Genomic DNA, 144179 nt, shown 5'->3' with positions numbered 1-144179 from the left:
GAAACTCAAAGAGATGGTTACAATGCAAAGCCTCCTATGTTCGACGGTCAAAGGTTCGAATATTGGAAAGATAGACTGGAAAGTTTCTTTCTGGGTTTCGATGCAGATCTCTGGGATATTATTGTGGATGGCTACGAGCGTCCAGTTGATGCAGATGGCAAGAAGATCCCAAGGTCAGAGATGACTGCAGATCAAAAGAAGCTGTACTCACAACATCACAAAGCAAGAGCAATTCTTCTAAGTGCTATTTCCTATGAAGAGTACCAGAAGATTACAGATCGTGAGTTTGCAAAAGGCATTTTCGAATCTCTGAAGATGTCTCATGAAGGAAACAAGAAAGTCAAAGAATCAAAGGCATTGTCTTTGATCCAAAAGTATGAATCCTTCATCATGGAGCCAAATGAGTCCATTGAAGAAATGTTCTCCAGATTTCAGTTGCTTGTAGCTGGCATACGACCTCTCAACAAGAGCTACACAACAAAAGATCATGTCATAAGGGTCATCAGGTGTCTTCCTGAAAGTTGGATGCCTTTGGTGACTTCAATAGAGCTCACGAGAGACGTTGAGAATATGAGTTTAGAAGAACTCATCAGCATTTTGAAATGCCATGAGCTGAAGCGCTCAGAGATGCAAGATCTGAGGAAAAAGTCCATAGCCTTGAAATCCAAATCTGAAAAGGCTAAGGTTGAGAAGTCAAAATCTCTTCAAGCTGAAGAAGAGGAATCTGAAGAAGCATCAGAAGATTCTGATGAAGATGAGCTGACTCTGATCTCCAAGAGACTCAACCGCATCTGGAAGCACAGGCAGAGCAAGTTCAAAGGCTCTGGAAAGGCAAAAGGAAAGTATGAGTCCTCAGGCCAGAAGAAGTCTTCAATCAAGGAAGTCACATGTTTTGAGTGCAAAGAATCTGGGCACTACAAAAGTGATTGTCCAAAGTTGAAGAAGGACAAGAAGCCAAAGAAGCACTTCAAGACGAAGAAAAGTCTGATGGTGACATTTGATGAATCAGAGTCAGAGGATGTTGACTCTGATGGTGAAGTCCAAGGACTCATGGCAATTGTCAAAGACAAGGAAGCAGAGTCAAAGGAAGCTGTTGACTCTGACTCAGAATCAGAAGGAGATCCTAACTCAGACGATGAAAATGAGGTATTCGCTTCTTTCTCTACCTCTGAACTGAAACATGCATTGTCTGATATTATGGATAAGTATAACTCCTTATTGTCTAAGCATAAGAAGCTGAAAAAGAACTTATCTGCTGTCTCTAAGACTCCTTCTGAACATGAGAAAATTATTTCTGATTTGAAAAATGATAATCATGCTTTGATCAATTCTAACTCTGTGCTTAAGAACCATATTGCTATGTTAGAAGAAATTGTTGCCTGTGATGCCTCTGATTGTAGAAATGAATCCAAGTATGAAAAGTCTTTTCAAAGATTCCTAGCTAAAAGCGTAGATAGAAGCTTAATGGCTTCAATGATCTATGGCGTAAGCAGAAATGGAATGCATGGCATTGGCTATTCTAAACCAATTAGAAATGAGCCCTCTGTGTCTAGAGCTAAATCCTTGTATGAATGCTTTGTTCCCTCTGGTACCATATTGCCTGATCCTGTACCTGCTAAAGTTGCTAAAAACCCTCTTAAAAAGGGATCTTTCTCTATGACTAAATATCATGCAAATATTCCTTTAATATATCATGTTGAGACACCCAAGGTGATCAAAACCTCTGGGGTAACTAACAAGAGAGGACCCAGAAAGTGGGTACCTAGGGATAAGATTATATATGTTGCAGATATCTTCAATAGGTCCATCGAAACTCCAACCATGGAACCTGGACAGTGGATGCAGGCAACACATGACGGGAGAAAGGCATATGTCCCAAGATCCAAAACTTGAACCTGAAGGTGAAGTTGATCTTGGAGGTTTCAGTAGAGTAAGATTTGGTCAAGGAATCATTGGTTTTTGATAAGAACCCCTCTGTTGATATTTTGAAGAATCTATTCATGTTAGATTTGACGATAAGCTTGACTCTGACCAGTCAAAGCTAGTTGAAAAGTTTGCAGATTTAAGCATTAATGTTTCTGACAAAGGCAAAGCTCCAGAGGAAGATGAGCCAGAGGAAGATGAACCAGAGGAAGAAGCTGGTCCCTCTAACTCACAAACTCTGAAGAAGAGCAGAATCACTGCAGCTCACCCTAAGGAATTGATTATGGGCAACAAAGACGAACCAGTCAGAACCAGATCTGCCTTCAGACCCTCTGAAGAGACCTTGCTCAGTCTGAAAGGATTGGTGTCCTTAATTGAACCCAAGTCCATAGATGAAGCTCTTCAGGACAAGGATTGGATTCTGGCCATGGAAGAAGAACTGAATCAATTTTCCAAGAACGATGTTTGGAGCTTAGTGAAGAAGCCTGAGAGTGTCCATGTTATTGGAACGAAGTGGGTATTCAGAAACAAGCTGAATGAGAAAGGAGATGTAGTCAGAAACAAGGCAAGGCTAGTTGCTCAAGGCTACAGCCAGCAGGAAGGAATAGACTACACTGAAACATTTGCTCCAGTAGCAAGACTTGAGGCAATCACACTGTTGATCTCTTTCTCAGTAAATCACAACATAGTTCTACATCAGATGGACGTGAAGAGTGCCTTCCTAAATGGTTATATCTCAGAGGAAGTCTATGTTCATCAACCCCCAGGTTTTGAAGATGAGAAGAAACCAGACCATGTGTTCAAATTGAAGAAATCACTCTACGGTCTGAAGCAAGCTCCCAGAGCATGGTATGAGAGACTTAGCTCATTCCTTCTGGAGAATGAGTTTGTAAGGGGTAAAGTAGATACAACTCTTTTTTGCAAGACTTATAAAGATGATATCTTAATTGTGCAAATTTATGTTGATGATATTATATTTGGTTCTGCTAATCAATCTCTATGCAAAGAATTTTCTGAGATGATGCAGGCTGAATTTGAGATGAGTATGATGGGAGAATTAAAGTACTTTCTGGGAATACAAGTTGATCAAACACCAGAAGGAACATATATCCATCAGAGCAAGTACACTAAAGAACTTCTGAAGAAGTTCAATATGCTGGAATCTACAGTGGCCAAGACTCCAATGCATCCTACATGCATTCTGGAGAAAGAAGATAAAAGTGGTAAAGTATGTCAGAAGCTCTATCGTGGCATGATAGGTTCACTTCTATACTTAACTGCATCTAGGCCAGACATATTATTTAGTGTTCACTTATGTGCTCGCTTCCAATCAGATCCAAGGGAAACCCACTTAACTGCTGTTAAGAGGATCCTAAGGTATCTGAAAGGCACCACTAACCTTGGCTTGATGTATAAGAAAACATCAGAGTATAAGCTTTCAGGTTACTGTGATGCTGATTATGCTGGAGATAGAACAGAGAGAAAAAGTACTTCTGGAAATTGTCAATTTCTGGGAAGCAATCTAGTCTCATGGGCAAGCAAGAGGCAATCAACCATTGCACTATCAACTGCAGAGGCAGAATATATCTCAGCAGCAATATGCAGCACTCAGATGCTCTGGATGAAACATCAGCTGGAGGATTATCAGATCCTTGAGAGCAATATCCCAATCTATTGTGATAACACTGCTGCAATCTCATTGAGTAGGAATCCTATCTTGCATTCAAGGGCAAAGCACATTGAGGTAAAGTATCACTTTATTAGAGATTATGTACAGAAGGGCGTACTTCTTCTGAAGTTTGTTGATACTGACCATCAATGGGCAGATATCTTTACAAAGCCCTTAGCAGAGGATAGATTTAATTTTATTCTGAAAAATCTAAACATGGACTTTTGTCCAGAGTGAAGATGGATCAGAACCTCTGACTATGATACTTCTTGATCAGAAGATGTCTAGTCCAGAAGGTAACTCAATCAGAGTGTGTGTACCCACTGGTACTAACTCTGAAGCTGAGACAACAACACGTGTGTCAGTATATCTGATGCATAGTTCCTTGTGCCCGTGTGACAGTCTGTTATGATTGCGTGTAGATATGCTTCTCTCCTGTGTGTGATTTGTGTATTTTACTGTTACTATCTATCTTTAATTTTCAACCGTTGATCTTAAAGTGCTTTTTGAATCAACAACGGTTATTTGATAAAACCCACTATACACACACGATCTCGTTCACTTCCGGTTTTCACTCTCGCTCTCTCTGCTTTTTCAAAACCGCTTATTCTCGATTTCTCTCTCGATCTCTCTTCATCTTCCAACCTTCATCTTCTACCTCAAACCTTCAACCACTTCAAAAATGGTGAGACAAACCAGAAGAGCTACTGCTGATGCACCTCAGTTCCCTCACATGGTAGTTGGTCTTGCAACGGGTCAAAGGGGCCCTGAGAATCCGACACAAGATCAAGGTCAGGCTCAAGAGCAGATTGTTCCAATTGCAGAACGGGGCTGTGCCGTTCACTGCGTATATCCTCCTGAGGAACTCCAAGTCCTGGCAGAATGGAGATTCAACCTCGACAACCTGGCTACAAATGGGTATGATCTTCGTCCTGAAGTCCAAGCTCAAGGTTGGGGAAATTACTTCAACAGACTTCGAGGACCGGTGTATGAGAAATTGGTCAAGGAATTCTGGAAGCACGCCGACTGCGATGATACTCAGGTGGTATCTTACATTCTCGGAAGAAAGATCATCATCACCGAGAAGTCTTTCGTGAATCTGCTGGGTGAAGACACTGCTTATGGGTATCGTTTCCAACTCACGGAATCGAAGCTGAAACCCAGCACCAAGGATACAATCAACCAGGCCCTGTACACCACTTTCAAACCGGGCAAGACGAGTTACAAGGTGATGGACCTTCATCCCAAACTCAGGATCTGGCACAAGATCCTGCTCCACTGCATAAACCAGAGACCGAAGGGCAGTTCTCCAGACTACATCAACTTCAACCAGAAGGTGATGTTGTTCTTCATCCAAGATCAGAAGAAGATCTGCCTTCCCTACTTCCTGTTCTCCTACTTGAAGGAATGCATCCGGAAGTCTCGCACCACTGCCTCCATCAAGTCAGCCATCAAATATATCCCCTTTGGGAGACTGCTCTCAGACTTTCTCATTGAAAGCAACCTGGTGCAAGATCTGGTCAATGCTGGATGTGTAGAGGATCTGAGCACCATTGTAAGTGATGTCTTCACTGCAAATTCTCTGAAGAAGATGGGTTTGGTCCAGAAGAAGATTGCTCCTGCTCATGAAGACACATCTTCTGAGATCAGAAGCAGAAGGATGCCTCTGACTGACTATCCTCTGTGGACTCAGGCAGACAATCCTGACGCCATCAGGTGCTATGTTGAAGACCTAAGGGCTCAAGGATTCGAAATTGATCTTGATGATTTCGTCAGCAGACTGCCGCCAGCTCCAGAGTTTCCTTCTCCTCCCAAGAAGAAAGCTCAGAGGAAGATGATAATGGACGAATCTTCTGAGGAATCAGATGTCCCTCTGATCAAAACAAAGAAGAGAAAGCCTGATGATGATGATGATAGTGACAATGAGGATGGTCCTCCCAAGAAGAAGAAGAAGAAGCAGGTCAGAATCGTGGTGAAGCCTACTCGGGTGGAACCAGCTGCTGAAGTGGTCAGAAGGACTGAACCTCCTGCCAGAGTGACTAGATCATCAGCACATTCAAGTAAGCCTGCACTTGCTTCTGATGATGATTTGAATTTATTTGATGCACTCCCTATTTCTGCCATGCTCAAACACTCCTCAAATCCCCTCACTCCTATTCCTGAATCCCAACCAGCTGCACAAACCACCTCTCCACCACATTCCCCAAGATCTTCATTCTTTCAACCTTCCCCTACTGAAGCACCTCTCTGGAATTTGCTTCAGAACCAACCCTCTAGGTCAGAAGAACCAACCTCTCTCATTACCATTCCGTACGACCCGAACCCATCCTCCATGAACAGCCAGAGCCCAACCAAACAGAACCACAACCCAGAACGTCTGATCACTCTGTTCCCAGAGCATCAGCACGTCCTGCTGCCAGAACCACGGATACAGACTCTTCCACAGCCTATACACCTGTATCCTTCCCAACCCATGTTGCTGATTCTTCTCCCTCCAATAACTCTGAATCCATTAGACGATTCATGGAGGTCAGAAAAGAAAAGGTGTCTACCTTAGAGGAATATTACCTCACTTGTCCAAGCCCTAGGAGATATCCTGGCCCTAGACCTGAACGTCTAGTTGACCCAGATGAACCTATCTTGGCCAATCCTTTACAAGAGGCAGACCCTTTGGCTCAACCAGCTCACCCTGTCCCTGACCAACAAGAGCCTATTCAACCAGAACCTGAACCCGAACATTCAGTGTCTAACCAATCCTCGGTTAGATCACCCCATCCTCTGGTTGAAACTTCAGACCCTCACCTTGGAACCTCTGAACCCAATGCTCAAATGATTAACATTGGTTCTCCACAAGGTGCCTATGAAGCTCATAGCAGCAATCACCCAGCCTCTCCTGAAACTAACCTCTCCATAATTCCCTATACTCACCTCCAACCCACATCTCTCTCTGAGTGCATCAATATCTTCTATCATGAAGCCTCTTTGAGGCTCCGCAATGTGCATGGTCAGACTGACCTCAGTGAGAATGCTGAACGTGTGGCTGATGAGTGGAACAATCTGGGCACTTGGCTGGTGGCTCAAGTTCCAATTATGATGCAGCTCCTGCATGCAGAGGGAAGTCAGAGCATTGAGGCTGCAAAGCATAGGTTTGCTCGAAGGGTGGCTCTTTATGAACAAGAACAGAGAAATAAGCTTCTTGAAGCTATTGAAGAAGCCAAGAGAAAGAAGGCTCAAGCAGAAGAAGCTGCACGTCAAGCAGCAGCTCAAGCTGAACAAGCCAGAATAGAGGCAGAGCGACTTGAAGCTGAGGCTGAAGCTCTTAGATGCCAAGCACTTGCACCAGTTGTGTTTACTCCTGCTGCTTCTGCTTCCATTCCAGATCCTCAAGCTGCTCAGAATGTTCCTTCCAGTTCTACTCAGTCAAGCTCATCCAGACTCGACATCATGGAACAGCGTCTTGACACTCATGAATCCATGCTGATTGAGATGAAGCACATGATGATGGAACTTCTGCGACGCACTGATAAACCTTAGTTTTTAGGATCTCTTCGTTTTTCTTTCTTTTTCTTTAACTTTGTTTTATTTTTGTTAAACTCTGTTTGTTTTTACTCATTTATTCTCTTTGTTCGTTTGTGATTATATATGCATTTCTATATATATTTGTGTCACATATGTTTGCAAAAATCTTTTTATTCATCATTTTTTTTCTGTTTACATCATACATTCTCTATGTTTACTTCATACGTTCTTTCCCTAAGTCTAGAATGGAGGATCCCTCCTCATTCTTCTGCACTCCTGGCGCTGCTCTGACCTATCCTTCTCCAGACGCTCCAGTACTTGCTGGATGTTGTTGAGCCTGTCCTTTAGCTCATCACTTCTGCAGTCTTGAGCTTCTCTTCCAAACTTTCTTTTTCTCCCAGCAGCTTGAGTTCAAGCCGGCTGAGTTCTTGCACCTCCTCAACGAAGGCAAGAAATTCCTTCAGGTCTCTCTCCAACTCTGGACGCAGGTCCTCTTCCAGCAGTGTCCGTGTTAGCTCCGAGATGGTCGCTGTACCCTCTGGATGCCTGAGGTTCAGGAACAAGTCCTCTTCAAAGGCCTTCTTCCTCAGCTCTTCTAGTGCTACGATGTATGATGCCATTTTTTCTTCCTTACTGAAAATTGTTCGAGGTGTGAAGCTTACCTTTCTCTCCAACGCTTTATATAGGCTTCACTTTCTCTCTGAAAGTTAATGCTCCTACGGTTTCTCGAGGTTAAGTTCTTGGTAACTGACCCTTCTCTTTACTCACTTGACCGGTGGTAAACGTTCTTCTCTTGCATTAACTCTTCTATTTATTTCGCCTAACTCTGATTCTTACATAATTTTCCTTTCCTTTAAACTTAGACCTTCTCTAAGGGGGAGTACCTTGTACTTCAAGCTAAGTTTTTCACACCCCAAGCTTTTTGCTTATGACAAAAAGGGGGAGTAAACCCAGTTTTTGATGTGTAAGATGTGTTAGTGTGATTTAATTTTCTTTTGGAGAATTTAAGAGTTCCACCTTCATGACCATCGATGTGTCACTGGGCAAATACAAGGAATACATTTCACTTCTTCTGAAGTGATTCTAAGTTGACTCTGATACCCAAGACTCTGATACCTTGTCCATGACTCTGATTACTTATGCGCTCTGATTACTCGATTTTCATCTATGTCATAAGTTTTTTCACTCTGAACTCTTATATTATTTAGCTCAGAATCTAGACTTTACTAACGTTTTCATCAAGTATTAGATTCAGGGGGAGCTAAGCTCAGAATCAAGCAGTGACTTGAATTCAGAATGAGCAAGATAAACTATTCACATCAGGATAAGTCTTATTCTATATCTCTAAACTCTGAGTGAATTCAGTTTAATGTTTAAGAATTGTTCATCAAAAATCTTAGTTTTGTCATCATCAAAAAGGGGGAGATTGTAAGATCAAGTTTTGATCTAGTAGTACAACTCTATGTTTTGATGATTACAAGTTAACCTTTTGATATGAACAATTGTGGTACTCTAACGTGTTTTTCTGAGTGTGCTATTTGCAGGTTCTGACCTCAACTCAATCTCACACAAATCAGAAGCACTGTGTATAAAGAGTGACCCAAGCAACGCTTTCGCATTCACCATGTTCAGTATGAACAGTGGAAAAGCTTCAGAAGTTCTGAAGTTATACAAACTCTGATGTGGACTCAGTCACTAGAAGCTCTGAAGATCCAGAAGTTCTGATAACCAAGAAACACTGAAGGTTCAGATGTTCTGATGGTGTAGAAGACTCTGAAGATCCAGAAGCTGAATAGTGGAAACTCTGAAGTCCAGAAGCAAGAAACTCTGAAGGCCATGTTCTTCCCTCTGAGTTCAGAATCAGAAGATACAATGGTCAGAGGATCTGTGCTTTCCCTCTGACTCTGATCAACCGGCTTCACAAGTTCCAATATGAAGCATTCCCCTGATCAGAAGTCTCCTAGGTTTAAAGGTCGCGTCGCTATCCAAGTACAAAAGCTACTGTACCTTCCTGACGACCTACCTAACGTTCTCAGCCACAGCAGAAGCTGGATTTTCCAGAACTGCCCTCCAACGGTAGCATTTCCCATGCATCGCTCAACCCTAATCCTTGGAGTATATAAAGAGGCTGAAGACTGAAAGAAACGGCTAGAAGCATTCACATACGCAAGACATATTCATAATCTTCTAAGTTTTCTTTCATCTGAAATTCATTGAGTTTACTATTAGCTTTTTAGAAGCAAATCTCTTGTAAACAATTCTTTGATAAACAGTTTGTTTAGTTCCTTTAGGAGATCAAGGTTGATCGGATCCTAGAGAAGACTAAGAGAGTGAATCTTAGTGTGAGCTAAGTCAGTGTAATTGTTAGTCACTTGTAGGTTTCAAGTGCAGTTGTAACTCTTACCTGATTAGTGGAATGCCTTCATTCTAAGAAGGAAGAAATCACCTTAACGGGTGGACTGGAGTAGCTTGAGTGATTTATCAAGTGAACCAGGATAAAATCCTTGTGTGCTTTTCTATCTCTTATCTTTAGCACTTAAGTTCTCGAAAGATTTGTCAAAATCTTTAAGGTGGAAGTTTTATACTGAAAACGTTATTCAAACCCCCCCTATCTACCGTTTTTCATACCTTCAGTTCCAGCATCCCAACTCTAGTTTCCCCCGAAGGGTGAACCGTCGTGAACTAGTCCGCCAAAGACATCTGACAAAGGGCGTTTGTTCGCCAAAGCACACACAGAAGACGCGAGGGTCAACTCTAAAGAATTATGTAAATAATAGCAAGGATAGATACAGATAATAGGATAGCCACTTAGGCTTTTAGCTAGGGATAACATCCTAGGGTTGCATATCTCATGATGAATATAAACGACGATAAATCACAGTTAACATGCCTCAAATAGAATTAACAAGTATCAAACACACTCATCACTAAGTCAGTATGCATGTTGCATGAAATGATATGCAGGTTAACCCAGTTAACCACATGCATTCCGGAAAGGGATGGACATCAAACGGATCAGCCCTAACACCAGCCACGGTGGAACCATTTCGGCCCGCGTGCCTCTTACACCACACAAAGGTAGCCAGATCAGCAGTAAACCCGTAGGTCTGCCATTTCGGTCTGCTACAAGAGACGTCTACAAACGCTCTTCCACGGCATTCCGGGTCTTATGACCATTTTGGAAACCGACGAGGTCCAGAGTACGTCCTGTGTTAATACCTCATTAATGTTGCATGAATGCAAGATGATTAGTCAATCAACGTCTCCGATCTCACTCGACACGTCGCCACGTGTTCTAGCTAAATTAATGTCTCTAAAAGCTTACCCTAAGGTAAAGTCGATTCTGCGACAAAAGACCCACTTCACAACAACACATAGCTGCTCCAACAGCACGACAACAAACGCTGCTCCAACAGCACAACAACAAACGCTGCTCCAACAGCACAACAACAAACGCTGCTCCAACAGCACGACAACAAACGCTGCTCCAACAGCACAACCACGACAAACTCAACACTTGGATCCGACGACACTCCTCGTTTTTCCAAAACTATGATTTGACTTCCAATGCCTTCCTTCGAGGTTGTTATCATTACTTAAAGATTTTGAGGTTATTTAAGGTCTTATGAATTTTCTTTATAAAATAGATTCCATTTTGTCTTATCGCAAGTCTTATACATTTTCAGGATCTCCCAATCCCAAGTCGCTTCCAGAGGATGTCTCGATCCACTAAACAAAATTAAGGCCCGAACCTCGTTCGTCCTATCAAACTTTCTCAAAACTCTCAAAATAAAATCGGCATGACCTGCCCGCTATTCTCACCATTCAGAATCTCAGATTCCAGTACAGAGCATATTTAAATCATCACAATCAACAACATGTCATATATCAATAAATCGCATCATAAACACTTAGCACTTAGCATATAAAGCATGCACCACACATCCTAGATTACCCACATAGCACATAGCATGTAAGACAATCTCAAAAACATTCAGTAGATGAATCATCTACATTGTCAGCCGAAGCCTCAGAAAACATTTTCCAATCACACACAATTCCAGTGCATAAACAGTAAACAATGTCGAAACATCGACCCTAAGCATTAACTAGAGATTCAGTGAGAAGCCCTCACCTGAAAGTTCTCCAGAATGATCAACTAGTGCTTCCTCGCTCTCAAAGTGTTGGTCCTCGGGGAAATCCTCAAAAGCACCTTTACAATAAAATCACAGAATACTATCAGAATCTATCGGAAACTAAGCTATCGATACTTACTAAGGTTACTCGAAGTAATCTATACCCTAAGGTACGATAAACTAGCGCGAAAGACAAGTTTTCGGAAAAGGAAATTTTCCTCCTCCCCCCTAATAGGGCTCGGCCACTTTGTGCAATTATGGGGCTCGATTTTTCTTCGATCAAACTTGGTTCCTATGCTTTCATAAGCCGTAACTAAGGGTATTCTGAACTCGGAAAAATTATCGGATCAAAAACTGTCGCAGGGGTATTTTGGTCATGATTTTTAACTTAGGATTTTTCAAAACTGAAATCCCAAAAATAAAATTTTGCAGGGACGTCACCAACGACGTTTATGACAACTAATCCTACTAGCACTAAGCTAAGGCGATAGTTTTCAGCCTAAAGGTTGAAGCTTTACACCAAAAACTCCAAAAATGGGTATTTTAGGCTCAAATTGATTCCGGCGGAATTCCGGCGACATAACGGAAAATCTAACCCGGCAGAAGTGATCTTGGGCGCATAAGGAAGAGGTTTAGAATCAGAAATGAAAGATTCAGGATAGTTTTTCAAAAACCCATAAACTATCCGCTCAGAAAACTCTACAGAAAAGCTACGGAAAAAGCGATCAGAGGTAAGGATTAGCGACTATACCTCGAAGCCTTGAAGTAGCAACTGATTGATCGACGATCAAGCAAACGATGAAGAAAACTCTTCTTCCTTCTTCCTTGTTCTTGGCCGCGGTTTTGGGAGAGAAAATGGAGGAGAATTTGTGTTTTTCTTCCTTTCTTTGCTATATATAAAGGTTGGAAATTCGCGGGAAAATGAAAGTTTCGCGAATCTGATTTTTCCGACTTCATTCTCCATGAATTAATAGATATGTTTTGGCAAAAGAGTTCCAAAACTATAAAGAGGTCTCCTTGTATTTTTGGCAACTAAAGCATAGTCGGTATAAAACTATTTTACCCGATAAGTTGCTTTTTGCATCGAATGTCGGAATGGAAAACTTCCTTCGGAAGAAAGATTGAAATCATCAAGAGAAATGGGTGTCCGCGTGTGGAATATTCATTTGAAGCTCTGAATAGAAAAAGTCTTCATTGTCGAGAAATTCTAGGGTTTTGAAATACCAGGGATTCGGTTTCGGCAAACTTCCGATGATTGGAATCGGACGTTCGTAGATCCTAGAGTTTCGCCTCGAAACGATTGTGATATATGGAAAAAGAGAAGTTCTAACATTTCTCTGAAGATTTTTGGAATTAACTTCCGTCGTGCCTAAAAGTGAAAATTAGCTATATACTAGGGTTTCTGACCTAGGTTTAAGTGTAAAACGATCGTGCTATAACTTTTATCGACTTCAATACGAACCTCAGACTTTTCCTGAACTTTCTCCTTCATACCTTTATTTCATTTACTAAACTCTTGTTCAGGTTTCCCTTCGCCATACATCAAACCTACTGGTGAATAAGAATTTATTCACTTGGTATAAACTGAAAAACTTGGGCCTTACAATTAACAAATCCTAAAACACTCGATCTCTCTCTATCAGCTTCGACGCCTTCATGTTTTAGGTCTTCATCCTTTTATAGACTTCAGCAGCGGTAGCATGAGCTTTAGGATTGGCACGAGCTGAAGAAACAGATTGCAGTAACAGCAATTCAAAACGCAATCTTGATAGATTCGGTTTCTTATTGCACAAGTAAAGATAGAAACCAATATTTTAACAAAGATTGTTTCAACAAATAACAACCCAACAAATAAACCCTTCTGGAATAGCTACTTGCTCCTCAAGTAACTCAAAAACATATCTTCAGTAAATCTTCAGAAGCCCCACAACAGAAACACAAGCTGAGGACTGATGCCCTAGCTTCACGGAATCAGATGCCACGACATCTGCTTCGACAATCGGTTGTTTTGACAAAATGCATGGCAACATGTTCCAACAATCTCCCCCTTTGTCAAATTTTGTCTAAAACAACTCACAATCGGAGAGGATAAAAACTAGAGAAACAGTTCTCCCCCTTAGTCAGATCTCCCCCTCAACTGATGCAACTCCAGAACCAACTACCATTCTTCAGAAGACATAGTTGGAACAAAAATACTTACAAACACAAAACCAGAAGTACAAACAGCCTCAGCACATGATGACACCAAAATAGAACAGCTTGAACATCATAGTATCAGAAATACTACCATCAGAAGCTGGCAGCACATGATCAGAAGTACTACTATCAGAAGTAACGTTTCAGAAGTACTGCCTTCAGAAGTTGGCAACACATAAGCTATCAGAAATACTGCTAACAGAAAATGCCTCTTGAAACAAACATAGCCATGATCTTGAACTAGTCTTCAAATTAAACAAACCAAAGCTAACACTATCAGAGCTAACACAATCAGAAGCAACTTCACAGCAAAACTTCACAGTAGAAACATAGGTCTTCACAAACTTCTGAAAACTCAAACATCTGAACACTATACACAAACTTCTGAGATCACAGACTTCTGACCTTTCTGACTGACCTTTCTACCTACTCCCCCTTTTTAGCACAAATTTGCAAAGGGTGCACCAAAAAAACAAAAGACAATAGAAAAAGAACAAAGCAAACTAGGCTTCAGAACCGGACTCCTCCCCAGACTCGTCTGCACTTTCTTCAGATCCTTCCTCCTCTTCATTACCCGCTTTCTGAGCAGCTGTAGCAGCAGCACTTTGTTCACCACCTTGGCGTTCATCTGCCTGCAGCTTGAGTAGCAAAGCATCAACTTTGAGCTTCCTGGCAGTGCTCACCCTGATTGTCTCCTGCAAAGCCTTGGAAACTTCCTGTAATTCAGCAACTATGGCCTGAGTGCCAGATTCAGTCACTGGAGGAGCAGATGTTCTGCTGGTCGGTAAAGCAATGTCTAGCACATGTGGCTCCAGAAACAAACGTTGATCCAAAGTGATTGGAACTCCACGAGACATAGCCACATCATCAGCCCTGAGAATCTGAGGATGTTGCTTCAGAATGATCTCAGAGATAAGGGAAGGAAATGAAACAGGCAGCTTCACAGCACAAGTATCAGCATGCTTTAAGGTCTGCTCAAACACAAAAGTTCCAAAATCAAAAGCAATAGACTTGCCAATCCTGTAGATCAACTTGGCAAGCGTTGCAGAAACACCAGAGGTATGCTGAGTAGGAACCCAATTCACAGCACCAATCCTGTTAAGGATAGCATACTTCACACTGAGATTCCCAGTAGACAACAACTTCTTGCTGGGCCACTTCTTCACATGACCTGCAGTAAGCTCCTTGGCAACATCATCCATGGACACTTCTTCATCAACAAATTCAAGAGCACTTCTGCCAAGTGCTTGATTGACAACAGCAGGTGAAAACATCACACATTCAGCCCTCACATAGACTTTCCTGAATTCTGCACTTTCAGGAAGTCCAACATCAACAGAGAGATTCACCAAGAACTCTCTCACAAGCTTCTCATAGCACCTTCCAACATTCTGAATAGTCTTCATCAGACCTGCTTTCTCAATTAGTGCAATTACATCTCTGCATTCAAGAACATCAGAACCAACTTCCCTTTCCTTGGCCATTCTCCTCTTGCAAACAAACTTCCACTTCTGAACATTCTCTTCTAAGTGGAAAAACACTCTATCAATAGGAACAGCAGGAACATTCTGAGGAATACGCTTACCAGAAAACTTCTTTTTCTCAGAAGATCGAATCTCCTGGACACCGACTTCAACATCTGACCCAGAGTCTTCAACTTCAACTGAAATCTTCCTCTTCTTCTTCTCAGTGGGAGTCTTTTCTTCCTTTTGCTTTCCCTTACTTTTCACACTGGCCTGTCTGGATTTCTTTGATGGAGTAGGAGTGATTTCAAAAGAAGAAATCCTTCTTTTCTTCTTCATCCTCGCAGCAACACTATCAGCAAAAGTCTCAATCAGAGAAACATCATCAGAAGCATCATCAGAGATGTCCTGAACAGAGGTTGGAGCCTGGATTGGCTCTTCATAATTGATACCCGCAGAGTTATCATTCTTTGAATCAGCATCCTTAAAAGAGGATGATACAGAGATATCAGGCTGGGTAGCACCACCTGAATCTTCATGAGAAGTGGAATCCTTTCCAGAATTTTCTTGAGCAGAACTTTCCTTAGACCCAGATGTCTCAACATCAGGCACAACATCAGGGGGCGATTTCACAGGAGAATCTTCATCATTGATTTCCTCTTCGTCAGGAACATCCTCAAGGATAGGAACATTCGGAGCTTTGCTATTCTTGACCTGTGATTTGTAGACCTTACACGTTGGGTTTCGTGATCTCATCTTCTTGGGAGCTTTCTTGGACACAGAAGATGGTTGAGAAGAATCACTCTTCAAACCCATACACTTGACTCCTTTAGCAGTTCTTTCAATCTTGGCCTTGACAGATTCCTTCTTTCCTAAACTTCGAGACATGATGAATCGAGAGCAATTACAAACAGAGTACAGAACAACGAAACAGAATTGCAAATGAGAGATGATAAATCTTGAAGAAGATAGATGCACAAGCGGTTGAGAGAACACAATTTGCCCGTTGGAGGTAGTTATAGGATAAGTGAACCAAGAAGTAACTTTCTCTCTGCTGATGTCACAACGGCAGTTAATGATGACCAAGAATAAACTAGCCGTTAACACACTGGAGCATGCTAATTGCTATGCATCAGAAAGACAAATCCCTAGACTTCCTCTTAATTTTTCAAAAGTGATTGCATCAAGGGGTTTTGTGAAAATATCAGCCAATTGCTTGTCAGTTGTAACATGATCCAAATTAACAATTTTATCTTCCACCAAGTCTCTAATAAAATGATGTTTAATGTCAATATGCTTGGTCCTGCTATGTTGTATGTGATTCTTAGAAATATTAATTGCACTGAGATTGTCGCAGTACAATGTCATGACATCCTGTTCAACATCATACTCCTTTAGCATTTGCTTCATCCACATGAGTTGTGTACAACTACTTCCTGCTGCAATATATTCTGCTTCAGCTGTAGACAATGAGACACAATTCTGCTTCTTGCTAAACCATGAAATCAAATTATTCCCTAGGAAGAAACATCCACCGGATGTGCTCTTTCGATCATCTGCACTACCTGCCCAATCTGCATCACAGAATCCAACTAAAGAGGAATTTGTATCATGAGTATAGAGAATACCATAGTCACTTGTGCCATTGATGTACTTGATAATTCTCTTGACTTGTAGCAGATGACTGGCTTTAGGAGCTGCCTGATACCTAGCACAAACTCCGACAGCAAAAGTGATGTCTGGTCTGCTAGCAGTGAGATACAACAAGCTTCCAATCATGCTTCTATAGAGACTTTGATCAACATCTTCCCCCTGCTCATCCTTGGAAAGTTTGATGTGTGTAGCAGCAGGAGTTCACTTGTGACCAGCCTTTTCAAGGCCAAACTTCTTGACTAACCCTTTAGCATACTTACTCTGTGATATGAACATAGAATCTTCCATTTGTTTGACTTGTAGTCCTAGAAAATAATTCAATTCACCAACTAGGCTCATCTCAAATTCAGATTTCATTTGTCGGATGAAATGCTCCACCATTGAGTTCGACATTCCTCCAAAGACAATGTCATCCACATAAATCTGTGCTATCATGAGCTTACCTTTGTCATTCTTCACAAACAGAGTTTTATCAATTCCACCCTTGCTGTAGCCATTGCTTACAAGAAATTCAGTTAACCTTTCATACCAAGCCCTAGGTGCTTGCTTCAAACCATACAAGGCCTTCCTCAACTTGTACACATGATCTGGATGATGCGGATCTGTAAATCCTTTAGGTTGTTCAACATAGACTTCTTCATTCAAATAGTCATTCAGAAAAGCACTCTTCACATCCATCTGATATAGTCTGAACTTCAAGAGATAAGATACACCTAACAAGAGTCTTATAGATTCCAGTCTAGCTACAGGAGCAAAGGTTTCATCAAAATCAACTCCTTCTATCTGAGTATATCCTTGAGCAACTAGCCTTGCTTTATTCCTTGTGACAGTTCAAGTTTCATCTGATTTGTTCTTGAAGATCCACTTAGTACCAATGATGTTTACTTCTTCAGGTCTAGGAACTAACTCCCATACTTCATTTCTTCTGAACTGCTCTAGCTCCTCTTGCATAGCATTTATCCAGTATTCATCAGTGAGAGCTTCATTGACATTCTTGGGTTCTATCTTAGAGATGAAACAACTGTGAGCAATTATACTTCTGGATCTGGTAGTCACCCCTTCTTGAAGGTTACCAATAATGTTTTCTTGAGGATGATTCTTCTGAACCCTGATTGATGGAGCTTTGTTTGATGTGATATCTTTGTCTTCCTTTTCATCAGCACTTGTTTCTGACTCATTGTCGAGGGCGGTTGCTGGAGCATCGGCTGGAACATCAGTACCATCATCATCTTCATTCAGAACTTCTTCTTCCTTCTTGCTTGGTTCATCATCTACAGTCACATTCACAGATTCCATCATGGTCCTTGTGCGAGAGTTAAAAACTCTATAAGCTTTGCTGTTCATAGAATATCCCATGAAAATTCCTTCATCACTTCTAGGATCAAGCTTCCTCTTAGGATCACGATCTGCAAGGATATAACATTTACTTCCAAATATGTGAAAGTATTTTACAGACGGTTTTCTACCTTTCCATAGCTCATACTGTGTGGAGGATGTCCCTGCCCTGATGGTGACTCTATTATGTATGTAACAGGCAGTACTCATAGCTTCAGCCCAGAACTGGTGCGGAATCTTCTTAGCATGTAACATTACTCTAGCTGATTCCTGGAGAGTTCTATTTTTCCTTTCAACTATTCCATTCTGCTGTGGCGTGATGGGGGCAGAAAATTCATGACTAATACCTTCTGTTCCACAGAACTCCAAGAATTTTGAATTCTCAAACTCCCTTCCATGATCACTTCTGATTCTTACAATCACACAGTCCTTCTCATTCTGAAGTCTCATACATAGATTCTTGAATATTTCAAAAGTTTCTGATTTTTCTCTCATATATTCAACCCATGTATACCTTGAAAAATCATCTACACAGACAAACACATACCTTTTTCCTCCCAAGCTTTCAACCTGCATGGGACCCATGAGATCCATGTGAAGCAACTCCAGAACCTTTGTCGTGGTCTGATGCTGGAGCATCTTGTGTAGCACCTTGGTTTGCTTACCAATCTGACATTCTCCACATAGCTTTCCTTCTCCCAAGCTCAAATTGGGCAGCCCCCTTATTGCTTCATCTGCAAGAATCTTTTGCATGCTTCGGTAGTTGATATGTCCTAGTCTTTGATGCCATACATTCACCTCATCTTCTTTAGTTAACAAACATCTGGAAACATGACCTTTTTCTTCTGATGTCCACATATAACAGTTGTCTTTTGATCTGACTCCTCTCATCACAACCCTCTCATCATCAGTGGTCACAACATATTCTATCTTATTGAATTTCACATCATATCCTTGATCACACAGTTGACTTATGCTGATTAGGTTGGCTGTTAAACCATTTACAAGTAACACATTGTTCAAGTTAGGAGATTCTGTGCTGACAAGTTTTCCTACTCCCTTGATCTTCCCTTTAGCTCCATCTCCAAAAGTAACATAGTTGGTGGAGTGACTTCTGATGTCTTGCAAGAAACTCTTGTTTCCTGTCATGTGCTTTGAGCAGCCACTATCAAAATACCAATCTTCCTTTGATGATGCTCTGAAAGACGTGTAGGCTACCTGACATCTGACTTCACCCTTGGGCTTCCATTGCTTCCTCATCTGAACAGACTTTTTATCGTACATCTGAGGATAACCATATAACCTGTAACAGTAGGGCTTTATATGACCATTCTTACCACAGTAGTGACACTTCCAAGGTACAGTTTTGTCAAGCTTAAGTTGGGGTTTCACATGCAGAGGTACATGTCGAGGCAATGAATCTTACAACTGATAATTTCTGGGCTTCTTGAACTCAGTTTGTTTTGCAGCGGACACAAATTTCTTTGAACCTTTCTGATTTTCTTTGTTTGCTGTTCTATAGTCAAAGCCAATTCCCTTCAAACTCCCTCCTTGCTTGCTAGTCTTTTTCAGAATTTCATCAAGCATATCAGAACCACTGTTCAACATTCTAACAGATTTGTGAGTAGCTTCAAGCTTTCTTGTCAGAGTTGCCACTTCCTCTTGAAGTCCTGCATTAATCAACACTAGATTAGCTTTTTCCATAACATCAGCATTTTTAAACTTACTTTGCCATTCCTCCAGATCTTCCTTCAGCTTTGTGCTGAGCTCTTTCAGCCTTTCATTCTGAGAGACAAGTTGTTCTATCTCACTTTGCTTTTCTCTCACAAGTTTACATGCTTCTTCCCACTTGATGTGTAGCAGCTTGTAAGTCTCAGCCAGTTCCTCATCTATAATGTCCTCATCACTTGTATCAGACTCATAGATGGTTCCAGAGAAAGCATTGACTTTGTTTACAGATATCTCCTCCTCATCTTCAGTGTCTTCATCTGACCAAGTTACCATCATACCTTTTTTCTGCTTCTTTAGATAGGTGGCGCATTCAGACCTGATATGACCATATCTTTCACATTCATGACACTGCACTCCTTTATTCTGACCAGATCTTTCTTCTTCTTTGGTCTTCCTCTGTGAATTGGACAACTTGGGTTTGTTATCGAACTTCATGTCCTGGACATTAGGCCTTGTTCTTTTGTCAATCTTTCTCAATGCTCTGTTGAATTTTCTTGCTAGCATGGCCAGAGCCTCAGAAAGATTTTCACCCTCACAATCTTCATCATCACCTTCATCAGTGTTTGACACAAAAGCAATACTCTTATTCTTCTTCTCAGATTTTTCACTCCGTTTCAACTCAAATGTCTGCAAAGAGCCAATAAGTTCATCAACCTTCATGTTCTCAATGTCTTGAGCCTCCTCAATTGCAGTGACTTTCATAGCAAACTTCTGAGGAAGAGATCTCAAGATCTTCCTTACAAGCTTCTCATCTGACATAGGTTCTCCCAAAGCAAATGAAGCATTAGACAAGTCACGGACACGCATGTGGAATTCTGAAATAGTCTCTTCTTCAGTCATCATCAAATTTTCAAATTGAGTAGTAAGCATCTGAAGCCTTGACATCCTTACTCGAGTAGTTCCTTCATGTGCAGTTTTCAGAAATATGGCTCAAAAAAAAAAAAAGAGACTTCATTTCTCTGCTATTTTTCTATGGCTTTTCATCATGGAAATATTATACCGTGTTTTTGTTTTTGATCTTCATCAACAGTGTTAATCTCGAAATAAAAAAACAAAATAAACATATTATGCTCTGATAATATGCTCTGATAATGATAATAATTTCTCATAATTTTATTTCCTAAGAATAGTAGGATCGTTATTTTTTGGATTTAGAAATCCAAAGTTGCAACAACACATGTTTATTGAAGCATGTTCTCTTCCTAAATAATGAAGCATTATTTGATTAGCGAAGTTATTCATATGGAAGAAATGATTGTGATTGGCAGATGACCGGTTAGACCAACCCGAGTCTTATGATGCGAAAGTTTATTTCTCAGATGTTATCAAAGCTAAAAAATTAAAATTGTGGTAAAGTAAATGGAATTCCTTATGATTCTTGAATATATTTGATGTGATACATGTGCACATATTTAGTATTTATCGATGCATCGACCTGTATATAGTGAAATTTCCAACCTTGATCAAGTTAGTATGTGACACGATTTTGAATATTGAGTTGCACATGTTCATATTTAGAATGGTCTCACAAAGATATTAAGCTAAATGCTTCTTATTTATAGCTAGGCAATTATTATGAGAACAAAAGTCCTTACTTTTTGGACATGTTATTTTGCTAGTAGCAACATATGTATGCATCAAGCCAATGCGTCATTATAATTCTCTTCATTGCAATTGGTTCATTGTCAGGAACTAATATCTTTCATCTAAGAACTTTTTAAATGAGCTATGTGTTCTCCATTATCCAGCAGACAACACTTAGATGAGATCAAAAGAAAGTTGAGATTGTAATTCAGGTTCCCTCTGATACGATTGTCCTGCACGATGCTGGGACAAGAGGTTCGACAACCGCTTAACAGTAAAACAAAACTTAACAACAGAAACAATAACACACAGTAATTGTTAACCCAGTTCAGTGAAAACTTTCACCTACGTCTGGAGGGTTTGCACCCAAAGAAAGGAAATCCACTATCTCAAGATTCAGGAATTACAGACACTCATGAACAACTCAGTTCATAGTTCACTTCCTAATCTACCCAGTGTATTTCTACTTAGAATCTCAACCTAAGTATGAGAGCCCCTCTCACTTTCTCTCAATCACTGCCACAGTGATTGGTGAACACAATGAACAAGTAGAGTTTGAACGCAATCAAACACACAGAATCTCTCTTTGCTTTATAGAACCAGTGAGCAAAGACAGATTCACAACTAACAAAGGACAAAGCACAATTAACAAATCCTAAAACACTCGATCTCTCTCTATCAGCTTCGACGCCTTCATGTTTTAGGTCTTCATCCTTTTATAGACTTCAGCAGCGGTAGCATGAGCTTTAGGATTGGCACGAGCTGAAGAAACAGATTGCAGTAACAGCAATTCAAAACGCAATCTTGATAGATTCGGTTTCTTATTGCACAAGTAAAGATAGAAACCAATATTTTAACAAAGATTGTTTCAACAAATAACAACCCAACAAATAAACCCTTCTGGAATAGCTACTTGCTCCTCAAGTAACTCAAAAACATATCTTCAGTAAATCTTCAGAAGCCCCACAACAGAAACACAAGCTGAGGACTGATGCCCTAGCTTCACGGAATCAGATGCCACGACATCTGCTTCGACAATCGGTTGTTTTGACAAAATGCATGGCAACATGTTCCAACAGAGATTATGCTAAGAATTTGAGCTATTGCCATAAGATATTGCATATCTTACTTACAGTTATTTCTCGGCCTTAGGGGGGGAGAAAAACTAAGCAGCTCTAAAAATTTGTGTAGAATGCATATATATACTCGCACAATAATATGAATCTTCAAAAGAATGCATTCTCTGACCTAGATTTCTAAATTTCTTTATGCTGCAAATATCATTCTCTATTGAAATCTTATTAGGCTAAGGCATGCCTAAACTCCAAAGATAAATTTTAGAGAAGGAAGATGGTCTTGTTATGAGGAAAATTATCATGAAAAGTGTAGAGATTACGAAAACTGTTTAAACCTCTTGAAGAGGTTCAGGTACCTGTGATTATTGATACAAAGAGATCTCAATCGATTATATCTCTACAAGTTGAAAAAAGGAACCAAGAACTTAATAAATTGTCCAATGTTAAGTAGCGCTCAATATTATAAGTGCGAGAATATTGAACCCATAAAGGGTGTGGTTGGCCAACATATAAAGAAGCAATTCATTTGCAAAAATATAAGAGTCTTTGGACTTAAAGTCTATACCCCCAAATATGTAAAAGAATATTGCATAGTTGTTTGGTTTTGAATTGGCCATTGATTGACAAAATGGAACATGCTTTTAACGAGTTCTGATTTTACTGTCCAAATCTGAATATGAGAAATTATACATCGGAGGTTCATCCATCACCTTGCAGAAAACACAAGACTAAAGAATGATACATCAAGGGAGATAGAACAAAGCACATATCACCGAAGCTCTTCTTCACTCATGATCTACAAAAGAATGGTGACATAGACATCCAACAAATTCGTTCAAGTGATAATTTGGCAGACTTATTTATGAAGGCTCTTCCAACAACAACATTTGAAAAGCTTGTGCGAAATATCGGAGTTCGTCGGCTAAAAGATCTCAATTAAAATGCATTGTACTCTTTTTTCCTTAACCATGTTTTTTTCCCATTAGATTTTTCATGGTAAGGTTTTTAATGAGGCAATGTACAAAGACGAGCTATAGAATGATGTACTCTTTTTCCTTCACTAGGTTTTTATCCCACTGAGTTTTTCCTAGTAAGGATTTTAACGAGACACATTCTTAAGGGATGGTCATCCAGCGAGAGTGTTATGAATAGGATGACCATATGGGCTAGGCCCATATATTCTCATCTCCATGTACTTGACCATCTAATAATGCTATAAATATAGAGGAGGTTGCATCAAGCAACCAATTCTCATTCTACGGTATTACTTGTGTAACTCTTGATTCTCTCTTCTCATCTCCCTTCCATCACTTGCTTAGACTTTATTCATAACAACAAATTTATTTGGCATGATTCTTTCAATTTATTGTTTAACTAGCGGAATCACCCATGCAAGGCACGTGTGACTTTTGTCATATTCCGGTTTTTAGATGCTTTTGAAATAATAAATTGTTTGTGCAATTTATGTTAAAGTGAAAAACAATTTTGCATTTGTAAATAAACATGAGTTAATTAATTTTGCATCATGTACTCTTGTTAGGATATTAGTGGAATTATCCGTGCCCTGCACGTGTGACTTTTGTTTAATAAAATTGTAAATCTAAATGTTGTGTGACACTATATTTTTTTTACGTTTTAGTAAATACATATTAACAATTGTTTTAACTATATATGTTTTGAACATTGTGTTTTTTTTTAAGAAGTATGATAACAATTCCGCAAGTGCACAGATTACCCGAAGTAATATAAAGATATCGAACCACAGAGATAGTTGTTTATCAAATTGGTCAAGGACTTTAGTGTTCAGAATTGTAAAAGGAAAAAACAATATATGTTTGAAGTTTGGTTGTGTGAAAACACTTGTGAGTAAAAACTAGGATTATAATTCAGAAAAGAAGTACCATGGGTAAAGCTCCACTTAGTCCAATTATGTTTCTAAAATCAAGTTCTTATATGAAGTTTAGAATCCTTATCCATGATGTTATAGCCTCTACCTCTACTTGTTAATACCGTAATCAAGTAAATCATTCAATTTCATTTGCCAAATCTAATGCCTTAGTGCTTAGTCAATTCAATTGAAGAATGAAATTTATAAGTTCAGGCCAACACAATAAGTTTCTACCCTTATACCTAAGTGATAGCAAACAAATCAATATAATCCCAAGTCCCTTAATCCTCACCAACTACCGTTGTGCAAGAAGAAAGCAAAACACTTGTGTGCACTCAAGAGAATATTAATTCAGGGAAAAGATACATGAAAAAGAAACTTTATTCATATAAGAAACTCAGAAGTTCAAACCATAACCAGAACTAAGGTTCACTTCACCCAAAGTATAAAGAGAAATTAGCCAAGCATGGCTAGAGAATTCATAATGCAAATTAAAAGTACAAAAACCTGAAACAAGAGTGCCAAGAAGCCTCCCACATTCCATACCAAAAGACTATAAATCAGTTGAATGAAAATGAATGTGTGGATTTGCCTAACAAGCTTGCACTTCAATACAATGCTCGATTGAAGGATTTGATGGCTGAGCTGAACGACAATCTCCCTGGAGCAACGTTTGTCGTAGCAAATGTGTATGATTTGGTGATGGAACTCATAAAGAATTATGATAAATATGGTTAGCAATTCCTTTTTCTCTTATATGTTTATCATCTGTTATAGTAATCTTTAGGCTTAGTTACATTTTTAGTTCTTCTAATTTAGTGGTTCAAAATAATTTTGTTTTACTGATTAAGCAATTTTGGTCCTCTCACTTTATTTTCACAATTTTGGCCCCTCTAGTACAGTGAATTTGCAATTTTAATCCCTCTCTATTATAAATTTTTGGATAAAGAGTTAGAGATGAGATCATATTGGCACGATTGAGAGGAATAGTGAGATTATAATTTATAATGGTGGAATCATGAAATTTAGGGGACCAAAATTGCAAAAAGAAAAGCAAGGAGATCAAAATCATAAAAACACAACACCCAATTTGATTACAACATACTCACAATAGGTTAAATTTTTACGTGATTCTCGTACTTTCCTTTTTTTTACATGATTGTCTGTTCAAGTGTGATGTTGTATTGCTAATTCTTTATTACAAAAGAGTGAAGATTGTATTTGATCTCTCATTTACCTCGACTGAATGAGAAAATTTACAATCCAACGCATAAATGTAGAAGCAAGATTTTGTCTGAATGTGTTTGTTTTCCCATTTTAATCACATTTGCATATGTTCTAACACAAATTTGCATATTCGTAAATCGTAAATGTGAAAGAAGGGCGAGAGTGAGAATTCCGTTATGCAAACCAATATTCACACTGAGTTTGTGAAAACACACTTAATCTCTGGTGTATTTGTGTTGGCTTTTTTCTAAAATGTGGATGGGCTTCCAATTACGAGAACCATAGACTTCCTTTCATGTTTTTACCTTGATACTTGTGTTTCTCCAATAAAAAGAAATGAATGTCGAATAAAAATCTAAATATAGTATTCAACTTGAATCGACATTAAATTTAATATAATAGAAATCCGATTGAAAATTTTATAGCATTTGGAAACATGATTTTCCATCACTTTTTTTACACCCACCATCACATGATCTCATCCTAATTTTCGCCTCTTTTCTCAATTCTCATTACTTAGGTGTAAACTGAGAGCATAAAATCAATGAGCTAGCACCAAACACCCATTACCCCTCCTGAAATGATTAGCACACTAACACCATTATTATTGTTGTATGATTTGATTTTGCAGGATTCACAACATCAAGCAAAGCATGCTGCGGAAATGGGGGTCAATTTGCAGGGATAGTTCCATGTGGACCCACTTCAAGCATATGCACAGACAGGTACAAGCACGTGTTCTGGGATCCTTACCATCCCAGCGAAGCAGCGAACCTAATCCTCGTTAAGCAGCTACTTGACGGAGACAAGAGATACATATCTCCTATCAATCTTAGGCAACTGTGGGATCTTTCATCTTAATTTGTCTGCATTACACACACCCCTTTCCCTTTCAATTTTCTAATTCTTGTCTATTAAACTACTGTAGCTGTCAACAATATGTACCCTATTGTTGTGGTGGCTGCTAGTGCTTCCTCCTCTAGTAACAATAATGATTCTTTCACACTTCTAAGAGAGGTGGAAAGAGGTGGAATGAGGAGAGAGATAGCAAGAAAAGAAAAGGTAATAGAGAGAAAGTATGAGATGTGATAGATGATAAGAGGAGAGAGATAGAAATAAAAATAGGTGGAAATGAAGTGTTTAGAAAATGAGGTGTGTACATATCATTACTCTCTGTTTAATTACATCAATTCACATACATGTAACTCTACAATCTCGTTTGCTTTCTTTTTCTTTTTTATGTATTTGTTATTTACAATTCACTTGAGTATTTCAGAGAAAGAAAATTAAAGGACTTGTTTCAATTTGACATGGGGAGAATTCAATTTTATTTTCTTGTCCTGTTGAATATTTGATGGTGACGATTTTGCAATATTTCTCAGAACTTCCGGGCCTTGGTAGTTTACCGAATCAACCTATATGACTCACATGATGACTAGTCAATCTATTCAATTTTTAGGTGAAACTATCTGTCTATTTTTTTTCCCCAAAAAACAACATGCATGAATCATTGTCATTCAAAAAATAGGTTTAATAATTATTTTTCCTCCAATATGGACTTTGTGCTATTTTGATAACATAAACTTTCTCAAGGTAATTAAATTACCCCAATAAGTTACTAATGTCAATCCTTAAATCAGTGAAGACTAGGGTGGACATTTTTAAAATTAGTCCATCGGCTGACCAATGATGATTTATGTAATTTCTCTCTCTCACCCCTTTTTTATGAGTCCCACCCCTCTCCCTTCTACTCCATCCCAACCAACTACCAATCCACCGCCACCACTGTCATCCCTTCTCTGAGCGCTACATCCACCGACCAACGCCGCTTCCACCGTGTAACACCCAGGTTTCCGGGTGTCACTTTAGAAACTCAAAATAAACTTTAAGCGGAAAAGAAGGTATTTTTTTTTCGTTTGATTCTTTTTCTCTTTTTAGATAAAGTGACAGAAAATAAAGACATAAACCCAGCAAACTAAAACTAACCGATGTACATCATATAAACAGGTACAGCCTCAGCTGCACTCCAGTGTCACGCGCACTCGCAGTGACTCCCAAGTAGTGTGCCCGTAGGCAAATATATACAGATCTAGAAATGTGAGTGAGAAAGTTATAATTACAATCTACTAGGAGAAAGTCGGCCTCAAAATGACCTAAGCAAAGACCCCTACAGTCCGACTGACTCTCTGTGATCCTCCAGCAAGAGAACCACACCAAAAAGCCATGCGTCGGGAACCTACCCTGTCCCAAAACAAACGAATCAGAGCTCTATAAAAAATATGGTGCCCACCTAACCTACCCTCCAGAACTGCTCACATATCCTCCTCCTCCCCCTCGTCGCTCGGCGAGTAGCTGTCAACTTCGGTGTCGGAGTCAGAGTCCGAGTACACCGTGATTATCTCAGTATCCAAGTCCACGACCTCCTTCCTAACTGTCCTGCGAACAACCCTAGTCGAGCCCATCTCAACGTCTACCTCCTCAGAAAAGATCTCCTCCTCCACCACACGTAACAAGGGTCCCACGTGGTAGCCGCGTGATGGAGTCGGCGGGAAACGACGAGAAGCAGATGGAACAACAGGCTCCCTCTTCGGCTCCACGAGCCTCGAGGACGACGCAATGTCGGTAGGATCGACAGTAGTAGCAGGAAGTGGCGCGACAGGTGCATCCCTATCAGCCTCGATCTCGGATGGGTCCTCCTCGTCCGATGAAGATGAAGGTGGTGAAGGTGGTCTCCGGCCAGTGCCCGGTCCACAGCGAACTGAAGGCGGAAAGTTGAAGCTCAGCTCCATGCGTCGTAGAACTCCCTTCGTCAGACGTCCACGCTCGTCAGTACGGTCCTCCATGACCCTTCCCCGGTACGTCGCCCGATGATCCACATGATCGATCACCCAAGCGGTGGGGGTACGTCGGTCAACCAGCTCAAACCTGATCCCCCCGAGGGAGAGACCATCGAAAACCAATCCGCCATCGACATCTGGCAGCAGGCCGATCGCCCAAACACAAACATGAAACCAAAGCCAAGGCGCTAGGGTCAACTCACGGAATAGAATAATTATACAAACAGCATGTGATTGGGGGTAAAGATATATATGTTTATATATATATAAATATATTCTTAGCATGTTATCGGTTCTAACAATAATTCGATAATGCAAACAACATACAATTCCAGTCAGGGTGAATGTATGCGTGAAATGCAATTCAAAATGATCCGGATAGTTGTTTGGGATGGGCACCATCGAGTCTGCCCTACACCGGCCTAGTGTCGACAACTCTGCTCGGGTGTCGCTTACAAACCCATGCATAGTCAGATCAGTCACAACCACCCTAGGTTGTACCACTCTGCCCGCTATGCCGAAGATACGCCTAGGTGTTCTTCGATGAAGGCCGTCCCAACCATCGTGAAGCCGTCCCAACTTCACCGAGGCCCGATCTTTCGACCGTCTCAACCCCGAATGTATGCATGATGCAATATGGTTAGCCAAACATCGAATCGTCCTCACAACGCAAATGTTTAGCTTAAATCTCAATTTCAAAACTCAAGGGTTTAATGTCGACCCTACGACATAAACTCCAACAACAAGAGTACCAATGTACTCGGCAAACTCCTCTCGTCGCCGTGGCTCTCCTCCGTGGCGTCCGCCAATTCCCAGTAACTTCAAGACTTGTCGACATTTCCCCGTCTTTCGTAATCATTTTCCCCTCTAGGTTCCCTATGGTTTATTTGTTAATGAAAACGTTTCAAATCGAATTAGTCAGGTTATGAGTTTAATTCTTGAAGACTAAGTTCTCTAAGGTCTCTAGTTCCAAGGTTCTATTCATTCTAAGTTTGCCAAAAATCCCACCCAATGTAACCCCGGGGAAAGTCTAAGTATACAAACGATGGCTAGGTCTCAAACCTCGGGTTTGGACTTGCCTAGGGTTGTTCATCCAACCCGAAAGATCAAAAGGAATCAGTTCAGTGATTCTTCGCTCCGAAATCGCGTCAAGGCGCACAATTTAATACAACATCAACATCATAAGTTATGAAAACAACATAGCAATAATTCATCATCATATCCAATATCAAAGTAATATATAAGTCGAATTTATCGACGCCTATCATGCAATCTTAGCTAATAGGTAAGTTGCCCTAACCTCGAGTTGCTCCAGCCTCGCAGCGTAGGTTTTCCTCACCAGTTAGCTCGGTACCACCCCAAGTTCCTTCAACTGAACCTTGGAGTAAACAAAGCGAAAATCAAATCAAACACAATCAATTCGAACATAACGAAGTTAACTAACGATAGACAAAGCGTATGAAGCTTCGGAGTACAACAAACGAGCACGAGAGGACGAGTTATCGCGAAAACGAAATTCTCCTCCCTCCTAAACATGCTCTCGGCCATGTAAGACCCGAGATTTTAAGCTTAGGATCAGTGGAAGAGATTTCCATTTACGATTAGGGTTGATGTAATGTGAAGGGAAACCTGAACGAAAGTTTATTAAATGAAATAAATTTATGAAGGGGAAAGTTCAGGAAAAGTCAAAGGATTGTATCGAAGTCGATTTAAGTTATAGCACGACTAATATTCGCATTTAAAACCTAGGACAAGAACCTTAGGAAACAAAACTATGTTCCAGCTTTGGAACACTATAGGAATATAATTTCCAACAAAGTTCCAGCTTTGGAACACTGTAGGAATTTAGTCCAAAAATCTTTAGATAAATATTAGAACTTCTCTTTTTCCATATATCACAATCATTTCGAGGCGAAACTCTAGGATCTACGAACGTCCGATTCCAATCATCGGAAGTTTGCCGAAACCGAATCCCTGGTTTTTCAAAACCCTAGAATCAACCGTCAATGAAGACTTTTTCTATTCAGAGCTTCAAATGAAGATTCTACACGCGTACACCCATTTCTCTTGATTATTTCAATCTTTCTTCAGAAGGAAGTTTTTCATTCCGACATCCGATGCAAAAAGCAACTTATCGGGTAAAATAGTTTTATACCGACTATGCATTAGTTGCCAAAAATACAAGGAGACCTCTTTATAGTTTTGGAATTCTTTTGCCAAAACATATTTATTAATTCACGGAGAATGACGCCGGAAAAATCAGATTCGCGAAACTTTCATTTTACCGCGTTTTGCCAACCTCTATATATAGCCAAGAAATGAGAAAATATCACAAATTTCCACCATTTCTCTCCAAAACCTGCGAATTTGCTAAGAGGAAGAACGAAGAAGAGCTTTTGTTCATTTCTTGCTTGATCGTCGATCAATCAGTTGCTACTTCAAGGCTTCGAGGTATAGTCGCTAATCCTTACCTCTGATCGCTTTTTCCATAGCTTTTCTGTAGACTTTTCTGAGTGGATAGTTTATGGGTTTTTGCAAATCTATCCTGAATCTTTCATTTCTGATTCTAAACCTCTTCCTTATGTGCCCAAGATCACTTCTGCCGGGTTAGATTTTCCGTTATGTCGCCGGAATTCCGCCGGAATCAATTTTAGCCTTAAATACCCATTTTTGGAGTTTTTGAGGTAAAGCTTCAACCTTTAGGCTAAAAACTATCGCCTTAGCTTAGTGTTAGTAGGATTAGTTGTCATAAACGTCGTTAGTAACGTCCCTGCAAAATTTGGTTTTTGGGATTTCAGTTTTGAAATTTCTAAGTTAAAAATCATGACCAAAATAGCCCTGCGACAGTTTTTGATCCGATAATTTTTCCGAGTTCAGAATACCCTTAGTTACGGCTAATGAAAGCATAGGAACCAAGTTTGATCGAAGAAAAATCGAGCCCCACAATTGTGAAAAGTGGCCGAGCCCTATAGGGGAGGAGGGGGAAAATTCCTTTTCCGAAAACTTGTCCTTTCGCGCTAGATTATCGTACCTCGGAGTATGAACTACTTCGTGTAACCTTAGTGAGCATTGATAGCTTAGTTTCCGATAGATTTTGATAGAATTCTGTGGTTTTACTTTAAAGGTTCTTTTGAAGAATTTCCTGAAGATCAAGGAGCTCATTGTGAAGGAACGTTTGAGGAGAACGCTGGAATAACTAGAGGTAAGGGCAACTTACCTTACTAGCTAATGCTTTAGGTGTCGACGAATTCGACTTGATTTATTGTTTATGCACTTGTTTGTGATTGACTGGGAAAAGTTTTCTGAGGCTTCGGCTGACAATGTAGATGATTCATCTACTGACTGTTTTTGAGATTGAATTATATGCTATGTGCTATGTGGGTAATCTAGGATGTGTGGTGCATGCCTTATATGCTAAGTGCTATGTGGTTATGGCTTATTATGTTGATATATGACATGTTGATTGATGGTGCTGAGTTATTTATGCTTTAGCAATGAAATCTGAGTTTATGAATAGTGAGAATAGCGGGCAGGTCATGCCGATTTTATTTTGAGAGTTTTGGGGAAAGTTCGATAGGACGAATGAGATTCGGGCCTTGTTATGGTTTTTCATGGATCGAGACATTCTCTGGAGTCATTTGGGATTTGGAGATCCCGGGAACTTATAAGATTCGCGATAAGATTAAAAAGGATATCATTTTGTAAAGAAAACTCATAAGACATTAAACAACCTCTAAAATCTTCAAATAATGATAATAAACTCGAAAGGAAGCTTAGGATGAAGATCTTAGTTTTGGAAAACGAGAAGTGTCGTCGGATCCAAGCGTTGAGGAAGTTGAGAGGTTTTGAGTATGTTGATACTCTTGTGCTCTGGGAGCAGTTGTGTCGTTGGGCTATCCGAGGGATAAGCCGGGAACCGGGTAGTTTCCGAGCATGTTGATGCTCTTTGCTCGTTGAGCTGTTTTGACCATCGGATGGAGATGAGTCGGATGATTTGGAGATCATCATGAGATAATGTTTATACCTTCGGGTACAGTTTATACCTTCGGGTACAGTTTATGCCTTCGGGTACAGTTTATGCCTTCGGGTACAGTTTATGCCTTCGGGTACAGTTTATACCTTCGGGTACAGTTTATGCCTTCGGGTACAGTTTATGCCTTCGGGTACAGTTTATACCTTCGGGTACCGTTTATGCCTTCGGGTACAGTTTATGCCTTCGGGTACAGTTTATACCTTCGGGTACAGTTTATACCTTCGGGTACCGTTTATGCCTTCGGGTACAGTTTATACCTTCGGGTACAGTTTATACCTTCGGGTACAGTTTATGCCTTCGGGTACAGTTTATACCTTCGGGTACAGTTTATACCTTCGGGTAATTCGGACATCGACGGGGGATATGATCGACCGTGAGGTTAGGATCGACCTGTTGATTGTCGGGCATAGCGGAGGGAAAAGTCGACCCGCAGGGTTAGGACTGATCCGGCTATGTCAAGGTTGTAAGTGACACTCGGGGGTTATGGTCGACACAATGCCAGTGTTAGGACCGACTCAAACGTGCCCAGCCTATTCTTTCTTCGGGTAATTCGGACATCGACGGGGGATATGATCGACCGTGAGGTCAGGATCGACCTGTTGATTGTCGGGCATAGCGGAGGGAAAAGTCGACCCGCAGGGTTAGGACTGATCCGGCTATGTCAAGGTTGTAAGTGACACTCGGGAGTTAAGGTCGACACAATGCCAGTGTTAGGACCGACTCAAACGTGCCCAGCCTACTCTTTCCGGAATCGTCGAGATTGACGTTGCATTGACATATCATGCACTCTAATTGTATCGTTATGTGTTTTGATGAGTTGATGTTGATAAACATCGTTATGTGTTTTGATGAGTAGATGTTGATAGATATCGTTATGTGCTTTGATGATGGAATTGTACTAGAGATTTGATAACATGCTATGTTTAAACCTTAGGGTAGACAATGCAGAACTTATATGTATGTAGACAACATATATATATATATATACCCCTTATACTTTATCTGGTGCCTTGTATTCTCTATCCTATATTCCGTAAGTTGACCCTTGCACGTGCTACCTGTGTTTGGGGGGCTATGTATGCCCTTTTTGTCAGATGTCGTTGGTGGATTCTTCCGTGATTCCTCGTCGTTCGGGGAAAACCCGGAGCGAAATGACTACTATTGAGCCTTCGACGTGGACCCGGACTTCATGCATGACCAGATGGGAGTCGATGATGGAAGTATGGGGGGATGGGTGATTAGAGTCTATTAAGGTTGGGTGTTAGTGTCCTAGCTCTGACTTATTCTTATTTTTGAGGGCTTGTGTTGCTGACACTTGACCTAACATTTTGGGATTGTACATTTTGCCTACGGGCGTTACACTTTTCTACTTTCCGTCATTGGAGGTTACTCGTGACGAGGTCGCTACTTACAGCGGGGGTTGTTATATATATTGTATATTAGATCTGTTACCTTTCGCATTTGGATTTTATCTATTTCAGTCTTGTCTTAGTTATTATCAAAAAAAAAAATATTTACGTTTTTCCGCATTAAGTTTATTTTGGTTACTAAAGTGACGCCACCGAAATCGGGGTGTTACAGGCCACTCTCTAGAAATAGGGGTTCCGGCGCTTTTTCTTCGATCTAATTTAATTGCTAGGTAGTTTTAGGGTAAAACTAGGGTAAAGAAACTGTCGGAAAATTTTTAGAATGAACGGTTGGAATTACGACTAGTTAGGGGCACTTTGGTCCAAAATTAAAGCTCAAAAACTCAAAGTTGAAACTTCGGAAAAAAAATTTGATGGGGATGTTCACAACAGCATTTGTAGCAACTAATCCTAAAGGAACTAAGTCGGATTGTGGCTTTTCGAAGATAAAGTTTCAATATGTGCATAAATGGGTTTTTGTACAGTTTTTCAGATCTTTGGCGACTCGATCGAAATCGGCGCGCAACGGCGAGTGATCTAGGTTGTTGGGTAAGTATAGAAGATGGATCTAAAGAAAAATCGGGAAAATCGAATAATTTTACGTAAAGCTCGAAACTTTGAGCTCAGAAAGAGATAAAGAAACGCGATATAAAAGATGATCAGAGGTAAGAAGTAAGTAGATTACCTCTGTGTCTTGAAGTAGAGACAAACAGCTCGAAGATCGGTCAAGAAACGACGAAGTTCTTCCTCCTTCTCCTCTCCTCCTTGCTCGCGGCCCCAATGGTGAAGAATGGGAGATATTTTGCTTTTTTTCCTATTTATAGGAGAGTGAAATCGCGGGAAAATGAATATTTCGCGATTTCGATTTTTGCAACACGTTTTTGATTTTGCTCTCAAACAAGTATGTGTTTTGATTTTTTTAACTTTTTTTGTGTGGTTTTTCTAACTTTGACATCATAGGAAATGCAATAACTTTCTAGGTTTGATCATTATGTTATACCTATAGGAAATGCATACTAATTAGTTCATATCTGTTAGAATTTAGAATAGTTGAGGATAAGTGTGACACTAATAGTTGCAAGGAACCGTGTAGTTCGTCATTGATTCTTGATGGTAACAAGTATATTACATTGAGCGGAGATGGATTAGTGATTTTTTTTTTTTGAAGAAACATAAAATGCTTTATTAAAGAAGCAATATCATATAGAACATTATGCTTTTTCAAGTTTCCATAATAGTACCATAAAATAATAGTACGACTATCTTTGTTAGAATTTAAAATAGTTGAAAGATTATGGGAAGTATATTGAAACAACAGAGAAATAATAGTGAATTACACGGTTCACTATACCACTAGCTTCCACTATATATATCAAATAAATTTTCAAATTACTTTTAGATACCTTTGTTAGAATTTAGAATAATTGAGGATAAGTGTGATAGTGATCGTTGCAAGGAACCGTGTAGATCTCATTAAATCTTGATGGTAACAAGTACATTACATTGGGCGGAGATGGATTAGTGATTCTCCACACATTACAAATGCCATATCTAATGCTTATTTATAGGCTTTACATTACTGACTCTTAGGGTATGTTTGGTTAGAGAAAAAATGGAGAGGGAAGAAAAGTGGAAGGAAAGAAAGAGAAAGGAAAGAATGGGAAAGGAAAGGGAGATGATTTTTGAAGTTGTTTGGTTTGAGAGAAAAGAAATAAAAGAAAGTGAAAAGTTTTCTTTTCTCATGTTTGGTAGATAGGAAGAGGAAAGAAAGAAGATATAATTGTAAAATGACTTAAATACCCTTAATAAAATAAAATTATTTTAAAGAAAGTTTTATTAAATAAATGACATTCTTTTATATTTTTATCTTTCAATAGAAAAGAAAAATAACAAAATATTAAAAAGGAAAAATATTATTATTTATTTACCATTATAATCCTTGTTATTTTGTGAAAATTCAAACTATGCACATAATTTGAGAGTTGTAAGAAAAAATTATTGAATTCTCTTATAACGTTATATACGATACTTTAGATGTGATAAATTATTAACATGTCATTCATAGATATGTAAAAGATAATAATAGATTGGATAGCCAATATATCAAATCTCACACGTAATTATAAGGAGAATATAATATCTTCATACTGTTCTAAAAACTAGTGTGGGAGAGGTAATGATTTTTTTTCAAATAAGGGCATATTAGTCTTTTAAAATCAAATTTGCAAGTCTCCTGCTGTTTTTCGCCCAGTTTAGAGGGGAAAAGTTTTTCAGGTAGGACCCACAAAAATTATTCTTTCCCTCCCCTTTTAAATTGCAACCAATCAATATTGGAAAGAAAAGTTTTGGGGTGATTTTCTTTCATCATCAATCTTTCCCTTTCCTTTCCACTAAACCGAACACGCCGTTAATGTCGATAGTTTTTTTTTATTAATTATTTCTAGATTATGAAACATCTAGACATAGGCTAGTAATTAGTTGTTTCTATGATTTTCTAGGACCATGTAGAAATTTGTAGCATTTTCTAATAATATCATATAATTCTCCATTCTTGAGTCCACTTCTTCCTATGATTTTCTTTTAATAGACAATATTGGTGCATGTATTTTATTCTGGCAAAATTGGTGTGTGAGAATGTTCAGTTGAATTTATTTTCATGACAGTCAGGAGCTGGTCACTATTCTCCTATTGGAGGTTATCATGCTGGAAAGGACATGGCGCTTGTTTTGGATGTTGCACGTTTCAAGTATCCTCCCTATTGGGTCCCACTTACGCATCTTTGGGAAGGCATGAGTTATATTAATGAATTCACTGGAAAATCCAGAGGGTAAAGTTTATTGTTCACGCTAATTTTATTGACCTTGTAGTATGATTAGTCCCATTGTTAAAATGTTATTTAAGGTTGAGATCAATAACTGCAAATCCTGTGGCCCATGGTCAGCTTATGAATAAAACAACGACATCTGTTCTGGTTCCCGACCCCCTAACTTTGGTTCCCAACCCCCTAACTTCTCCCAGAAGCACGATCGCCCCAAAGGATAGAAGCACGACTGACCCCACCACCCAACAGGACGAGTACACTTAACCCCCCCATAGGACGTTCAGCAACGTACCCGACCAAGAAGGTGAGTCCCCGTCCCATGCTGAACGACCAACGTGAAAACAGAACAAACCGACGAAGGGATCCAACCGAGGAGTGCAAAGGAAGAGAACCACGAACTGACCCGAAAAGGATCTCCCGACCGACCAACGGGACGACCCCGGGTCCAGTCCGAGTACCAGCTCTCTCCGCGCCTCCCAACGTCCCTAGGAGGAAGGTGCGGTTCAACTCAACTGTCACATCTCTGGTACCTGTCTTCTGGGAGTGAGACATTGGACCAAGGCTTAAGACCTTGTCAGTAGCAACCAGAATCTTCAAACCGTTGGATCGCTAGAGTTGACTTTGGTTGCAGGCAGATCCAACGTCAGAGTGACTTGTCAGTAGCCTCTCATAACCCTTTTAGACTATGCCCACGTCACAGAACTTTCCATATAAAAAGGCCCCTCACCACTAGGGGCCAAGGTAACTTCTCTTATTTACTCTTTCCACTCTTTTCTACTTAAAACCGGGGTCCTCTAAATCACTTAGGCTAACTTAAGCTTCAGAGTGACTTGCAGCCCCCCCCCCCCTTTGGACCCGATCAACATCACAACGAAGGAACGCTCCCCTCAAGCTCCATCCTCGCCTCCCAGACCTTTACCGTCCCCTCCCTTCTCGCTACCCCGTCCCGGGTAGGTTTAATTGGCTTCCCCCGATCAAAAACAAAATACTTATTCCACTGGGTGAGGTAGGTTATATGTGTTAGGATTTAGTAACCCTAGCAGTAACCATAAGGTAGTGGGGATAATAAATTATTTTGGTATTTTTTAATATTTAAAACTGGAAATTAAACAAGAAGAGATAAAGAGAGAAGGATAAGAAAAAAAATCTTAAAGGATTCACAAGAATAAAACCCTTCGTTCTCTTCCAAGGGTAAAACTCTTTTACAAATCCAATACTCAAATCATACTCTATCCTAAGGAGAGTACTCCTATTTATGTTGAACTAACCCTACTAAGCAAATGACTTTGGCCCAATGTAGGTCCAACTCAAATAACAAAAACAACTCATTCCCAAGTAATAATAAAAGCAAACGGATAAAATCAAACTCAGACGAAAACACAAGAGGCCTATTGACCATAATTTAGAACCCTAACAATATGCATTATTTGACGTCATTACGCTTGTCCAAAAACCAAATTTTGTGGAATATCATTGTCTATAAGGTCCCCTTTAATAATATTTTAGAACCACCTTTTTAGCCTCCCTCCACACCTCTTCAAATGACATAGAACATGTTAACCTTTCTCACTGATGCCTCCAAAGGTCTTTGCTTGAACCACCTTAGTTAATTTTCCTCATCTTCCTCTCAGGTCCGTGTCACATCAATATCTCCTCTTATACGATCATTGCATATCTTGTCATTCTAGTGTGACATAAAATGAATTATTTTCTTAGAAGAATTTAAATATCTATGAAAGGACCTGGCCAATTTAAGTGATGAGAGTTTTATGGTTTCTCTTTTTGTTACAAGGTTTAAACACTGTTTGACCATCTTTTTAGTGTGAAGAATATATATATATATATATGCAATCTGGCTTTACATCTTCAGGTTCATGCTTATATCAAGGCCTCATAGGGAACCCGACATGCTTTATACTCTGGTATTTTTCTTTCTTTTGTATAGTGAGTTAGAATTTGACACTTTTAAAAGCATACTGTAAATAACATTGATGTTGGTGTGGGTTGGATGGGTCACCTACTTCTGCTGATCTTGCAGAGCTGCAAACACGAGAGCTGGAGTAGTATTGCAAAATTCCTAATCGATGATGTTCCTTCTCTATTAAAATCAGAGGATGTGAAAGACATTTGTAAGGTTCTTTCAGTTATAGTCACATCGCTACCATCCAACTTCGAAGAATTCATCAAATGGGTTGCGGAGATTAGGAGGCAAGAGGATGGTGGTCCAAGCTTATGTGAAGAGGAGAAAACACGAGCTGTTGTCAAGGTTTAATACATTTTATCTCAACTAGTCAACCATAATTCTCTTCAACACTGTTAAGCACGTTTGGATACACGACTATTTTTCATGAGATCAATTGATTCAAAGAGAAGCTACTCCTAACTAGTAGCTTTTGTGGTAGCTAGCTAGCAGAATTGATTCTGGAAAATTTGAACGTGAATCTAAACATGCAAATCTCCTTCAGTTATTTCATTTTACTGGTAATAGTCTCATGTGTTAACTGATTTGTTATGCAGGAAGATGTATTGAAACAGGTGGAGAGGACGAGACTTTTCAAACATGTGGCCTCTTTTTGCTGTCGAGAAACCTGCATGAAATGCGGGAAAGCTGATGATGACACGCCAATAACAAAAGTTTGTGCCACTGTGCTAAATGGCAACACTGAGTCCATAAGGATGCACCCAGCTAGCACTCATGTGTTAACAGTGCTTCTATTGTCCTTACCATCTACAACCTGGGCTGGTATCACAAATGAGAAGCTTTTGAGGGAAATTCATGGCCTAGTTTCAACTGAAAATCTTCCGGCGGCTTTGCTTCAAGAAGAGGTACTTATCTTTCATTTGTTGTTTTCTAAAATAAAATAAGATAATAACTCATTTTTATCTTTAATTTCTTCCCCCTTGCCCTGGGATGTCCCTTGGGAAACATAATCTTTTGATGCCTGCGAGTGGCCATAATCGTTCTCATTATTTAATCATGATGCTCAGGTATGCTTCAAAGCAAAAATACTGTACCCCTTGGAAGGGGGTACTTTCTTGATACCGTTTGATGTATCTGCAGTGCTCCTTTAGGACAAAATGTTTCTGTCTCAAGTTTTAAATACTTTAAGAAGTCAAATCACAATATTGTTAATATTGAAAGTATGAAATTCATTAAGTGCCCGTTTGGCATCCCGTTAGAAACGTGGTGTTTGAATTAACGTGATTTTGTTAAAATGATTTTGAGTAAAATTGTGTTTGAGTAAACGTAATTTATGTTTGGATGATTTGTTACAAACGCGACTTTAAAAAAATGAATATTGTTTGGATGATTTGTAACTAACGTGATTTCGGATAATAAGTTTGGAATTATAATTAAAAAAGACATTATCTTAATCAAAACCAATATTAACCGAAGAAAACTCAAAATTAACAAGCTGTATACAAAAATTAAAATACTTTTCAAACAAAAAATTCAAATAATAGTGGCCAAGAACAGAGCACCCAGTCCCTTCCAAACATGAACTTGCATCCTCTTCTCCTTTTTCCTTAAATTTTCCTGAATCCCCAAATTGTCTAGGCAAAATCAAACACCAAGCAACCACAGAAACACAAGTCTTGGTCGCTGGATGTTCAGATTTCCTGCAACGATGAAATTGGTGAGTGAGAAGAGGAAAGAAATCTGAAAAAAGATACATAAATTCCAGATCTTATGTGGAGGGAAGTGAGTCAAAGCTTTGAAGAGGGTTGGTGAAAGCCACAATTATTTTTTTAATATCATTTCTCAACACTCAAACGCCCAACGCCTGACGCAAAAGCTCCAATTTTTCGGTTCCAAAAAAACGCTATTTTGGGGTAGATGAGCGTTGATGCGTTTTGCAGAACGCATATCCAAACAGGGTTGCAGATCTGAAGAACCACGTAAATCTAAACGCAACGCCCATTTTCTGGCTGAAACGCCAAAACAAACAGGCCCTAAGAAACCTAAATTTTCTTTAACCCTAATCTGATAAGAAACCTTCTTAACAAATATGGAGGTCATTTGACTCTGTTAAAGTGCTTCTTGTGACATGACAAACTTCAAATTCTTTATCTGATGTGCCTTGCGACATGTTTGGTATATGTTGAAATCCTCTCCTACCAATGTTGGGTTTCTGAACATGTACTTAGTGCATGTTTGGTTGCACGTGTGAAATCTTCATTTGGATTCCAAAATTATGTTCATCCATAATTTACAAGATAGAGTGTCTTGGCTAATGTGATTTCGAGTGTGATTCCAACACATCCAAGCACGCTATTAGATTGGCATATGCGTGTTATAGTGCGTTATTAACTGGTCCACAAAAAATGCTTTCTTGGTCTTGCATAGGAGTACCGGTGTCAACCAATACCCATATCCATTGTATGCTATTATTCATCTAGATTAATCCGATTTTTTTTACCTCATTTCATCATATCATTCATTCAAAAAAAGATAAAAAAATTTGGGTTTGCCATATTCTATAGATATGACTTCACTATAGTATATACATATAACTTTGATATATTCAATTCAATGTATTAGAATGGGTTGCCCGGGACTTGAACCCGGAACTAGTCGGATGGAGTAGATATTTTATGGCTTATTAGCACTTTTGGTCCCCCAGGTTTCACATTTGTGCAAACGAGGTCCCTTAAGTTTAAATATAGCGTTTTAGTACCTCCACGTTTATCTCCGTCAACAGTTTTAGTCCCCCAGCGCATTTCCGTCCAAAAGTTAACGTTTTTTGCTGACGTGTATAATTTTTAATTGATGTGGACACCCATTAGGAGAGAGGACTCATAAGACACACCATGTGAGGTGCACATGCTCCCTCTTCTTCACCACTACCCAGAAACATCATCTTCTTCAACCCAACCTAAGCAAATCAACCCAGATTTATGCCTCTTTTCTCTTCTCTCTTGTGTGTTCAAACTTCAAAGTGAAAGAGAGGAAGATGATGCTGTGTTTGGGGTCCTGTTTTTGTTATGGTTTGAAGTGCAAAATCAATTATCAATTATCAATCACAATTGAAAGTGAGATATCAGATTGGAACATGAATGTGATGACACCATCAACTCGTGAAATCATGTCTCTTGTGCTTTGAGAAAGAAAGAGCAAAAATCCCCTTAAAAATCAAACCTTTCTCCCTCTCCATTCTCCACACCACCATCAGACCTTTCTCCCTCTCCATTTTTCACACCACCTATCTCCCTCTTCAATGTGGAAAGGTTCCTCCCTTCTTATTTATGGCATCGGATTCGAAGAGAGGAAAGCAAGATCTACCTCAAAGTTCCTTCCTTTCTGAAAAAAGAGGTCGCCGGAGTTGACGGTGGCAGCGGCGGTGTGGCCAAAGGGGAAACTGGTTAGTGGGTTTTTTTGCGGACAGGATGGTGGTTTCAATGGTGGTGGTCTCGTGATGAAAGGACACGGGAGTTCGCTGGAAAACGTCGTCGGAGTTTTCACCGGGAAACTCGTCGGAAATCACCTCTACGGTGGAGCACGGCGGGGGACGACGAGAGCAACTGGATCTTCCTCTGCTCGTGGCAACGATCCTCATGGTGGTGTTTGTTTTCTCAAAATGTGGAGGATTTGGAGGATTTAGCAAGTCTGGAACATTCAATTAAGCTTGTTAGCCCAACACCATCGTATTACATATCTCCCCTTTCATTCTCTATCTCATAAATTCTTCACGATCAACCATGTCGTCCACAACTCTATCCCCTGTAACCCTTTCACATGTATTACAATAAAAAATGTTGATTTTTTCTTTCATACTTTCTCTGTAACAAGCAAGTGACTTACTTTGTGTTTTGATTTCAGCTATGATAGGGAAGATGAAGAAGATGATAGAGAAGGAGATGAAGATTATGAATATTTTGGGTTCAGATTGGGTCACCTGAGGGCCACATGATGTTTTTTTTTTATCCCATTAACCTTTCTCTCTCCTACTCTCATGCCACCTCAATTAAAAAACTGCCAAATCAGACAAAAACGTTAACTTTTGGATGGAAAGGCGCTGGGGGACTAAAACTGTTGACGGAGATAAACGTGGAGGTACTGAAATGCTATATTTAAACTTAAGGGACCTCATTTGCACAATCGTGAAACCTAGGGGACCAAAAGTGCTAATAATGTATTGTTTAATGAAATTAAACAATAAAACAAGAAAAAAAACCCTCCCCAAGCCGTTCTTGCATTTTTCATTGCATACGGCTTTCCCTACACTTAACTTTTGCTAATTTTACTTCATCTTCATTCGTCAACTTGAACTTGTTATGAAATTTTGCATTTCAGGTTTTGCATTTAAGACGTCAGCTACACATACTCAAGAGATGTCAAGAAGGTAAGGTAGATGGGGATCTTGGTGTACCTTCGTCTAAGCAGCTCCTTAATTCTTATTCGTCCATGACGAGGCTTTGTTTGAGAACCAGGGTCGCATTTTAATACACTAGGGTTATTTATACACCAATGATAAGAAAATTGAATTCATGAAAATTAAGCAACAAACAAGAGAATTGAAACAATAAATTCAAGTTTGAATTCAGGAAAATTTAAATATCCATAAAAAGTGATACATGAGAAAGTGAATAGTAAGAGAGAAAATTAAAATAGAAAGGTTCTAAATGTTGTACCACTTAAGCAAAATCATTGTTCTTTCTCTTTGCTTTGTTTGAGTTGTTTCTTTAATTAAACAAATCTCTATTAGACAATGAAATTTTCTTCTCTTTGGCCTTTGCCTTGTATTTTTCCTTTCTTTGTGCTTCTGTTTCACGGCTTCTGTTTCTATGTTTTTAAATTGTAGTTTCCTCTTAGTTTTTAAATTATACTAGATCTTGTGGGACCCACAGCATGTGTTAAAAGAAAAACAAGAAGAATAATAGGTTCTCTATAAACGTATAAAAAAAAAGTGTCGTGCTGCCCATTGCTAGTTTGCTACCTCACGTGCTGTGATGTCTAGACTAGGGGTGACTGCCTCAAAAAAAATTTCTTTGGAATTGTTAGGAAGCCAGGGGTGACTTCCCTGTGCTTAGTCACCCCAGTGCTTCCGCCACTGGGTATTTTAGAGGAAAATTAAGAATTCTTTACATTTGATAGTAGGAATAAGATGTTGTCTAAGATGTAATAGTGAGTGGGTCTTGCACCCATGCCATACATGTTAGGAACAATGGAATCACACCACCTATCAGAGTAGAGAATTGGAAACTGATTGGTTCTGTTAATAGATTTTTTTAACTTATTTTAATTTGTTTTGCTTTTGTCAATAAAGACCTTTACTATAGGAGGTGGTCTATCACACTTAACCCCTTCGCCCCTCTTTTCCTCCCGGAGCCTCCCTCCGACCACCATCGATGAAGAAACACCAGATCTCTGAGAAGCCAATCTCTTCCCCTCTTCCCTTTCTTCAACTTCTGCCCCTTTCTGGGTTTAGAAGATGTGAAAACCCAAAAATGTTGTAGCAGAGCCCATCATCATAGGCAAGATAACTTGGCTTACCACTCTTCTCTCAGAACTTGGTCACCCTTTGCCCTCTATGCCTAGAATTCATTGTGATAATATTGGGACCACGTATCTATGTGCAAACCCAGTTTTTCACTCAAGAATGAAACACTTGGCCATTGATTTTCACTTTGTCAGGGAACTAGTTCAACAAGGTAAGCTCACTGTCTCTCACATATCAACTAAAGACCAACCAGCTGATGCCTTGACTAAACCTTTATCTGCTGCCAAGTTCTGCACATTTAGAGACAAGATGCATGTCATTGATGGTGACATCATCTTGCGGGGGCGTAAAGATAATCAGTTACCACAAGAAGAGGAGCAGCAAATATTTTCTGTTAGCACGTGAAGAGAAGCCATTATGTATCTGTTGTGAATTGGTATATTAATACATTATGTATCTATATCAAGTTGCTATTTTATCTCCAGTTTAAATTTAAATGTAGAGCTTATATCTCTTGAGTTGTTAGTCACTATGTGTATATATAGAGATACATGTAATGTTGAATTGGCAATAAAATACAGTTCTGCTATATACTCTTTTAGGCTATCTGTGTCAGGGGAACCAGCTCTATCTGGAAAAGTGACAGCGCAGCTGAAGGTGCAACTAACTTTCAAAAGTTCCTGTTTTTATTTACCAATTCTCTCATTGTGCTAAGGTCTTAAGAAATAAAATCCCAATCCCATCCCGGAGTTGTCACTGGTTAATTATTGTTTCTTTAAAACATTAGGATATAATGGTGCTAACTGCTAAATTACTTGAAAGTCCAACAAAATCAGGAAACGAGGGTGGCGTTGGATTTAGAAAAAGGAATGATGATGAGAAAAAGCCTACTAAGCAGCTTACAAAATGGTTCAAATCCTAGTTGAAGCACAAGGCAAAACAAGTGAACAAAATAAAATTGCCCAGTCTACATGGCAAAGCATAAGATTCATACATCAAGCTCTTCCAAAAGATAAGCTCATTGACTGTTACAAAAATCTACTCAAAGCTTGAACACCTGAATTGTTAGCAAAGCTTGCAACCAAAAAAAGATATTGCAACACATGGCAACAAGAGCATCATCCCTGAGGAGGAGCACCCACTACCACAAAAATGGCTTTGGGCAGCGGCTATGGGGTAGCGGTTCACTGTTTACCGCTGCCCAAGTCTTATAGCAAAAAAAAAAATATGGAAAGAAGCTATCTTGTAGCATTAAAAAAACAGAAAAAATCAATTTTATAATGAAACCGCTACTCAAATAAAATTTCTCGGTGCTAGGTAGCGGTTACTGGAACCGCTACCCAAATTGAACCCTTTTCCCCCAAATTTATCAAAACCCTACTTGCGAAATCCTTTTCCCTTTCCTTCTCTCGTGAACGCAATAACCCTTGCTCGATGTCGTAACCGTCTTCGCATCTGAACCACAAGCCTTGGCTGCCTTCCACCAGTGCTCGACACAAGCTCGGCAGGGGCACAAGCTCTACAGGTGACATCTCCCTTCTTTCATCTTACCTTCTTTTTTTACTGCTGCTTCTGTTACTCACGCGTCTCCCTACTTTCGCGATCCTGATCTCAACCCTTCCTCGTTGCCATCACCGTCTCTGCATCTTAGAGAGTCGTAGTTCCGCGCCGCATCTCAAGGAGCCCTAGTTCTGCGCTGTCTCTCTCTCTTCACCGAGCCTTGGTTCCGTTCTGCTGCTTCGTCACCGGCTCACAACACATCTCGCCGCTCTTCAATTCTCTTCTGCACCTTGATTCCCCATAGCCAAATCAGCTTCACCAATAATAGGTATCATTTTCATTTTGTTGTTTGGGCTTTTGAATTGAATTCGGTGAAGCTCAATTTCTGCATCATGATAAATCGAAATAAAAAATTTGATTGCATTTCTTATGCTGATATGCTACCTCTTGCTGCTAGAAATTTTGTTCTTATGGTTTGTTTATGTGACTAGGACCTACGTATCTCCAATTCATTGACTTGGGTCCTCACTATATTGATTTTTAAGGATTTCTTCTGGTTGTGTATTATTAGAAGATTGGCTTGATTTAATCTTGAACATAACAGCTAAACAGAGAAAGGAAGTGGAAATCCATTTATTCCTTTATTATGTTTTTCTGGAATGTGTATTCGTACTCTAAATGTGCATTATCTTTCCCTGAAAAATTAGCAAACCATTTATTTGTCTAAATGAATTTTTATGTTGGTTCAGCTAGTTGAATACTCATGTCTTTATGTGTGCATATTTGTGTTATTTTATGGTCTTTTGCTCTAGATACTCCAGGAGGTGCTCTGGTTGTGTGCTTCAAGATGTGCCAAGTGTGTATTCAAGGTTAATCCGCTCATGTTTCTAATCATGTACTGTTATGTGTTTAAACTTATACAAAGTTGGTGTTTCTCCTAAATCTCTGGTGTGAAAGTTGTTGGATGTTTTTCCTTTTGTTTATCCTTGTAGGTAACATGGGTTGAGCATGGAAAAGTAGAAGAGAAACCTGACCATCAGATATTCCGTAAGAATGGCAGTTGGAGCACAACGCTGGTTATGAGTTTTGCAGAGACTGTGTGAAAGGGTTGCTAGCCTCATGGTCATGGCCAGAAACATATCAGATCCTAGAGGTTCTCAAAATCTTATCTACCTTTTGTCAAATTTATGATAATTGTATATTAAGTTATAAATTTTCCCAACTTAGTAAAAAATGGTGCATGAACTGAGCTATAACAAAATTAGGGAAACTAGTTCAGTTATAGAATAATAGAATAGACTAAAAAAACAGATATAATAACTTTGATTTTACTTATTTTCTCTGCTTTGTAGTGATACCTTCTTCAGAAGCAAGGAAAAACTAGATGAAACTAGCTCAAGGTATGACAGAAACATTTAGCCTTAACATGAACACCTTTGGTGGCCAATCTTGGACTGCCATATCAGATTTCCCTGAAGACACAGTTAGAATCACATCTAGGAAAACCACAACCTGGGCAGCCTAATGGCTAATGGGGTGATTCTCAGTGCAGTTTCAAGTTTCAACCATCTGACTTCCTTATCCTCACACCAAGGTCTTTGATCTTCTAAGGAATGAATGTCAAAGATCTAAGGTACCACAAACAATTCATAATAGCATGTGTAGTTTTCACGAGTTTTCTATTTTGCTTTAGCTTTCTATTGTTATTTACTAAGTGAATTATTGTTTTATCACATTAGTGAATTATTTACTGGATGGTGTCTGATTGGTTTGGTAGCATGTGTGCGAAGATGCAAGATTAGCCATGAAAGTTTATTCAGTGAATTGTTGTTTTATCACATTAGTAAATTATTTACTGAATGGTGTATGATTGATTTGGTTGCAGGAAAAGGGATTAATTATCTCCATGAAGCCTCTTATTGTGCCTTGGGATCTCAAATCCCCAAACATGTTGGTATAACTAGTATTTTTCTTTGATTTTTTGTTAGCCCTCTATATTCTGAACTAGTTTAAAGCTTTTAGTTATCAATATGTTTCTAGTTAGTGATAATTTCATACCTTTTCATAGAGTTTTAGTATAGTAAGTTGGTACTTGAGTGTGTCCTAGGTCCTAGTATATTTATTGGGTTTAGCAATGAAACATCATGTATATCTTTTGATTTAATCTTCTCTTGTCTATGAGTTTTTGGAGGCCAGGGAATTTGGATTCAGTATGAGTTTTATATGTGTGTTGATGTTTCTATTTAATCTAAAAATATTTGTTTCATATGGTTGAATATAGTTTGGCTACAAAATAAAGGTGCGAATTGGCAAAATATTGCCACAAATACTTGTGGGGGTGACAAACCGCCACTATTCTACAAAAAATATTTAAAAATAAAAACGTGTTAGGTAGCGGTTCTGCCCAAGGTTTAACGCAAAAAAAAAAAAAAGGCTGGCAGTATTGGTAGCGGTTCCCATTGGTATGAACCGCTACCCCAGATCAATTTGCGCAGCGGTTATTAACCGCTACCTATCTTTAGCACCGCTGAGTTATGCACCACTCATTTAACCGCTGCCTAACTTGTTATAGAACCGCTACCTAAAGGCATTTTTGTGGTAGTGACCCGTATCGATCATGAGAAAGTCTACAAGAAGTTGCACTCGCAAGAATAAAACCTGTTTAATGAATAGTGCTAATTAGTATCACCAACTCATAAATGATATCAACTTAGCCGGTAAGTATTATTATAACAATTTCCTCAAAACTAGTCATTTCTCTTCAATTAGTTATCATGAATTCACTCTTAAAGTACTGAAAAAGCTGGTTCTAACGAAAACATTACCTCTTCCTGAAGTAAGAGAGGAAGATTTTCAGTTATTAGCCCAGTAACTTCGGCACGCAACTTCTCTTCTTTGATGGCCGACCATATATGCCAAGGCAAGGCCAATAAAAGCACTGTTAAGACATTTGCAGTGACCAACACATCAAGTTCACTGCTAAAATGTGGCAAAAACAGGGCCACATGCTTGAAGAGTTCTGTCCTCTGCACCTGTTGCAACACCTCTTCCTGCATAACAAATCAGTTAACACTTGAGACTATTAAAAGTAAAATAAACTAACTAACTGTAGTTGATTTGCATGTTAAAACTTGAGACTATTAAACCTTGACAATAGCTCGTGTTTTCTCCTCTTCTTCACTTAAGATTGGACCACCATCCTCTCGCCTCCTGTCCTCCGCAACCCATTTGCTGATTTCTTGGAAGTTAGGTAGCGATGTGACTATAAGTGAAAGAACCTTACGTATGTCTTTCACATCCTCTGCTTTCAGTAGAAGAGGAACATCATTGATTAGGAATTTTGCAATACCATGCCAACTTTCATGTTTGCAGCTCTGCAAGATCAGCAAAAGTAGGCAACATCAATGTCATTTACAATATGCTTGAAGTGTCAAATTAATTCTGATTCACTTTATAAAGGAATAAAAAATACCATAGTATAAAGCATGCCAGCTTCAATTATCAAAAAAAAAAAAAAAGCATGCCAGCTTCCCTGTGAGGCTTTGAGACAAGCATGAACCTGAAGAGGATAAAGCCAAATTGCATATATAATTAACATCAAAAAGATGACCAAATAATGTTTAAACCATGTAATAAAAGAGAAACCATGAAACTTTCTCATCACTTATCCAAAAGTTAACCTCAATTACATTCTAACAGTTGGATCAATCAAGCTAGAAGGTAAATGAAATAAACTTTACCCCCTGGTTTTTCCCGTGGACTCATCAACACAATTCATGCCTTCCCAAAGAACCGTAAGGGGGACCCAATGGGGAGGATACTTGAAACGTGCAACATCCAAAATAAGCACCATGTCCCTTCCAGCATGATAGCCTCCAATAGGAGTAAAGTGACCAGTTCCTTTCTGTCACAAAAATAATTAAAAAGAATCAACTAAACATTCTCACCGAAGGTTATTAAAACCGAACCGGTGATCAAACCGGTGAGAGCACTGGTTCAAGGTTCATTGGTTCAACCGTATTAGAACTGTGGTCTGACCGATATTACTGCTATAAATTAATTAATATTATTTTAAAATAAATACATAATATATGAATATATGAAGTAAAAAAATATTGATTTCAATATATAATAAGAAAGAAATATTGAATTAAAATATATTATCCATTACTTCATAATCAATATCAATATCAATATCAATCAATCAATCAATCAATATCAATATCAATATCATATATATTAGAAAAGAACAACTTTTAGCATGACGTGTCAGCACCAGATTAATTCTTAGTGACGTGTCATTCTCACGTTAATTCTCATAAAAAAAATTCCACGTGTCATTCTCAGGTATTTTTAGAGTATTAATTAATTTTTATGGTATTTTTATTGAATTTTCGGATTTTTAATTAATTCTGGATTTTATGAGTTTTTATTGTGATTTGCTAGATTTTGGTAGTTTTTATCTATATTTGTTTCTCTATTTTAGATTAGTATCTACATAAAAAATATTTTTTTAAGATTTTGTTTTGTTTTTATTGTTATTTGTTAGATTAATTATTATTAGTCTTATCTCATTGAGATATAGTTTAGATTTGTTACTCTATTTTAGATTAGTATCTACTTAAATAGTTAAATAGAGATAGGTTTAGATAGATTTAGTTTCTTTTTATCTCTTTGTTAGATTAATAATAAACTAAATCTTAACAAATATTCAACTGAGTCCTTATATGTCTTTGACTTCTCTGCATTTTTAGGACTTTCTTCTTCCTCATCTTCTCTATTCGTACAACTTGCTTTGTTCCCTTTTTATAGACAATATTTTGTTCTATTTCTGCAGTTTTATGCTATCTTTAATCCATGGAGACTACCTTCTTGATTGAATGATTGACTTTTACTTAATTTTTTCCTGACCGACAAAGAGTAAACGTGTTTTGATTCAGGTTCGATGTGAGAATTTTTAAAATTGCTATGTTCGCACAGATCCTTCTCAAGGATGACCTTCAAGCTCTCTGTTTCAGAGACCGTGAATGAGGAATAAATTGATTGAAGAGGTAAGCTAACATAGAAATAGAAACCGTTTTGTGTTTTATGATTTTGATATGTTATTTGAATTGTGATCATTGTTATTGCTCACCTAAAAGCGGCTATTGTTTGTATTTGCGTATAATTTTCAATTGATATGTTTTAATTTTAAACTACTAAAATGCTACCTACGTGAGATTTTATTTTATATAAAAAGTAACATTATACTTTTTTATACAATCATTATATTCTAAACTAATTGATTGATATTATTTTAATAGAAAAATTTAATATAATTAATTTTAGTATTGTTTTCAAAATTTTAAGAGTGTATATTTATATATGTTTATAACTATAATAATTGGATAGTAAGAAAAGTACGAGGAATAAAAAATATTAATACATATGTACTATAAAATTATGACCTAAATTTATTAGTGCTAACAAATTAGAGTTACGAGATCTCACGGGGAGGAACATTTTATATGTAAAATGAAAATTTGTAGGAGTTAAAAAAAAAATCATTTTTTCTATAACTTAAGTGTATTTTTAATAATTTAAACAATAATTATATATTTATGTATAACAACATATTTAAAACACAAAAACATTACCCTTTATGCAACACGAGTACATCTTCACAAACAAAATTCAGTTATACATCACATATGCAAAACTTAAAGCTTTTGACTTATTAACTTATGTGTTTTTCAAAATCTTTATAGGCTTAATTGCAACTTTGGTCCCCGACGTTTACCAATGTCACGATTTTGGTCCCCCACCTAATTTAATTACATGGATGGTCCCTGACGTTGTAGGCCGTGTGCAACGTTAGTCCTACCGTTTATTTCTTAATGGAGGAGGTTTACGTGGACTTCCAGTTGGAGAGAGAAAGGAGGTATGATGAGAGAGGGAAGCACGTGAGTATCATGTGACCCTTATCTGAACCCATTATACCCAAACCCCTGATCTCCCTGGAACGAAGAAGTTAACGCGATTTAGATCCCTAGGGTTTCAGATTTGGTTATAATGAGTTCATATAAGGTTCACGTGAGTTCACGTGATACTCACGTGCTTCCTCTCTCCTCAGATCTCCTTTTTCTCTCCAACTAGACGTCCACGTAAACCTCCTCCATTAAGAAATAAACGGTAGGACTAATGTTGCACACGACCTACAACGTCGGGGACCATCCATGTAATTAAATTAGGTGGGGGACCAAAATCGTGGCATTGGTAAACGTCGGGGACCAAAGTTGTAATTAAGCCATGATTGCCATCTTTATATTAGTTAATTCAGTGTATGCTTACAAAACACTAAAATTAAGTGTCTGAATTTATGTTCTTTAAATATCTACATCTTTATTATGATTGTTCTTACATTCTTAGCATCTTAAATATTTTATAATTTAAAATATTAATCAATGTATCAAATACAATAAACAAATTCCCCGTGCAATGCGCGGGTAAAAAACACTAGTATTTTTTTATATAATAACTAATATACTCGCATCATGGTCTTTTATTGTGTATATTAATTTTTAAATGAAATTGATATTGATTTATAACCAACCGCACAAACACAAGTCATTTAAAAAAAAAAGTATGTGGAATGGAAGATATAACTTGGTGTTGTCTTCGGTGGTACAGTTAAAAACTGTCTCATGGTGGTTCAGTTAAAGGATATCCATCAGATATAATAGTTTAAAATTAAATGGTTGAGATTAATTTTGGTTGAATGTTAAATTTACTAAAATGTCCTTGACCCCAATTTCAATCTACCACCATCCTCAACATCTCTCACTCCTCTGCCCCTCTCTCCTCACCTCCGACCGGCCACCACCACCACCGCACAACGGGACCAGATCTCCTCCTTCATAGATTCGTATCCACAAAATCTTCCACATCTGATATTCCAGATTCCTTCAACGAGTTCCTCTTTTTCTTTGCTGAGCCTTATGAACATGAGCAAATTTTAGTTCAAGATCTAAGCTTTCCAGATCTCCTCCATCAAAATTTCCAGTGCAGTGCAGATGAACAAGAAAAAGGTCTCAGTGCGATAAGGGATGGGGCGTTTTAGTTCGGAGGGGAGGTGGGAGAGGAAGAGGCGGCGGCGGGAGCAGAGGTCGTAGGCGGCAAGGGCGTTGAACGGAGGGAGCGGCTCAAGGGCGTGGAGGGCGCTGCTTCTTCTTCATCCCTCGATCTCTCAATCCCCTGTAAGGCTGTAACCAAGACAGAATAAACAAAGCAGAACAATACAACCCTAATTCTCAAATTAAGAACCAAAACCACGTGATTGAAGATGGGCAATGGAGAATACATGTAAAGGTGGGTAAAGGGTAGATGGGGTTGGATCAAAATCGTATTTGATGATGATGTATGTATTCTTCCTCATATGCAATTGATAGCCGAGAAAAGGTCTTGAAAAATTGAGCAAGAGTTGAAGAAAGTGGTGAATTAGTGGTAGAAGGAGAAATATTGAAAATTTTCCCAAAAAGATATGACATATTGGGTGGAAAACTCTGAAAATTCCCTTTCTGCTGATGTTCTTCCAGAATATGGGTCTGATTTGTTTCAGGTGAGGGGAGAGGTGGTGAGAGAAAAGGAGAAGAATGGAAGGTTAAAATAAAGAATGGACAATTTTGTAATTATCATGTGAAATAGTGATTGCACCATGGTGAGTCAGTTTTTAACTGACCCACCAAAGACTTCGTCATATAACTTACAGGTTGCATAAAAAAAAATAACTTAAAGGCACAAACCAGCCCACTACGATGTTTGAAGCAAAAAAAGCCCAGGTACGTAGTTATTATTTAGAAATTAGAAAACAAACCCTAGTATTCACTCATCCCAGTGACTACACAGCCGCACATCAACATTCATTTTTTTTTTGATAGGTCGCACATCAACATTCATAATTTATGCAACCTTTTATCATCTTCTCATCGAGGTAAAAGAACATGGTTGTTAAGTGCTGCAGTGGAGGAAAAAGAATGCTTTCCAAAATTAAAAGTTGCAAACTGCATAGAAGATGATAGAATAGAACAATATGAATAATTTATTTATTCTATTTTCTGTAATTACGTAGGTAATTAGGTTTAGTCATTATTATTTAGTCAACTGTATTTTGTATAAATACCTCATCTATTATCAATAATAGACACGGAAAATATTTCCTTCATGGTATTATTGAGCAGGTTCAGATCCATCCCTATCTGACCTACTTTTATTTTATTTTTTTTAATATTATTTTCTTCTCCTTCTCTGTGCACAAGCCGCAGCCGCCTCCCACACATAGTGCAGCCACCGCCGCTGACGTCCACCCGTGCCTCCTCCGTCATTAAATACGCCAAAAACAACTTTATTATTAAATACGCATGCATTTCTTTGTAGTAATTGATATTAAATAATTAGCACTGAAGTAGACTTAAAATTTTATTCATTTAAAAAATATAGAAAATCATTATGTGAATTTGAAAGATATGAAATCAAGTAATAAATTTTAATATCTTAAATAAGTTATAAAGACATATTTTTACACATTATATCCACAATAAATTAATTTTAACTTTTAAAATTATAATAAGAAATGATTTTATTAGTGTAAAGAATTATTTATTAAATTTAAACTTATTAAACTTTGGTCATAGTTATTTTACTCCGTTATTCTTTTTCAAGTAATTTCTACTAATATATAATAGACCAAATATTATATTTAAAGAATTTTTTCAACGAATACACACATATTATAATTAATGGTAAATACCTATAGAGCACCACTTTTTTATTTAAAGACAACATTTTCTTAATTATTTTTTAATAAATATTATTTTATTATATTTAATTTTAACTCTCAATATTTTTTTGTGTATCAAGATATTACATAGTTTTATTTTAACTTTCTCCCCTTCAATTTATGATTGATAATTAATATTCTAACATTTTTTAATTAATACTTATAAATATTTTTTTATAAGTAACTGAAATGTATAATTAATAGTTAATACAATTAAAAAATGGGAGTTTTTTATTATTTAATATATTTTCTATTTTTACTATTTAATATATAGTACAACCATATGATTTAATGTAGTTTTTTTTATAGTTGATGATTGTTTTCTTGAAATAAAGAAATAATAAATGGGTAATGTAAAAAAAAACTCAAAATTTAGTTTATAATTTTATTATTTAGTATAGGTAGCTAAATTAATCTTTATATTTAATTTATTTAATAAAAAATTATTACATAATTTAATTCAAAGGTTACATTATATTGGCATGTGTAAAGTCAAAAAATAAAAAGATTGACATGTTTCAAAAGTTACATTATATTGAATGTTAAATAGAAATTTAATTTGGTTAACTTCATTGTTTAATGTATTTAATACTTATAGCTCAAGTGAGCTTTACATATATATATATATAGATTTTCTACGCAATAATGTATTGCTTTTTGTTAAATCATATTTCCTTTGGGATTTTATAGTTCAAAGACATTGGTCAGAATAAGCATAAAACAAAAGTTCAAAAAAAAAAAAGCATAAAACAAGGCACAAGATAACATGATGTAATCTTGCAAACAAATCAGGGCTTAGGGTGGCAACTCGAAGAGGGACTTGATTTGTCTTCATAAAGAAAAGATAAGGGCAGCAACAGTAAAAAGGGAAGTGAGGAGGAGGGTATTTTCCAGGAAAAACAGAGGAGGGGATTTCCGTAGAAAAAACTGAGGAGGAAGAGTAGAAGCACCAAAACCTTTTGGACCAAAAGGGATTAAAGTAATTTTAGAATCACCAAAAGTGATGTAAAAAGTCCACATGAAAAGACATGTAAGTATCTTTGTCCTAATTTGAATTTATAAAAAACTGTTAAAGGACAAATAGACATACAAAATATTTCTAGAGACCAATTTGGATCTAACGCTATATGTCAGGACTGAGGAGATCTCCAACATATTTAACCATGGATGAAATTTCAAGAAAGTACTATACCAAGCTTTAAGAAATTAGAAGCAAACCTTATCCATGACATATATAGGCTTGTGTTCAATGTCCGGCAGAAAAGCTGTCAAGAAAACACCAACTGCTACCTTTTCTGGAAATTTGTCCATGGCAAATGCTATATTGAGACCTCCAAGGCTGTGACCCACGAGAACTACCTTTTCATTTGGGGGAATTGATGCCATGAACTGTATTAAAGGCTCAGAGTATTGTGAAATAGTATCAACCTCTTCAATTTTCTTCATATTGATCCCAGAAGCTGCAAGATCAACCACTGTGACCTTGTGCCCAGCAGATTCCAGGCGTGGCTTAACCTTGTACCAGCACCAAGCGCCATGGCAAGCCCCATGCACTAGCACATAATGGTTCCTATCTTCACAAATATTATCTGAGCCCATAATATGGTTTAATTTCTTTTTGGTGTATGACGGTCTGCTTCACACGATCCTTTCTTCTTGCTATATATAGAAAGTGAATTAAATATCCTCGAGCAGAATAGTCAAGACTGGTGGTTGGTTTTTGGCGTCTTATTGATCCTTATCGGAAAGCGATTGTGGTTTAGATTATTGCAAGCAAGTTGCTTATTGTCTTTCTCAGTTAACCGACACTGACATATTTAACATGTGACTAGATTTTTAGGGGTTGTCTAAATTACACCACATGCATCGGTATGCTTCTACTAAATAGCCGCAAGTGTAGTCTTAGCTATTTGAATACTAATTTATTGTTTAAATTATTATTATTATTTTTCAATTTAAGCTTATTTCACATGGTTATAAATATTATATATACGGTACATCATTTGAACAGGTGTACTTTAGACAATTTCAATTTTTTATAAAGAAACCTGTCACTGATTTGAATTGAAACCGGCACAGAAACTACAATGTCGATCATTATAAAATAAATAATTTCAGGAGGTACCTTCCCAATCCACACTAAACCGGTTAACGAGGAGACATTTCTAACCAACCCCTAATAGATTTTGTGAGGAGGCTTGTGGCTCCTTTACTTTATAGCTCAACTTTAAGTTTGAAATATACTTTTAATAGTGGCGGAAATGAGATTTCAAAACAAGAAAAAAAATATGAATAATGCAAAAAAAATAAAAATTACTAAAAAGGGGTAAAAAAAAATGGTATTTACAGGAATGGTGTGTTTTTGGCCAGCTGAGAGCTTGTGTGGCAAGAGGGTGAGATTCGCTCCACCCAACGCGAATCCAAAGCATTGAATTCGCCCCATCCAAAGCATTGAATTCGCCCCACATAAAACGCATGCAAGGCATCATCAATCCGTCAGAGAAAATTCGCCTCAAAGAAAACGAATGATGTTTGTAAAGGATTCGCCTCATACCAAGCGCATCCCTGTCATGTACTGCAAAGCCAAGGAATCAGATCCCACCTTGGGAAACGAAGGAATCTCACTGAATCTGGCACATGGAATTCGTTTCATATAGGGCGAATCCATATGCATGCGTTTTATGTGGGGCGAATTGAGTGCTTTGGATTCGTGTTGGGTGGAGCGAATCCCACCCCCTTGCCACACAAGCTCCCAGCTGGCAAAAAACACACCATTCCTGTAAATTCGATTTTTTTTACCCCTTTTTAGTAATTAATTTTTTTTTTCTCAAAACAAAGGGACTAAGATCTGACATATTATGTCTATGGCCGGATATTTGTTAGAAAATTATAATTAAGTCAAACTCGTACTTGAGAAAAGCAAAGAGAATTTGATTTATCTAGTTGATCATGATTTTCAACCGTATATAGTATGAACTATATAGAAAAGAAAAAAAAAATTCACACACTACATGAATATTATTTTTTATTAAAAGAAGAGAAATCTATATCTATATACTATTAAAAAGAACAACATTATCCAAAACAATTATACACATGACATTCTAAGAATCAATTTTATCTCACCCCCTCTCTGGCTGACAAGTGTCACTGTAAGACCCGTGAAAGTTTAAGAGAAATCAACTCAGTCAATTTCTCGGTTTAGTGCTTTAATGCTCGGTTAATGTGATGTTTATGGGTGTGACCTTGTATGATGAATTTTATCTTAGGAAGGTAGTATTTTGATTATTAATATCGAAGTTATTTTCCAAGTGTTTCATTCTTCGTTCGTCGGAGAATTCGGCTGCACTACGGAAAACGATCGAACCGACGCGTTTCGCCTAGAGCCCCCTTTTGTCATCGAATTATTATTCGAATGTGAAATAAATATTTTCCTTATCATTACGATGATCTACGTGTAATTTCGAGAATTTTGACTATAATATCGATATAAGGTCAAAAATCTCGCCCGGTAGTGTTTTCGGCTCGAAAACGAGTCGAGTTCGACTCGTAAACGAGCCAATCACGAAATTGGCCAGAAAATATCTGATCTTGGGGTTGAGTGTTCAGATGTTGAGTGTGGAGAGAAAGGTTATTAGGGTAGGCTCATGAACCAAGGTCAAAATGTTAGTATCATGATTGCTTTACCATAAGTAGTGTGCATAGGAAGATAAACCAAAGCCAAAAGTGCAAGCCACATTTCACCTAGGGAAACATCCATCACCTTATCATAGAAGCTTCCCATCAGATTTCTGAACCAAAGTAAAGGAAATGAGAGGACTTTAGAGAGATAAGTGAGAGAGAGTGAATATCATCTTCATCTTATCTTCATCCTTCTTACCAAAAACTGAAATCTTCATCATCTCTAAACACCACCAAGAAATCATCTTTTGTCTTCCATTCCTTCACAAAAGAGCTAGCATTCAAGGTGAGGATCATGGTGATGGTTTCCAAATTCAAAAAGGAGCTATCTTTCTCTTCATCCTTTCTAAAAGCTGAGTTGTTGTTGTTGTTGTGTGCTTGTGTTGTTGACTTCTTGTTTGTGAAAAGAGTTTTGGAAAAAGGTTGAAGCTTGATGTTAGGGATTCATGCTCTTGTGTTCTGAACCTTAGATTTCGAAAATGGAGAGCCAAGGAAGAAAACTACTCATCATAAAACCTTTTCTTGTTCAAAAGGTTGAATCTTGATGTTTTAATGTTCTCATGAAGTAAAGACTTCAAGAGTAGGTTTCCAAGCTTGTTTCTTAAAATCCTTGAGGCTAAAAGTTCAGTTTTTAACCCTAAAAGATCATTCCAAGTGTTGTTTCAAACTCAAAACCCATGAACTCTTAAGACTAAGTTCATTCATGAGAAGTGCTAGACTTAGTTAAGAGTGTGTGTGATTTCTATTTGATTTTGCTGAATGATGGTTGTGTGCATTGTGTGCTTGTGTGAAGGTGAAGAACACCTTGTTCATTTCATTACGAGGAGCTAAAGGCTAGGAAGGAAATCAGACTAGAGAGGTTAAGGAGAAAGCCAACGATCGAGGTAAGGGCACTTCGGGTCTTGGACTTTAGCGTGCACGAATTGTGTGTTAGGATTGCATGAACTTGTTTGATGACTATGAACATGTTAAGACCTTGGAAGACTTATGTAAATGAGCTTAGTATGTTCTATGATCCTTATAATCATGAATGGGAACTTAAAGGTTAAGTCTTGGGCTAAAAATCAAGTTAAAAGTGAGAAAATGTATGAAACTCGGAAGAGGTACAGAACCGCGACGCATGTGCGTGGGTAGCTGGCGCACATGCGTGGGGAACCTGCAGCTATGGGCGCATGTGCGTGGATAGACGACGCACATGCGTGGGACTTCTGTCCCTCCAGCGCCAAGTGACTTTTTTTTTTGCTACTCTGAACTGTTTTGGGCATAACTCCTTGGATACGAGTCCAAATTGTGTCAAACCACTTTTATTTGAAAGATAACTTAAATTTCTTAAGTATGTGAAAGTTTCATAATTTTTGGATTGCTATTTCAATACAGTTTTTAATTTTATTTCACCCCTTTTTCTGCTGCCGAGTAAGCTGGACAGTTCGTATTGTTTTGGGCATAACTCCTTGGATATGAGTCCAAATCGGGTGAAACCAATTTTATTTGAACGCTAACTTAAAGGGCTTCAATCTGTCAAAGTTTCATAATTTTTGGACTGCTGGATTAATACAGTTTGCAATTTTATCTCACCCCTTTTCTGCTGCCGAGTAAGCTGGACAGTTCGTAATGTTTTGGGCATAACTCCTTGGATATGAGTCCAAATGGTGTGAAACCAATTTTATTTGAAAGCTAACTTAAATTCCGTAAATCTGTGAAAGTTTCATAATTTTTAGATTGCTAGTTTAATACAGTTTTCAATTTTAATTCTACCATTTTCTGCTGTTTTGTTGCCCTGAATTATATGCATGATATACATGAATTTTATGAGTTAAGAATGCTTGATTAACATGAGAAATTGCTTATGAACATGGTGAATGATAACATGCTTAAGTGCCTTGATGTTGAGAACATGATTACTTGTTGAGAACATGCTTACTTGTTGAATGCATGACTACTTGTTGAATATGACATGATGAACTCTCTTAGGATGTTCATGATGAATGTAAGTCTTGAATTATGTTCCTATGATGCATGATATAGTATGCCCTGATATTTATCGAATGATAAGCGTTGTATGGGCGATATTGATCGAATGAGATCGAACGTGGAACCTACGATGGTTGGGCTACCGTGGCGACGGATAGCTGGTGACACCTATGAGTTGGTGACCCCGATCACTCATGTTAAGGTGTGGTGGAGTCGTCATCGATCGACAGAAGATTATAACTTCGTTGTTTGACTAATTCATGGAGCATATCATTGCATTGACCGAGGGTACCGCTTGGATAGGGTACACCGAGGTGTTGGCTAATGACTGCATGGGAAGGGTCATTAGATAAGTGGCAAGTGACTGCATGGGAAGGGTCCTTGTCCCGCCTGTCTGGTATGGAGTTGGCGTTTATCCGGATCATGGTGTGCATTGAGCATCAAGCATATTGCATACGCTAACAATATAGAGACACATAGGTTCCCTTGAACGTCGTTGACGTAAGAACATTGGTTGTTGTCTTGTGGCTTGTGTTAGACGATTGAATTTTCCTATAAGGTGCAACGTGTGGTTGTGGGCCTTGTGCCCTTCTTGTTGAAGTGTTTTCCTTATCTTATGCTACATCTAGAATTCCTTAGGGATGTATTAGTATGCCGTTTGGTAAGATTCTTGATAGGTGATTATATATGTGAATATGCATGCTCTTACTTGCTCGTATGTGTGCACATCCTAATTATGGCCTTGTGGTATAAGAAGTTGACCCTTGCACCTTTTCTCTGTTATAAATGTTCGACGACGCCGCCCTAAAGGATGAGCAAGAGGCCGATGGACGCATGTGAGGAGACGCCGCAAGGAAATGATGTGACGACGAGCTAGCGATTCAGAGATTAGTCGTGTGGAGATTACGGGGAGCTCGGTGGGCATGAGCCTTTTAGTTTATTTTCCTTTTGGAGTATATGTTGTAATTATATACATTGATGTAAGGGTACTTATTATTGGGTATTTATTACTCATCGTAGAGCATGTTTTGGAAAGTATTATGTTTCAAAGGGGAAAAAAAAATATACCTTCATTATTATGATTTCGAAAGTTCATTAGCATGATTAATTTACTTTTGAATCACTAAGTAACCCTTGGAAATCGGGGCGTTACAGTCACAGCCAGAGCAACTCACACAAATTAATTATTTGCACAAAATTCCCTATAATTTTGTTTGTTTGTCTCACATTAAATGAAGAAATTATAAATAAAGTTAATAACGTAATGTTTGAAATTTTGTTTGTTTAAATCAAAATTTACAGGGCTCCGGAAATGTTAATAACGTAATATTTTAAGTTAATATACACAACCTCAATATAATATACAGGGTTTATTATATTACGGTTCAAGGTTTATTTTAATAGTATTCAAGGTTTTTTATATTCAAGGTTTATTATTGTAGATGGATTCAAATCTTTCATTCTACATGTGTTTACAATTTTTCCTTACAATGAACGAGCCTCTGTTTTGAAATGCAAGATATATATTGAGGTTGTGTAATTTTATATACTTACAAACATTTTTTATTAGTCAATTTTAAAAGAAATTGAAGACATCGTACAAAGATCAAAGATCAAAGAATGCACGTATTAAATTCAAAAGCCACGTATTTAAGGAAATTACTGTTTGAATTTACTTTTTAATTTCCTACAATTTCCTTACATCAACAACTTAACTATAGTAATTTATAGTCAACTCATAAAAGATCTAATAAATGCTATATGGAATAAAAGCTTTATTTGTTTTTCTTTTAAAACGAACCATTTAAAACAAATAATTACATTTTAATGCAGGAATTATTTCGTTTTTCCAGTCAATTATTGCTATATACGTTTTTTTATAAAAAAACCCATGTAAAATAATTAATTAGATTTTAATGTATTGATTATTTATTTTAGGAAATTAATATTCGAAATTAATTCATTAATTGCTTCAATTTCCTTATATAAACTAATTAATGACGTAAAATAGTGCAAATATGTTTTGAAATAATTTCCTTTTTTAAAATGAAGAAAAAACGTTTTAAATAATACATTACTTATTAATTCATTAGTTATCTATTTAAGGAAATTACTATTCGAAAGTAATTATTTATTTCCTTCAAATTCCTTATATATCTTCCATTTGTAACAAAAAAAAAAATTCCTCATATAACCCACTTAATGGTATATTCGTTTTAATATTTTAAAAACCCCATTTGAAATAATTTATAACATTCTAATGCAATGACAATTTGTTTAGGGAAATTCTTTTTCGAATTTCATTGATTAATTCTAAACAGTTTAATTATAACCGTTGATTACCATCACTTAATTTAATTATGTATTATTGACAATTTTCAACACTTAATTCGAAAACATATTTAAATAATTAGTATTGGCTTTTCCCACTTTTGCTAATTCTCGGGAACAATTTTTCATCAAATTTAAGTATATTTTTCATAATTTTAAAAATACTTAGGATTAAATTTATATGAAGTTTTTGTCAAATTTTGCAAGTTGTGTGATACTCAACGTGATTGATTTTGTTTGGTTGAATGCTCATTTTTTTTCATATCTTAATTCATTAATATGTACCTAAATAATGAGATTAATATTCACCATGCAACACACGGGGTAAAAACGCTAGTATATAACTCATTTGCCCACCGGAGGACACACTAGGTGATCTCCTCCGAGAGAGGGTTTCACATTGATTGAAATTTTACTAAGAGCATCTCTAATGCTAGTTCTTATTTATTAGTTCTTAACACTATTTATATGAGTCTGTATTGTCACATGTGTTTAAACAACTCTCAAGCAATTTTGCTCCAACCATGAGTTATTAGTTCTTAGTTCTTACCACTATTCATTTGGTCTCACCAAGCACATTATTTATACTTTTTATTTTCATAAAGTAATAAAACAAAACTCATAAAGTAATAAAGTAATTTGAATGAGAGAGAAATAATTAATATTTTAAACTAAGAACTCAAAAAGTAAAACTCTTTATATAAGAACTGAGTTCTTATTTTTAAGAACTAAGGAGTCCATGTCAGCACCTCCATTGGTAAAGTTCTTAGTTCTTAGTTCTTAACTCTAAAATAAGAACTAAGAACCTTGCATCCGCAGACTATTGTTCCGACTTCCGACCCATGTTCGGCAAATAATGTTTTTTTTGGTAAATCGGAAAATTTCGGCAAATAATGTTAAATCTAATTAAACATTTTAATATTTTTAAATCATAAATAGCAGCATTTTTTCGTTTTTCTGTTTTTCTCTAATGGGCAAAGACTACTCATATACTAATTTGTGAGCCAGGAAATGTCTCCGACCGCTGAACTGCGGTGGCTCTGCCGCCTGGTCGACGAGTCTCTCCGCCCCTCCACGGTATGCTTCACTGTTCTCTTCCACCTCCAACTCTATTGTTCCCTTTCTCATTCAAATTTCACGCGCTTTCCATGTTCCTCAGAAACCACAAGCGTGCGTCTCGATTACCAGAGAGAAGGAGAACGAAATTCTGATAGCTTCTTCTGAGGTTCACATTCTCTCTTTTATCTCCAAAACCCTATTCAATGCTCTGTACCTGATTTATTTGGTCAATTTTCATTTTTCATCCTAGGTCGTGAATAAAATTCAGCTGCGGGTTCGTGAATTTGATTCTGTTCCAAACAAAGATGAATCATGCAGTTCAGAGAAACACTGTTCTGTTCATCAATGTCTTCCTAAAATCATAACCGAAATGGTGAGTGTTTGATTGAAAATTGAAATGCTTCATGGGTTTAGGGTTTTTGTGAATAATATTGTGTTGTGCTTTTTCATGGCAGGTGATTTTGCTGTCTGTTAAGAGTGAATTTGTTCAACATGTTACTGTCAAAGCTCTTGTTTTAACTTCACAGTTTGTTTTCACCACGGTACGAGCGATGCAGTAGTAGTTTCCTTGATGAGTTTTCGACTTTTCGTCAATGGGACCTATTATATGATTCACTGTAATGACCTGCAGGGGAACAATTGGAATGAGTTCATAAATTTTTTGTGTTGTTCCTGGGAAATGGTATTGGCTAGAATACTATCGTCTTCAGCGGAAAGTAGTGACTTTGATTTTCTGATGCAATGTGGGTTGACGAATTGTGATTGGTCTACTGTGACTGGCATCACTCAAGCGATGCGTGTTATATGTAAGCATTTGAAGGAGGACTATGATGATGAGGTTGTCAAAGTGTTCTATGACTCTGTCGATTCTTGTCTTTTGAAAATGCCTTGGGATTTGTTGGATGAGTATTGGAGTTGTGACATTGGTAGCATGGAGAGAAGCTCTTCAATGAATCAACTGAACCTTAAGGATGTCAGTGGTATGGAGCCTAGAATCAAGTTTCTTGGGACTTTGCTTCAGTTACTGTGTTCTTTGGTTGACCGGGATGATTTTGTGGAAACTGGTTGTGATTCTGCTGACGAACATCCGCTTTTTATCACAATAATGAATCTTATACCGAGACTTGTAAAGTGGAGTCTCAGCAAGCAAGAAGATGGAGCTGAGACATGCATCATTCATTACTTGAAACACAAGTCACTGGTATGGTTCTTCGACTTGTTCAATGAACTTGAGAGCTGAACATTTCATCACTTGTAGGATTGAATGCAGTTACTGATGATTTTTTCCATTTTAATTTTATGGACAGTAGGTTATGATTATTATAAAAAATGTTTTTATGGTATGCTGACTATTAAAGATTCCCAAATATCATCAGTTAGTTACAGTAGAGCATTAATAGTTAATTAAAGTGGTTGGAAGGACACAATTTAGCTTGAGGGCATGGAGAATTGTTAGTAATGAGAAAATGGGGGCAGTGGCTCAGTTGTAACTTGTAAGGGCCTACCGGGAACCCTCAGAAGAGATTTCTCTCCTTTTCTGACTGGCATTCAATAATCAATAATGTTTTGTTCTTTTTCTTTTTATCTCTTGTATGATTTCTTTGTTTGTGTTTCTGAGTTGCTACACTAGCAGCTTGACAGAAATATTCCATCTGAATCTCAAATCAAAATCTTTAAAGGATGCCAGGACCAGCTCAAGAATATTGTTTAGTATTTCAATTTTTTGAGTCCAACATTTAGTACTTGAGTTGATATATGGTGTTTGTACATTGTTGATAATATCAGGCTAGACCTGCTCTGGTTGTATTGTATTTTACCTACATTATTTTATTACTATAGTCTATAAATAAGGGTCAGTGTTGTGTACTTGTGTTAGATGAAACAATTATTCAGTCACTAGGGAAATATATTGTCTCTTTTCCATTTTCCATATAAAAACTAATTTTTCTGCAGTGTATGTAGTCTTTAGCTATATACCATTGGCAGAATGCACAGTTGCATGCTGTTCCCTTGATATAGTAGACATAAACGTATGTTGCGCCAATTGAAATATCTGTACAATTAGAAGAAAGGTTGGAAAAACTCTTTGCCATAGCTGTTCCATTTGGATAGCTGGCGACCTGGCGTGTCCTGGCAATTTAGCATATATTTGCCAAAATCAGTATCTAATGACTTCTTTGTGTAGCTGGTATTGGAAATTAAACTTCAATCTTTTTCATTCAATCTTGCTTCCAATTATTGAGGGTTTACTTGTTTCCAGCTCTTTGTGCAGTGTTCAAGTCGATAATGTTTACTCTAGCTCTTGGTAGTTGGGATTGGGAATTATATTTTCGACCTTTATATTAGTACTACCAATCTTTCATTGTAAAAATTGCAAGTAATCCCTTTGTCATCTCCTCACGATATATTTATATAGAACTAAATGCTGGGAAGTAAAGAGCCATCAAGTAAATAAGCTTAATTTTTAAAGAGAAGAATGATATTATAGATGAGCTTACATAAGAGCAAGATAGGATTAAAAATGAATGTGTTAAAGAGAGTTGGGATAACGCCTATTGTGAAAAGGATGGTAGAGAATTGCCATAGGTGATTTGGGCATATGTGAAGAGGACTTCTACAGCCCCAGTTAGGAGAGAAGGTTAATAGAGGGCAGTTCAATAGTTAGAGATAGAGAGACTAAAAAATAAAATAAAATGAGACCATAGGCCAAACTATAGTTATGACCTCATTTGGTTCATGTGGTTGACTCTATCTAATGAGAAAAGGCTTTTGTTTTTGTTGTTGAATAGTCATTGGAAAATTTGAAGGTAAATAAAAAGGAGAAACAACTTCAAAAGTTACAACTTTATTCAATCACTTGTTTTTGGGTTTTCAAACTTAGTATGGAAGCAAGTTTAAAATAATAAAACTTATGTTGAAAACCCCTGCTTTCCTTCAATGTCTCAAAGTTAATTTTACCTGATTTTTTTTTTCAGATTCGAAAACATTGGTACTCTTGTTTATGTATGTAATTCTGATCATAGTTATATAATATATTAATATGAATAAACCCTGCATGAAGTGCAATCTTACTGCCAATTACAATGCTCTTTTGCAGATTCTGATGATCAGGCTTGGCTCAATCTCCTGTGTAAACTGTTTGGTCCATCTTTCCTGGTTTGAACTTCTTCATAACTACTTTCAAGAGCTTCTGGGAGAACCCTTAACTCAATATCAGTCTGATCAAGGTGATGTTCTGGAGGGCTCTCCATTTTTATTGAGTTTGTCGAATGGACAGGCGTGTGGAATGCATTTCAGCCACCTACAAAGACAAGCTATTTTCCTCTTACTGGCTTGTTCTTTCAGTTTGATCAGTCAAAGAGGCTTAAATGCAGACAACTGTAATCGTTCAACTATGTGCTCACGTTTTACCACAAGCCCAGATTCAGAGCTTGATGATTTCTGCCGAAAAAAGGGATTGCTGGAGCTTTACAAGTGGATTCAAGGACATCTTCCAACTGAGATCTCTATCCAGCATGGAAAGTACATGGAGATATGTATGAACTTCATGTCATCTTTTCTCCAGCTATTCCTTCGTGAGGTTTGTCTACTCGCCTTTTCATGCTTCTTGTGCACAGTAGTTTATGAGTATGATGTGGACATTTTCTTCAAATTGTTTTTCATTTTGGGAAATTTATGGTTTTTAAACTCGGATCCATATGGAATGTTTGATGTAGATGACGACCATGATTTTGAAGGCTGAGTTACTAGATTGGACATATTTGTAAAACTGAGGCATTAATGAAATCCGGAGTCTTGCAAGTTTTCCTTTAGCAAAAAAGTCTTTTGAATATGTCTTGTAGTTTGATTGGTGTTACTCATCATTTGAATGGCAGGATGATCTGTTGTTTGAAGTGCTTTTGGAACTGATTAGCATATCATCTTGTCTCCAGCAAGAGTAAGCAAGTGTATTTAATCTTCTCCTTTTGTTATTAACCTCTTTATGGAAAAGTCCACTGTCATGAGATTTGGAATTTGGATGTAGGACTGAAAGAAAGGATGCTGCACATCTGGATGTAAAGAAAGATTTTTCTTTTGATCTGTCAGACATTTTTAATCCTGTGCGCCTTTTCCACCTGTTTCTTTCAGAGGCTAGTATTATATACCTTATCACTTGTAGATAGGACAACTCATCTCCATCCACTTCATTACTTACTTTAATTTGATAAACAAAAGTTAATCTTATTGACTATCTTGTCATCTACTTTCTGATCTGCAGATACATTACGATCACCAAGTGCTTCTTGACTACCTCATTTCAAAAGATATTGGAATATGCTGTGCTAAGTATCTTCTAAGGTATGTAATGCTAGCCTTTTTGGATTGCAAATTTTTTCTTTCGTAGTTTAATGAACCAAGTATCTTCTAATCTGTTGGATGAGGATACATTCATGGTTTTATATTATATTTCTAAAATAAATAAACAGGGAAAGCTTTAATCAGATCCAGTTTCAGTGACTAGTTTTCTGCTATATCTTTCGGTTACTTTATAGTTTTATTTGTGATGTTTTCAACATTACAATTCACCATCTTACAATTCACCCTCATTTTATAGAATTTGCAACCCTGATTTTTTTTTTCCTTAATTCAATTGAGGAAGATATGTGCTGAGTTCAAAATCCACTGTGTGCACAGCTAGTTTAATGTCATGGTGAAACAAATAAAAAAAGAGAATTACACTGAAGTTATGAATTTGGCCGTGACACTTATCCTGACATTGATGTTACTTTAAAATCGGCTCTTACTTTTTCTGTTTGCACATACCTTGTTAGATGCATGAATTTGATATGCAACTCATGGAAGTTATTCGTGGAATTTCCATTCTCTGAAGAATTTTTATACCAATCATCTTGCAAGAGAAGAAAAGTTCCAGGGGATGGTCAGCAGTTTCTGGCAGATGGAATGCCTTCTTCAGTTGACAAAAATGAAAGTATCATATTGCATATGAAGAATTCTACAGAAGAAGGTGAATATGGCTTCAAGCACTATGATATCAAACCATTCAACAAAGCTTCAGAGTGCTTACTATCTTTGAACAATTCTATTGTAAATCTTCACCAAAAGAACTTGTTTCCTTATAATCCGGAAGCACTTTTGAAACGGTACGTTGCTGAACAGTGAATTTTTTTGCTCAACAGACAGGACAGATGCCTACAACTGATTCTGTGCACCCATAAAAAAAACTATATTAATGAGCTTATTTGTTTTAGTCTAAGAAGATTTCAAGAGTTCTGCTGTCAGGAAAAGGGATTCCATGGGCAGAAAACCGAGTAACTATCTAAAATGCATGAACGTTGTGGAAGCTCTGCTATTTAGCGTTTACTGATGGTTATTGAACTGCAGATTTGGGTGAGTAGGATGCTTATGGCAGGAAACTAGGCCTTTTCTTCTTGAGTGTTTTAAGAATGTTATACAAGAATCCTGTTGTCATGGTTAAATGTTAGTTTGCTGATTGAATGGAATACTTTGCTGAAAACAGGTGGTGGTGGCATAGATGGACAGAAAGGAGAGAAATTTTATGCTGGCTCAGAGCGGTGTGGCCTTGCGGGTATAAGATGGCTACTTCAATGTTATTGGGGGGCCTTGGTGCCACAGCTCAAGAAATAGCTGCTACTGGGTTCTAACTTGTCATGTTGTTCATCCCAATCTTTCGTATTCTATGATTTGTGGTTCCATACTTGTATGCTATCTCGGTGGAGAATCTGATGAATGGCGTGGATAAAGTATGCAGATGATCTAGAGTTGCTGTGTATTTCACAGCTTTCATGCTTGGTTTCTACCACTTTTATCTTCAACTTGTAAAGGTACCAATCCATTCCCTCCAAACTTTTTGCCAGCAACATAATTTTCCCCTAGCAATATAATGCCAACAATTCTCATATTGCAGGGTGTCTTTCTTGTGGATGATTTTATCTTTGTGGGTGGAGTTTGCATTCTTGTTCCTCCAAATAAGTAGGTCGTGCGGTACAAGACCACATGTGAAAGGTACCAATCTCCTTCAAGTTGTCGTCTTAATAACAATAAGACCCCCACATCGGAATTCGATAAGTTTCATTTATTCATTACATGAATTTAAACAAGAAAAACAAGAATACAACCTGATATGCAAATTCTTACAATTTTTTTTTCTTTTCAAAATGCGTCCTGTCTCCAGGTTTAAAAGGAGAGATTCTTGTAATTCGATCACACAAGTCGAATTCAAACACAACAATAAAACCAAGCTTCCTTCATGAATTTAATTTGCATATTTAGTAGCTATCTGCAGGAGAGAATCGCTTAGTTCTTGTGGCTTGCAGAGCATAGGCATATGATCTGCGCCTTTCATCTCTATCACTTCATTGATTCCCGCATTTTGGATCATCCAGAGTTGAAATTTCAAAGTGATTGTAAGGTCCTCAGTGCAGATAATAAAAACACGTGGAACTAATCCATATCCTTGTTTGAACATGTTCTTTTGCTGAATCATGTCTTCCACAAAGAGTGACCCTGTCCTCATTAAAGCCTTGGCCAATTCATGATCCTGCAAAATCCGATCCTTATATTATTATTATTATTTGGGGACTAAAAATACTAGGCCTTATTATTTCTTGCAGAAAATGGAGTCCAAACATGTCATTTTTCAACCAGCATTAGTCAGCATGAGACAAAGGTCTATGTAATTAATGTAGTTACCTCAGCCGGGGAGAGTTGGTAGAGCTTGGTGACTAGGAATTTAGGACCAAAGACTATTGATTTTTTGTTTCCACATGGCAAGAATTCAGTGTCCAACCAATCAGCTGCTGGGATACTGTTAAACTGTTGAAGTTGAAAAGAAATAGAGAAGATAAGTGTAATTCTCTCACTCATTTTCCCCATAGGATAAAATGTAAAGATATACTCCAATGTCATGTTTATAAATTTACAAAACTTTTGGTAATTCATCTTTATCATCCAATGTAAACATATGTTAGAGCAAATAGAGTTGTAGTAAAGGTTCAGAAGCAAACCTTTTCCAAGACATAAGAGGGTTTGTGCGTATCTGGCGCAAAAGCTGTCAAGAAAACACCAACCTCTACCTTTTCTGGAAATTTGTCCATGGCAAGTGATATGTTCAGTCCTCCAAGGCTGTGACCAACCAGAATTACCTTTTTATTCGAGGGAATTGAAGCCATTAACTGCAACAAAGGTTCAGAATACTGTGAAATCGTATCAACCTCTTCAATTTTCTTCATATTGATGCCAGAAGCTGCAAGATCAATCACTGTGACCTTGTGCCCAGCAGATTCCAGGCGTGGCTTAACCTTGTACCAACACCAAGCGCCATGGCAAGCCCCATGCACTAGCACATAATGCTTCCGATCCATAATGTTTTCTGTGATGAGATTTGCTTGTTTCATAGCCTATCCTTCTATATATATAAAAGGATCAGCACAGACCGTTAGATTGCTGAACAGTAACAAGTGACCTTGTCACGTGCTTCTTCAGCACACTGAATTCTTTCACGCCGCTGAAAAGGTCAATGTTGACAAAGACTTGATAACCAACAATGAATGCAGACCTCATATTCCATCAATGAATAAAGAGCTTATCATCAATCAAAACCGTGTATGTCCTCATTGTTGGAATATTATGATCAAGATAGACTATACGTTGTCATTTCTTTGATATATTTTTTTAGAAAAGAAAAATGTATTATATCCTTAGTGAGGGCCAAAGCACACCCTATACAAAGAGATAAAAATGAGAAAACCCCATCTAAAAGCTGGGAACAACAACCTCCACAAAACACAAAGAAACAGACAAACTAAGCACAATAACCAAACACCTAAAGAGCAAGAAGGAGCACAAAAAAAACCCAAAAACTATATCAGAACACTAAGGGCCCAAGGTCTCCAAAAAAGAAATCCTCAAACCATATGCCAACCTTCAACTCAGCCATATAACTTGGGATAACTAGAATGCAAATGTTCCTTTTATATTTTATTTAGTAAATTTTTACTTTTTTCTCTTTCGACTCATCTCAACATACTCCTTATGTTTTTTTTCCCTTTCTTTTTAAACATAATCTAATTGATAACTGATTCTCTCTCAAAAAACTAGATGTCTACCTTCTTTGTTTCATAGCATAGAGACTCTAGAGGAATGTGCGTGGATGTTTGGATATGCTATGCTTCTCATTTTATGGCAAACAAATGCAATAATGATATATACACATCTCATTTTTAAACATTTCATTTCCACCTCTTTTTATTTCTATCTCTCTCATCTTATCATCTATCACATCTCATACTTTCTCTTTTTTACTTTTTCATTTCTTTCTATCTCTCTCTTCATTCCACCACTCTCTACCTCAAAGAGAGGTGTGAAGGAAACATTATTCCAAACAAATGGCTTTTAGCGGCTATAACTCTTATGTTATGCTTTTCATTTTAGGATAAACTAAAGATTTTGGCCTAAAATACCTAGAGATTTTAAAATTTAAAGCTGACTTTAAGATTGTGGTGGTTAACACCACCATTAGTTACAAAAAAAAGAGTTAAACGACACTTCATGCAATTTATAAAATAGTGATTGTATCAGTGTTTTGATGAAAATCGTCATTTTATAATAATGTCAGAGCTTATTTTGGCGGTTTTCCTAAACCGCCACTAAAGTATAATAAGGCGGTTAATACCATTGTAATTTACACAAAAGCCACCACAATTCAACAATTTTTTTAGTGATTCAGTCAACAATCTTTTGGTAAATTTATTTGAGAACAATGAAACCTTTTTTTTTTTTAAATACCAAATAGAATAAAATAAAAAAATAGCACAAGGGTGCTAAAACCCTGTATTACCGCATACAAAGAGAGAAAGAGCAAAACAAAACAACACAACACTAGAGCTAGAGCTAGAGCCAAACACAGATCAACACAAATAAAGTAAGAGAGAAAAGGGGGAGGGGTGAAGAACGACTCCCAAACTACTAACAACATACATGAGAAGTATCAATGTCATATGTTTCCCTTACCACCCATCAAGGTAGCTTTCAAGTAGACAAAAACGGAGCTTCACACATAGGGAGCAAAATATTGGTCAGGGCATGCTCATAAGATAAAGCCTGCAAAGAGTAATTAAATAGATCAAAAGCAGATGAACCACATCAAATCCACATAAGTAGCAAAAGCAATGGCCTTAATTAGTAGAGCAAAGCTGCATTATCACTAAGCCCAACCAAAGCCTTAGCCAACTTGCTATACAGATCATTCTACCGTTGTGGTTTCAGATGCTAAGCTTGCCAAGGGAAGCCCACCCCCAAACAAAGGTTCGGGTTTGTTGACCATTCATATGAAGAGCTTTTGAACTCCTTTTTTTTTGCATTTTAAACATATCCATGATCGAAATTTGATTAAGTCTACCACCCTTTCAGCACTAATTGACTCCAATTGACAGTTACATTATTTCTATGTAACCAAATGGATTAGACGTCTGCAACCCAAACTAACCACCATCCTAACTCTGGTCTTGAAAACAGGTTGTGACAATGTTGTAGAAAATGGGACTTGGGGTTCTCCTCCAGAATTGACTCCGAGCCATTTATAGCACCTCATCCACACATCCCAAGCAAATTTACAGGAAAATAAGAGATGGTTCAAACTTTAATCTTGATCAGAGCACAATACACAAACACAACCAGTCCCCAACTGAATAATACTCCTGTCCTTGAGGTTATCCTTTGTTTGGATTCTATCGAAAAAGACCTTCCAATTGAATGCTTGCACGTTGGAGGGAGCTGCTATAGATCAAATCTTTTTGAACAAAACGCATTTTTCTTGCGGGTGTTGCACTAACTGGGCCTCATAAGCTGATTTAACATAAAACTTACCATCCAGCGATCTGGAGATGCCTCCTAGATCCACATTGATCAACATATTGCCCTGATTTGATTGGAAAGTACCAATATCCCGAATCAGCTTCTCCAGAAGTTGGGTTTTCCAATCAAACATAATTCTCCTCCAAGTAAAATTCCACCTACAAATCCCACCCACCCACTCTCCCATTTCCTTAATTTGACAAGCATGTTTTTTCCACATATAAAAGCATCTTCCATATATTAGTTTTAGAGGCCCCTCACATCCCTAACCCACCTATTATGCCAAAAAAAGTATGTTCTCCCACTTTTATACTCACATTTCCTTCAAACAAGTCCACCTTTCCCCCACCAACTTTCTTGAAATCTTTCCACCACCAAGACTCCTTTTCTACCATCCTAACCTCACTAGCCCAGTCCCCTACCCCATATTTAGCATGAATAACTTTACCCCAAAGGCTACCTTGCTCTGTCAGCATCGTCCACCTCCACTACAGCAGAAGAACATTATTAAACACCTCTACATCTTTAGCGCCTAGCCCTATTCTGCCTTCGGTTGGCACGTTCTCTCCCACTTCAGTCACGCTATCTTCCTCTCCCCAACACCACTACCCCATAGGAATTGCATTTAGATCTTCTTGCATAGCGTGGAAAAACACTTGGGCATTTTGAAGGACATTAAAAAAGTGAGGGATAGATGAGAGCACGCTCCTCAGAAGACACACTTCCCCCCAAAAGATAGTGATAATTCAGAGAATCTTTCCTTAATGTCTGGATCACCGGTTCCCACGTGGCCTGTTTTCTCGGAATAGCACCCACTGGAATACCAAGTAGACAAAGGGAACTTGCATAGTCATGCAGTTTAACATTAACGCGAGTCTCTTGAGATCACCCCTACGACCCTACCCTATAGAGATTCCGACGAACTTACTTTTAGAGAAGTTCACCTTAATCCCCGACATAAGCTCAAAGCACCTCAGAGTACTCTTCATAACACTTTATAAGTTTCATTAATTCATCATCAATTCATCATGAAAGTAAATAAGAATAGAACATGATGCACTCAAAAAAATTAAAAGAACAAGAATACAAGTTGTTATGCGAACTTCTTTAAATAAAATTCATGAAAACACACAATATGTCGTGGTTTCAAACGAGAGAGTCTTCTAATTTGATCACACAAGTCAAATTTGAACACAACCATTAATAAAACAAAGTTTGGTTCATAACTTCAATTATGCGTATTTAATAGCTATCTCCAAGAGAAAATCGCATACTTCTCTTGGCTTGCAAAGCATGGCCATATGATCTGCGCCTATGATCTCTTGGACGTCTTTGATCCCAGCATTTTGAATCATCCAGAGCTGAAATTTCAGTGGGATTCCAAGGTCCTCGGTGCAAGTTATAAAAGCGCGTGGAACTGATCCAAAACCATATTTCGAGAAGCTCTTCTGCTCTGACAAGTCTTCCATAAAGAGGGACGATGGCCTCAATAAAGTCTTGGCAAGTTCAAGATCCTGCCAAATCCAATTATTATTGTTCTTAACTTCTTATTGTAGAAAACATGACTTAAAACAGATGAAAATATGATATACACTTATCACAACATGTCTCAATCTCTTATTTTGCTGTGAAATTTTGTTATGTCAATTAAATAAAGGTATGAATAACATGTTATTGGTTTGTGATCTAAATCACACTAAATTAAAGTAGATGAGGTAACATCACACTAATCTTATGCAGTCAATTAATATTTTAAATGTGTTGTGTAAAATTCAAACTCTCATGATTGCCGTCAAAATATTACGTATAAGTATACCTAACCTAAAATTAGGATAACTGATTTAGAAAACCTCTTTTCTCTACATGCTGTAGCTAAAATGAGATAGCTATAGCATATGAGATGAGATAAGGATGTAGGTGTTATGTGGTTACCTCAGGAGGGGAGAATTAGTAGAGCTTAGTGGACAACAATTTAGGACCAAAGAGCATAGATATCTTGTTTCCACATGGCAAGAATTCAGTGTCCAACCATTCAGCCGCTGGGATACTGTCATTGTACTGTTGAAGTTGTGGGAAAAAATTAGAGTGAAGATTAGAGTAATTTCCTTTCACTCCTTTTCCAAAAATGTAAAGACGTGCATAAGTGTTTTTTTTATAGGCAAGACGTGCATAAGTGTGGCATATGAATACATCTTAATAATATATAAAGCCCATCCACCAAAGTGGGTCACATTGCTACATAATTTCTATACGTTTGCATTCTATTGGTTATTGTCATTGAATTTCCAAATGACATTGTCTAATTGGTCCACATTGTTTAATTTTCATTGATCGAATTTAATGAGTCAATAAATTAATCAATAAATGTTGACATTCCAAGTATTTCCATAAAAATTTTGTTTAATTTCATTCACCATAAATGTTGATACCATAAAAAATCACAATCTTACCGTAATTAGAACATTCATTAAAAGTTTTCAAAATTTTAAAATTTAAAATAGACCTTTTTAGAAAAAGAAAAAATCGGTGTTTATTTTTTAAAAATTTTTATAATTGGTAATTTTGAATTTTTTTTTCTCTTTTCCAAAATTTAAATTTTTTTGTTTTGAAATGCCAAAATTTACAATTTAAAATTGAGCTCTTTTAGAAAAAAAAATCAGTGTTTAATTTTATGAAAAATTTAAAATTTTATAATTGGTAATTTTGACAAAATCTTTGTGGCCTTTTCCAAAATTTAAAATTGAGCTTTTTAAAAAATAAACCATCAAAAATCATAATCTTGCCATAATTAGAACATTCATTAAGCTTTTTCAAAATTTATTGAGCTTTTTAGAAAAAAAAGAAATCAGTATTTAATTTTTGTAAAATTTTATAATTGGTAATTTTGAAAAAAAATCATTTTGCTCTTTTCCAAAATTTTAATTTTTTTTTGAAATGCCAATATTTTAAAGTTTAGAATTGAGGTTTTTCAGAAAAAAAAAACATCAGTGTTTAATTTTTTGAAAAATTTAAAATTTCATAATTGGTAATTTTGGCAAAATATTTATGGCCTTTTCCAAAATTTAAAATTGAGTTTTTTAAGAAAAAAACGAAATCAGTTTTTCTTTTTTTGAAAAAAATTAATTTTTTTAAAAAATACCGCCTAATACCAGTGCTTCTAAATAGGATGACTAAAATGTGGTCAAATACTATATATAATGTCAAATTATTAAAAACTATTTTACAATTAGTTTTATTAAACATTTTAAATTTCAAAAAGAAGCATATTTTTTTTTGTGTGGTTAATTGTTAGTAAGTTAGAAAATCCCTTCAAAGTTTCCTTCCAGGATTCGAACCCTGGACCTTCCCCTCCCCACCCTTATGTCTCCTAACTCTTACCACTTGAGCTAACCCTCGAGGACCAAAAAGAAACATATGTTATTAAGATTCTTTTTCCAAAAATTTTAAATTTTAAAATTGAGCTTTTTTGGAAAGAACGAAATTAGTGTTTTCTTAAAAAAAAAATCAAATTTTAAAAAATTCCACCTACAGATTATTTAATTGATTTTTCCACATGAGTAACTATATTTTTATTTTAATTAAAATGGAAGGTAATCTTGGTAGTATAATTGAGTTTTAGTGTTCGGACAAAATCTTGCACAATTGATAAATAGCTAAACTACTTAAGCATTTAGTTCAGAATTTGATCCCTAAACAATGCGTATGAAAAATGATTTATTGAAAGAGACTCACCCATTTAACATAATCTCAGAATCTTAGAAATACCTTGAGAAAAAATTGAGTGTTACTGTAAAACATTTTTACACTATAAAAATTAAACTAATTAATCAATTATTCATTAAATGAAAAATTAGTATTCAAATATTTTCAATATTTTTACATTATAATTATTTAAATTACTAAAAAAGAAACAACACTAAGAGAAGAAAAGAAAGTGACATTTGATTTTTTTTAACTGAAACATTCAAGGGGTAAGTTTGGTAAAAGAAAAAAAATCAATAAGAAATTAACTGATATTAGGTTGTATCTTGAACAAAAAATTCTGCAAGGCTCATCAATGTTTTTTGGAGGATTATACAACTCATTGTTTCGGAGCATATAACAATCCTCTTTTTTTTCCTCTCATTCACGATTTAAAATTGCATTGTGAGGAGAGGGTTCTGACTCTGTTCATTTGACTTTTCTTCAACTTTTTCAATTATTAGAATATGAGATAATTCAGTGTCTTTCATTAATCAATAACAATAGTCTTGAATTATGACCTTCATTTCCACTCGTGAGATCTTAGAGTAATCTTTTTACTAAAGAAATACCACTGTAAGACCACTACAAGACAGTACGAATTTAAAGATAATTGAAAGAGAGACAAGGATTATTTTTAGGGTAGAGAGACAAGGAATTTGGTGTGTTGTTTAAAGGAAAGTACATATATATATTTTTTCATTTAAAAGATAGTAAGTCAAGTATTATTCTCATATTGTTATGCAATTTTTACTTATTTTTTCAAATTACGATCAAATAGAGATTTGGTTATATAACTAATTGGTTTGAATCTGAAGGACCAGATACTCCTCTATTTGTTATGGTTTCACTCTTTCGTTCCTGAATTAAAGAGTCATACAAAAGTATAAGAACGGTGAAGGGAATAACATATGGTACTTTTAAGGAAGCATGCGATCAATTGGAGTTGCTAACAGATGACAAAGAATATATAGATGCAATTAAAGAAGTCTCTTATTTAGCTTCCGGAGAACAAATGCGAAAACTCTTTGTAAGAATGTTAATGATGAATTCAATCTCAAAACCTAATGATGTTTGGGATGCATGATGACTTCTCTTATCAGAAGGAATTCTACACCCTAAAAGAAAAACATTTCAAAATCCAGGTATGTATATTTTCAAGTTATATTATTAAGATCATGAAATGTTTCTATGGTAACATAATTATTTCTTGAATTTAATTTAAATGAAATTCAAAAGTTTAGAATATCACGTTGCGCTCGATAGTTATGAAAAGTGTTTGAACAACATTAGTTATATTCGATACAGTTAGAAATCATTAGTCAATCTTCCTTCTCGCCTGCATGACTACAAATCGTAGATCCTGATTTAAAAAATTTATGTATCATTGAAATTGAGAAGTTTCTCCAAAGAAATGGTAGGTCATTAAATGATTACCCATCTTTGTCATCTCCAGAATATGTTGAAGTCCTACAATTTGACAATAGATTTATTGTCGATGAACTAAACTATAACAAAGATGTATTATAGATACAATATGAAGAGTTGTTTAGTATGCTTACACTTGAGCAAAAGTTTGTATATGTGAGGGTTGTCACATATGTGTTGTCAAACTCAAGAGGCTTCTACTTTTTATATCGCTATGGTGGAACCAGAAATACTTTTGTTTGAACACTTTATCCACGTCACTTAGATTAAGAGGACTAATTGTACTTAATGTTGCTTCCAGTTGCATAGCATCATTACTCTTACTTGGAGGCAGAACATCTCATTCAATTCTAAATTTTGCATTCCATCAGATGCTATAGAGACCTCAACATATAATATAAAGCAGGGAAGTCTACGAGCAAAGCTTCTGCTTGAAACAAGCCTTATTATATGGGATGAAGCTCCAATGTTGATTTTTTTTGTTTCGAAGCTCTAAACGTAATAGTCTGAGATTTAATGAGGTTGAAAAATGAAGAAAACGTACATAAACCTTTTGGAGGAAAAGTAGTAATACTTGGAGGTGATTTTAGACAAATGCTCCTGTAATAACTAGAGAAAGCAGACAAGAAGTTATGGAAGCTACTGTAAACTCTTCATCAATGTGGAAGAATTACAAAGTGGGTAATATTATCTAAGAACATGTAGCTAACCGCAACTGAGACGGTTGATGAAGCTAAAGAAATCAAAGAGTTTGCATATTGGATTCTTAAAATTGAAAATTACAATAATCCTGATTTCGGAGCTAGAGAGTATGATGTTCGAATCCAGCTAGATCTGCTCATCCCAATTAGTAATGACCCATTAATCAAATTGATTAAATATGCATATCCTGACCTTCCACAAAAAATGAAAGACCTGCAATTCTTTCAAGATAGAGCAATATTGACCCCTTACACTGGAGGCTGTTGAAATGATAAACACTTACATGCTTGGCATGATAGCTGCACCAGAACATGAATATCTGAGCTCTAACTCTACCTTGCAATCTGTTGAAGATTTTAAAATCTGAGGTGAGTGGTTTACCACAAAATTTTGAACGAAACTGAAAGTTCAGGAATCTCAAACCACAAACTATTATTGAAAGTTGGTACTCCAATCATGCTTTTGAGAAATATAGACCAAACAACAGGTTTATGCAATGGAACCAGGTTAATTGTTGATGACCTTGGTGAATGTGTTATTGGTGCAACTGTTATCACGGGAACAAATGCTAATTACAAAGTGCACATTTTAAGAATAGAATTGGTTCCTTCTGATTCCAATTTTCCAATTAAATTCAGAAGAAGACAGTTTTCAATTTCAGTATGTTTTATGATGACCATAAACAAAAGTCAATGACAAACACTATTTGTGCTCTTCCTTCCCAGGCCCGTCTTAAGTCATGGTCAGTTATATACAACTCTCTCTAGAATACGCTCAAGAAAGGGTCTTAAACTTTGCATATTGGATGAGGCGGGTAAACAACAGACCAGTACAGTAAATGTAGTGTTTAAGAGAGTTTTTGGAAATGTTTGATGTACACAATACAATTACAATTATTTATTTCATTTTTCTTTTCATATATCTTTACACCGATGGTTTATACACGAATAACTTATTTATTTATTAAAATATTACAACATAAAATTTCCGTGCTATGCACGGGTTACGACACTAGTTATCCTTATAACCAATATGAATAGCCATGTTGTGTTGTGTCGTGCCGTGTTTATAAATAATTGGCTTAATCCTCAAATTAGTCCCTGTCTTTGTTTCGCCGTCTGAACCAGGTCCCTGACCGGAAAAATTTGTGGCATCAATCCCTCTTGTTCAAAAATGTTTGGAGCCAGTCCTCGCCGGAGCTCCGAGCTCCGGCGAGGGATGAAGTGGCATGCTGACTGTTTAAATAAAGGTGACGTGGCACTTAAAAAATAAAAAAATTAACATTTAATTAATATAAATTAAGTTGTTATAATCCTAACCCTAACTTAATTCACTTAAACATATTTCCCCCCAATCTTTTCCTAAAATTTCTTCAATTTCCAGAAAATCAAAACATCTTCCAACTATTTACAAATTAAAATCAAAGGAAATGGCAACACAGACACAAATCAACTAAACTCATTCTATCATCAACTAAACCCATTCATCATCACGGTGTTGCATACCATCATCAATTCCTTTCCTCTACAACCCATCTTCAATTCCTTTCACGGTGTTGCATACCACCATCCCATCAATTCCTTTCCTCTGCAACCCATCTAAATCAACAGAAGAAAATGCGCGAACAGAACCCATGGAGCCCTCAACCTCAACCCCACCATCATCATCATCACTTTTCTACCCTCTTCAAGTCTTCATTGATTCTTTTCTGAGATACAAATTGTCTCCATCTTCTCATCTTCCTCACTCTCCCACCATACCCACCTACTCCCCACCACCACCCTTAACCCCAACTGAAACCCAAACCACCCATCCACTCCCCACCGCCACCCTTAACCTCAAACCCCTCAGTCTGAGTTTATGAGAGAAAGAGAAGAAGAGGGTGAGAGAGAGGATGGATCTGTGAACACCGTTTTCGCACCCCAGAACCCCAAATCCACCACCACCTGCAACCGATCGCAAGAAAGGCACCGCCATTTGCAAAGGATCTGGGTTCTTTTCGTGATTTGGGGTTGCTGGGTTTCGGAAGACAAGGAGAAAGATGAACGCGAGAAGAGAAGAGGAATGGGTGAGGAGAAGAGGAACATAGAAGAGAAGAGAAGAGGAAGATGAACACGATTGAGGAATAGAGGGGAGAGGAAGAAGAAGATCAGCAGAGGAGAAGCTGTGATGAACCCTAATTTCAATTGATGGAATTGGGGTAATTTTGGGGGAATTAGGAAAAGATTGGGGGAAATTAGATTAGGTTAATTAATTTAGGGTTAGGATTAGAAGTACTTAATTTATGTTGATTAATTTTTTAATTTTTTAATTTTTTTAAAGTCACATCAACTTCATTAATACAATCATCATGCCATTTCATCACTCGCCGGAGCTCCGGGCTCCGGCGAGGACTGGCTCCAAACATTTTTGAACAAGAGGGATTGATGCCACAAATTTTTCCGGTCAGGGACCTGGTTCAGACGGCGAAACAAAGACAAGGACTAATTTGAGGATTAAGCCTAAATAATTTACAAAACATTTGGTAACTCATCTTTATCATCCATTGGTTAGATGTAATTAAGGTGGTCAATTCCTTACCTTTTTTAAAATGTGTGATGGGCATTTGCGAGGGTGAATTTTATAATAGGTAACATATGACGTACGAGGCTAAGTCTCGAAGAAAATATAAAACATACACTAAATATACACTTAATGAAAATTGAAAAATATAAGCCACTCAAAATGTACTTATATGATGTGTTTGAAGGTATGAAAAACGGTAGAAAGGGGGGGTTTGAATAACGTTTTCAAGATAAAGCTTCCACCTTAAAGATTTTGACAAATCTTTCGAGAACTTAAGTGCCAAAGATAAGAGATAGAAAATCACACAAGAATTTTATCCTGGTTCACTTGATAAATCACTCAAGCTACTCCAGTCCACCCGTTAAGGTGATTTCTTCCTTCTTAGAATGAAGGCAATCCACTAATCAGGTAAGAGTTACAACTGCACTTGAAACCTACAAGTGACTAACAATTACACTGACTTAGCTCACACTAAGATTCACTCTCTTAGTCTTCTCTAGGATCCGATCAACCTTGATCTCCTAAAGGAACTAAACAAACTGTTTATCAAAGAATTGTTTACAAGAGATTTGCTTCTAAAAAGCTAATAGTAAACTCAATGAATTTAAGATGAAAGAAAGCTTAGAAGAATTTGAATTTGTCTTGCGCGTATGTGAATGCTTCTAGCCACTTCTTTCAGTCTTCAGCCTCTTTTTATACTCCAAGGATTAGGGTTGAGCGTTGCATGGGAAATGCTACCGTTGGAGGGCAGTTCTGGAAAATCCAGCTTCTGCTATGTCTGAGACTGTTAGGTAGGTCATCAGGAAGGTACAGTTGCTTTTGTACTTGGATAGTGACTTGACCTTTAAACCTAGGAGACTTCTGATCAAGGGAAAGCTTCATGTTGGAACTTGTGAAGCCGGTTGATCAGAGTCAGAGGGAAAGCCCAGATCCTCTGACCATTGTATCTTCTGATTCTGAACTCAGAGGGAAGTACATGGTCTTCAGAGTATCTTGCTTCTGGACATCAGAGTTTCCACTATTCAGCTTCTAGATCTTCAGAGTCTTCTACGCCATCAGAATATCTGAGCCTTCAGTGTTTCTTGGTTATCAGACTTTCTGGATCTTCAGAACTTCTAGTGACTGAGTCCACATCAGAGTTTGTATAACTTCAGAACTTCTGAAGTTTTTCCACTGTTCATACTGAACATGGTGAATGCGAAAGCGTTGCTTGGGACACTCTTTAAGCACAGTGCTTCTGATTTGTGTGAGATTGAATAGAGGGCAGAGCCTGTAAATAGCACACTCAGAAAAACACGTTAGAGTACCACAATTGTTCATATCAAAAGGTTAACTTGTAATCATCAAAACATAGAGTTGTACTACTAGATCAAAACTTGATCTTACAATCTTCCCCTTTTTGATGACGACAAAACTAAGATTTTTGATGAACAATTCTAAAACAATAAACTGAATTCACTCAGAGTTTAGGGATATAGAATAAAACTTATCCTGATGTGAATAGTTTATCTTGCTCATTCTGAATTCAAGTCACTGCTTGATTCTGAGCTTAGCTCCCCCTGAATCTAATACTTGATGAAAACGTTAGTAAAGTCTAGATTCTGAGCTAAATGATATAAGAGTTCAGAGTGAAAAACTTATGACATAGATGAAAATAGAGTAATCAGAGCGCATAAGTAATCAGAGTCACGGACAAGGTATCAGAGTCTTGGGTATCAGAGTCAAACTAAAATCACTTCAGAAGAAGTGAGATGTATTCCTTGTATTTGCTCAGTGACACATCTATGGTCATAAAGGTGGAACTCTTAAATTCTCCAAAAGAAAAATAAATCACACTAACACATCTTACACATCAAAAAATGGGTGTACTCCCCCTTTTTGTCATAAGCAAAAAGCTTGGGGTGTGAAAAACTTAGCTTGAAGTACAAGGTACTCCCCCTTAGAGAAGCTCTAAGTTAAAAAAAATAAAAAAAACGATGCATGATTAGGCGAAAATAAACAGAAGAGTTAATGCACAAGAGGAACGGTTTACCACCGGCCAAAAGAGTAAAGAGAAGGATCAGTTACCAAGAACTTAACCTCGAGAAACTGTAGGAGCATTAACTTTCAGAGAGAAAGTGAAGCCTATATAAAGCGTTGGAGAAAGGGTTAAGCTTCACAACATCAAATGGCATCATACATGATCGCATTAGAGGAGCTGAGAAAGAGAGCCTTTGAGGAGGACTTGTTTCTCAACATTAGGCATCCAGAGGGTACAACAACCATCTCAGAGCTAACACGGACACTGCTGGAGGAGGACCTGCGTCCAGAGTTGAAGAGAGACTTGAGGGAATTTCTTGCCTTCGTGGAGGAGGTGCAAGAACTCAGCCAGCTTGAACTAAAGCTGCTGGAAGAAAAAGAGATCTTGGAAAAGAAGCTAAAGACTGCAGAAGAGATTCTGGAGAGGAATGAGCTAAAAGACAGGCTCAACAACATCCAGTATGCACTGGAGCGTCTGGAGAAGGAGAGGTCAGAGCAGCGCCAGGAATGCAGAAGAATGAGGAGGGATCCTCCATTCTAGGATTGTTAGAGAAAAGACAAACATGTATGATGTAAAAGCAGTTTATGATGAATAAAAAAAAAAAATTGCAAACATAATGTCAGATATATATATATATATATATATATATATATATATATGCATAGATAATCACAAACGAGCAAAGTAAAGATTAACAAGAAAGAACCAGAGGTTAACGAAATAAAACACAGGTAAAGAAAAAGAAAAAGAATCAAAACGAAGAGATCCTAAAGCTAGGGTTTATCAGATCGACGCAGAAGTTCCATCATCATTTGCTTCATTTCAATCAGCAGAGACTCATGAGTGTCAAGACGTTGTTCCACAATGTCGAGTCTGGACGAGTTTGGCTGTGTAGAACTAGAAGGAACATTCTGAGCAGCGTGAGGAGCTGGAGTGGAAGCAGAAGCAGCAGGAGTAAAAACTACGGGTGCAAGTGCTTGGCATCTAAGAGCTTCAGCCTCATCTTCAAGTCGTTCTGTCTCTAATCTGGCTTGTTCAGCTTGAGCTGCTGCTTGACGTGCAGCTTCTTCTGCTTGTTCTTTCTTTCTTTTGGCTTCTTCAATAGCTTCAAGTAGCTTATGTCTCTGTTCGTGTTCATGAAGAGCCACCCTTCTAGCAAACCTTTGCTTTGCAGCCTCGATCCTCTGTCTTCCCTCTGCATTCAGGAGCTGCATCATAACTGGAACTTGAGCCACTAGCCAAGTGCTCAGACTGTTCCACTCTTCAGCCACATATTCAGCATTCTCGCTTAGGTCAGTCTGACCTTGCACATTGCGTAGCATCAATGAAGCTTCATGATGGAAAATATTGATGCACTCAGAGAGAGATGTGGGTCGGAGGTGAGTGTAAGGAATCATGGAGAGGTTGGTTTCAGGAGAGGCTGGGTGATTGCTGCTGTGAGCTTCAGAGGCACCTTGTGGAGAGCCAATGTTAAACATTTGAGCATTTGGTTCAGAGGTTCCAAGGTGAGGTTCTGAAGTTTCAACCAGAGGATGGGGTGATCTAACTGAGGAGTGGTTAGACACAGATTGTTCTGGTTCAGGTTCTGGTTGAACAGGCTCTTGTTGGTCAGGGGCAGGGTGAGCTTGTTGAGCCAAAGGGTCTGCCTCATGTAAAGGATTGGCCAAGATAGGTTCATCTGGGTTTACTAGACGTTCAGGTCTAGGGCCAGGATATCTCCTAGGGCTTGGACAAGTGAGATAATATTCTTCTAAGGCAGACACCTTTTCTTTTCTAACTTCCATGAATTTTCGAAGGGATTCAGAGTTGTTGGAAGGAGAAGAGTCAGCAACATTGGTTGGGAAGGATACATGTGTATAGGCTGTGGAAGAGTCTGTATCAGTGGTTTTGGGAGCCAGACGTTCTGATGCTCTTGGGACAGAGTGATCAGAGGTTTTGGGTCCAGGTTCTGTTTGATTGGGCTCTGGTTGCTCAGGGATGATGGGTTCAGAAGTTAATGGGTTGTACTGGATGGTAGTGGGTGATGTTGGTTCATCTGGCCTAGATGGTTGGTTCTGGAGCAAATTCCAGAGAGGTGCTTCAGTTGGAGAAGGTTGGAAAAATGAAGACCTTGGGGAATGTGGTGGAGAGGTGGTTTGTGCAGCTGGTTGGGACTCAGGAATGGGAGTGAGTGGATTTGAAGATTGTTTGAGCATGGCTGAGATGGGGAGTGCATCAAATAAATCCAAATCATCATCAGAAGCAACTGCAGACTTACTTGATTGTGCTGATGATCTTGTCACTATGGCAGGAGTTTCAATCCTTCTGATCACTTCAGCAGCTGGTTCCACCCGAGTAGGCTTCACCACAATTCTGACCTGCTTCTTCTTCTTCTTAGGAGAAGGAGGACCATCCTCATTATCACCATCATCACCATCATCTGGCTTGCTGGTTTCATCATGTTTTCTCTTGGATTGACCAGCCTTCTTCCCTTTGGTCAGAGGGACATCTGATTCCTCAGAAGATTCTTCTAGGATCATCTTCCTCTGAACTTTCTTCTTGGTAGGAGAAGGAAACTCTGGAGCTGGCGGCAGTCTGCTGAAGAATTCATCGAGATCAATTTCATAGCCTTGAGCCCTTAGGTCTTCAACATAGCACCTAATGGCTTCAGGATTGTCTGCCTGTGTCCACAGAGGGTAGTCATTCAGAGGCACCCTTCTACTTCTGATTTCAGAAGATGTGTCTTCATGGGCAGGAACAATCTTCTTCTTGACTAGGCCCATTTTCTTTAGAGAATTTGCAGTGAAGACATCACTGACAATGGTGGTCAGATCCTCTGTGCATCCAGCATTGACCAGATCTTGAATGAGGTCATTCTCAATGAAGAGATCAGACAACAGTCTCCCAAAAGGGATATACTTGATTGCTGACTTGATGGAGGCAGTAGTCCTAGACTTCCGGATACACTCCTTCAAGTAGGAGAACAGGAAGTAGGGAAGGCAGATCTTCTTCTTGTCTTGGATGAAAAACAACATCGCCTTCTGGTTGAAGTTGATGTAGTCTGGGGAACTGCCCTTTGGTCTCTGGTTTATGCAGTTCAGCAGAATCTTGTGCCAGATCCTGAGCTTGGGATGAAGATCCATCACTTTGTAATTAGTCTTGCCCGGTTTGTAATTGGTGTACAGGGCCTTGTTGGTCTCAACCTTCGTCTTGGGTTTCAGCTTCGATTCAGTGAATTGGAAACGATACCCACGAGCAGTTTCTGCACCCAGCAGATTCACGAAAGACTTCTCTGTAGTGATGATCTTCCTTCCAAGAATGTGAGATACCACCTGAGTATCATCGCAGTCGGCGTGCTTCCAGAATTCCTTGATCAGTTTGTCATACACCGGTCCTCGAAGCCTGTTGAAGTAATTTTCCCAACCTTGAGCTTGGACTTCAGGACGAAGATCATACCCATTTGTAGCAAGATTGTCAAGGTCGAATCTCCATTCTTCCAGGACTTGAAGTTCCTCAGGAGCATATACGCAGTGAACGGCACAGCCCCGTTTTGCAATCGGAATGATCTGTTCTTGAGCTTGACCTTGATCTTGATTCGGATTCTCAGGACTCCTTTGACCTGTTGCTAGACCCACTACCATATGAGGGAACTGGGTTGCATCTGCAGTAGCTCTTCTGGTTTGACTCACCATTTTTTGGAGCGGTTGAAGGTTTAGGTAGAAGATGAAGATTGAAAGATGAAGAGAGATCGAGAGAGAAATCGAGGGTAAGCGGTTTTGAAATTGCAGAAGAGAGAGAGAGAGCAAAAACCGAAAGTGAAGGAGATCGTGTGTGTATAGTGGGTTTTGACAAATAACCGTTGTTGATTCAAAAAGCAATTTAAAATCAACGGTTGAAAATTAAAGATAGATAGTAACAGTAAATACACATATCACACACAGGAGAGAAGCACATCTACACGCAACATGACAGACTGTCACACGGGCACAAGGAACTATGCATCAGAAATACTGACACACGTGTTGCTGTCTCAGCTTCAGAGTCAGTACCAATGGGTACACACACTCTGATTGAGTTACCTTCTGGACTAGACATCTTCTGATCAAGAAGTATCATAGTCAGAGGTTCTGATCCATCTTCACTCTGGACAAAAGTCCATGTTCAGATTTTTCAGAATAAAATTAAATCTATCCTCTGCTAAGGGCTTTGTAAAGATATCTGCCCATTGATGGTCAGTATCAACAAACTTCAGAAGAAGTACGCCCTTCTGTACATAATCTCTAATAAAGTGATACTTTACCTCAATATGCTTTGCCCTTGAATGCAAGATAGGATTCTTACTCAATGAGATTGCAGCAGTGTTATCACAATAGATTGGGATATTGCTCTCAAGGATCTGATAATCCTCCAGCTGATGTTTCATCCAGAGCATCTGAGTGCTGCAAATTGCTGCTGAGATATATTCTGCCTCTGCAGTGGATAATGCAATGGTTGATTGCCTCTTGCTTGCCCATGAGACTAAATTGCTTCCAAGAAATTGACAGTTTCCAGAAGTGCTTTTTCTCTCTGTTCTATCTCCAGCATAATCAGCATCACAATAACCTGAAAGCTTATACTCTGATGTTTTCTTATACATCAAGCCAAGGTTAGTGGTGCCTTTCAGATACCTTAGGATCCTCTTAACAGCAGTTAAGTGGGTTTCCCTTGGATCTGATTGGAAACGAGCACATAAATGAACACTAAATAGTATGTCTGGCCTAGAAGCAGTTAAGTATAGAAGAGATCCTATCATACCGCGATAGAGCTTCTGACATACTTTACCACTAGTATCTTCTTTCTCCAGAATGCATGTAGGATGCATTGGAGTCTTGGCTACTGTAGATTCCAGCATATTGAACTTCTTAAGAAGTTCTTTAGTGTACTTGCTCTGATGGATATATGTTCCTTCTTGTGTTTGATCAACTTGTATTCCCAGAAAGTACTTTAATTCTCCCATCATACTCATCTCAAATTCAGCCTGCATCATCTCAGAAAATTCTTTGCATAGAGATTGATTAGCAGAACCAAATATAATATCATCAACATAAATTTGCACAATTAAGATATCATCTTTATAAGTCTTGCAAAAAAGAGTTGTATCTAATTTACCCCTTACAAACTCATTCTCCAGAAGGAATGAGCTGAGTCTCTCATACCATGCTCTGGGAGCTTGCTTCAGACCATAGAGTGACTTCTTCAATTTGAACACATGGTCTGGCTTCTTCTCATCTTCAAAACCTGGGGGTTGATGAACATAGACTTCCTCTGAAATATAACCATTTAGGAAGGCACTCTTCACGTCCATCTGATGTAGAACTATGTTGTGATTCACTGAGAAAGAGATCAACAGTCTGATTGCCTCTAGTCTTGCTACTGGAGCAAATGTTTCAGTGTAGTCTATTCCTTCCTGCTGGCTGTAGCCTTGAGCAACTAGCCTTGCCTTGTTTCTGACTACATCTCCTTTCTCATTTAGCTTGTTTCTGAACACCCATTTTGTTCCAATTACATGGACACTCTCAGGCTTCTTCAGTAAGCTCCAAACATCGTTCTTGGAGAATTGATTCAATTCTTCTTCCATGGCCAGAATCTAGTCCTTGTCCTGAAGAGCTTCATCTATGGACTTGGGTTCAATTAAGGACACCAATCCTTTCAGACTGAGCAAGGTCTCTTCAGAGGGTCTGAAGGCTGATCTGGTTCTGACTGGTTCGTCTTTGTTGCCCAGAATCAATTCCTTAGGGTGAGCTGCAGTGATTCTGCTCTTCCTCTGGTTCATCTTCCTCTGGCTCAGCTTCCTCTGGAGCTTTGCCTTTGTCAGAGACATTAATGCTTAAATCTGCAAACTTCTCAACTAGCTTTGACTGGTCAGAGTCAAGCTTATCGTCAAATCTAACATGAATAGATTCTTCAATAGTCTTAGCATCAGTATTATAAAATCTAAAACCTTTAGATCTCTCAGAATAACCAAGTAATAGACATTTAGAAGATTTAGCATCAAATTTATGCAATCTATCCTTAGTATTGAGAACATAACAAACACAGCCAAAAGGATGAAAATAAGAAATGTTGGGTTTTATGTTCTTCCACAATTCATAGGGAGTCTTATTCAGAATTGGTCTCACAGAGATTCTGTTCTGAATGTAACATGCTGTATTTACTGCCTCTGCCAAAAAGTGCTTAGCCATGTCAGTTTCTTGGAGCATGGTTCTAGCCATCTCCTGAAGAGTTCTGTTCTTCCTCTCAACAACACCATTTTGTTGAGGAGTTCTGGGACAAGAGAAATCATGTGCAATTCCATAGGAATCAAACAGACTCTCAAACTTGTCATTCTCAAACTCTCCACCATGGTCACTTCTGACACGCACAATCCTACAAGCCTTCTCGTTTTGCACTTGGGCAATGAAGGTAGAGAATACAGCATGAGACTCATCCTTGCGGGTTAGAAACTTTACCCATGTCCAGCGACTATAGTCATCAACGATAACCATCCCATATCTCTTGCCACCTATAGACTCAGTTTTCACTGGTCCAAAAAGGTCGATATGCAGAAGTTCCAACGGCCTTGAGGTTGAGACAACATTCTTTGCCTTGAAAGGGACTTTTGTGAATTTGCCTTTCTGACAAGCTTCACAAAGAGCGTCTGAAGCGAACTTCAGATTGGGTAAGCCCCTGACAAGGTTTAGCTTGCTCAGCTGAGAAATCTTTCTCATACTGGCATGCCCTAACCGTCTATGCCATACCCACTGCTCTTCATTAACAGACAGAAGACACTTCACATTCTGAGCCTCCAACTCAGATAATCTGATCTTATAAATGTTGTTCTTCCTCTTGCTGTTAAACAGAACAGAGCCATCGATTTGACTTACAGCCCGGCAGGACTTTTGATTGAATATAACATCATAACCCTTGTCAGCTAATTGACTTATAGACAATAAGTTATGTGTTAAGCCGTCTACCAATAACACATTATCAATGCATGGACTACTATCTACACAAATAGTACCAGTACCAACAATTTTACCCTTTTCATTTCCTCCAAAGCCAACTTCGCCTCCAGGTTTAAGTTTTAGCTCTTGGAACATACGCCTTTCTCCCGTCATGTGACGCGAGCATCCACTGTCCAGATACCATGATTGGTGTTTCAGTGGAGCTATCAAGGATATCTGCAACATAGATAATCTTGTCCTTAGGTACCCACTTTCTGGGTCCTTTCTTGTTAGTTACCCCAGAGGTTCTGATCACCTTGGGTGTCTCAACATGATATTTTAAAGGAATATTTGCATGATATCTAGACATAGAGAAGGATCCCTTTTTAAGAGGGTTTTTAGCAACTTTAGCAGGTAAAGGATCAGGCAATATGGTAGCAGAGGGAACAAAGCATTCATACAAGGATTTAGCTTTAGACACAGAGGGCTCATTTCTAATTGGTTTAGAATAGCCAATGCCATGCATTCCATTTCTGCTTACGCCATAGATCATTGAAGCCATTAAGCTTCTATCCACGCTTTTAGCTAGGAATCTTTGAAAAGACTTTTCATACTTAGACTCATTTCTACAATCAGAGGCATCACAAGCAACAATTTCTTCTAACTTAGCAATCTGGTTCTTAAGCACAGAGTTAGAATTGATCAAAGCATGATTATCATTTTTCAAATCAGAAATAATTTTCTCATGTTCAGAAGGAGTCTTGGAAACAGCAGATAAGTCCTTTTTCAGCTTCTTATGCTTAGACAATAAGGAGTTATACTTATCCATAATGTCAGACAATGCATGTTTCAGTTCAGAGGTAGAGAAAGAAGCGAATACCTCATTTTCATCGTCTGAGTTAGGATCTCCTTCTGATTCTGAGTCAGAGTCAACAGCTTCCTTTGACTCTGCTTCTTTGTCTTTGACAATAGCCATGAGTCCTTGGACTTCACCATCAGAGTCAACATCCTCTGACTCTGATTCATCAAATGTCACCATCAGACTCTTCTTTGTCTTGAAGTGCTTCTTTGGCTTCTTGTCCTTCTTCAACTTTGGACAGTCACTTTTGTAGTGCCCTGATTCTTTGCACTCAAAGCATGTGACTTCCTTAAGTGAGGACTTCTTCTGACCTGAGGATTCAGACTTTCCTTTTGCCTTTCCAGAGCCTTTGTATTTGCTCTGCCTGTGCTTCCAGATGCGATTGAGTCTCTTGGAGATCAGAGTCAGCTCATCTTCATCAGAATCTTCTGATGCTTCTTCAGATTCCTCTTCTTCAGCTTGAAGAGCTTTTGACTTCTCAGCCTTAGCCTTTTCAGATTTAGATTTCAAGGCTATGGACTTTTTCCTCAGATCTTGCATCTCTGAATGCTTCAGCTCATGGCATTTCAAAATGCTGATGAGTTCTTCTAAACTCATATTCTCAACATCTCTCGTGAGCTCTATTGAAGTCACTAAAGGCATCCAACTTTCAGGAAGACACCTGATGACCCTTATGACATGATCTTTTGTTGTGTAGCTCTTGTTGAGAGGTCGTATGCCAGCTACAAGCAACTGAAATCTGGAGAACATTTCTTCAATGGACTCATTTGGCTCCATGATGAAGGATTCATACTTTTGGATCAAAGACAATGCCTTTGATTCTTTGACTTTCTTGTTTCCTTCATGAGACATCTACAGAGATTCGAAAATGCCTTTCGCAAACTCACGATCTGTAATCTTCTGGTACTCTTCATAGGAAATAGCACTTAGAAGAGTTGCTCTTGCTTTGTGATGTTGTGAGTACAGCTTCTTTTGATCTGCAGTCATCTCTGACCTTGGGATCTTCTTGCCATCTGTAAGGCCCAAGTTTTAAAGCTTTGGATAAGTGAATAAAATAAAAGAGTTTATTTGATTAAGATAAATTTGTGAAGGAAAAAGGTTCAGGAAAAGTCCAAGAATTTATCAAAACTCCGATAAGAGTTATCGCACGACTAACATACGCTTAATCCTAGGTCAAAGGTATTAGTGAATAGTTAATTTACGCTTTAGGACACGATGGAAACTAATTCCAAAAAATCCTCAGAGAAATGTTAGAACTTCTCTTTTCCGTCCTTAAACAATTATTTCGATGCGAAATCCTGGAAAGTACGAACGTCAAATTCCAATTCTCGGAAGTTTGCCGAAACGGAATCCCTGATAGTTCGAGAAAACCTAAGATCGACAGACGATGAAGATTTTTTCTATTCGGAGCTGCAAAAGAAGATTCCACCCGCGCTCTCCTATTTCTCTCATCATTCCTAATCTTTCTTCAGAAGGAAGTTTTCTCATCCGACGATCACTGCAAAAAGTAGTTTTTCGGGATAATCCGACTTACACCGACTTATGCCGATTTTGGATCTTTTGGTTTAACTCCAAGAATCCTGTTTTGAGTTCTGGAATTCTGTCGCCAGAACCTATCTTAGAATGCGCAGAGGAACGCGCAGGAAAAATCGGAATCGCAAAAAAAATCATTTTTCCGCATTTTCCAAAATCTATAAATAGCTCAAAAATTAGATTTTTGCCAAAAAATCACCCATTCCCTCCCCCAAAAACCGTGAGCAGCTAGAGAGAAAGAGAGGATCCGGATTTTCGCGAATCTTTGCCCGTTTTCTTCACCGATCGTTGCTAATCGAAGACCTTGAGGTAGGTAAACTATATCTCACTTCTGATCGTCAGATCTGTCGACTTTTTCTATGTTTTTCTGAGCTCAAAGTTTGGAGCTTTTTGTAAAATTGTCCAAATAGCTTGATTTCAGTGTCTAAACTTCTTCCCTGCATGCTCCTGAGCGTGTTCTGCGGATTAGATTTTGTCAAATGTCGACGAAATGCCGCCGGGATCAATTTCTACCTTAAATACCCATTTTTCGGTAAAGTCGCAACCTTTAAGCTCTAATCTATCGACTTGGCTTAGTGCTAGTAGGATTTGTCGTCATAAACGTCGTTGTGGACGTCTCCATCCAATCTGTTTTTCAAAAATCCAATTTTGAAATTTTGAGCTAAAAATAATGACCAAACTACCCCTATATCAGTTTTCGATCCGAAAATTTTTCCGAGCTTAGAACCGTCTTAGTTACGGCGTATGTTAACCTAGGAACCAAGTTTGATCGAAGAAAAATCGACCCTCCCAATTAAGGAAAGTGGCCGAGAGCTATACCAAGGGGGGAGGAAATCCGACTTTTTCGAAAACTTGTCTTAACGCGTTAGATTGTCGTACCACAGAGTTTGTAATGTACCGTGTAACCCTAGGACTTATTGCTTGCTGAGTTTCTGACTCAATGTGTTGATTTCTGTGATTTTGGCTTAAGGTTCTTTTGAGGAGTTTCCTGGAGATCAAGGCGAGGAACGTGAAGGAGGTTGTGAGGAAAACGCTGGAGGAGTTACAGGTGAGGGCTACTCTCTGAATTACTAGATAATGCTTTAGGTGTCGATGAAATTCGACTTGATTTATGTGTTATGCACCTAATTGCTAAATGTCTGAAATGATTTATGAGGCTTCGGCCGAACTTGTTGAGTACTTGATGCCATGATATTGTGTGCTAAATGATTCACATGCTATGTGCTACATGGTTAACTTAGGATGTGTTGGAATATGCTGTTTATGCCTATTGGTTGAGCTGTTTAATTGATGCTATTCCACTCGTGCCTATGTTTCTGGAAAGTGAGGATTACGGGCAAGTCATGCCGAATTTTTATGAGATTTTGAGAGAGTTTGAAAGGACGAACGAAGTTCGGACCTTGTTATATTTTAATGGATCGAGACCTTCTCAGAAATTAATTGGGATTATGGGATCCCTGAAACTCATAGGAAGTATCATAAGACTAAACGAAATCTATTTTCTCAAAGAAAATTCATAAGACATTAATCAATCTCTAAACCCCTTGAACAATGATAACAACTTTAGATAAGAGCTTAGAGCCTGAATATTAGTCTTGAAGATATGATAAGTGTCGTCGAGTCCAAGTTTTGAGGAACTTACAAGTTTTCGAGTATGTTGATACTCTTTTCGCTCGATGAGCAGTTTATTGTTTGGCTATCTAAAGTTTAGCCGGAGACTATAAGTTTCCAAGTACTTCGGTACCTTTTCGCTCGATGAGCAGTTTATTGATTGGCTATCTAAAGTTTAGCCGGGAACCATGAGTTCCAAAGTATCTTCTTCTTCTTTTGATTAATTCATTTTGTCGCAGAATCGACGTTTGCCTTAGGGTAGGCTTTTTAGAGACAATAAGTTAGCTAGAACACGTGACGACGTGTCGAGTGAGGTCGGAGACGTTGTTTGGCTAATCACTTGCATTCATGCACTCATTTTGAGGTTAATACACGGCGTGATACCGGACCTCGGTGGATTCCAAAATGGTCATAAGACCCGGATTTCCATATTTAGGACACTACGGTGGTCCTTAGTAGCAGACGGAATGGCAGACCTACGGGTTCACTGCTGATCTGACTACTTTTGTGTGGTGTAAGAGGCGCCCGAGCGGAATGGTCCCACTTTGGCCGGTGTTAGGGCTGACTCGATGGTGTCCATCCTTCTTCCGGAATGCATTTTGTTACCCAGCATTGCATTTCATGCAACATACATGCTGACTTAGTTGCTGAGTGTGATTGGTACCTGTTTATCCTACTTGAGGCATGCTAATTGTTATTATGATCTTTATATTCATTGTGATATATGCAACCCTAGGATGTTATCCCTAAACGTATAAGCCTGAGAGGCTAAATAATTATTACCCTATATATCTGGTTTTATTATTTATATAATTCTTTGGAGTTGACCCTCGCGTCTTCTGTGTGTGTTTGGGCGGACTACGCCATTGTCAGTTGAGTATGGCGGACCGGTTCACGATGGTTCACCCTTCAGGGGAAACTAGGTTGAAGAAGCTTGATCAGGAGGACTACGGTTCAGGGGTGGTCGACACCGCTGGCCACCGAGCGACTTACTCGAGATGGGATTAGTGTAGGAGTAGTGTCGATGCTCTGACCGTCATGCTTCAGTTTTGGGGACAGGGTAGTTTCCTATCGGTAGCTTTTTGTGTGGTTTCCTATGGAGATCACAGAGAGCTGGTTGGATTTAGGGGGTCTTTTCCTAGGCCGCTGGGCCAACTTGTTCTCAGATTTTGAGGTTTAGTGTTGCGGACACAGTATTTTTACCTTGGTTTGTACTTTTGCCTACGGGCGTTACTCTCTTTTACTTTCCGTCACTGGAGGTTTACTCGTGACGTGGTTTACAACTTACAGTGGGGGCTGTAATCATATTGTATATTAGTTCTGTTATCTTCGTTTTAGAGTTTCATCTCTTTCTGTCTTTACTTACATTATCGAAAAAAAATAATTCACGTTTTTCCGCTTAAGTTATTTCTTTGGTTACTAAAGTGACGCCACCGAAATCGGGGTGTTACACCATCTGCATCAACTGGACGCTCGTAGCCATCCACAATAATATCCCAGAGATCTGCATCGAAACCTAGAAAGAAACTTTCCAGTCTATCTTTCCAATATTCGAACCTTTGACCGTCGAACATAGGAGGCTTTGCATTGTAACCATCTCTTTGAGTTTCACTGGTGGTGGCAGCCATTGTTTTTCACACCGGCTCGGATCACTGAACACTGTTAGGTGTGGTAATCAGAACTTGCGCTCTGATACCAATTGAAGGTATGAAAAACGGTAGAAAGGGGGGGGGGTTTGAATAACGTTTTCAAGATAAAGCTTCCACTTTAAAGATTTTGACAAATCTTTCGAGAACTTAAGTGCCAAAGATAAGAGATAGAAAAGCACACAAGAATTTTATCCTGGTTCACTTGATAAATCACTCAAGCTACTCCAGTCCACCCGTTAAGGTGATTTCTTCCTTCTTAGAATGAAGGCAATCCACTAATCAGGTAAGAGTTACAACTGCACTTGAAACCTACAAGTGACTAACAATTACACTGACTTAGCTCACACTAAGATTCACTCTCTTAGTCTTCTCTAGGATCCGATCAACCTTGATCTCCTAAAGGAACTAAACAAACTGTTTATCAAAGAATTGTTTACAAGAGATTTGCTTCTAAAAAGCTAATAGTAAACTCAATGAATTTCAGATGAAAGAAAGCTTAGAAGAATTTGAATTTGTCTTGCGCGTATGTGAATGCTTCTAGCCGCTTCTTTCAGTCTTCAGCTTCTTTTTATACTCCAAGGATTAGGGTTGAGCGTTGCATGGGAAATGCTACCGTTGGAGGGCAGTTCTGGAAAATCCAGCTTCTGCTATGTCTGAGACTGTTAGGTAGGTCGTCAGGAAGGTACAGTTGCTTTTGTACTTGGATAGTGACTTGACCTTTAAACCTAGGAGACTTCTGATCAGGGGAAAGCTTCATGTTGGAACTTGTGAAGCCGGTTGATCAGAGTCAGAGGGAAAGCCCAGATCCTCTGACCATTGTATCTTCTGATTCTGAACTCAGAGGGAAGTACATGGTCTTCAGAGTATCTTGCTTCTGGACATCAGAGTTTCCACTATTCAGCTTCTAGATCTTCAGAGTCTTCTACGCAATCAGAATATCTGAGCCTTCAGTGTTTCTTGGTTATCAGACTTTCTGGATCTTCAGAACTTCTAGTGACTGAGTCCACATCAGAGTTTGTATAACTTCAGAACTTCTGAAGCTTTTCCACTGTTCATACTGAACATGGTGAATGCGAAAGCGTTGCTTGGGACACTCTTTAAGCACAGTGCTTCTGATTTGTGTGAGATTGAATAGAGGGCAGAGCCTGTAAATAGCACACTCAGAAAAACACGTTAGAGTACCACAATTGTTCATATCAAAAGGTTAACTTGTAATCATCAAAACATAGAGTTGTACTACTAGATCAAAACTTGATCTTATAGTGTTTTAACTTTTATATGTAAAGTCATCCTTATATAGCTGTTGGCCCGAAAAAATGTTTGGCCCTAAACACAATAACTTTGGCCCAAAGCGCATAAGGCAGTCGAGTATGGAGCAAGGGAATTACGAAGAAACGCCAAGTTAGAGGAGTAGTCGAATTCAACAAAAGGACTTTTGCAACCGTTGCTACAGACAGGGGTACATTTAACACGTGCAGCATTGACTAAGTCAGTCCCTCACCACGATGATCGAGTACGTGGCCAATAAACAGTTGAAGCATTTGAAAAACACGATCTCCACCACCACGCGTGGAACTTCCGGGACAAGCATCAGATCGTGGGGGAAACCAGACACACTAACCCATCCATCGAGGAAGAAAACCGCCAAGGGCACGCGGGACATGAAGCTCTATAAATAGGAGAATCCAAGTCAGAAAAGAGGTTCCTAACTCAGCTCTAAAAATCACTAAAAAGCTCTCATGTCCGCATCAAAGAGACTCAACGAGCCTAACGTGATCATGGAGAAGTATGTTGACGAAGCAGCCATTTACGATTCCTGCACCTAGAATTTCGAATTTGTTGTTGTTACTGCTTTTGTTGGATTTGTAGTCGAGTTTACCAGTTTGACTTTGTGTAAAGCTTTTCAATTAATGAATTTTACCTTTAAGCATTTTTTATTGTTTTGTGTTTTGTCTTCGAATTTTTATCTCTTTTTATACTTTGACACACGGTTGTCGAAAACCCCAATTTCACACGCGCTTTGGCAAGACGTTTTCCCAAAAGAACCCTTAATTCGCAAAATTCTTAAACTTTTTCCAGTCGAACTCGGAAGATGTTTGTTTACCAAATATCACGGTAAACAAATTGGCACGCCCGGTGGGACCGTTTTTGTGAAAACCAAGTTTTACAGAAGCGTTTTGTGTGAAGTTCTAGTGTGAAGTTTCATTGTTTTTGCTGCTTGTTTACTTGCGTGAGTTAGTTTATGCACTTGAGAAGCGGCAGGACAGTAAGTATGGTGAACAATCGAGGTAGGACCTCCCCACAGGGATCCAATGTGGTGAATCAGAATAGCCCTGGTGGGAGCAGTAGTAATAATGAAGAGGATTTGCCTCCTGGGACGAATCTTGGCCTCACATCACCACCTCAGGGTGTAATGATGTCATCCGTGGCTGAGATACCTATCTCTACCGTGGCTCAGGCCGTCACTATGCCAACTGTGCGAGAGGAGTGGCCAACGTGGCCCAAGCATCCTTTATGCCAAACCTTCCTCCGCCTGCGAGGGATATGCCCTTTGGCATGCCTACATCATTGATGCATGGCTTGCAGGGCAATTATTCGACGTTCTCAGAGAATGTACCACCTTTTGGGATGCCTCCATTCGGGGCAAATGACACAATGATGAATTTAGGAAATCAAGTGAGCCCTCCTGGCTTTGCCACGGGGCAAAGTTCGCAAATGTACATGCCCACGGGTATGAACTCGGGGTCACTTCAGGCAATCAGGCAGCAGTTCGACGATAGCCAGCACGAGATGGTTAACATGTTATCTCGGCAGATGGGGGAGATCTTCAACCCTTTGATCCAGAACACAAATGCCAATAACCAAGAGTTAGCCCATCAGATGGGGCGTTTGGCGACAGCGTTAGGAGCACAAAATGAGACAGCACCTTTGCCGAGAATTGAACCAATTCCACCAGTCGCAATCCCAGCTCGCAAGCCCGTACAACCCTACCAACACGTAGGACAAAACCCTTTATTCGAAGAAAATGAAGGGGGACCACTAGGGCCGCAGAATGTATACATGGTAAATAAGGGTGAGCACGCTGATGGAGTGTTGGAAAGAATTCGACACCAAAATGCTGGGGGGCAACAAAACGTTGCTGCTGTGGTCGAACAATTGCTAAATCAGCACGGTTTTAATGTAGGTTTTTCTAACAGACCCCATTTTATTTCAGCCTTCACTGAAGAGGTTCTCGATGTGGAGCTCCCTAGAGGTTGGAAAGTCCCAAAGTTCACTAAGTTCTCTAGGGACTCAGGGGAGTCTACTGTGGAACACGTGGCGAGACACCAGATCGAGGCTGGAGACCTGGCCATTAACGAAAATTTGAAAATGAAGTACTTTCCAAGTTCTTTAACTAAGAACGCGTTCACAACCCTTGCTCCTAGGTCAGTCCACACTTGGACACAATTGGAAAGGATTTTCCATGAGCAGTTCTTCAAAGGGGAGTGCAAAGTGAGCCTAAAGGATCTGGCCAGCGTCAAAAGAAAGAATGCCGAATCTATTGATGACTATCTGAATAGGTTCAGGATGTTGAAATCTCGATGTTTTACTCATGTCCCAGAACACGAGTTGGTTGTTTTGGCTGCAGGTGGTTTAGAGTATTCGATTAGAAAGAAACTCGACACGCAGTATATTCGAGATATGTCTCAGCTCGCTGGTAGAGTAAGGCATGTCGAATTACTCAAAGCGGAGAAAAACGATGAAAGAGCTAAGACAACTCACAAATGGCCTAAAAAAGAGAAAGTGACCTACATAGATACAGAGCTGGTGTGTCCAACACAGTACAATTGCCACGAGGTCACCCCTGAAGTCGACATTAATGATATCAATCTGGCTGAGCTCCAGCCAGGAGATCCTTGTGTGTGCAAGGCATTAAAGCCTTATCAAAACAAGTTGGGAGAAGAATCTCCTATAGACAGTATTCCCACTGTCAAAACTTATACCTTTGATGTCACCAAATGTGATGCAATTTACGACATACTTGTTTCTGATGGTTTAATTGTGGTCCCTAAAGACCAAAAATTGCCTTCTCCTGAACAGAAGAAGGGCAAAAAATACTGTAAGTATCATAACTTTTTTGGCCATTGGACCTCACAGTGTGTTCGTTTCAGGGACCTTGTTCAAGGAGCACTGGATTCTGGCAGGCTCAAGTATGGCGAGAAGACTAAAGGCCAAGCGAAAGTCGACTCAGATCCGCTCCAGAAAGCTGAAGCCAACTATGTGGAGCCCTTCCACATTTGCATGGTAGATATCGCTGAGAAGCTCAACTTAGGCTTGATTCTGGAAGAAACAGAGACAAAAGAAGTGGCAGTTGAAGCACCAGTTGAAGAAGTTAGCGTAGAAGAGGTGTACCCCAAAGCTGGAGAAATTCTTGTCGAGTTTTGTCCCGATGCCAAGATGGAGAAAAGGAAGTCATGCTGTGCCCTAGATATAGCGCTGTTTTCGTCAAGTCAGCAGCCAAGGCTTACCAAGACTCTGAAATGAAGAGACATTATCAACAACAAAAAGCACATGTGGCCAGAAGATTGACTTTCCCCCATGAAGAGGTTGCCACCCATATGGATCAAGATCGAAAAGGGAAGAGCAAAACGTATCTCCCCAATGCTGAGGTGCCAAAAAACCAATGGTTCCGGTCAGCACCACCTAAACCAAAGCCAAGGCAGAAATGACAGAAAATCGATTTGGGCCAAGGGTCTTCATACGTTAACAATTCTCAGGTGTCAAGAAACTACTCCTATGGCTCGAGGAACTACTATGGGCCAGAACAGATGACCAGGACCCAATTCCGACGCTTTTTAAGGAAAAGGAAGGCGGAGCGAGAAAGGGGTGGTAAATTTCGATCCCTGTGGGAAATCAAGCCTGCAGATGCCTCCGAAAACAAGTCAAGCGTGGCATCTATCATCAATCATCTGGACCAAGCCATCAAGAAAGGGATGACCCTGCCGAACCCCATTCAAGAGAAGGCCAAGGTGGTTGCTGGGGATGAAGATGAAGATGAAGACATGCTAGAAGACTTCGACAAAAGTGATGGGGAAGACCTTAATATCATTTGCATAGTGTCTATACTCCCGGCTGATTTCGACCGAGTATCCGAGGTCATTGAAGGCGATGAGGATTACTATGTCGAGGAAGAGGCCGATGATAACCCCTTATGTTATTATGTCATGCAGAGGGGAGCTGTTGAAGACGACAGGCTATTTTCCAAAGGCCTTCAGAACACATGAAGAGTCACTTGAAGCCACTGTTTGTGTGGGCCAAAGTGGAAGACAAAGGAGTCAATAAGATACTTGTCGACGGTGGTGCTGCGATCAACCTGATGCCCAGGTTCATGATGAAGAAGTTGGGCAAGACAGAGACATATTTGATTCCCCACGACATGGTTTTATCAGACTATGAAGGCAAAACCAACACTTCCATGGGTGCGATCATGCTGAATATAACAGTAGGAACAGTGAGTAGATCGATCTTGTTCATTGTGGTGCCTTCAAAGGCCAACTACAACCTTTTATTGGGCAGAGAATTGATCCATGGAGTAGGGGCAGTGCCTTCTACCCTACATCAGAGAATCTCCATATGGAAAGCAGATGGAGTTGTCGAGAATGTGCAAGCTGACCAAAGTTACTATTTGGCGGAAGCAGGCTATGTCGACAAGAAGAATTTTGAGAAAAGTTTGGCTACAATTGCTCCACTTGACACAGTGGCCAATCAGTATTTCAACCCTTACTCAGAGTAATCAGTGACGCTAGATCCAATTTGAGGATTGCACCTCAATGAATCATGCAAGGTGGATGCTATGAGTGGATGGCACAGTGACGAGGAAGAAGTTGCTACTAAAGAAGTGGCAAGTGATGAGGCTGCCACCAATGTGGCAAAACAGCACAATGATGATTCATTCGAGCTTGGCTCGAATTTCGGCCTATGCGGCCGAAAATAGGATGAAAACGGCTCTAGAGGCCGAAGAAATGGCTAAAAGTATGGTCGTTAAAGAAGGAAAGTTTCAAGTTAGAGTTTCACCCGTCGAGATCCTGTCTCGGAATGAAGAAGACAACGCATGTAGAAACGAGCTAGGCAAAGAGGCTAAAGAAGACATGTGCGACTCGAGGTTGGATTGCATTTATGATGATGGCCTGTTGGGGTTCGAAAAACCTTTAGTGGACGCCACGAAAATGGAGGCTCAGGACCCTTTGGAGGAAGTAGATTTTGGAGATGGCTCGAAGAAAAGGCCAACCTATATAAGTTCCTTAATCGACCCAGAGCTTAAATGCAGGATGATCGAGTTGCTAAAAGAATTCAGAGATTGTTTTGCCTGGGACTACGATGAGATGCCCGGTTTGAGTCGAAACTTGGTGGAATTACAACTGTCAATCAAAGAGGACAGAAAGCCAGTAAAGCAGCTGCCCAGGAGATTCCATCCAGACGTTCTAGCAAAGATCAAGGAGGAGATAGAAAGATTGCTGCGGTGCAAGTTTATCAGAGCAGCCAAATGTGTTGAATGGTTAGCCAATGTAGTCTCAGTAATCAAGAAGAATGGTAAGATAAGGGTCTGCATAGACTTTCGAGATCTGAATGCTGTCACACCCAAGGATGACTATCACATGCCCATAGCCGAAATGATGGTAGATTCAGCAGCAGGCCATGAGTACTTAAGCCTTCTAGATGGATATTCTGGCTACAACCAAAGTTTTATTGCCAAGGAGGATGTGTCGAAAACAGCATTTCGATGTCCTGGTGCCTCAGGGACATATGAGTGGGTGGTCATGTCATTTGGTTTGAAAAACGCTGGCGCGACCTACCAGAAGGTAATGAACACTATTTTCCATGACTTTATTGAAACTTTTATGCAGGTTTACATTGATGACATAGTGGTCAAGTCCCCCCTCTAGGGACGAACATTTGTCGCATTTAAGGAAGTCATTCGAAAGAATGAGGATACATGGCCTAAAAATGTACCCTCTTAAATGTGCATTTGGTGTAATTGCAGGTGACTTTTTGGGTTTTGTGGTGCACAAGAAAGGCATCGAAATCAACAAGAACAAGGCCAAAGCTATTCTCGACGCAAGTCCACCAACTAGCAAGAAGCAGATGCAGTCGCTTTTGGGCAAAGTCAATTTCCTCAGAAGGTTTATTGCTAACCTTAGTAATAAAACTAAGTCGTTCTCATCCCTTCTTCGACTAAAGAGAGAAGACACTTTTCGCTGGGAAGCAGAGCACCAAAAAGCATTTGATGAATTAAAAACCTATTTGGCAAACCCTCTGTGATGATTCCTCCCATAAAAGGGAAGCCAATGAGGTTATATATTTCAGCTACAGATGAAACCATTGGCAGCATGTTGGCACAAGAAGACGGAGATGGCATCGAAAGAGCTATATTTTATTTAAGTCGTGTGTTAAACGATGCTGAAACTCGATACACTATGATCGAGAAGTTGTGTTTGTGTTTGTACTTTTCTTGTACCAAGCTGAAATATTATATAAAGCCAATTGATGTAATGGTTTTTTCTCACTTTGATATAATAAAGCACATGTTATCCAAACCTATTTTACATAGTCGAATTGGTAAATGGTCTTTAGCATTAACCGAATATTCACTTACTTACGCCCCTTTAAAGGCAATTAAGGGGCAAGCAATAGCTGATTTCCTGGCAGATCACACTTTGCCCGAAGAGATAGCTTATGTAGGATTACAACCATGGAAGTTGTTCTTCGACGGCTCAAGCCATAGGGAAGGATCAAGAATTGGTATGTTTATAGTGTCTCCGCAAGGCATCCCAACTAAGCTCATGTTTCGGATTCGGGAAAGCTGCTCTAATAACGAAGCTGAATATGAGGCTTTAGTCTCAGGCCTCGAAGTATTGTTGGCCTTGGGAGCAAAGAACGTCGAAATTAAAGGTGATTCGGAGTTGGTTGTAAAGCAACTTACCAAAGAATATAAGTGCGTAAGTGAGAATTTGGCGAAATACTACGTAAAGGCCATGAGTTTACTAGCCAATTTCGACCAAGCATGAATTAGCTACATACCCAGAGTAAGCAATCAAGAAGCTAATGAGTTAGCACAAATTGCTTCTGGGTACATGATAGATAAATTAAAATGCAAGATTTAATTAGGATCAAGGAAAAATTTAGCCATTTGGATCTCGACGTTATGGCCATCGATAACCTTACTCCTAATGATTGGAGAAAGCCAATAGTCGAATACTTGCAGAATCCTGTAGGGTCAACTGACAGGAAAGTCAAGTATAGGGCTCTAAGTTATACCATCATAGGCAATGAATTGTTCAAAAAGAATGTCGACGACACATTGTTGAAATGCTTGAGCGAGGACGATGCGTTCATAGCAGTATCAGCCGCTCACGACGGCCTGTGCGGCGCTCACCAAGTAGGGGCAAAGATGAAATGGATGCTATTTAGGCAAGGAATGTACTGGCCAACTATCATGAAGGATTGCATCGAATATGCAAGAGGCTGCCAAGATTGTCAGAAACATTCAGGAATCCAACATGTGCCAGCCAACGAATTACATTCTATTATCAAGCCATGGCCCTTTAGGGGATGGGCAATAGATTTAATTGGCAAGGTTCACCCGGCTTCATCAAGGCAGCACAGGTATATCATTGTAGCAATTGACTATTTCACTAAGTGGGTCGAAGCCATTCCACTACAGAACGTGAGACAAGAAACGGTGATCGAATTCATACAGAATCACATTGTGTATCGTTTTGGATTGCCGGAGTCACTTACAACTGACCAAGGTACAGTGTTCGTAGGACGAAAAGTGGCAGCCTTCGCAGAGTCTTGGGGCATAAAACTTCTAACCTCGACCCCCTACTATGCTCAGGCAAACGACCAAGTAGAGGCTGCCAATAAAACTCTAATAAGCTTGATTAAAAAGCACGTGGGTCGAAAGCTAAAAAGCTGGCACGAGTCTTTAAGCCAAATCCTTTGGGCTTACAGGAATTCACCAAGGGAGGCAACGAGAACAACACCTTTCCGTCTGGCCTATGGCCAAGAAGCCGTGCTACCCGCAGAAGTTTATTTGCAATCGTGTAGAATACAAAGACAAGAAGAAATTCCAAGTGAAGTTTACTTGAACATGATGCTAGACGAATTAGTAAATCTCGACGAAGAAAGGATCTTGGCACTAGACGTCTTAACGAGGCAAAAGGATCGCATAGCTAAAGCATACAACAAGAAGGTTAGGAATCAATCTTTTGTCACAGGAGACTACGTATGGAAGGTTATTCTCCCAATGGATAAGAACGATAGGGCCTACGGAAAATGGGCCCCCAACTGGGAAGGGCCATTCAAAGTCGAGAAAACGCTACCTAATAATGCCTACGTGATTAAAGAATTAAGCAATCAACGTCAATGCGTTACAATAAATGGCAAGTACTTAAAAGCGTATAAGCCAATGCTGCATGAAATCAAAATCGAATAAAAGATAAATGTCAAAATTGCCAAATTGGAAATGTTTCATTAATCAAGAGGAACATTACAGATATGGCAAGATACAAAAAGAATTAAAAAGTCTAGAACGGAAGGCTAGCTTTATATCTGTCATATCTTGCTTGCATGGGTTCCAGTCGATCCACTAGCGCCACCATCTGACCCTCAAGTCGAGCCTTCTTTTGACGAGCAGCTAGGTCTTCAAAAGAGACCGCAGATATCTCGACGGATAGTCGAACGAGACCTTCCGGGTCTTGCTGGCCCAAGGAGGCTTGGAGAAAATCGAATTTCTCCTTCAACTCATCTATCTGATGCTCCTGGAAGAACACCATCACTGAAAGCTCCCTGAATTTTTCAAACAGAGGCTTAGCCTCCAAGAGTAACCCCCGGAACTCCTGAAGAGGGATTCTACCGCGTGCAACGATAGGCCTTTAGAGCAGTTGATCAATGAGCCCTAAAAGTTCATCAAGGTGGGAAGAAGACTCATACAGACTTTGAAAGAGGTTATGATGAAAGGCCAGGTCTCTGATACGTTGGAGGATAAGTTTGCTAGCTATAATCAGAAATGAAGATGGTAGTAGCAGGAAGAAGATGAGAATGGAGAAAGAAGAAGTTACTGATGAGAAAAGGTAAAAAACAGCTTTATTTATAATAGGAATGTAACAAACAGCCGCATTTATGCATGGCATGCAGTTGCCAAAGCGTTAACCAAACACGGTAAGCCACGTCGGCCACTACCGTGAGTGGAGGAAGTTCTTCAGTCGTTGAATGAAAACTTGGTAAAAGAGCGTCACAAATTACCCTATTTTCCAAGAAGTTGATTAATGGTTTGGAAGATGGAAAGTTAGATTGCATGCCAAGCTAAATGGTACGAAATTCAAAAATACTATGCAGGAAATATTTTAACAAGCAAATGAGTAATCGACGACAAAAATTCAATCAGAAAGTATATCATGTCGATATCATTGATACGAAATCCATTGTCAAACGAAGTCATAAGGGTCAGACGTTACAATATCGACAGCAAAGGCCATACAAACACATGGTCATTACTAAAACAATGAATAAGAAATGTGAGTCCTAAATCCTTTGTAAGATCAAGTTTTGATCTAGTAGTACAACTCTATGTTTTGATGATTACAAGTTAACCTTTTGATATGAACAATTGTGGTACTCTAACGTGTTTTCTGAGTGTGCTATTTACAGGCTCTGACCTCAACTCAATCTCACACAAATCAGAAGCACTGTGTATAAAGAGTGACCCAAGCAACGCTTTCGCATTCACCATGTTCAGTATGAACAGTGGAAAAGCTTCAGAAGTTCTGAAGTTATACAAACTCTGATGTGGACTCAGTCACTAGAAGCTCTGAAGATCCAGAAGTTCTGATAACCAAGAAACACTGAAGGTTCAGATGTTCTGATGGTGTAGAAGACTCTGAAGATCCAGAAGCTGAATAGTGGAAACTCTGAAGTCCAGAAGCAAGAAACTCTGAAGGCCATGTTCTTCCCTCTGAGTTCAGAATCAGAAGATACAATGGTCAGAGGATCTGTGCTTTCCCTCTGACTCTGATCAACCGGCTTCACAAGTTCCAATATGAAGCATTCCCCTGATCAGAAGTCTCCTAGGTTTAAAGGTCGCGTCGCTATCCAAGTACAAAAGCTATTGTACCTTCCTGACGACCTACCTAACGTTCTCAGCCACAGCAGAAGCTGGATTTTCCAGAACTGCCCTCCAACGGTAGCATTTCCCATGCATCGCTCAACCCTAATCCTTGGAGTATATAAAGAGGCTGAAGACTGAAAGAAACGGCTAGAAGAAGCATTCACATACGCAAGACATATTCAAAAATCTTCTAAGTTTTCTTTCATCTGAAATTCATTGAGTTTACTATTAGCTTTTTAGAAGCAAATCTCTTGTAAACAATTCTTTGATAAACAGTTTGTTTAGTTCCTTTAGGAGATCAAGGTTGATCGGATCCTAGAGAAGACTAAGAGAGTGAATCTTAGTGTGAGCTAAGTCAGTGTAATTGTTAGTCACTTGTAGGTTTCAAGTGCAGTTGTAACTCTTACCTGATTAGTGGATTGCCTTCATTCTAAGAAGGAAGAAATCACCTTAACGGGTGGACTGGAGTAGCTTGAGTGATTTATCAAGTGAACCAGGATAAAATCCTTGTGTGCTTTTCTATCTCTTATCTTTAGCACTTAAGTTCTCGAAAGATTTGTCAAAATCTTTAAGGTGGAAGTTTTATACTGAAAACGTTATTCAAACCCCCCCTTTCTACCGTTTCTCATACCTTCATCCTTGACTTGAAAGCTTCCAGTTGAGCCCCGGCAGCAGCAATCCTAGCATCCAAGCTTTGCTTCACATTTTGCTCCGCTGCAACCTCCTTGGAGAGTTGAGATGTCGACAACATCACATTTGCACACTCAGCAACTAGAGTGTTCAGCCGGGAATTCACAACGGGACCCTCTTCGATCAGCATTGCCTTCTCTTTCTCGAGCATTGCCATTTCTCTTTGAAGCTCATCCATTCGAGCATCAACACTTGACAACTAAGCCGCTATAAGAGTTTTCCTAGCAGTCAGCTTGAGAATCTCATCTTTTGCAGGCAAGAGCCCGTTTGTGTTAGAAGCCACTTGTTCTTTTTTGGTCTTGATGAGCTGCTCCACAATATTAGCTTTGTCAAGTGTGGCCAAGAGGTCAACCAAGAAGGTCTGAAGCTCGACAAGAGCATCTGCCTGAACTGGGTCAAGCCGTTGGCTCAACAGGAAAGTGAGCAGCTCTTTGACATCATAGCCTGGTTGAGGGTCGGCCCGGACACTGTCAATGAAGCCTTTGTCGAAGATCAACCCTTTCAGTTTACTCAAAGCTTCTTCGATCTGGCCAGCATTAACCACTCCGCTAGACTGAGCAGTCTCAGTAGTTTCAGGTTGACGTGGCGGGGAATCGAGATCCAAGGTGCCATCAAAGAAGCTCTGAAAAATGGTGAGTGGATCTTCGACCAAAAAGGGCATTAAGCCTCTCACCGGAAGTGTGGGAAGAAGCGGCTGTCTTGGAAGAAACTGAGCCTCCTTTGGCATGAGGAGAAAGCAAAGTAACCCTAGCATCCCATTGAAGCTGCTGGGAAGAAGGTTCAGATTGTGTTGAGGCCAGAACATCATCCTTTGGAGGAGGCGTAGCACCAATCACTTGGTCAGGCTGAATGATTGGGGTTACTTGACCCTCGCCACTCTGAACCTCGACTGAGGTCACTTGACCCTCGCCACTCTGAACCTCGACATGTGGCGCACTTTCTTCACGAGCAGGGGAAGACATGTTCTGAGTATCCTGCGGAGGAAAATTAGAAAGATTATCTCGACATTCTTTGGTACAATAAGGTTCGCAACCAGGGTGCTGCCAAGCGATTGGCTTCGAGTTAAAATAGAATGTCAATTTGTCCCACACATGGTCTGACTCATTAGAGTCTAAACTTGAGCTCGAAGAGTCCAAACTGCTCAAAGAGCTAGACAGAACAACTGGTGGGGGATTAGAAGAAAACCATGTGGCTCGAGGCACAGCCATTTTAGACATGCCAACCCTCTGAAGAATAAAAGTGGAAATAGATGAGAGGGAAGACAAGAAAACAAATCAAGATAAGATGTGAATCACAATGATTTACCTTAAGAGCAGATTCTTTGAGAGGACTGGAACTCGTCGAGCTCTTGGAGTGGCGAGAAGAGGAGCTGCCAGACTTATGACTAGACTTCTTCCTGGAGGTCTTCTTGGCCGAAGCCATCTCGACAGGAATAAGTGTAGTATCTTGAAGAAGAGGGATGGAAGCCTGTTGATCACCACCTTGTTCACCGCCTTGCTGGATCTCTTCGTGTTGGCTAGCTGACTTGGCCGGGGAAGGATTGCTCACAGCAGACCCTCCAGCACCTTTGGCCCTTTTCTGACTTGCAGAAGTGGTGGGCGTGGTCCCTCGCTTTCGACTCTGAAATAAAAGGCAAATTTCACAAAGAGTATATCAAAGAGAGATTGAAGCTCCACAGTTAGATATTACCTTGGGAATTTTGAGCTTATCAGCCAGACTAACATCATCATCATCATCCTCAATCTCGACAGTAGCAAAAGTCACTCGGGGAGAAGCTTGAGGAGTTGGTCGAGTAATTGGCTCAGCTGAAAAAGAAAAGCAAAGAGAAGTTAAGCCATAAATATCGCAAAGATGCCAGGTCGAAATGATTACCTTGACCAATAAACGTTCTTATCGATATGTGGTTGAAGATTTCGACCGGCACATGGAAAGGAAAATTCCATAAGTAACACCTAGTCCAGGTCACCCGCTTCCGAGGAGGTAATGCGCTATGATAAAAGTTCTTGATACTCACGTGGTCAACCCACTTAGGAAGGACCACTGGAAAGGCCAAATCATACTTACAAGTAGGCAACGGTGGGAATTTAAAGCCTGTTTTTCGAATAATGAAAGAAAGACCATCCTCACCAGAAGGAATAATCAATCGAGTTTTCTTGGCTTTAGATTCCCACATTTGCCTTAGAACTTGAGCTGCTTTGGCAACAGTCTCTTGAAGTCGAGGACCCGGAAAGTATACTACACCGAAAAATTGATGGAAGGCGTTGATCTCAGACGTATGCATACCTTTGGTCTTCTTAGGAGCTTGTTTCTGCAAAAGAAAAACATTCGTTATGCGCTGGAAACAATCTTCAATCGGCATCGAAATGTCGCTCCAATAAGCAGACCACCAAGCTTTAAACGCCTTGGTGATATAAAAAGATGAAGCAAAGTTAAAAGGACTGAGGCCGATCAACTCCTCATTGTAGTAGTTAATAGTAGTGTCGAAAGCACTCCGTCTGGTGATGGCGCCAGGATAAAGGATAAGAGATTGGTCAAACAATGTGTTGGGCAAATCCTGACCCAGCCCAAATTGTCGAGAAATAAGCTGAGGATTGTAGCCACACAGAGTGAAGTCATTGCTGGCAAAATTTATAGTCAACACCCTAGGAGACAGTATGGTCTGCCAGAGTTCGATTTGGTGTTGAGAGAGGTTCTTTGAGCCAGGAAGATTGGGGTAAGAATTCTTTAGCCACCGAGGGCCATAGGAAGGTTTGCAATATGGTGCAAAACCAGAACGAAAGCGCTTCATTTCAAAGAACATGGTGAAGTACTTCTTGAAATCAGCTTCAAAAGTAGAAGCATCATAAGGAGGAGTTAGGGTTTCAAGCCGGTGAGCGTCGATCCTTGTGTTGGACACCACGGAGGGAGATTTCTTGGCTAGAAGAAACGAATCGAAAACCGCATTCATCCAAAGCTGAAGCAACCATAATGGACCAGCCGCGTTCAAAGACGCAATTTTAGGATCTCGAATATCGGCTATCGCTTCATTTATCATCTGATAAAGATTACCAAGCACAAGTCTGGCCATGGCAATTTTTCGACCCTCATGCAACAAGTTGGCCAAAGGGAGAAGTTTGGCTGGAATCCTCAGAGACTTGGTACAGAATACGTAGGCAGAAAGCCAATTCAAGAGAAACGCGACATGCTCAGCATCAGAAACTTCACCATCTTCGACGTAGTGGTCCTTAATGAATTTACTGAAAGCTACGTTGTCTGTCGAAATGGCGATGGGTTTTGTTGGGGCAGCGGAGGAATGATAATCATCACCCACAACCCACAAGCCAGTAATAGCAGCAACGCCAAGAAGAGTGGGAGTGATCATGCCAAAAGGAACATGAAAGCTGTTGGTGGACATTTCCCAAAAGAAAAGTGAACTCAAGAGCATGGCAGGATTATAAGAAATCGGCGACCTCGACAACTGAATGAGGTCGAAAATCCCAGTGATTTTCCAGTGCCCAGCCTTACTGGCTTCCACCCGGTCGAGCCATTTCAAATAGGCTCCATCACCAGCAGTTGGATTAGGCGGGGCAGACCGAAAAGCCCTCTTGGGATCCTTCAGAAAGGGCAAACGGTAGGAAGGTCGAAATGCAAGAATCAATTCTTCCCCACGAATACTAGGGTGAAATTGTTCGTAACCTTCAGGGAGACTAGTAGGCCTATCCTTTTTCGCCTTTTTCAAAGGGCCTAAAATGGCACGCAGGACGCCATTAACAGAGATAGGGATAAGTACCTGAGACTTCCAGATAGCCCTCTTCTCCGTCTCATACGGTGGGTCCGGAATAGGAACCCGCTTGGCTTCGTTCATCTCGAAAGCAGCGGCCAAGGGAATGACATTGTCAGAATCGGAAGCCATGGAAGCAGTCAGAAAATGCACCAGAGAGAAAAGGGAAGAAGCCGGAATCAGTTGATTGAAGACAACCGCAGGCAAAACCAGATGGAACTTAAATGATTCAGAAGACGTAAAGCTTGCAAAGAAGCAACAATGGCGTATTTATAGGCAAATGAAGAGACGGGCGCGAAGCCGAATTACGTAACGGTGCATAAAAATTTGAAATCCAACTGTTATTTTATTATATAACTGCAGAACCCTAGCATGAAGGCTAAAAAGGAGCAATGATTACCCTAGGGTAGAGACGCCGGATTGGACAGACGAAGTCATACGCTAAAGCTTCTGATTGGAGTAAGAGTCAGACGCTAAGATTACTGATTGGACATGAAGTCAGAAAGGCAGGGATGGCGAGCAACCGTCAGTTTCGTTCGAAATTCACAATCAAAAAATGCTTGATCCCTCCAAGGCCTTGTAGTCGAGAATCAACATTTTTGGGGGGCATCTGTTGGCCCAAAAAATGTTTGGCCCAAAACACAATAACTTTGGCCCAAAGCGCATAAGGCAGTCGAGTATGGAGCAAGGGAATTACGAAGAAACGCCAAGTTAGAGGAGTAGTCGAATTCGACAAAAGGACATTGGCAACCGTTGCTACAAACATGGGCACATTTAACACGTGCAGCATTGACTAAGTCAGTCCCTCACCACGATGATCGAGTACGTGGCCAATAAACAGTTGAAGCTGTTGAAAAACACGATCTCCACCACCACGCGTGGAACTTCCGGGACAAGCATCAGATCGTGGGGGAAACCAGACCCACTAACCCATCCATCGAGGAAGAAAACCGCCAAGGGCACGCGGGACATGAAGCTCTATAAATAGGAGAATCCAAGTCAGAAAAGAGGTTCCCAACTCAGCTCTAAAAATCACTAAAAAGCTCTCATGTCCGCATCAAAGAGACTCCACGAGCCTAACGTGATCATGGAGAAGTATGTTGACGAACCAGCCATTTACGATTCCTGCACCTAGATTTTCGAATTTAATTTGTTGTTGTTACTGCTTTTGTTGGATTTGTAGTCGAGTTTACCAGTTTGACTTTGTGTGAAGCTTTTCAATTAATGAATTTTACCTTTAAGCATTTTTGATTGTTTTGTGTTTTGTCTTCGAATTTTTATCTCTTTTTATACTTTGACACACGGTTGTCGAAAACCCCAATTTCACACGCGCTTTGGCAAGACGTTTTCCCAAAAGAACCCTTAATTCGCAAAACTCTTAAACTTTTTCCAGTCGAACTCGGAAGATGTTTGTTTACCAAATATCACGGTAAACAATAGCCAAGTTTATTATTAAAAAAAAAGCCATCCTAATATTTTCCGCCGACACATGTGATAAATGAAAAATATGGAAGACTAATGTAAATACAAAGTTTTTTTTGAAAGTTTGTTTAAACGTAGTTGACGGATTTGTACTGGATCCATTTTCATGGACCCCATATTTTGATTTAAATGTGTATTTGTTGGGTAGTGTGATTGCAACAGCTTAGACATCAAAAAATTCAGTATCATGTAAAAAATTATTGGTAAGTTTTTTTTTATAAGCAAATGTTAGTTGTTAGAAATGTTAGTAAATTAGTCCCTCCTCCGGATTGGAACTCGGGACTCTTTACCCTTTAAGTCACCCAACCCTTATGTCCCTAGCTCTTACCACTTGAGCTATCATTCGGGGAAAAAAAAAATTATTGGTAAGTAATTTTTTTTAATGGATAGGTAAATACTAATTAACTATCAAACTCGTGACTCAACCAACTAAGTTATAAAATTCATGAAATTGAGTGAATGTTTCACATCTTTTATATCTTATACTATATATTATTTCTGAAACTAATTAAAAAGTGGCGATTCCGATAAGTGTTACTCACTCATTCTATGTTTTTCTTTATAAGTTAACTCTCTCATACTATAATTAGTAGGTAGATGATGTCATATTGATATTTTCTGATTTTTTAATAATTTATATATTAAATAATTCTATATTTTCGAAAATAATTAATTTACTAATACTTCATTTAATAGTTACGATATTAATGACATTAAAATAAATACAAAAGTCAATTGTGACTTTTTTCAAAAATAACTACGATATTAATTTAACATTTAATAGTTTATAATGATATTAAATAATTAAATAAAGTCAATTGTAATTTTTCTACCATTAAAATATATGATGAGAAAGTCTTTTTTTTAATGATTTAGTTATTTTTTATATTGCAAAAAAATGAATGTAAATGATTGATTTGGAAATTAGCTCAAAAATGATATTATATAGTTTTAAATGATTGATTTGGAAATTAACTCAAAAAATTTGTATTTTATGTTATCGTATACCCAAAAAAAAAAATACATCTAGAAGATTAAATGATTTCGGTATATTGATTCAAAGCATAACAAATTAGAAAAAGTATGGAATTAAAATGTAATTAGGATTAGGAAAAAAAAAACTTAAATATGTGATATACGTATTTATAAAAGAAAAAAGAGAGTGGAAGTATGAAAAAAATGTCTGGTGTATGTCGACAAATTACTCTTATTTCATCCTTGCATAGCACGAGAACAATACTAGTGAATTCTAATAAAAAAAGAATTACATAGGAAGGAACATTGCAGAGAGCGGGAAAATAACATTTCTCTTTTTTCAAACAATTTTAGTACTATATTAGTTTTTAGTTCGTGTAATGCACGAGGAAAATAATTAAAATATAATTTCATAATAATTGTTGTAAAAGTAATTTAGATTATAGATTAAAAATGAAATCGATAAATTTCATATTTAGATACAATTAATGTATAATTTTTTGAATATAATGTATGAATATGAAATATTATAAGTTTAAAAATTTAATCTTTAATAATAATTGTTATGAGTTTGATTATGTATCTAATAAACTTTCATATTAAGTTTATTCTAAAAATGTAAAATGATTAAAAATGAATTTAAATTTGTCTCCAAATAATAGCTCAAGTGGTAAGAACTGAAGGATATATGGGCTGCTGAAGGGAAGGTTCAATGATCAATCATTGGAGTGAGTAATTTATATTTCCAACCCAATAAAAAGAATTTAAATTTGTTTTCAAATGGTGTAATTTATTTTTCCTATGTAAAAAAATACTAAAATAAATGGTTTTCAATTTGAGTTTCAAAAGAAAATGTTAAATCTTAAAATTCAAAATCTATTTGAATTTAAATAATTAATTTGACTTAGAACAACCACACTTTTATAGTGACAGGTGATGTACCATTCTCATTATCCGTTAAGAGGAAAGAAAAATTATTAGAGATAACCTCATTGATATAAAGTAGAGTTCAAAATAATTTCAATTTTCAGCAAGAATATTTTAACTCATTACTCCCTCCGTCTCTTATTATAAGGCTCTTTATTGTCTCACAATAAAATGTCTTATAATAGGAAATATAGGAAGTATGTTATAAAGTGTTGATTTTCTAGTTATGGAAATCCTTAACGCATGTCATTGACATCATGTTCGATGGATTTAGAGGTGCCACTGTGAGCCATACATTGTGTGTCGAAAAAAAGGGCTACGAATTAAGCAAACCTTTTCCATGACATAAGAAGGTTTGTGCTGAGTGTCCGGCACAAAAGCTGTCAAGAAAACACCAACTGCTACCTTTTCTGGAAATTTGTCCATGGCAAGTGCTATGTTGAGACCTCCAAGGCTGTGACCCACGAGAATTACATTTTCATTTGGGGGAATTGAGGCCATGAGATGCATCAAAGGCTCAGAGTATTGTGAAATAGTATCAACCTCTTCAATTTTCTCCATATTGATTCCAGAAGCTGCAAGATCAATCACTGTGACCATGTGCCCAGCAGATTCAAGGAGTGGCTTAACCTTGTACCAACCCCAAGCACCATGGCAAGCACCATGCACGAGCACATAATGCTTCCGATCCCTACAATTTTCTGTATCCATAATTTTTTTCTTTTCTTTCTGGAGTGCTTATTTCATTATCCTTCCCACTATATATAGACAGTGAAATGGTGAAATACCCGTTAATTGGATTGATAACTAGACAAGGATTAGGGTTTTGGCGTGTTGTTAACTTATATATCCTATACTAAATATTATTCGAAATAAAAAGTGGCAACTCCGACAAGTGTCATCCCTTCATTCTTTCACTCTCTTAAATAGCTTTCTCTCTAATACCATAATTAGTAGGTCAATGATGTCATATTTATATTTTCTGAGTTTTTAGTAGTTTAAATATTAAATAATTTCATATTTTCAAAAGTATTTCATTTAATAATTATTAATGACATTGGAATAATTATCAAAAGTCAATTGTGCCTATTTCAAAAATAACTACGATATTCATTTGACATTTAATGGTTTTTAATGCATTATAATAATTAATAAAAGTCAATTGTGATATTTACTAACAAAGTCTTTTTTTAATGACTTAGTTATTTTTTAGACTTAATAACATTTTTTGTCTCTCACTTATCACGATTTGACAGTTATGCTCCCTTAAGGACTTTACTCCCTCTGGTCATTTTTATAAGAAAATTTTGACAAAATCACACAAACCAAGGAAACTAATATTTTTTATAAAATAAACTATTATGCTTAATTTCAATGATGTCTTTTCCTTTTCACAAGAACAATCATACTAATTACCATAAATGTTGACAATACCTATTGGGTGCTTGCAATTTCCATCCAAATTTTTGCATGGGGAATAGGTCTCTTTGCATTGGAGTGAATTATTTGACTTAATTTTATAAGAGTGTTTCTTATAAAAATGACCAAAAAAAATTACCAAAGTGTTTATTATAAAAAGGACCGGAGGGAGTATTAGCCTACAACGTCTCTCACGTTTACTAACTGTTGTAGTTTTGATTTTTTTGTCAACTTTCATTTAATATTTAACGGTTTTTAATTAAAAAATTAATTCAAAATAAGTTTTTAAGAACAATTTTATGTTTTCTAATTAATAATTTTATAGTTTCTAGTTTTTTTTAATTGATTTTTAAACAAAAAACCGTCAAAAATTTGAAGGAAATTGATGGAAAACCAAAACTACAACAATTAGTAAACGTGAAGGACGTTGTAGGCTAATAAATTCAGTGAGGGACCAGAACTGCCAAATCGTGATAAGTGCGAGATTAAAAGTACTATTAAAAAAATGAATGTACTATCTTACGTTCAAAATGTTATCAAATATGTCAGCAAAAAATTGATATCAAATAGTTTTAAATGATTGATTTGGAAATTAACTAAAAAAAATTGTATTGTATGTGTTCGTATATACATCTAATAGGTCTCTGTATGATAGCTCAAGTGGTAAGAGATATGAGACATAGGGGTTAGGTGGGGAAGGTCTAGGGATCAATCCTTGATGGGTGTAATTTATCTTTCCGATTTACCAAAAAAAATATATATATATATACATCTGAAAGATTAAAATAGTTTTGGTATATTTATTCAAAGCACAACAAATTAAAAAAAATGGAATTAGAATGTAACTAGGATTAGAAAAAAATACTTATAAGTATGTGATATACATATTTAAAAAAGAAAAATGAAAGAGAATATATGAAAAAGTATGATGTATGTCGACAAAGTACTCTTATTCTATTTGTGCATGACGCGAGATCAATACTAGTAGCAAGATTTGGAACATTGTAACTACAATATTGCTTAATTGTAATTTTTCTATGAAAAAATTACTTTTCAATTGTTTTTTAAAAATATATTATACACTTAACAGATAATTTTCATTAAAAGATAAATATATAGAATGAAAATTTTCATTAACAGATTTTGGTCGACGGGTTCGGGTTATCATTTCAAGGTGGGACAAAAGCCCAATAGAGAATACAAGGCATAGGCCTAGTAAGATGAACCCTTTCCACTAGAAAAAAACAAACATGTGGGGCATACTAGTGGTAAAAGGGGCCAGGCAATGTCAGGACTTAAACAGAAATTCGTTACAAGCATTAACAATATATTTGGTAGAATTGAGAGAGATAAAGAAGAGATAGTAGAAAAGAGAGAAGTTGAGTAGAGAGAAATAGGTGAGAGATAGAGTAGATTTAAAGGTTGTTTGGTATGATAAAAAGAGAAGAGAGATAGAGAAGAGAGAATGTTGCTTTTTGTGCACAATAACATTTTTACCCAAAATATATAATATTACACATTAATTACAAAGTTATATTAAATATTAAATAAATATGTAAATACATATCGTTTATAAATATATAAAATATACATTTTATATAAATCTAAAACTGTATATATACTTTATATGAAAATACTTATTATAAATTGATTATATGAAAATAGTTTATATAAATTGATTATATGAAAAAAACAATTTCAAAGTAAACTAATCAATACAGTTTTTATATATTTTTTTCACTACACCATTTAATTTAATAAAATGGAGGAAAATAAATGAAATAATGCAATGGATGATTGCACAGCACAGGAGTGAATGAATTGCAAAATTGAGGCGGTGACTCCAGCTATAATATTGGAATAAATAAAAGCTAAAGGGCATAAATGGTAGATAACAAAATGTATGCATACTCCTCTCACTCTCTTCGCAAAAGAAGGAGACCTGAAAAAGTGTGTAGGGACCACATTTTTCACAAAGTTCCCCCTCTCCCCAAGCAAACCAAACGAGGGTGGCATACCTCTCTCTTGCCTAACTCCATCTATTGCAACTCTCTCTTGCCTAACTCTGCACAAACAAACAAAGTGTAAAGGTACACACTAAATCCTGCATGGTTTACTTTAGTCAAATTAAACGCGGTTGCAGATTTCTTGCAAAAGTTTGCTTTTTAATTTTCATGACCAAATCTGGTTGGAGGAGGGCCTTTTGGCATCATATAGTAACAAATCACCTTTTGTAAGCCCAAGTTTCTCATAAGCATCACCATAAATCAAATCCGCAGAACTCCCTTAATTTAAAAGTACTCTTTCAATTTCAAAATCAGCAATCTTTAACATTATCACAATCGGATCATCTTCGTGAGGCTGAACTCCGCAAAATCTCTAACAGTGAAAGTGATATCGGGTTGGTTGATTCCCCAGCTTCCCAAATCATTAGCATATACGACATTTATGGAATGAACATACCGCTTCCTTGAAGAATTGGTCATGCTTCCGCCCCTAAATCCTTCAAATATAGAATGAATACACCCCTTTGTTTCGCCTCCAGCTTGTTTCTTTGGTTCTGCCTCTTCCATTTCATTCCCCGCTTCATCACGTTTTGCTGAAGTTCCTGCTCCATCAGATTCTTTTCGCCCTTCAAGATGCCTCATACAACCAACTTTTATTAAAGCTCCAATTTCCTTTCTTAGTGTAAAGCAATCGTCAGTATTGTGTCCTGCAATCCAATGGTATTCACACCACTTATTCCTATCCACATTTCCAGGTGGGCGTTTCGGTTGTTTCGAAAAACGAATTGCGTTCGCCTCTAAACACATGTGCAAAGCCTCTGTCATATTAACTGCAAGTGAGACCGACTTGTCTTGTTGGTTTCTGGTCCACGTCATTGACTTCCCATAACCACGATTTCCATACGGTTGAACACGATTGCGAAAATTGGGACGGTTATCAAAACGATTTGCATTATTGTAACTTCTTTCGCCCTTTGCAACTGCTCCTCCAGAACGCTGGTCGCTAACAGTCGCCTTCTTTGAATCCAATTGTTGCTGCTGGCTCGTAGCTGCTGCATTCTTGCAGTTCCTCTTTATGCGATCGCTTTGCTCTTCACGAATGAAACCTTGCACCCTACTACGCAACTATGCCATCGTCGTCACCGGCTTACGACTTAAATTACTATTCAAACTCCTTGAGTAGAGACCAAGCTCAAAAGCGGTGATGCAAATTTTCGGCATTTTATCTTCCAAATGAACCGAAAATTGATTGAAACGCCCCATAAAGGATTGAGGGCTCTCATTAGGCCTTTGTTGAACGTTAAATAAAGCCGCTGGTGTCACTTTCTAGGCACTTCTAGTTGAAAACTGAGATAAAAACTTAGCAGATAAATCCATGAATCCAACAATTGAACGCGGCGGTAATGTTGAGAACTAAGTCATTGCTGACTTCTTGAAAGTTGAAGGAAGAATTTTGCATTTCAAAGCATCCGAAGCACCCATAATAACCATCTTGGTGTTAAAGTACACCAAATGATCCTTTGGGCCAGAATCTCCAAAGTATGAGTCAAGAACAAACGTTTTCAAATTATCTGGGACGATGGTATTTCCAATTTCATCCGTGAACGGTTGGAAATCTAGCACCGTTTCTGCCATTCCACGATCGCCCTCTTGCAAGCCCATCACTTGATTAATTTCAGCAAGTTGAGTTTGAAGTTGTTGATAGTGTTGGCGGAGGTTAGTTAGATCCGCTGTAGAATGTCAGGAGGAACTTTATCAGGAATAACATGATTTCCCCCTCCATTCGCCCCAGATCGATTCACCATTTTCAGTGAACTAGAAGTCTAGGATTGATCTCCGAGGCCCCACGATGGGCGCCAATGTTCCGGTCTAGAACTTTTCGGTTAGGGCTAAGCAAGTAGAGAGCAAAAGTAATACAAGACATAGTAGTAAAAATGTGTTGGATACCCCACCGCATGGGCAGTGTCCGTTATTTATACATTGGTTCTGATCCGTTTGGATCATGGGTCGCTTGACCCAATATTACAGAAGCTTCTAAGCCCACTAAGTTACAAAGCTGATAAGCCCAATATCAGTACAAAGGACATTATAAAAAAGAGGGATAGATGAGAGCACGCTCCTCAGGGGCACACTTCCCCCCTAAAGATAGCGACGATGCAGACAATCTTTTCCTTAATGTCTGGATCACCGGTTCCCACGTGGTCTGTATTCTAGGATTAGCACCCACTGGAATACCCAGTAGACAAAGGGAACTTGCATAGTCATGCAGCTTAACATTAACACAAGTCTCTTGAGATCACCCCTACGACCCTACCCTATAGAGATTCCGGCGAACTTACTTTTAGAGAAGTTCACCTTAAGCCCGACATAAGCTCAAAGCACCTCAAAGTACTCTTGATAACACTTCATAAGTTTCATTGATTCATTATTGATTCATCATGAAATTAAACAAGAATAGAACACGATGAACTCAAAAAAGAACAAGAATACAAGTTGTTATTCGAACTTCTTTAAATAAAATTTATGAAAACGCACAATATGTCGTGGTTTCAAACGAGAGAGTCTTCTAATTTGATCACACAAGTCAAATTTGAACACAACCATTAACAAAACAAAGTTTGGCTCATAACTTCAATTATGCGTATTTAATAGCTATCTCCAAGAGAAAATCGCATACTTCTTGTGGCTTGCAAAGCATGACCATATGATCTGCGCCTATGATCTCTTGGACGTCTTTGATCCCAGCATTTTGAATCATCCAGAGCTGAAATTTCAATGGGATTCCAAGGTCCTCGGTGCAAGTTATAAAAGCACGTGGAACTGATCCAAAACCATGTTTTGAGAAGCTCTTTTGCTTTGACAAGTCTTCCATAAAGAGGGACGATGGCCTCAATAAAGTCTTGGCCAGTTCTAGATCCTACCAAATCCAATTATTATTGTTCTTATTGTAGAAAACCAGGATCTAAAACAGATAAAAATATGAGCTAAAAGTGTTGCTAAAAGTGTCTCAAGAATTAGTTTGTGTATGTTGCCATAAATGGTGCATTTTAGACAACACATTTTATAACAACACTAAATAAGTGTTCTCTATATAATAATAGGGAACAATTATTACGAGACAACTGTTGTTTTTTCTCTACAATAGGTTAAATTTTCTCACAGTGTTACTAGAGAACACAAAAACTGTCTCCAAATTAAAGGAATAGGTAACGACAAAATATGAGACAACTAAGAAGTGTTGCGTGAAGTTGTAAAAAACAAAAATTGTTACCTTTTGTGTTTATGACTACACTTTTCAACTGTTCCAAAAAATAATAAATGTTGTAGTGTGATATACTTATCACAACGTGTCTCAATCATTTATTCTGATATGAAATCTTGTTATGTCAATTAAATAAAGGTATGAATGAAGCGGTCATAAATTTTGATTAGAGGAGTGCTATTGATATATTTTTTAGCACACACTCTCTCACCCTTTTTAATAATTGATATTTTTTTTAATCAGCAGAAAATGACAAACTGTTTGAAAAAAGATTTTAATCCATCCAAAACATGTTATATGTTTGTGATCTAAATCATACTAAATTAAAGTAGATGAGGTGACATTACGCTAATTTTAGGTGGACAATTAATATTTAAACATGTATTTTATGAAATTCAAACTCTCATGATACTCGTCAAAATAGTACGTATATGTATACCTAACCTAAAATTAGGATAACTGATTTAGAAAACCTCTTTTCTCTGTATGCTGTAGACTGTAGTTAATATGAGATGCTATAGTTTATATGAGATGAAATAAGGATGTAGGTGTCATGTGGTTACCTCAGCAGGGGAGAGTTGATAGAGCTTCGTGGACAAGAATTTAGGACCAAAGAACATTGATGTCTTGTTTCCACATGGCAAGAAAACAATGTCCAACCATTCAGCCGCTGGGATACTGTCATTGAACTGTTGAAGTTGTGGGGAAAAATTAGAGGGGTGAGGATTTTTTTTATATTTTTTTCATTAAGGGTTAGTTTAGAATTTTTGCACTTTTTGAGGGGTCTAAATAAATATCGACGGGTTTGAATAACAATTCTCTTTCTTTTTATATGTATACATACCGAAAGAAAGTCATCATAGAAAATATAGTATGTATTAAAAAATAATTAAGGATCGAAAGAGAAAAAAAATGGTGATGAAAAATTTCATTAAAAAATGGATAAATAGTACAAATTGAATTAAAATAATTTTTTGAGATAATGTAGAATAATTATTTGATTTAAATAATAAATTTTGATATTCAGTATATTCTAAAAAAGTAAATGATTAAAAAGAAATTTAATTTTTTTTTTCAAATAGTGTAATTTATCTTTCCAATGTAAAAAACATGTAAAAGGTTTTAAATTTGAGCGTCGAAAGAAAAGGTTAAATCTTAAAATTCAAAATCTATTTGAATTCAAATAATTAATTTAACTTAGAAGAAGCACACATAGTCGTTTTTTTTTGGATAGGCCACACATAGTCGTAAGTAATGTACCATACTCGATTTCAAAAAAAAATGTACCATACTCACTATCCATTAAGAGGAAAGAGAAATTATTAGAGAAGTGTTAAGCCAAAATTACAAGTACTACAATTCTCGACACCATGGTGCAAAAGTGGTTTCTCGACAGAAAGGGTTGGGCGAAGCCGGCAACTCAGCACACGATGTCCCTCAAAGACAAGTTAGTAAAAGCCATAACTCGACACACTCAGAAGATGAAGAAATCTCGATCATCTTAATGGAAGAGGCAGTTACCGAATAACAAGCAACTACAAGCACGTGCGTACACCCACGATGCCACGAATAGCAACGGTTGCCCACGACTCAGAACCATCCACGTGGCAATAGAGTCACGTGCGCGAAGACCATCGGCTAAACGTGGGGTATGGCGCCAAAATTCAAAACCCACGAAGCCATCGTGCATCCAAGGAAAACCGCCAAGAACATGGGCAGAAAGAACAATATAAATAGAGGAAGCAGCAGCAGAAGAAGAGGTTCCCAACTAAAAACTCTGAAAATTCACCAAAAGCTCTAAACGTCCGCATCAATGAGACTTCGAGAGCAGAACGTGATGATGGAGGAGTATGTTGCAGAACCAACGCTTTAGTTTCCCTGCATTTCAGTTTGTTGATTTCCAGTTCTTGTGTGTAGCTTGTTTTGTCGAAATTTGCTTTCATGCTATTTTAGTTTGCTTGACTGTTTTGTAATCGACTCATATTCAATAAAGTCCAGTTTCGTTTGAGTTGTTTATTGTTGTCGAGAATACACTCGTTCACACACTACACTTTGGCAAAGCGTTTTCTCAAAAGGACCCCGAATCTAAACTTCCTTTAGTCGAACTAAGAGGATATTTGTTTACCAAAAATCCGTGTAAACAAATTGGCACGCCCAGTGGGACCGTTTTTGTGAAAACTAAGTTTTACAGAAGCATTTTGTGTGTTTGGGTTTATTGCATGCTATTTGGTATTTGCTACTTGTCTTGATTGTGATTTATATGCACCTGAGAAGTGGTAAGACTTTGAGTATGGCAAGTAATCGAGGAAGAACCTCTCCTCAAGGATCTAACGTGGGTAATCAGAGTAGCCCTGGGGGAAGTAGCGGTCACAATAATGAAGAAGTTTCTACTGGAATGGGGCATGGCACCAGTATGCCAACCCAGAACGTGGCAATTTCTGCAGTTGCCGAAATGCCTGTATCTACATCAGTACAGGCACAAATTGTTCCAACGATTACGAGGGACATGTCTTATGGTATGCCTACATCTATGATGTAAGGCATACAAGGCACGTATTCGACGTTCCCTGAAAATGTTCCCCCATTCAGCATACCCCCTTTTGGGGCAAATGGAACAATGTTAAACTTGGGAAGTCGAGTTAGTCCCCCTATTCCTGGATCTAGTTCACAAATTTATTTATCTACAGGTATGAATAATGGTTCACTTCAAGCCATTAGGCAGCAAGTAGATGATAGTAACCATGAAATGGTTAACATGCTATCTCGACAGATAGGTGAGCTAATCAACCCTGTGCTCCAAAATAATAATGCCAATAATCAGCATTTGGCACGACAGATGGATCGTTTGGCGACAGCCCTGGGGGCACCAGTCGAAATCCAACCGGCACCAGGGATTAACCAAATCCCGTTGCCTAACCATGTCCCTGCCCCGGTGCGCTATCAGGCGCCGCAACACCAAGAGATGAGGGCAAACCCTTTGTACGAGGCAGTGCAGCCACCATTGCAAAATGTGTATATGGTAAACAGGGAAGAACACGCTGATGGTGTGCTAGAAAGAATTCGACACCAGAACGCTGGGGGGCAACAAAATGTTGCTGCTGTGGTGGAGCAATTGTTGAACCAACATGGTTTCAACGTGGGTTTCGCGAATAGACCCCATTTTGTGTCAGCCTTTACAGAGGAGGTTCTCGAATCAGAACTTCCTCGAGGCTGGAAGGTCCCCAAATTCACTAAGTTCTCGGGGGATTCAGGAGAGTCCACGGTAGAACACATAGCCAGGTACCAAATCGAAGCAGGAGACTTAGCCATCAATGAAAATTTAAAAATGAAGTACTTCCCGAGTTCTTTAACCAAAAATGCATTTACCTGGTTCACCACCCTCGCTCCTAGGTCAGTCCATACATGGGCTCAGTTGGAAAGAATTTTCCATGAACAGTTCTTTAGGGGAGAGTGCAAAGTAAGTTTGAAGGATCTGGCTAGTGTTAAAAGAAAGCCAGCAGAGTCTATTGATGATTACCTAAACAGGTTTAGGATGCTTAAATCCCGATGTTTCACCCATGTCCCTGAACACGAGCTAGTTGTCTTAGCCGCTGGTGGTCTAGAATATTCCATTAGAAAGAAAATCGACACTCAGTATATTCGAGATATGTCTTTACTCGCAGATAGAGTGAGGCACATCGAATTGCTAAAGGCCGAAAAGTCAGAGGAAAGGGCCAAGACTACTAAGTGGCCAAAGAAGGAGAAGGTAGCGTACATAGATGCGGATTCAGTAGGTCAGAGTCCATGTGTCTATCGAGAAGTCCCGGCGGACGTCGATTTGAATGACGTCAATCTGGCTGAACTTCAGCCAGGGGATCCTTATGTTTGTAAAGCATTGAAACCACGTGAAAACAAACTTGGGGAGGAAAACCCCAAGAACACGATTCCTGCTGTGAAAACTTATACTTTTGATGTGGCCAAATGCGATGCAATCTATGATATACTTGTGTCTGATGGTTTGCTTGTGGTCCCTAAAGACCAAAAACTTCCTTCTCCTGAACAAAGGAAAGGGAAGAAATATTGCAAATATCACAACTTTTTTGGTCATTGGACCTCACAATGTGTTCGTTTCAGGGACCTTGTGCAGGGAGCATTGGACTCAGGAAGACTCAAGTATGATGAAAAAGCCAAAGGTCAAATGAAGATCGACTCTGATCCACTGCAGATAGCTGAGGCCAACTATGTAGAGCCTTTCTACATTGGCATGGTCGACATTTCCGAAAAGCTGAGTCTGGGTTTGACGCTGGGAGAAGTAAGAGAAGAAAACATAGCTGTCGAAGAACCAGAGGTTGAGAAAGAAGTGAACTTGGAAGAGGTTTACCCCAAGGCTGGAGAAACCCTTGTCGAGTTTCTATCCCGCAGCAAAAATGGCGAGAAAGAAGTTATGCTGTGCCCTCGATGCAGCGCTGTTTTCGACAAATCCGCAGCCAAGGCCTATCAAGATTCAGAAATGAAAAGGCATTATCAGAGGAAGGCTCCTGTATCCAGGAGACTGAAGTACCCTCACGAGGAGTGGGTCGAGAGAGACCAGGAACTCGATGGCCATAAAGGCCAGAAAGCAAGCAATAAAGACAAAACTTACCTCCCCAATGCTGGATTGCCAAGAAACCAATGGTTCGGGCCAGCGCCTCCAAGGCCAAAACCATACCCTAAGTGGCAGAAAATCGACTTAGGCCAGGGATCCTCTTACATCAACAATTCCCGTGTGTCACGAAGCTACTCCTATGGCTCTGGGAACTACTATGCTCCTGAACAAATGACCAGGACTCAGTTCAGGCGTTTTTTGAGGAAAAGGAAAGCTGAGAGGGAAAGAGGTGGCAAGTTCCGTTCACTATGGGACATAAAGCCAGAAGACAACTCTCGCAATGAACCTAGTGTGGCGTCGATTATCAACCAGCTGGACCACGCCATCAAACAAGGAACAACCGTACCACCAAATCCAGCTAAGGAAAAAGGGAAGGATGTTGTCGAAGATGAGGATGAAGACATGCTCGAAGATTTCGACGACAGTGATGGAGAAGAGCTTAACATCATCTGCATCGTGTCCATCCTACCTGCAGAATTCGATAGAATCTCAGAGGTCACTGAAAGCGAGGAAGACTACTATGTCGACGACGAACCAGATGACAATCCTTTGTGTTATTATGTGATGCAGAGAGGATCTGTCGAAGATGAAAGAGCTATCTTCCAAAGGCCAACCGAGCAAATGAAGAGCCATTTGAAACCGCTATTTGTTTGGGCCAGAGTCGAGGAGAAGGGTGTTAACAAAGTCCTTGTCGACGGGGGAGCTGCGATCAACCTCATGCCCGGATTTATGCTCAAGAAGTTAGGTAAAACTGAAGCGGATCTAATCTCACATGACATGGTGCTTTCTGATTATGAAGGAAAGACAGGTTCTTCCCTAGGGGCAATTATGTTGAACATAACCGTAGGAACAGTAGCCCGTTCCACATTGTTCATTGTGGTCCCTTCAAAGGCCAATTACAATTTGCTGCTGGGAAGAGAATGGATTCATGGCGTGGGGGCAGTGCCTTCGACCTTACACCAACGTATATCCATTTGGAAAGCTGACGGAGTTGTCGAAAATGTACAAGCAGATCAAAGCTACTATTTAGCAGAAACAAGCTACGTTGGTAAGAAGAATTTCGAGAAGAGTTTAGCCACAATTGTTCCTTTAGACACAGTGGCTAGCCAATACTTCAACCCCTACTCAGAGTACTCAGTAACGTTGGATCCCATCCGGGGCCTAAACCTCAATGAAGCATGCAAACCTGATGCCATGAGTGGATGACACAGTGATGAAGAGAAAGATGCCACTGTTGGGTGGCAAGCCAATGATAAAGATGATTAATTCGAGCATGGCTCGAATTTCGGCTTACGCAGCCGAAAACAAAATAAGAACGGCCTTGGAGGCCGAGAGGATGGCCAAAGAAATGGCTATAGATGAAGCTAGTGTCTCAATCCTGCCCGTCGAATTGACACCCCAGGAGGAGGCAACAACAAATAAGGATGACACGTGCATAGAAGAAAACGAGCAGAGTGCCGAGGAATGCGGATTCGAGGACCTTTGCAATCTGAGGCTAGATTGCATCTATGATGACGACCCATTGGGCTTCGAGAAGCCAGTGGTCGATGTTTCCAAGAAAATGGAAGCGCAAGACCCTTTAGAAGAAGTGGACCTGGGTGATGGCTTAGAAAAGAGGCCAACGTACATCAGTGCTCTCATTGACCCGGAGCTAAAAGACAGGATGGTGAAATTACTCAAGGAATTCAAAGACTGTTTCGCTTGGGATTACGATGAAATGCCTGGCCTCAGTCGAGAAGTGGTGGAATTGAAGTTACCCATCAAAGAAGACAAGAAACCAGTCAAGCAATTGCCCAGGAGGTTCCATCCAGATGTGTTGGTGAAAATCAAGGAAGAAATCGAAAGACTCCTCAGGTGTAAATTTATCAGAACAGCTCGATATGTGGACTGGTTAGCCAACGTGGTTCCAGTAATCAAGAAGAATGGAAAGATGAGAGTTTGCATAGATTTCCGAGATCTTAACGCTGCCACTCCAAAAGACGAGTATCACATGCATATTGCTGAGATGATGGTGGATTCAGCTGCTGGTCACGAATACTTAAGCTTGTTGGATGGTTACTCAGGCTACAACCAAATCTTCATAGCAGAAGAGGACGTGTCGAAAACAGCTTTTCGATGTCCTGGTGCCTTGGGGACATACGAGTGGGTGGTCATGCCATTTGGGTTGAAAAACGCTGGCGCGACCTACCAAAGGGTAATGAATACCATTTTTCATGATTTTATAGAAACCTTCATGCAGGTTTATATTGATGACATTGTGGTGAAATCCCCATCAAGGGATGACCATTTGTTGCATCTAAGGAAATCCTTTGAGAGGATGAGAAAATATGGCTTGAAGATGAATCCCCTTAAATGTGCCTTTGGTGTTATTGCAGGTGATTTTTTGGGTTTTGTGGTGCATAAAAAGGGCATCGAGATCAACAAGAACAAAGCTAAAGCCATTCTCGACACTAGTCCACCAACCAGCAAGAAACAACTGCAATCACTATTGGGAAAGATTAACTTCCTAAGGAGATTCATTGCTAACCTCAGTGAGAAGACCAAGTCATTTTCCCCACTTCTTCGACTTAAAAAGGAAGATGCGTTCCGCTGGGAAGCAGAGCATCAAAAAGCGTTCGATGAACTCAAAGCGTACTTGTCTAGCCCACCTATAATGGCACCACCTATAAGAGGAAAGCCAATGAAGCTGTACATCTCTGCCACGGATGGAACCATCGGAAGCATGTTGGCTCAAGAAGATGAAGATAGCAAAGAAAGAGCCATATTTTACTTAAGCAGGGTGTTAAATGATGCAGAAACTCGATACACCATGATCGAAAAATTGTGTTTATGCTTGTACTTCTCTTGCGTAAAGCTGAAATATTATATAAAGCCAATCGATGTAATGGTTTTTTCTCATTATGATATAATAAAGCACATGTTATCCAAACCTATCTTGCATAGTCGAATTGGTAAATGGGCTTTAGCCCTAACCGAGTATTCACTAACTTATGCCCCACTAAAGGCAGTTAAGGGACAAGCAATTGCTGACTTCCTGGCAGACCATACTTTGCCTCAAGAAATCATAACTTACGTAGGCATCCAACCTTGGAAGCTATTTTTCGACGGTTCTAGCCATAAGAATGGTACTGGGATCGGGATGTTCATAGTATCCCCAAGGGGCATCCCCACGAAATTCAAGTTTAGGATTAAGAGTAACTGCTCAAACAATGAGGCTGAGTACGAGGCATTAACATCAGGCCTCAAGATCCTGATAGCCCTTGGGGCAAAGAATGTCGTCGTAAAAGGGGACTCTGAGTTGGTAATAAAGCAACTTACCAAGGAATACAAGTGCATTAGTGAAAATCTAGCTAGGTATTACACGAAAGCTAGCAATTTGTTGGCCAAATTCGACGAAGCTAGGCTAGGTCACGTTTCCAGAGTGGACAATCAAGAAGCCAATGAATTGGCACAAATCGCGTCAGGATATATGGTCGATAAATGTAGGTTAAAAGAGCTTATCGAGGTCAAAGAAAAACTAAACCCCTCTAACCTCGACATCCTAGTCATTGACAATATGGCACCTAATGATTGGAGAAAGCCAATTGTCGATTACTTGCAAAATCTTGTGGGTACTACAGATAGAAAGACAAAATACAGGGCAATGAGCTATGTCATCATGGGAAACGAGCTATTCAAGAAAAACGTCGACGGAACACTACTGAAGTGTTTAAGTGAAGACGACGCGTTCATAGCGATCTCGGCCGTTCACGACGGGCTATGTGGTGCCCACCAGGCAGGAATCAAGATGAAATGGATCCTATTTCGACAAGGGATGTATTGGCCTACTATTATGAAAGATTGTATGGAGTATGCCAAGAGGTGCCAAGATTGTCAGAGACACGCGGGGATACAACATGTGCCAGCAAGTGAATTACACTCGATCATTAAGCCTTGGCCATTCAGGGGTTGGGCTTTAGACCTAATTGGCGAAATTAACCCAAGCCGCATTGAGCAGCAATTTATAAAAATTTGGGGTCCAAGCGATTATTTTATTAGTTAATTCATGTCACCTCTCAGCTTTTTGGCATAGGTGAAATCATGGCCCTAAAAAGGCTATAACTGTCAGCTAGTGGAGAAGTCATCAGACGTTATGGCTGCCGATTGGACTTGAAGATCGAATGGTCGAGAGCACAAAGCATTTGAATCGTTGGAATCGAACGGCTGCGATATAAAAAAAAAAATGCTTGGTGTCTTTGAGCTAAAGCAGTCGACAACCAACATTTTTGGGGGGCAATTGTTAAGCCAAAATTACAAGTACTACAATTCTCGACACCATGGTGCAAAAGTGGTTTCTCGACAGAAAGGGTTGGGCGAAGCCGGCAACTCAGCACACGATGTCCCTCAAAGACAAGTTAGTAAAAGCCATAACTCGACACACTCAGAAGATGAAGAAATCTCGATCATCTTAATGGAAGAGGCAGTTACCGAATAACAAGCAACTACAAGCACGTGCGTACACCCACGATGCCACGAATAGCAACGGTTGCCCACGACTCAGAACCATCCACGTGGCAATAGAGTCACGTGCGCGAAGACCATCGGCTAAACGTGGGGTATGGCGCCAAAATTCAAAACCCACGAAGCCATCGTGCATCCAAGGAAAACCGCCAAGAACATGGGCAGAAAGAACAATATAAATAGAGGAAGCAGCAGCAGAAGAAGAGGTTCCCAACTAAAAACTCTGAAAATTCACCAAAAGCTCTAAACGTCCGCATCAATGAGACTTCGAGAGCAGAACGTGATGATGGAGGAGTATGTTGCAGAACCAACGCTTTAGTTTCCCTGCATTTCAGTTTGTTGATTTCCAGTTCTTGTGTGTAGCTTGTTTTGTCGAAATTTGCTTTCATGCTATTTTAGTTTGCTTGACTGTTTTGTAATCGACTCATATTCAATAAAGTCCAGTTTCGTTTGAGTTGTTTATTGTTGTCGAGAATACACTCGTTCACACACTACACTTTGGCAAAGCGTTTTCTCAAAAGGACCCCGAATCTAAACTTCCTTTAGTCGAACTAAGAGGATATTTGTTTACCAAAAATCCGTGTAAACAAAGCTTTAGTTTCCCTGCATTTCAGTTTGTTGATTTCCAGTTCTTGTGTGTAGCTTGTTTTGTCGAAATTTGCTTTCATGCTATTTTAGTTTGCTTGACTGTTTTGTAATCGACTCATATTCAATAAAGTCCAGTTTCGTTTGAGTTGTTTATTGTTGTCGAGAATACACTCGTTCACACACTACACTTTGGCAAAGCGTTTTCTCAAAAGGACCCCGAATCTAAACTTCCTTTAGTCGAACTAAGAGGATATTTGTTTACCAAAAATCCGTGTTACACTGATTTTTCGTAAAATCACATGTAAATTAATTATTTCAAGGATCAGATCCTATTTCATGGGCTCTCCAAGTCCGACGGCTTACAGGCAATTTATGTGTGTTTTCAAGAGTGAAAACAAAAGTGAAGAAGTTGTCCGGTGACAACTTGAAAGAAACAACACTCCGGTGAGTATTGCAATAGATGTAGAAACAAGTAGAAATTTAAAAGAAGATAAAAAAGATCGCAAGGAATCAAAAGGTAATCAAAGAGAAAACAAATAAGAACGAAGCAAATTCATTACTGGAATGGTAAATGGTGGAAGGAATCCGTCTACTGCACACTCGTTGAAGCCGTTTGCCATAACCGTGGGCTTGAAGGCTTTTTTAGAGCTTTGCAGTCATTTAGGAATCCAACCCCTTGTTCATATTACAAACTGATATTTATAGAGCTTAAGAGGAAACTGCTACTCTAATCCTACGGTGGAGATTAAATCTTAGAAAATAACTCCCTACATTATAGCCACATACTTGGCATAATTACAAATAAAATAACTTGCAACAACTTGTGTCAACTTCCCGTAGCTATACTTCAGGTAACTCCTTGCACCACTTCCACCTCCATAATTGCCACGTTCCACTTTCTTTGACAGTTGCCATCTTTTTCCTTGTCTTTAGTCGAGAACTTCACCAATCAATTAGACAACTTGGACACATTAAAAAATAGTTGAATTGATAACCAATACCATGAACAATGCTCCATCAACATATAATTTCGACACCAAAACCAGCACCATATTTCGACTAGAAATTATAAGGTTCTGGCACATGATATATATAAAATTTTGGTATCAACAGAGGCCCCCCAAATGTTGTTGCTCGAAGGAAGTGAGAGGAATAACATTTGAATTGCAATACCAAAATTTGAACAAACACTTCATGGCCTTCCATGATTATTTAGCCATTTCCCATTTGAATATTCTTTGAGTTCTCCTTGTACAGTTCCAATTCAGATTCTGTGGACAACACCATATTCTTTCAACTATGAATATTTTCAACGTCATTTTGAGACTTCAAAAGACTCTTCTTGAACTTTAACTTGGCCAAATTGGAAATCATGAGGCCAATTCGAACTTGGTGATGCCATTAAGCCTTCCACAACAATATGTTCATTAGCTTTAAAACGCAGCCAATTTTTTCTGCGGCTTTGAAAAACCGTTTAATTTCATTTTCGGCTATGTGAGCCGAAATTCGAACTAAGTGCTTGAAATTACTTCATCCAATTCCCTTTCGTGGAAGTGATACTGAATGTATCATGTATGGAATTTTCAGACTTGTAATTCCAAAACTTGAAGCATGAACATCCATAAAAACCAAAATTTTCGAACACACATGCCCTGCTTCAAACTTGAAATGACCCTCCTTCTAGCGCCAATTTGTTTACACTGATTTTTCGTAAAATCACATGTAAATTAATTATTTCAAGGATCAGATCCTATTTCATGGGCTCTCCAAGTCCGACGGCTTACAGGCAATTTATGTGTGTTTTCAGGAGTGAAAACAAAAGTGAAGAAGTTGTCCGGTGACAACTTGAAAGAAACAACACTCCGGTGAGTATTGCAATAGATGTAGAAACAAGTAGAAATTTAAAAGAAGATAAAAAAGATCGCAAGGAATCAAAAGGTAATCAAAGAGAAAACAAATAAGAACGAAGCAAATTCATTACTGGAATGGTAAATGGTGGAAGGAATCCGTCTACTGCACACTCGTTGAAGCCGTTTGCCATAACCGTGGGCTTGAAGGCTTTTTTAGAGCTTTGCAGTCATTTAGGAATCCAACCCCTTGTTCATATTACAAACTGATATTTATAGAGCTTAAGAGGAAACTGCTACTCTAATCCTACGGTGGAGATTAAATCTTAGAAAATAACTCCCTACATTATAGCCACATACTTGGCATAATTACAAATAAAATAACTTGCAACAACTTGTGTCAACTTCCCGTAGCTATACTTCAGGTAACTCCTTGCACCACTTCCACCTCCATAATTGCCACGTTCCACTTTCTTTGACAGTTGCCATCTTTTTCCTTGTCTTTAGTCGAGAACTTCACCAATCAATTAGACAACTTGGACACATTAAAAAATAGTTGAATTGATAACCAATACCATGAACAATGCTCCATCAACATATAATTTCGACACCAAAACCAGCACCATATTTCGACTAGAAATTATAAGGTTCTGGCAAAATTTTGGTATCAACAAGAAGATAACCTCATTGAGAGAGTAGAACTCACAATAACTTCAATTTTCAAGAAGAATATTCTAACTATGTTATAGAGTGTTGATTTTCAACTTATGGAAATCACTAACGCATGTCATTGACATCATCTCTAATGGATTTAGAGGTAAGTCCGTGAGCCATACAATTTGTGTGTCGAAAAATAGGGCTAAAAATTAAGCAAACCTTTTCCATGACATAAGAAGGTTTGTGCTGAGTGTCCGGCATAAAAGCTGTCAAGAAAACACCAACTGCTACCTTTTCTGGAAATTTGTCCATGGCAAGTGCTATGTTGATACCTCCAAGGCTGTGACCCACGAGAACTACCTTTTCGTATGGGGGAATTGAAGCCATGAGCTTTAAAAGAGGCTCAGAGTACTCTGAAACAGTGTCAACCTCTTCAATTTTCTTCATGTTGATTCCAGAAGCTGCAAGATCAAGCACTGTGATCTGGTGCCCTGCAGATTCAAGGAGTGGCTTAACCTTGTACCAACACCAAGCACCATGGCAAGCACCATGCACGAGCACATAATGCTTCCGATCCCTACAATTTTCTCTATCCATAATATTGTTTCATTTTTCTGGAGTGCTTATTTCATTATCCTTCCCACTATATATAGACAGTGAAATGAATTTCAAAAACAATAAAATAAAAAAAATACACAGTGAAATGGTGAAATACCCGTTAATTGGATTGATAACTGGACAAGGACAGGAGTGGTGTGTTGTTAACTTTTAGCAAGGTAATTGAGTGGTTTGGAACATTGCAACTACAATATTGCTTAATTGTAATTTTTCTATGAAAAAAATACTTTTCGATTGTTTTTTAAAAATATATTATACATTTAACAGATAAATTTCATTAAAAAATAAATATATAGAACGAAAATATGCATGGTTTACTTTGGTCAAATTAAACGGGAGTGCGGTAGCAGATTTTTTGCATATGTTTGCTTTTTAATTTTCATGACCAAAATCTGGTTGGAGGAGGGCATTTAGGCCTTTGGGCTTAGATCAATGTTTTTGTTTCAAATAATATGCCTTTTTGTCTTCAATTTCCTTTGTAAATTAAAGTAATTCATAGACATCTCAAGAATTGACCAAAAAAAAAAAGACATCTCAAGTTGTCCAAAAACAAAAAGACATCTTAAGTTTGACAAAACAAGAAGACATCTTATGTATTCTAAGCAAGGAATAAACACCATGTCTTCAAGATATTTCACATTTCTTGAAATAATAAAATAGAAGTTAATCATGATTCCTGAAGAGCCTAAACTTGTGTTACGGGACTATTTTTTTCAATTTTGGGGTGCTAGTTTTCTCCATTTTGAAATATGGTTTTGGGTATAAAATCTCCCTTTTAATCCCCAATCATCAAAGGATTCAAGATCAAGTTAAAATTGATCTAAATGGTCGCAAAAATGATGGAGAAACGCGTGGGGTCATGAAGAATTTGTTTCGCCGCTCAATCGTTTTCTATTTGGGAACAATGTTTGATCCATATTTTAAACCACCTCTTACTTATGATCTAGTCCAAAATTCATCAAATCATTAGCCACCCGAAGCTAAGGTCGGCTAAATCTTGCTGCAGATAGATAATCACCTCAGTTAAAATGGAAGCTACTTGTTGACACACAAAAAAATGGAAGCTACTTCAAATCATAAACTACTTATATACTTACCTGCGTCTCTTATGAAGTGCTTGACCAAAGTGCAAGCTTAAGAGAGAAGATGGATAGAAGAAATACAAGATATGAAAGACAGATTAAAAAGAGGAAATATTTGCAAAAGATTTTTTTTTTTGGATTGCAACTATACTATAGATTCAGCTTTATTTACAAAGAGGTTGAACATTGCCTTCCTTACCAGCTTTCTTCAGCACCAGATTTCAAGCTTATACATATGAACAAGAATCTCCATTTAACTTCAAACACCACCACTCTACTGACTCTAACAATCAACTTAGCATTGTTGGATGCCCAGTCTGGAGCATTCTCTTGATCATGTCCATCCCAAATGCAGAATCCGACGAACTGGTCAATGATAGATGTTAACTTGGTCGATTCAGCAAAATAAATTATATGAAAAGTACAATAAACTACACTCATCAAGCAAGATCTCAGGGGCACAAATCTTCATCCAATACAGATATTCTCAAAAAAATTGTTTCGAATTACTAACCAAAAACCACTCAAAAGCAAAGGTAAAAACTAAAAACAAGTCCAAGCCTCTAAGGCTTAAAAGTAATAAAACATGAACATGAACATTGAAATAAGAGTTCCTAGGCTCCTAGCTACATAAGAAATCATTCATTATCATCTTCAAGCACAGAAGGGTGGTTGCTTGTGAAGGATGGTCGTTGAAGAAGGGATCTGTGCGGTGAGAGGGAAAATTGAACATGAAGTTTGATCTCTCCTGAGATGGATCCAAGACACCTAAACTTAAAGCTTTTGGTATGATACTATCCTCAAGTGACTCCAAAAGCTCCAAAGATTTTCTAAAAACCATTATGGGGTATGTCAAGCAACCAATTATCCCAAAAGCTTAAGCTATTGGGTAAGGGCCATATGAATGATGGCTCTGATACCATGTCAAGCAACCAATTATCCCAAGACCCAAATGCTTAAGCTATTGGGTAGGGGTCATATGAATGGTTTTATATTATTATTTCTAACAGGGTAAAAACTTCAAAGACATCACATCATCAACACAATCAGCCAAGAACACTCATTCAGAATCAAAGATATCAAATTTAATAGGTATTGTGATCAAAGATATCAATTCAGAAAGCACATGAGAAGCATAATCACAATGGATACGGTCAAACAGAGTAAAAAAACAGCACACCTAGGTATTGTAATTTCATAGGGAAATGAAATAGCGCCCTCAAGATTTGGTATTGGCGGAACATGGTCCTTCTTCTCGTTCACAAATTTTATTATTTGAAATAAAACCTCACGCAGCGATGCTTCAAGTGTTGCACTTCGAGCATTTCTATCTTCCAGTGCTCCCTCTACTCATGAGAAACATGGCAAAACAAGCAAAGAAATATGGAAAAAAATAAATTAGAGAGAAGATCTGATGGAACTAACTGCACAGTAAGAGTGAAACATGAACGAGATTTAGTTTAGCAAACAGAGCCAGCAACTGCACCTCCGGGATCAACAACTTTGGAAAGATGAGACTTGCTAGAGTGTGCCTTCTGATGCTGGGCCACATTCAGATTAATATACCACTGTTCCCAATACAAGCGTTCAATTTTGTTACTGAACCAAGATACCTGCTTATTTTTCACCTCATAGAATGATAAGCATATCTGCATCATTGAATTCAGAAGGGATTAACTAATGCACCCTGTCTGGACATAACCATTTCCAGCCTACCAAAATTTGCAGAAAGGGATTACATATTGAAACAAATTGTAAGCAAAAGAAAATTGCTTTGAACCACAAAATAAAACCAACAAAAGAAAGTTCCCAAGTAGTCGAAACTTGAAAACAGGATTGCATTTAAAAGGACAACAAGATAATGTAAAGCCTCCGCTATGACATGATCCAATCGAAGGATGAAAAAAATCCACAAAGGTCTATTGTACTACTATCTACCTTGCATTTTCTAGAGACTGATTTAAACTATGAGCTCCTAGTCACACAGCAACCACTAGGAGTAGCAAAAGCAAATCATGTATTCTGACTAAAAATAGAGCATGCAAACAAGTAAAGCTCATCACTACAGAACCTTGAAACTAAAATCAACAGCTTTTTCCCCCAAGCAGCAGCATTCACACATGGGACATGGTAATCCACAAGCAAAGCACTAACCTGACTCTTTTTGTTAGGATGCTTCTCCACCCAACAAATGAACTGCTCAATCTTCTCTTCTATTTTCTTCTCAAGCTCCAACTCTCCGCATTGCACCTACACGCCCTCACATTAAAAAAACACAACACAATTAAACAAAACTCGAAAATTTCCAATGTTTCACTCACACTAAAAAGCATGTAATCTACAAATATACAGCATATATAGAAACTAATGAAGAAAAAACACAATTAAGTAGCGTTTCTATAACAATAACGCATTTGTTACAATGATAACAATACAAATTGATATTCAAAACATACGTAGGTGACATCAAATAGTTCCATGTCAACATCTTTGGGACGAACGAGACCCAACGCGCGATGAAACACGACCGTGTGCAATATGCCTGCAAAAACGTAACAATTCAACACGAAATTTCCAAACACAACAACAATAAGCACACTGAGCACACCAAAGAAGAGCAGAGAATCGAGTTAGCGTGATTACATCGCAGGATTTCGCGTATCTCAAAGTGCTCCACTTCCTGCAGCGAGAAATGGAAAACCTAATCATGAGAAATTGGGAAAAACAAGAGAATTTGAAGAAGAGAAGAAGAGGAATTACCAGTTCCTTGAGCTGGCAAACTTCACAGTTCATGATTGGGAGGAACGAATGAACGAACCCTAGGTTGTTTCGGAAGAGGAGAAGGAAACAGCGTGGATCGGAGAACGAAGGGGAACGGTGATTCAAGTTTGCTTGGAACTGAAAGCCAAGTTGAGATTACTTTACTGGCACGAGTCTTCGCAATTAGAATCAGAGAGAGTAGAGGAGTTGAGACGAAAGAGATGGTGGTTTTTTTCTTTCTAATGTAACAAAAAAAAGGCTATTTCAAGCCCAAATTTCTTTGTGCAATTTAGGTAGACCTGACTATATAGCTAGACTGTTGGGCCCAATAAGCCCATATAATTCCATCATGAGAACTTAGACCATTGACAAAAAAACTATTAATATAAAAAAAACACTAGCTCACTCATTAGGTGTTGCTCTTAACATGGTGAAAAACTCTCCATACACCACGTGATAGCTTTCAAAAATTTATTTCTAGAAGCTAGTTATTACTGTGGGGTGAGATTTTTCGTGGTGGCAAGAGCAATGACTCACTCATACGTCATGTAATTCAAACAAAACGGAACAATTATCGATAGATATGTCAAAGTGAGTCAATTTGACTCATTATGGGTTCGGAGAAAAGTTATGAGCAATGGTAACATATTTTTAGAAGAGAAAGTAAAATTATGGAAAATCCGAGTTCCGTTCTAAAATTATGGAACATAATTAAATTACCTTACCCTTGCCACGATTGCTATCATTGTCGCTGTCATCATCGCCGCCACCACCACCACCGACTCCACAACTGTCATCACCACCACCCTTCGCCATCGCCACTGTCGCCCTAATACTTCGGCCACCACCGCCTTCACCACTGCCATACCACCATCGCCACTTGCACCACCACCACTCTACTGCCACCATCCACTAGCACCACCCTCCACCACTATCACCATTGTTGTCGCTAGCATATCCCCCACCACCACCACCACCACAACGACAACTCATTACACCACCGTCTCACAATTTCCTCCACCACTATCGTCGCCATTTACACCACCACCACTCTATCGCCGCCACTGCCGCCACCACCAGTACGACCATAACTACAAGTTTCATCGTCCCTATCATCACTGTCATCCCTACCACCACAACCACCATTCACTACTACAGAAATCACTTTTTACCACGCTTCAATTGCCACGGTTATAGGCGGAACCGTGGCAAAAGGTCAGTTGCCACGGTTATAAACGGAACCGTGGCAAAAAAGGATAATATTTTATTAATTTTTTTAGGAACCGTGGCTATAGATTTAGCCTAGTACGCTCGTTTTTGCCCTCCCACTCTCCAATTTTTTCTGAAAAGAAAAACCCTAACCTTTCTCTCTGTTCCCTCTGTTCCTCTCTCCTGCTCGATTTGTTCTCTCCGTTCTCCCTTCCCTCTCTATTCGCTGCAATCACTCCTCCTCTCCCTCTCGTTCTTTCAGCTTGCACCAGATCTATTCGGTTTCATCGCATTGTTCATTCAGCAGAAATAGAGCGCGGGAGAGAGAGGTTGGAAGAGAAGCTGATAGGGAGGTTGGAATCGGCAGTGGCGCGTTTGGAGGCGCTATCCATCGGATTCCAGGGAGGAGGAGGAGGTGGCGAAGTCGCTGATGCGGCCACGGATCCGTCCATTATTGCCTTCGACGACCTGATGGGATAGTATGTGGCTAGGGTTTCCGCGGCTTCAGAGAAGATCGGTGGACCGGTCCTGGAGGTCACTAAGTTCCATCCGCTTGTAAAGTTCTTCACTTCTCGCGATTCCCCTTCCCTCTCTATACTCGCCCACGAGCCATAGTTCTTCACCGATTGAGCTCTATCTCAGGCGCTCTATTTCTGCTGCTTCATCTTCAGGTGTCAAGGTTTGTATCTCTTTCTTATTTGCTGCCATTTCTTTCCAATTTTAGGTTCAAACTCACTCAGGTTTAAAATTCGCGAGATTTAATCTGTTTTTAGATTGTGCCTATTCAGATGTATTTAGTTTGATAGTTTCTTTCATTGGGTTTGAACATCAGGGAAGCCTATTCAATTGATTCTATGCGTTATTCATGAACCAAGGTGAAAAGTCTATTCAAATGTTACTTTTATATGCTGATTTATGAATCTGTTCCTTTTAACACTATTAGTTTTTCTTCTGAGACTAATGTTATCATTCTCTTCACTGTGACTATGCGAGCCAAAGAAGGAACATGACAGATCAAGAGGAAGTAGCAGATGATTTGGCTTACCAATTGCTCCATGAAGTGCAGCGAGACATTACTTATTTGCAGGTCAAAATTTCAGAGCTAGCCTGTGTATGTGAAAAAGAAGGGGAGAAGAGAGAAAAATGCTGAACAAAGTGGTTTGATAACCTTTATCATCATGAATCAGGGCAGTATCATTCCCCTCTTTGTTGGTGTTTCCTAATTTAGCTTCATAGTTCCTTACAATCTTTTCTGTTAGAATTGCTGATTGCTTTCCAAAGCATTTCATGAAATTTAGAAATCTTCGACTCTGAAATTTCTCTTGGATAGTATTAGAGTATAAGGCAATTATGCTTTGCTATATACATTGAACTGTTAGTTACAAGCTGGTTAAGTTTGTTAGTCAGTTGAGTTTGTTATAAGTCAGTTACGGTTAGTTGCTAACTATGGTTAGCCTAACTGTTAACTATAGTCAGTTTAGTTAGCTTGCTATGTAAGTCTCTCTCACAATATAAATACTGAGATACACTCTTGTAATCTTCACCTTTCAATGAATATTATTTTCAGTTCAATTCTCAGATTCAGTTTGGGTTCTCAACAGATAGTTTTAATCTTAGTCAGGATTGCATGATTGAAAGTATTAGTGTTGAATGTAAGAAGTGATGGGATAGTGCTATGTTTTATTCGAACCTCACTTGCTGGCTTCACGTTATTTAATGACTAGAAACTGATTGAAGATATAACTGAGTACTTGCTTCTAAGCATTTCACCTGTCTGACACATGATTAAATGAATATTCATGTTATCAACGTTGGTTTGTGATTTACTAATCAATGCAAAAGATGGACATCTACCTAGTTCTTGAAAACTGATTTTCCAAATCATACCTGTAAATTTCTCCTATGCTTGTACTGATTAAATCTGGAATATTTTATTAAAGTCGGTAATCTGAATATATGATATATGCTTTGTGGTCTTTAAGAGGGTGAAGTCATCTTGCATTTCATATGTCTGACAGAATGTGTAAAATGAGCAATTTTTCTTGTTCAGATCATTCAAATAGGCCATAATTTTATAGGAGAAGTGACTGACTGAATACTTCTCTTTTTCTTCATGTTTCTGCTGAATTTAAGATGAACATCAAGAAGCATGCCCCATTCGAAGAATGCTTGGAATCTGGAAACAGGATAACATGCCTGGTTTGCATAATATCCCTTTTCATATTCTTGAAATGATTAAAGATGGTATAATTTCAGAGGTTTATAGGAAGCATCACCTTTTTCTTGGGGTGTTTTCTCCATTCTCTTTTATAAATTGATTCAATTTAAATATACTCTAATGTGGAATGTTGATGTGGTATCTAAGTCAGAGGGAATTGATGAAGTCCTTCAGTAGATAACACTTATTTCCTGCTAGATTTGTATATACCTGTTTGGAAGATTATATCTTGATGAGCTCTTAAATAAATGCTCTTCAATGTGGCTGTGTTTGTGTTTTGTAATTTTCTTTGTGTAAACAAAGTTAATAATTTAATATTACTGGTTTCAGGTCAATTGTTCTCTTCCTTCTTTCTACAGGTAATAAATCAATAGTATTTATATAGTATTTAACTGAAATGAACTCGGTCAGATTTGATCCCCATCAACATCTCCATTATGCTGTCATGGGGACTTATTGTTGATGTAGACTGGACTTTATCAATTATACATACTCATGTGTAGTTTAATATATATACCCAGTTAATATATATCCTCTCTAATCGCATTCCAAATCCTTTTCTTCTACCTCTGAAAACGATGGAGCAGGTTTTGTTCAAGCTCGAATTGCAATGCTGATTCTGGTTGTAATTATCCACTTTGATTTTCGCTTTTGTTGTAGCTCAAAGCCTATAAGCAGGTATCGATTGCAATTTCCCTTTCATGTTATTGTGTGCAATTTCGGATTCCCCAATCGCTGATTTATTTTGATAATTGTTTAAATATGAGATTAGGGTTCCTTTTTGGGGATTTTTGGGGCTGGAATGATAAATACTTGCAGCTAATTCCTAAGAGTGTGAACAGAATGATGAGTTGCTCTCTCCTGTTACAGCTGAGTTTCAGATTTGGTTCATTTTTCAGGTCAGCATGTTGTGCCTAATTTGATTTTTAGTATTTGATTTATAGTTTTACTAGCAGTATCATTTCCATTACACGGTTCCAGGACCACAAGATATTCACTCATCAATATTATAGAAACTAAGCTAACTAGCTAAGCATCAATCTTAGGGTTCCTAATCTCAGTCCTTCAAAATTTTGTACAAACAATGGCTAATCTTTTTACATAGTGATATCAAGAGCAATAAATGAAATATTTTCAGGACGCTCCCATGAGAAGGGAGAAGGTTGCAGCTGATGTTCTGGGAAAAGAGTTGCTGAATTGAAGATAGAGTTTTGGAGTGAAAAGTTGCTTCCTATAGGTAAATGGACTTTTAATTAGCTTTACTTTGGGTGGAAAGAAACTAGGCTTGTAGATGGCTAGTATTTAATTTCTGGTATGCACCTATACTCTCTTGAAGTTAGTTGGGGCAGGGCGTTAGGATTTATGTACAATGTGCAGGTAGCTGTTGGGGATGTTATATATATATATAATATATTGTGTATGTTTTATTTTCTAATTTAACTTTCATTTTATTACTCTTTTAATTTAAAACAGTAATCTGGAATTTGGATGTTCTATCTGTTTTCCATATACATATTCTTTGATGCCAAAAGATCATGAAACTTGCTTTTTAAATACAAAACTATTCTTTCATCTTTTCTTTACATACAAAGACTTGCATTGTTATCTAACTGTTAAAAGAGAAAGAATTATTCTGAATTGAAATTGTGTGTGATTTAATTATGTGTGATGACAAAGCTGTTGAAATTGCTGCTGAAATTGAGCTATTTAAACTGCTTCTTGGGACTGTTATTTGCATTCTGAATTGCAGGGAACAAAGATGACAAGGGGAGCTATCTCCATGAAGTGATGCACAATAGGAAGATTTTTTGCAAGTTGTTGCAGGGCCACGTCTTCTTGCTCTTGTTGGATCGCCCTCCTTGTTGCTTGTCATCTATGCATTGTTCAATTTTCTGGTTTAGGATTTGGTGCCAGTGTTGATTATACTAAATGTTGTAGTATAATATTTTGTATGTATGTGCTGACTATGAGGATAATATGATATTTTATATATATTTTAAATTTCCCTTTCTAATGGTTGGAATACCCTTTGTCTCTCCCGTCAATTAATTATTGTTGATATGCAAGCAGTTGAAACTGAGAAATTCTGCTCTAAAATATGCCACGATTCCCCAATTGACTGTGACATTACAAGATACTTATTGCCACGGTTCCCCACTTGACCGTGGCAATAGATGCAACATATTGCCAC

The 144179-nt window shown here is 38.4% G+C and overlaps 7 protein-coding genes, 1 long non-coding RNA gene and 1 pseudogene across 11 annotated transcripts; 4 read left to right on the top strand and 5 right to left on the bottom strand.

Annotated features, from left to right (window-relative positions):
• Window positions 1-24716: 24716 nt before the first annotated feature.
• On the top strand, window positions 24717-26262 carry LOC130713895 (GDSL esterase/lipase At2g23540). The gene is made up of 2 exons (XM_057563720.1): window positions 24717-24906; window positions 26032-26262. The coding sequence occupies exons 1-2, from the start codon at window positions 24810-24812 to the stop codon at window positions 26259-26261; spliced, it is 327 nt and encodes a 108-aa protein (XP_057419703.1). The 5' UTR covers window positions 24717-24809; the 3' UTR covers window position 26262.
• Window positions 26263-26339: 77 nt separating this feature from the next.
• LOC130712364 (glutathione gamma-glutamylcysteinyltransferase 1-like) lies at window positions 26340-44436 on the top strand. Its single transcript, XM_057562198.1, has 6 exons — window positions 26340-26417; window positions 36340-36503; window positions 38368-38419; window positions 38536-38763; window positions 39015-39323; window positions 42793-44436. Exons 1-6 carry the CDS (start codon window positions 26340-26342, stop codon window positions 42940-42942), a joined length of 981 nt encoding a protein of 326 aa, XP_057418181.1. The 3' UTR covers window positions 42943-44436.
• Window positions 39867-55960, bottom strand: LOC130715221 (methylesterase 1-like). 3 transcript variants are annotated; one of them, XM_057565297.1, is made up of 6 exons: window positions 55473-55960; window positions 49180-49343; window positions 48912-48998; window positions 48586-48813; window positions 48265-48489; window positions 39867-40118 (listed from the first exon to the last, which is right to left on the bottom strand). In XM_057565297.1, exons 1-3 carry the CDS (start codon window positions 55851-55853, stop codon window positions 48941-48943), a joined length of 603 nt encoding a protein of 200 aa, XP_057421280.1. In that variant the 5' UTR covers window positions 55854-55960; the 3' UTR covers window positions 39867-40118; window positions 48265-48489; window positions 48586-48813; window positions 48912-48940. The 3 variants fall into 3 exon arrangements, with proteins under 3 accessions (XP_057421280.1, XP_057421281.1, XP_057421282.1); XM_057565298.1 differs by lacking the exon at window positions 39867-40118 and adding an exon at window positions 45854-48097; XM_057565299.1 differs by lacking the exons at window positions 39867-40118; window positions 48265-48489; window positions 48586-48813; window positions 48912-48998; window positions 49180-49343 and adding an exon at window positions 52145-52680 and having other exon boundaries at window positions 55473-55937.
• A 2026-nt stretch (window positions 55961-57986) lies between these two features.
• Window positions 57987-60972, top strand: LOC130710195 (uncharacterized). Its single transcript, XR_009010323.1, has 3 exons — window positions 57987-58221; window positions 58729-58819; window positions 60717-60972. It is a non-coding gene; the product is annotated as an uncharacterized LOC130710195 (long non-coding RNA).
• A 2208-nt stretch (window positions 60973-63180) lies between these two features.
• Window positions 63181-70255, top strand: LOC130710667 (uncharacterized). 2 transcript variants are annotated; one of them, XM_057560009.1, is made up of 14 exons: window positions 63181-63314; window positions 63397-63462; window positions 63547-63669; window positions 63752-63838; window positions 63928-64497; window positions 66394-66876; window positions 67172-67233; window positions 67321-67426; window positions 67555-67634; window positions 68108-68437; window positions 68546-68684; window positions 68815-69139; window positions 69223-69320; window positions 69929-70255. In XM_057560009.1, the coding sequence occupies exons 1-11, from the start codon at window positions 63249-63251 to the stop codon at window positions 68607-68609; spliced, it is 2037 nt and encodes a 678-aa protein (XP_057415992.1). In that variant the 5' UTR covers window positions 63181-63248; the 3' UTR covers window positions 68610-68684; window positions 68815-69139; window positions 69223-69320; window positions 69929-70255. The 2 variants fall into 2 exon arrangements, with proteins under 2 accessions (XP_057415992.1, XP_057415991.1); XM_057560008.1 differs by having other exon boundaries at window positions 69223-70255.
• Window positions 69376-70731, bottom strand: LOC130710668 (methylesterase 1-like). Its single transcript, XM_057560010.1, has 3 exons — window positions 70322-70731; window positions 70008-70130; window positions 69376-69855 (listed from the first exon to the last, which is right to left on the bottom strand). The coding sequence occupies exons 1-3, from the start codon at window positions 70709-70711 to the stop codon at window positions 69571-69573; spliced, it is 798 nt and encodes a 265-aa protein (XP_057415993.1). The 5' UTR covers window positions 70712-70731; the 3' UTR covers window positions 69376-69570.
• A 3473-nt stretch (window positions 70732-74204) lies between these two features.
• Window positions 74205-115909, bottom strand: LOC130709900 (salicylic acid-binding protein 2-like; annotated as a pseudogene).
• Window positions 115910-133555: 17646 nt separating this feature from the next.
• Window positions 133556-135726, bottom strand: LOC130713495 (putative inactive methylesterase 20). The gene is made up of 2 exons (XM_057563259.1): window positions 134321-135726; window positions 133556-133958 (listed from the first exon to the last, which is right to left on the bottom strand). Exons 1-2 carry the CDS (start codon window positions 134696-134698, stop codon window positions 133866-133868), a joined length of 471 nt encoding a protein of 156 aa, XP_057419242.1. The 5' UTR covers window positions 134699-135726; the 3' UTR covers window positions 133556-133865.
• Window positions 135727-135879: 153 nt separating this feature from the next.
• LOC130713494 (autophagy-related protein 101) lies at window positions 135880-138786 on the bottom strand. Its single transcript, XM_057563258.1, has 7 exons — window positions 138562-138786; window positions 138445-138481; window positions 138258-138343; window positions 137956-138051; window positions 137288-137450; window positions 136982-137147; window positions 135880-136167 (listed from the first exon to the last, which is right to left on the bottom strand). The coding sequence occupies exons 1-7, from the start codon at window positions 138592-138594 to the stop codon at window positions 136092-136094; spliced, it is 657 nt and encodes a 218-aa protein (XP_057419241.1). The 5' UTR covers window positions 138595-138786; the 3' UTR covers window positions 135880-136091.
• Window positions 138787-144179: the final 5393 nt, after the last annotated feature.

Source organism: Lotus japonicus, chromosome 4, assembly GCF_012489685.1.
Source record: "Lotus japonicus ecotype B-129 chromosome 4, LjGifu_v1.2".
NCBI lineage: Eukaryota > Viridiplantae > Streptophyta > Magnoliopsida > Fabales > Fabaceae > Lotus > Lotus japonicus.
This window is presented reverse-complemented; position numbering and strand designations above follow the sequence as displayed.

Bases quoted from the DNA above. Each gene is read 5' to 3' on its own strand.
- LOC130712364 (XM_057562198.1), top strand. From the start codon at position 26,340: ATGTACCCTATTGTTGTGGTGGCTGCTAGTGCTTCCTCCTCTAGTAAC. The intron at 26,418-36,339 runs GTGGAAAGAGGT...TTTTCATGACAG, and splicing joins CTTTCACACTTCTAAGAGAG to TCAGGAGCTGGTCACTATTC. The intron at 36,504-38,367 runs GTAAAGTTTATT...TTACATCTTCAG, and splicing joins TTCACTGGAAAATCCAGAGG to GTTCATGCTTATATCAAGGC.
- LOC130713895 (XM_057563720.1), top strand. From the start codon at position 24,810: ATGGCTGAGCTGAACGACAATCTCCCTGGAGCAACGTTTGTCGTAGCA. The intron at 24,907-26,031 runs GTTAGCAATTCC...TTGATTTTGCAG, and splicing joins AAAGAATTATGATAAATATG to GATTCACAACATCAAGCAAA.
- LOC130710667 (XM_057560009.1), top strand. From the start codon at position 63,249: ATGTCTCCGACCGCTGAACTGCGGTGGCTCTGCCGCCTGGTCGACGAG. The intron at 63,839-63,927 runs GTACGAGCGATG...AATGACCTGCAG, and splicing joins CACAGTTTGTTTTCACCACG to GGGAACAATTGGAATGAGTT. The intron at 67,635-68,107 runs GTATGTAATGCT...ATACCTTGTTAG, and splicing joins TGTGCTAAGTATCTTCTAAG to ATGCATGAATTTGATATGCA.
- LOC130713494 (XM_057563258.1), bottom strand. From the start codon at position 138,594: ATGAACTGTGAAGTTTGCCAGCTCAAGGAACTG. The intron at 138,482-138,561 runs GTAATTCCTCTT...TTCTCGCTGCAG, and splicing joins TTTGCCAGCTCAAGGAACTG to GAAGTGGAGCACTTTGAGAT. The intron at 137,148-137,287 runs GTGCAGTTGCTG...TCTCATGAGTAG, and splicing joins CAAAGTTGTTGATCCCGGAG to AGGGAGCACTGGAAGATAGA.
- LOC130715221 (XM_057565297.1), bottom strand. From the start codon at position 55,853: ATGGGCTCAGATAATATTTGTGAAGATAGGAACCATTATGTGCTAGTG. The intron at 49,344-55,472 runs GTTTGCTTCTAA...TTTTTGTGACAG, and splicing joins CTATATATGTCATGGATAAG to AAAGGAACTGGTCACTTTAC. The intron at 48,999-49,179 runs GTAAAGTTTATT...TATCCTCTTCAG, and splicing joins TCCACGGGAAAAACCAGGGG to GTTCATGCTTGTCTCAAAGC.
- LOC130710668 (XM_057560010.1), bottom strand. From the start codon at position 70,711: ATGAAACAAGCAAATCTCATCACAGAAAACATTATGGATCGGAAGCAT. The intron at 70,131-70,321 runs GTTTGCTTCTGA...CAACTTCAACAG, and splicing joins CCTCTTATGTCTTGGAAAAG to TTTAACAGTATCCCAGCAGC. The intron at 69,856-70,007 runs GTAACTACATTA...CGGATTTTGCAG, and splicing joins ACCAACTCTCCCCGGCTGAG to GATCATGAATTGGCCAAGGC.
- LOC130713495 (XM_057563259.1), bottom strand. From the start codon at position 134,698: ATGGATAGAGAAAATTGTAGGGATCGGAAGCATTATGTGCTCGTGCAT. The intron at 133,959-134,320 runs GTTTGCTTAATT...TGATTGGTGAAG, and splicing joins CTTCTTATGTCATGGAAAAG to TTCTCGACTAAAGACAAGGA.